Raw genomic sequence first — 131,292 nt, 5'->3', positions numbered from 1 at the left:
CGGCCCCGGCGGCGCCACCCGCCCGGCGGGCCGCTCCGCATCTCCCATGCGCCGCCCGGCCGCGCCTCCCCCGGCACACACCCCCCGCCCCGCCGTTGTTTCCTGCCGTCCCTGTCGCTTCCTGAACGGAGGGGGTCGGGCACGCAGAACCGCCCGCCCCTCCGGCTGCCGGGGCTGGGCTTCTGCCCGCGTCCGGGGAGGCTTGAGGCGGCGGCCTCAGCGCAGGCTCAGCCCCTTCGCCTCGTCTCGGCGGCGGGACGGTGCCACGCCAGCGGCCTCCTCCGAGCGACATGGGCCGCGGGCTGACCCTGCTCCTGCTGCCGCTGGCCCTGTTGGCGGCCCCGGCGCAGGCCGAAGGCGGCAGGGCGGCGGAGGAGGAGGTTAAAATCGAGGTGCTGCACCTCCCCGAGGCGTGCAGCCCGAAGAGCAAGAAAGGGGATCTGCTGAACGCCCACTACGACGGCTTCCTGGCCAGCGACGGATCCAAGTTTTACTGCAGGTGGGACTCCCGGGGCAGCCGGGGGGTGGAGGGGAGGGTAGGCCCTGAGCCGGCGGCGGACGTGGCACGGGCTGCCCGCCCTCAGGAGCAGCGGTCCTGCTGCTCTCCCGGCTTGGGGCCCACGCTAAGCACGTTCGATTTAGTCAATTTCCCCCGTTTCAGCCTTTCTTTTTCTTCCGCCGAGTGTTGAAGGATGTAGGGTTTTACCTAGGGTCAAGAGGCACCAGTGCGGAGGTAAGCTGGAAGCCAAAGCCATGCCACGGGGACCGACGGGGGAGCAAGACACCTCATATGGAGAACCCCTGTGGCAGGGCGAAAATAAACCCCCCCACACACACCATATTGTCGCCTGCCACGTTCTGTGCTGTGATCTGTGCAGAAAAACTGGGGTTTGGAGGAGGAGCTCCTGGCAGGGACGCAGAGTGACTATTTTAGACAGAAACTTGAGTACTGCATGTGGTTCTACATAGTTGGCATCGTGTGGGGCAGCCACATTACACTAGTGGTTTGCAGTCTTTATGCCCGTTCCTTGTCACTCCTTCCTTCTTCAATTTGTGCTGCCTTCCTCTTTGCCCCAGGGTTAGCAATTGGCCTTTTGCTTTTTCGCGTTGCCCTATCCATCTATCTTCAGGCAGTTTCAGCTTGGTTCAGCTGGCTTTGCACAGAAACTCTTGTGCAAAAGATTTATTTTTACAGTGCCTTGCTTTTAATGTTGTTGCATCCTACTAGTGAGGCAGGACTCAACCTGTGCAGAACTGTGGAGGAGAGTCTTTTCTTTCCTTCAGGTACCTGGCTCATTCTTACCCATCTTTGGGCAAATTACAGTGTAGCCTGGTTTATTACAGAATCTTGATTGGTTCCTTCGGCTTGTATCAGTAAGAAAAAAATCAATATAGGATAATTCTACATTTAACAGAACCATGTTACTTGCATTTTTTTGCCTGTTGAAGTGACTGATTTTGGCACACGTGGTGTTTCCCTCTGACTTCCGAGCTACATGCTGTGCAGTCACCATTCAGCTCCCACCCTTGGGACACCTCATATGACCAGAAACTGGCTCAAGCACCAAATATCTAAACTGAACAGAGCAGTGGGTGAGCACACAGTACTGTAGCCAAGATTGCCATGTTCCCCCTACACACCTGTGCGTGTTCCGTCCCATCCTACAGTGATGTGAACTGCCAAAGACACTTTTGCTTCCTAGCAGTGAATTGCTCCCAGCGCTCCTCCTCTTGCAGGCTTCCTGCAGCAGCACCTTGTTTCTGGCACGCAGTATCTATGGTCACAAAGATTGGATGTTTTTGTAAGAAGTTAGGTTTTTAACTTGTTTTTTTTCAAAAGGAGGTTGCCCCTTGCACATCTCAAGATTTGACCTTAAATTAATAATAAATGTAGCAGAAAAACAGTGTTACTACTTCTTCTTGGACTCTAAACGTTCTTGTGTTCTAATAATCTAATCTACATTTTTACTGACTGCTGAAGTTATTTTTATATTTAAAAAATATAAATACTAAACTCACTGTTATCCACTCACAATTCTTTTTAATAGTCGGACGCAAAATGAAGGTCATCCAAAATGGTTCGTTCTGGGTGTTGGACAAGTCATAAAAGGATTAGATATTGCTATGATGAATATGTGTCCTGGAGAAAAACGGAAAGTGATCATTCCTCCATCGTTAGCATATGGACAGCAAGGATACGGTAAAAAAGTAGCTCTGCTAATAAACTTTGTCTTTCCTCTGTTTTACCCAATCAAACATACAGTATTGTAAAAGACTTAAGAATTGATGTTGCTGTTATTTCTAGAGGCACTGAAGGTGATGGCTGCAGCTCTGCAGCCTAATCCTGCTCATTCCGATGCAGTTTAAGCAGTCCTCGTCATAGACCCACACCCAGGCCTTGCAGTTTGCATTTGAATTCAGTACATGGCAACTGATGATTTCTTCCATGTATTGCCATAATATGAAAAGCTGACAGAAAAAGCAAGATCTTAATGATTCATATAAGCATTTTTTCCTTAATCTGTTATATTCTCTTCATGTTTAGTTTCTGTTATTTGGCTTCTATCTGCTTAGCCTTTTAATGAGATTCTGCATCTTTTGAGCAAAATGGAATGTAATCCAGTGCACGCCACAGAATTAATATAAGTAGTAATAGTTTGTTTTAAAATTGCTTACCTTCTCAATAGTTAATGGATGGTAACGTCACATTACATAATAACTACAACAGTAAAATGCATTAGATCTGATTTGAATTTATGATGCCTAAGGGTGCAGTCTACATGAAAAAAAAAAAGTTCCAGTCAGAGTTTTATGCAGTGTTTCAGCACTCTTAATTGTAGATAACTTTAACTCATCTCTGACTTGGGTGTAGCGCTTTCTGTGAAAAAGTAGCTCCTGCTCTATAATAACTGTTTTGTAGTGATATTATATCAGGATTCCATGCACCAGTTTTGTCTTTTGTACAGTTCAGTTGTAGCCAGTGTAGCCAGTTTACTAGGACTAAAGTTTTCCCTTTGAGCACAATGTTTAATAAGCAAGTCTCATAACAACAAGGAAGAAGACTGACGCAAATAAAAGTATGTACTTAAACTCTAATACTAGTGTTAACTGTTTGTTCTAGGTAGCCCTTCAAGAAAGTATTCTTTTCCTGCAGCATACCTGTCCTCTGTCTCAGCGTATTCCTGCATGCTGGGGAAGATGCCTGCCTAATCTTGAATTAGAAAAGATGCATGTGGCTTTCTAAATCTTTATATATCTTTCCTTTGTTGGTATGTATATTTGTAAACTACTGGCACCGAATTCTAATATTGTATCTTTCTTACATAAGTAGTATATAAATTGTGATTCATATTCAGATATATTTAAAACTTCTATATTTTTAAAGCTTGTAAGATTAAGGTCTTTTGAACTCTGAAACCTGTCATTTTTACTATGGATATTTTAGATGGGTAGCATGAGTAACAGTTTTGTTTACCTTCTGTATATATAACAAAGTAGATTCTTTAATTTTTCTTCAGTTTATGAAGGAGGAGCACAAGCTTAAAAGTCTGTCAAAATTCCAAGGTTAGAATGTCATGCTCACTGGCTTTGGCTATGAATTGAAGAAACTTGCATGTTTACATTTTAATTTTACACTGCATGATTTCATGATGCTTTTTTGGCACTACTTTTAGACCTCTTTAGTTTGTTACTATCTTCAGTTCCCTCTTATTGCCAGATGCATGATACAGTGACCTGTGTTAACAGGCAGTGGTGGTTTTATATCAGATATCAGAACACAGAAATAATGAAGTCTAACTGTTCTTTTTTCTTCAGAGACTAGAAAAAATATTCTAGTAGTTTGGGGGTTTGGATTTTTTGTGTGTGAATCAGATGATATTGCTTCTTTCTAATGAGATGTATATTTTAAACACTATTTTACATCAAGTCCTTTAACCATAGGTATAATTCACAGTAAGTTGGTAAAACTTGATCTTGCCTGTTTGTTTCTTCAGACAGAAAATACATATGAGCGTTTGTCTATTACGGCAACTTTTTAATTCAGATTGCAGATATTTAATAAAGGCATATGTCTTAGAATCAGTATATGAATAAGCCCTGTCGTATGACAATACGTGAAAGAGTAAGGACTTCAGAAATGCTTGTTTTTCATGATAGCACAAAGCCTTCTTTTAAAAACTAAAGGTTCCTGAATGGCATGAGCAATACAGTTTTGTTTCAGGGAAGTATGTGTTTGCAAATCTCTCTCAAAATCATTTATCTAACATGATCTGGACAATCTTTCTGTCTAGCTGTATAATATTTAAATTCAGAGCTTAGTCTGAATATTAACACAGCCTTTTGTAATAAAAAAAAAATAAGACACTTTACATGTGAATTTATCATATTTGTAATCTGTGGCCACAGTGTCTGATTTCTTAAATGCTTTTTTTTCTCCTCTTATTCATAGCACAGGGCAAGATTCCACCCAATGCAACATTGATTTTTGAGATTGAACTTTATGCAGTAAATAAGGGACCTCGCAGCGTTGAAGCGTTTAATCAAATAGACAAGGACAGTGACAAGAAACTCTCTGAACTTGAGGTAATACGATGTAACTAATTTGGAATAAGTAATTTATAAAACTATAGGTATAATTGCATCAGTGTTATCTTTACATGAGCTGCCTCTGGTGTAGTTCATCATGTAAAGCTTCTGTATGCTGACATAAACTACACTGCGCAATGTTGAAATTTGCTTTGGTTAATACATTAGTGTGTCTCAGACTTCTTGGGAAACAATCTTTCAACTTGTCTGCACTGCAGTCACAATAACTTATGTGCGTACCCCAAGAGTCCTTGAAGATAGCTGTCGAGTACTGGTGTAAAAGCCACAATGGTTGGACTTTTTTCTTGTCTTCTAGATAAGCCAGTATTTGAAAGAAGAATTTGCAAGAGATGGCAAAAAACGTCATCCCTCAGTCCATGATGAAATCTTAGCTGATATATTTAAGAAGAATGACCATGATGGAGATGGTTTCATATCAGCAAAGGAGTACAATGTCTACCAGCATGATGAACTCTAAGTACTTAAAAAACCTTTGGCTGTTTTCTGGACACTGAATTCTAAACAAAAATACTCTGTCACAGAATTTTTTCTGGTGTTTTTTTTTATAGTGGCATCTTTTTTATGTGACTGTAAAAATCTTATTTTTAACATTCAACTAATAAAATGTATTAGGTATTTCAAAGGAAAGAAATACAATTGGAAAACAGCATGGTCTAGTATTAGTCATTCCTGCATCATGTCCTAATCTATGGTATTGCTCAGTAGTCTTTCTCATCGTGTAAAATACCGATTAAAACAATTATCTCTGTCATATCAAACACACAAAAATAGGTCCAGTACCTTTTGACATAGATAAAACATAACTTCTCAATCCTCTGTAAAATAAAAGGGGAGAACAGAATTAACTCCACAAAACCTCTGCAGGCTACTAGGCTGACTTCTTGAGAGATTGTTATTTGCAGCAAATTTAAATATAAAAGGTCTTAAAAGAAATGAACACTGGCCATGGAATGTCAAAAACAAAATCAGAAATGTTCTTAAAGCAACTTAAAGTAACCTCTTTGATGTAATATTAACATGAATAATTTCGTGTTCATGAAAAAGCAGTACTTTAAGTGGATTTTTAAACTTTGACTTAGTAAAATTACTAAGTTAGCTGGTTTATTCAGCAGCACCAAGTTCAAAATCTACACTATCGTGATTTACTTGGATGAGGTGGAAGACGATGGGAGATACTGTATATAAATATAAGTATATATATATAAGTAATATAAGCATCATTCTGGTTTCCCTCACTTTGGAAAAATGCAAAGAAGTAGCAACAGTTAACAGATAGTACTTCGGGCTCATTAACTGTTCTGCTTGTGCAGATGTCTTTGTAATATTTGTCTAACATACTTTTCTCATGTGAAAAGCAGTAGCTGTATTTTATTTCAACATCAGGTGTGCACAGGGCTATCGTGATTTACTTGGATGAGGTGGAAGACGATGGGAGATACTGTATATAAATATAAGTATATATATATAAGTAATATAAGCATCATTCTGGTTTCCCTCACTTTGGAAAAATGCAAAGAAGTAGCAACAGTTAACAGATAGTACTTCGGGCTCATTAACTGTTCTGCTTGTGCAGATGTCTTTGTAATATTTGTCTAACATACTTTTCTCATGTGAAAAGCAGTAGCTGTATTTTATTTCAACATCAGGTGTGCACAGGGAAAATGGCAGCACAAGTAAAAAAAAAAAAAGCTTCTGTACCTGGGTTAACCTTAAAATCATTCTAAAAGGTAGAAAAACATTTTTTAATTTTTTTTGTAGTTGAAGATAGCGGTGGGGAGAGCTTCAGCAGTGTACTAGCTAATGTCAGTATTGGGCGGAATTCTGTAGTGCCCTCTGGTGTTTATGTGCTCAACACATACAATTCTCTGTGGTTGAGATCCACTGGTTAAAAACCTTCACCCCCCTGAGGTCTTGTTGGAAGGACATAAGTTCTGTTGTTCACATAAGCTTCCAAAACATTTTCTGCTAAGCAGTTTTTTTCTGAACACATAAAAGAAATCAAGATCAGCTGTTACCTAAAATCCAAACGCAGAAGGTGGGCTGGCTGGTACTTTTTAGTAATCTAAACAAACTGTTGACATATGGTAATAGCTTCCTAATATGAAATACCTATCCCTAGTTTTAGTTGTTCCCTTTTGTAAATGAAACATTAGACTGAGCTAAGTTTTAGCGTGTTTTTTAATCTGATACTTCAATTAAACATTCATGAGAACACTAAATTATTAACAAATATTCTCATTTTACCATCATATGCCAGTGTAGATAAAGGCAACATATTGGGATTTAACTACAAGTTTGTGTAAACAACTTAAAGTAAGTACTAGCATATATTTTGACATTATGAAAATTCAGTTGAAAAGTACAGTTTTCATTATGATAATGAAAGTGTTCTGGAAAGAAGCAGAAGAATGTCTGGGAATGCACAAGGGCATTTTCAAGTGAAAGGTCATTGACTGTGAAGCAAATAATTTGAAAATAATAGTGTAATAAAATGTTTTGCACTTTCACTATTTTGCATTTAAACTTATTTGAGTCACAGTTACTAATTCTGAAAAAGTTGTGGCACAGTTAAGCCCATGTCTGCAACAACGGGCACTTACCTAACTCCGTTACTTCACTCTCTTATGCCAGAGGTCAAAACAGGGTACAGCGTGCAATCGTACATACTTCTGTCCATTAAAAGAGCACTCCAGGCATCCGTAGACTGTCTCCCTTTTAGAACTTCCCATTCCACAAAGGACACAGGGACCTTTAGGGATGTTGTTATTAAGTAAATTAATTCGGATATGAGACCCTTCTCTGAGATAGCTTGTAGAGAGATCAGTCATGCTTGCAGCTTTTTCATAATAATCTGTAAAAAGGTCCTCCAAGTAAGCATCAGAGTTAGCAACGATAGCCACTGCTCTTTTATCTGGAAAAGAATGCACACACACAAAAAAGCAGTGATTTGTCATTACATTATGAACTATTTACAAAATAACCTGTCGATTTACTTATGGAAATAGCAACTGATTCATGAAACCATTCTAAACATGCCACATTTTAGATTTCCTCCCATCAAAAACCCTGTATGATGAAAATTTTTAATTTCACAAATATACTGACAAAAGCCAGATTATTTGTATGTCCTATATAATTATAATATTTTTAGAAATACACCTAAAAGGCATGATGCAAGCTTTTGAAAAAATGGTGCCAAATCAAACCACAGCTGCGCCATTTCCTGTTTAACCACTTTCATTTTTGCATTTCTAGTTTTATTTTCTAAAAATTGTAAGTTCACTTTTTTCCCCCTAGTATTTACAAAAACCCCACCACTACTGAAAAGGTTTAGAAAACTTGGAGGACTCCATGTTGACCTCCTAGCAGATTGCTGAGCATTAATCCACCCCCAGAAGAAATTACTTTTGCAACTACCTACCGTTTTCCTCTCTTCAGGGATTGATAGTTTAGATTGGATGACAAACTTTTAGGCAGCTACAGCTACTGAGATGTCTCGCACGCACTGAAGATTTATTCCCTTAGTGTGAGGGGAGCAGCACTGAAGGCTTGGTCCATAAAAGCCCTTTGATCGAAATGGGGATACAATGGGGCAAGGACACCTATCCAGAGCAGCCTTCAGAAGGATGCATTTACTGCTCAGCAATTATCTTCACACTCAGATTTGCAGATTTCCAAAATATTTAGACCAAGGAGTGTTCAAAGTACAGGATCTGGTTCTGAAGAAAGTACAGCTACATACAGTGACAGTTCTGTTGGATGTTGTGTTCGTATCAGAATGAGAGAAGAGAACTATGATGGCATCTTGCCCGTGTCCCTGCCATGTGAACACAAAGCCTAAAGACCATGTTCAAATATTAAGACTGTTTGATATTTAAACTTAAAGAGTTTGCCCTAAAATACTATTTACAGATTATAAATTGTATTGCATAACACTAGCTGTAAATGGCAAGTGTATGAAACAGGCTTAATGTTAACTGAAGTTGTATAATTACTCCATACCAGTTTATCATCAGCCATCATTTTTTTATTTTAAGATCTTCAGAGATTTGACGAACAACAATACCATAGTTTAGTTGTGAGTCAGCTTCTCAAATATAAATTTTCATAACTTTACAATCATTCTAATACACAAGAAATTAAAAGAAGTACATTTTCTGTTGACATTTTCTTATTTGAGTGTTCACCCTACACACACATTAAAGAAACAAAAATACACTCTTCATGCATTAACTAAGACATTTGGATATAAGTATCAAAAGTCATACTTCGATGAAACAGGTTACTCTTTAACCTCCTTAATTTGGTCAGTGAAGATGATCCTGATTTCTCTTTTTCAAATCCTCCTTTTGCAATTGGAGTCACACAGAGTTCTGTAAAAATTAATTTTTTAGAAGAACAGTATAAAAGCAATAAATGCACAACAGAGTTTAATATGCTTTCTAATCTATAAAGCTAACAGTGATTAGATTCAGCTTTGCTAATGTTTTTAATGGCTAGTACCACTTTTTAATGCAAGTCTGCACACAGTAATAGCCCATAGAATCAGGTGACAGATCCAGTGGGAATTTCAAAATGTTGGTGGCTTTCAACATAGCCCATCAGTGTATGATTTGTTTTATACACAATTTATGGCCATGTTATGAGACTAAGACAGTCAGTATCATATAAGTGGAAGCCCTGCATCTGAAGGAGAAACATTTCTATGATCTTATGTGAAACTAAAAATGAAAAATAATAAGCAAGGCTGTGAGTTCTGTGGTCATCTCTTCCAACATTGAATCGACTACTAAAACTTTTGCTTTTAGATAAAAAGGAGTATCACCTGAGTTCCTATCCATAACTTGAAAGAAAACCTTTAAAATTATATATAAGGATAATCAATTGCAAGAAACCGAAAAAAAAAACTTGTTTTAAACTTTCTCAATTGAGAATTCACTTTAATTATGCAAATACACATATCAGCTTCATTGATTATTTCACTGATAATGACTTGAGGAAAAACGCTGTGCATGTAGCTACCATTGCAGAAAGGTAAAATAAAATGAAAACATTTCCAGAACTGAAATGAATGTTGAGCATTATGGAAGTGAATATAAAGAACTACCATAATGTATTAGCTCTTTTACTTTTAATCCAGTAATTATGCCTGGTTTGGAGTATATTTAAAGCTTTTACAGAAGGATAAATGTCTCTTATAGTTCATTAAAAATGTGCTTTACAATGCAGAGTACCTGTCATGGAAGTTTTATACTGTGTATGCCAAAGGGTATGGAGCTATTTGAAACTTTTAAAACATAGTGCTGTACAGATCTGCAGAGACAGAGGTTACTTCCCTCGCCAGGTCTTTTATCTTGCTGTCTGCAGAAAGCCACAATTTTATAGAGAGTCCAGCAATTCCTGAAACAGTTGAGTGACTCTCATAGAGGTTCCTATATTTAAGTACATGTGAATCTGGTGGTTAAAACTTTATCTGACATTTCTCTAGTCGGTGGGGAGTTTTGCTTTAGATATTATCAGGTACTGGATCAAATCCTGAATTGGCTTTCTGGTTTATTACAAACAATATTGATCACATTGATAATGTTATAGGCTACACTTCAATTAATGCAAACAATGTAAATGCATAAGTGCTATCCTTTCCCCAAAAGGAGAAAAACTTATAGGAGATATGCAAATTTTTTTATTAGTTTCCAGGATTGTGATTATTTCTTCCTAAATATTTTCAGATATACATATATGGTAATGAAGTATCCAACTGAAATTAAAGCCCCAGCAGAAAAAATGTTAGCTTAATTTAGAAGTTCTGCACACTATCTTCTTAATTAGGTTTTTTTACTTGCCTATGTTATGCAAAACTGATCAGATGGTCATATAAGCCTGTTCTTTACAGGCTAGAAATAGAAGGAAATTATTTTTTGCTCCATGAGACTGAGGAATTCTAAAAAAAATTACGAAATCATACTGAACTTTAAAAAAAGTGTTTCCATGAGACACTATTTTCTAGCACCTGCCTTGTTTATCTTTCCAATAATTGTTTCCCTTAGAAACTCAGACTACTTACATGCATAGAATTAAAGCATACAATTGTATGGGATTGGGGCTTACGTAAATCAAGAGGAAGAAAACTGTTTTAAAAACTCAGATCATTATAAATAACATCAGTAATGAAAGTAATGCACATCACTTACCGAAATTACCATCCAAATGAATATAAAGTTCAAATACACTAAAAGCAATAGTTGTATGCGCAGGAAAAACAATGGCTTTGTCCCTCCCCTTAGAGTTCTGATCTTCAATAATGTGAAACTATAATTTAGAAAAGCATCAAAAGAAAAAAAAGTTACACATTGAAAAAACAAACTAAATAATAACCGTATATATTGAGAATTATAATGCCAGAGGAAGTTTTGAAACCGAAGATCTAATTTGACAACTAAAGAATTTTATATTAACAACTTTGCATTTTAATAAAGTTTGATATAGAGATAGTAATTTAACATGTATCACTCATTGAAAATTATGTGAATGATTTATAAATACTAGAAATAGGCAAATCTCAGAAGATTTGTAGGTTCAATTATTCAAACATGCTGAAGAGAGAGAGGGGGAGAGAGGAAGAACATGAATAAGATATCAACCCTTGAAATAATAACAGCCTGAAGTTCCAAAGTGTTGTAGAAGATGAATATAATAGTGACAGGCACATTTACAGAAGATTCAAACTACGAAATAAATTCCACATCTTTGCTGAGGCTTCACCCAAAGCAGTGGCTCATTGTGTAGCCATCCTTACATGCATTTCCTATCCCTCACTCACGTAAACAATACTAACAAAAGACCAACTTTTAATTCAGTTTACATAAATGCAATAATACTGACTTAATTCAGATTTTTTCTGAGCTTACATCAGTAAAAATGCAATTAAATCCAACCATAAAATTATAAAAATGAGCTTTTTATGTTTGTTCAACTAAGTTACAGAATTTTGTCAGACATATTTACCCTCATTGTCTCTCCGCGCATTCCAGTATGGACAGTTAATGAGCACTGCCTTGTAGTTCTAATACTTTCCATGACCACGCACAAAATTTCCATCCTACTTTTTCTTGATTGATGGACTAGACAATGATCAAAGTTTATTTTTCTAAAATCAAGAGGGAGGCAGGAAGGAAATTCAGAGGTTATTAACAATTTACAAAGCAGTTAATAGAATTAGTAACTTTAAATCAGTAAGTAAATCACCATAACTTCTGTCTCATAGCAGTAAAACTACTGACTGAGGAGGTCTCTGGAGACTTAATATTGATTTTCGGTGTTTGGGAACAGAAACACTAAAAAAATCAAGAAAAGACAGTAATGTACAAATGTTAGAGAGGATATGTGGGACATCATAGAAAATTCCAAGTATCTTAATCTGATACTGTTCTTAGTAACAGCAAGGAACTGTTAGCATGCTCTAGTTAATGACAATTTTTTTTAAAGTGATAAAATTAATTTCAGTAAAAATTTATGGAAAACAAATAGTAAAAGCAACAGCTATAATGCTCTATCTTTGGGCTTCTATAAAGCTTATGATGATGCAACGTTTTGGTTAGAAGCCTTAATGGTGCCTATATAAACTGGCATACACTCAGTGGATTAAAAACTAGTTAACTGATATGCGTCAACTATAAATGAAAAAAACATTAACACTCATAAACATGGAACAATCATAAAACAAATGTTTGTAGGAAAATTTCTACAGGCGTTGGCTCTTAGTCCCATAATATTGAATATTTTTATCAGGAGACTAGGACCCATTCCCCCACCCCCAATTATTAATGATAATATTTGGAGGTTACAAATAAACCAGGAAAAGGTAGGCACAGAACAAGAGAGGTTAAGATACAGAAGTACATGCACTTCTTAGTAAATAACTACAAGGAAACAATCTATATTTGAAAATACCGTATGTCACATCATGGATGGTAAATAATTTTACCATTTCCAGTGGTAAATGGAATTCACTGGGATGCCATTGTGGCCAGCGGATAATCTTTGAAATATAAACTAGAAGTTTACGCCTAGAATTAGTCATATCATATTTCTAAGTGTTTGACATCTGTGCTAGCACTACAAGAACATAAGTTTGGTTTCAGAGTCCACAGCTCAACAAGGATGTTGGAAAAATGGAGACTGGATGTAGAGAATAGACACAGAAGGTTATGAAAAATTCAAGTAGATAAACCTACTTCACTTTTCAAAGGAAAGGCTGTGTGATAACCTCGTAAAACCTTCAAGTACCTATATTGGCAATAATACATATGGTGCTCTAGTTCATCAGAGAAAGGCATAGAAATCCTATTTCTAAAACCTGAAGCTGGGTAACATCATTCAAAGTAAATTTCAAATTTTCAGTAGTAAGGAATAACATAGATACAACCTTTCTGCATTTCTTTCTTTTTTTCCTGAAGGAATTAATTCAGAAAAATTCTACAGTCTATGTTATACAGAATATACATATATTCTGTATATATGGTCATGTGTCTAATCCCAGCAATCCAACCCGAAACTCTTGGAAAATATCAGACGGTGACTGCTATTGATTGGCTAAAAACAATCAAAACCTAACCATTGCAGAGGTTCAACCTAACCGTATGAAATAATTAGGGAACCAGTAAATATATAATATAACCTTGTAGTAAGTTCTTTAAGTAATGTTGGTACTTCAACCTCATGTTTGGTCACTATGCCAAATGAAGCTTTAAAGGCAACAGAATCTGATCCAGCAACATCAAAACCAACATCATTCATTATCTGATTTCCTCTTCTACCGTTAAGCGAAACATCTGATTTGTCTTCATAGTTGAGCAGCTGGTAAGACGAGACACCTGGGTAAAAGAAGATAAACCATTGTGTGATGAGAAGTCTGAATGCAGTTACTTTTACACAGCAAGAAAAGAATAAACGGCACTGTTCCTACTGTGCTTAACCATTTTGATGTAAAATTCAGAACTAGACCGAGCACTTACTGATCAGTGTTGCTACTAATGACTAACGGAAACGGAGAGCATAGGGGTCTGAGGGACTTCCATGCCCCTCTCTGGCAGAGTTGCGCCTGTGCTCCTGCATGTGATATGTCTTGGGCATGGAATGGTGATTAGGGCTATTTCTACACGTCTGTGCTTATCATTATTCCCCTAAAGTGGTTTTACCTGTAAGATTGCTGTATATATACGAGGTACTTGCATAAACTAGACATGTAGCATGTTCTGGGTTTAATGACAGAGGCTCTGAAACACAAAATGATTTAGTGGAGGCCACACAGAATATTAAAACTATGAACAAAATAAAGCTACTGAGTGTAAAGTAATTCTGAATTTTGTTTAGATGCAGTGTAAATAAACCTAACATTTCTTCATTTTTGCAGTATGTGAATGAGACATGAGTGTTCCAGTAATACCAACTTTCCCTTTTACCTGACATGTCACAATTAGAGAGATTTACCACACTTTCCATGTATGCCTGATGATTCCAGGGACTATGTTGGTTTATTTTGAAGGAAAAAAACAGATTAATTCTGATTTACTTTGAACTTTGCATTGATTGATTTTGCAATCAAAGGGTAGATACCAAAGCTTTTCTATAATTCTTTCCTTATAACCTTAAATACATTTCTGTCACAGTAACAGGAAAATATTAGAATGCACTGGTTGCCAAATTCAAATGAATACAGCAGGTAGAACACAGGGATTAGGCATCCAAATACACTTGAGAATCTGGGTTTACTCCTCTATTTTTTTAATCCTTTGAAGCTTTTAGGATAAACTGACATGAAGTCACCTGGTATGAATCCTGTTTATCTTTACTTTTAACCAAAAAGAAAGGTTCATATATCTTTCATAATTCTAAAAAGATTGCAAATGCTTGCATTTGTCACATAAAAAGGAAATTCAATTACAAAGTTCTTTGCTTACATTAGAGGACAATACTTGCTACACATGATATCTAACCTTTACAGAAAAGACCAGAAAGGTTTTGTGACACTTTTTAATGAGATTTTGCAACCTTTTTCTCATTACAAAGTTCTTTGCTTACATTAGAGGACAATACTTGCTACACATGATATCTAACCTTTACAGAAAAGACCAGAAAGGTTTTGTGACACTTTTTAATGAGATTTTGCAACCTTTTTCTCAGACTTTTTAATGAGATTTTTTTTTTTTTTTAAGCTGACTTGTCCTTAATGTAAGACTAGTAGGATTAGGGGGATTCCATTTTTTTTCATCGTGCTTGTGACCTGGAATCACCCCTTTGTGGGGTCAACTGGCATTTCTGTCTTCTTGTGCTCATACTGGTATGTCTCAGAAGAGTTTTTAATTAATGCAGTTCTTGTGCAATTAATGTGATCAATACTTTTGTCAAAATTGACTTTTTTTCAAAAGCAAATATAGCAATGAAATTGTTTCAAGAAAATATAGCATGTAGACAAGTATTACATGGACTTTTCAAAGGAGGGTACAGGAAAATACAGGCAGCATAGTTCAATTTTGCACTTTCTAGTTCTCATAGAATCTCCTCAAAAATATCTGATATTGCATAGCAAAGGCAATTTAAGCACGGCTAAACTCTTTAAATACACAAAAATTATAAACAATATGGGAAAAAAGTCTTATGGAAGTCCAATTACTTCAGTCAGAGAGCTGTTTTCAAATGGTCCTGCTTGTGCAGAGCCCAGTTCAACACCAGAGTGTCAGCATGAACAGCTGCAGAACTCAAGCCATTCTCACACACTTAAAAGCAAGTATACATAGAAAGGTGAACATTAAAAACAAACTTTAAGTAGCAATTAATCAACATACATCAATACATCTACCAGGAACCTGTTACTATTTATGAAAAACACACAAGACTTAACTGAATTTGTTCCATATTAGTTCAGAAAATATCAAGGCTTTTTAGTATAACTGACTTTTTTTTTTTTACTCTTTTTCCATAAAGTCCTTTTTTTCTTTTTTTTTTAACCAGTTTGACATATTTTTTCTTAAATACTTATTGCATGAGTAAACAAGACAAATTTTATTACCCCTGTGCTAAAGAACCATCATACTACCCACACAGTTTAAACTACACCTACTGTTCTGTGTTTACTAGAAAACATGCATTTCTCTGCTTTGAAGAAAGGTAGAAATCTTACCTGCAGAAATTTCTTTCTCCCCTTGAAGAATGTCTTTTAGCGTGAAAGGTGTTGAAGCAAATTTAGATTTTTTTGAAAGCAAACATTTTCTTTTCTTAATCACAAGGCTTAGAGGCTGGTATTTATCAGCTTCACTGAGACTAGGCACTGGAACTAGTCTTCCTCCATCACCAACCTGTTTAACGAAGTTTTTAGTTGCAGCAGCGAACATATTATGACATTAGTAATGATAATAATAAAAAGTTCTGTATCGAGTAACTTCCAGTAACATCCACGTGTAACATCAAGACCATGTCCAATTCTTTTTACAATGCTCTTTCAAACAAATTAACATGTTTTTTTTTTTAAAAAAAAGAAATAAATAAAAAGCTGTCAGACTGATTGAGTTATATTTTGCTTGGAAAGAGTCAACAGCATCTTAGCTACCAAGCTTCTCTGGTGTATTGCTTGAGATGTCTCTCAAAGACCTTCAGTTAACAGCTCTCTAATTCTGTATGATGAATAATGAATTACCAGTGTAAACTGATAGGGAAATGGTTGCCCTTTCCTTGGCAGTTTAATGCCACTGTATGAAAACAAAATTTACAGTCTTGGAAACAGAAGGCAGTAACTTCAATAATTCCTAATGAAAAACTAAGGGTTGCAGATGTATCACTGTTATTGGGTCCTCGATGCAGCTGAATTCTAGTGTTTTACCAACAAAGCAGCCCAGACGTGCTCCGTGACACTGCCTGAATTACACGTTTGTGAGAGCCGGTAGGTTGGTAGGTTGCTGAGACGGTGTTGCCTTTCACCAGCGCTTGCGTAACCTACCTGTGAAAGCTCAGCTGGGGAGTTAAGGGGTGTGGGGGTCTGTGGAAACACCTGGGCCAAAGCGTAAGATTAGAGATGGCTGGGGCCAGAGGGGGAAACAGCAGTGGGCTTTCATTAGATGTTACCTTCTATGGACTCAGCTGTCTGTGACCCACAGGGTAGTTTTGAGACAGGCCAGCTGCATGTATTTGGTTCAGAATTCTGAGAAAAAAATAAAAAAGTAAAATTGCAGACAGAAGGAAGATTGTTGATACAAGACGAAGGAGCATCTCAATTATTATTACAATTACTACAATTGTAAAAGGAAAATAGAGAGTCAGTAGACAGCACCATGGAAGATCTGTGAGGGAGGCAGCAGGAGCTGCCCTGTCCTCATGGAAATGATGACTTGCAAGAGTGCTGAGTGTACAGATGCTAAACCTTGTAGCCCATCTTCCAGAGACACTTACAGAAGATTGAACATCAGCCACAAGCTTGTAAAGCTATACTTTAATAGGAATATTACCCCTGCTTGCCAGATAAAAACCTTTGTTTGGTTGGCTTTTTTTCTGAAGTAGGGTTTTCATATGAAAGCATTTTAAGGACTGTTTTTATAATATAATCACTCATTTAATAATTTAACATGTTTCAATTTAGTTCTTTCCAATACTTCGATAACTATTTTTAAAATATTCAGGAACTCCTGTAAAAAGGCAGAAAGAGGAGTATAAGACCTCAGCTATCTAAGATGAAAAGAAAGGCTGCTGGATCTTTCTGCTTACTCTAGAGGGTGCTGAAAAGTCGAAGCTGGTTGTATACAGACTTTGAACTGAAATCATGTGAAATGCTGCAATACAGTCTGACTGAATTAATATTTCACTATACTAAAAAAAAACCTGTACATATTTACTGAATCAAAACATATTAACAGAACATAAAATGTTTTAAAGGAAAGGAATACCTAAGGAAATTCTTAAATTAAAATTGCCCATTCAGCCTTGATTTAAATTTATTCTGTATGTGTCTTAAAACTGACAGGATCCTGGTTTTTTACAGGTTATTAAGCTCAGCAGGCACTGTTTATTCAACATTTATTTGTATTTCTCTTGCTTATTATGTGGTCATAGATCATACTCAATATGGTCCTAACACTAATTTTGATAAAAATAGTTTCAATTTGGTATTTCTACGTGGTGCTTCTACTACTCTAACACCCTATAATCCACCCTAGATGCTTCAGCAGCTCTTTGTATCATCCTCATGCTACAGGTAAAAGAATAGGAGTGCAAGTACATTAACATTGTCACGTCCATAAAACATTCACTAATTTTGCCCAGCCAAGTGAAGACATCTAAGACATTTCCCTCGCCCCTCCAGCACTAAGGACTTTTGTAAATGGCACATGAGTGTACTTATGAACTTTCAACATATCTGCTGCCCTGGCACCCTCTCATTTTGGGCAACCAGTAAATTAAAAATATGCTGTGCATATGTTATGCTTAAGTCAACACCTGAATAAAAAAATCTTCCCTTGTCTCACCAAGCTGCGCAGATGAACATCCTTTCTCACATGAGGGTTCAAGGCTTCCTCTGGGGAGTCCCAGGGCTGTAACCTTCCCTACCCCCTAGCACTGGGCCACCTAACGATAATGAGAAGGCATCCCATCTGCCTTCTCCATGCAGGATGCTTCCTAGAAGAACAAAAGAACTTTTCTAGCCCAATCTTAGCCCACCTTTATACATTACTGGAACTAGGTCAGACTTGAAGACTCACCATGATCCAGGCACCTTTTTAAAAATCAAAGTAAAAAATATGACCCAAAAACTGCCCCCACACAGATTGCCTAGTATCCATCTGTAATGACCTTTAAGTGAGAAGGCCTCCTGAATCATATACACACTCGTTGGTCTCAGAGACAAAATTATTTCTCCAGCTTCCCCATTTTCTCGATCATAGGAACACACTTTCTTTGTGTTAGTCCTTTTCTCTCTAATTATATACCCTCTGACCCTTGTAAGTAAAAAATCAAATCAATGTTCTTACTGGCAGAAGGCTCATGTGCTGATTTGTCTGCAGAGCAGGTTCATCTATAGTTGGAAGGTGGAATTCTATGGAAGAAAAAATATTAAGTGATGTAAAGATATAAAGCTTTAGATATATGGTCTTTTTAATTGATCTTCCTGGTCCTATAAGTCCAGCTTAACTCTGCTCTCTGTTCCTACCTACCACGCTCTCTTCTGCTTCCGAGTTGTCCATCCCCAGCAGACCGCAGGTGTCTGTGAGTTTGCCGAAGGACATCACAAGCCTCAATATGTGGAGCGGTTTCTGTGTGCTGCAGTTTCTTTGCTATATCTTCACCCAGAGTGAATAGCAAGATAGTTTACTTCATATACAAGATCAGTTCTGTTTCTTCAGAATGGGTCTTAGCCACGGAGTAGTAACAGTGCAGCCAAGTATTAGCTATATATAGCTGAGAATTTTGATGCCTTATAGTGTATTTTTTCCTTACATCATATTGATATGAACCTGAAGATTACTTCATAGTAAAATCTGGAGTACAGTCCTGCTTTCTGCATAACCTTTGAGGATGCAGAATGCTTTTGTAGTTATTAGGTAACTCCATAATAATTTTTGTTGTATTATTATATAGTTATTCTACATTATCCCTGCAGGAATGTTGGATACTTGTAATTATGGGGTTGCTAAAGCATTTATAGGCTGACCTAAGATGCATGCAAGCTAGAGGCTTGTCCAAGGAACTAAATGTGGAATCATCTCACTAATTTCAATCCAGAAATCTAGCGTCATCTGCAGATGATTTTCATGTTTTTGCAACCCACATGAACTGAGCAGATTTTAATTTTTTTCTTGCCACAGTCAATCATATTGTAGAATCAGCATGATTAACCAGTCATCTGAGGGGAGAAAATAAGTCTTAAGTGTTAACTGACTGGATAAACTGAGTTGGCGTTTTACTTGAAAGAGTTAAACTCACATAATCAATACCAAATTATGATGGTAATTTAGTATCATCTTAGTGTAAAAAAAGGTTCTGTCAGTTACCAGACCATCCAAATTAAGTGCCTTTTAACTATATTAGATTTACCTATAGATCTTTACAAAAGAACAAGTGCAAGAATTTAATACCTAAAAATCAAAAAAATGAAAAAAACCTGGAAAAAAAACTTGGTAAATTCCATAACTTTCCAGCAGATGGCGTGAGTATTCACTTAGAAAGCAAGGATCTGGGTAATACAGATCCTGTCACATTTCAGGAGATAACAAAAATCACAATTTATGGGGCCAAAAATGGTCCTTATTACACATACACCTTTTTTTAAAATATCTAATCGGTTTTATCAGCACTTGAGGGTTTTTGTTGTTGTTGTTGCAAGGTGGACCTTGTCTAGAGATCCTCTTGTATAAGCAAAACTAGCCAGTTTAATCCCATGATTTACATCACTTCAGACCTCCCGAGTATGAAGAAAGCACCACTGTCGTGCAGAACGCCTGGCCTAGCAGTTTGCTGAGGGACTGAGGTCACCTGGCCCAATGCTGGCAGTGACTCCTGCTCACAAAGTTTTGTGGCATTTTGAGATCATTCTGGGAAGAAACATAAGTGAAAGCAAGATGAACGTTTTCAGCAGACATAGCTTCAGCAGAGATATTTCTGTGTTGGATTTCTCTATTATATAGTTCAAGTGCAGTGGAAATTTTAAATCAGTTCAGAAATGTTATTTAATTATGCAGTATAGGGGAACAATTACATTTGCTATGGCGATGTTTTTGTGCAGTTACTTTATTAAGCTCTCAATTTGGTAAAGCAGTGAAAAAATGTAGTCACTCCTTGTGTAAATGAAACCTAATTAGTTCCTTATGGAAACCTCTCTGGGCAGCAGGACAAATAGACCATATCAAAATCCAAGAACTCAGAAATTTAAGGAGGCAACTCATCAGTCCTAAAACAATTTAATTTCCCCACATTGAAAGTAGGTTTCACATGTTGTGGAGCCAGATCCTTTTGAATATTCCACTACTATCTGTAGTCTCAGGAGAAAATTTTAAAAAGAAGCTTCTAGAAGTATTTTAATGGACTTTTATGTTTTATTTATGTGGGACTGTTGCGTGTGAACAGTTTCTTCACTCATTATAATAGATTTGAAAAAAAATTTAAAAGACGCAGGAAACACTGCTCTCCTTTTCTATACAGATACCATTAGGGCTGTTCTAAATTATTTTCAAGGTCACTTTTAGCAGTCTATTTGGAAAACACATACACACACTCACTATATTTTCTATACAATACTCTGGGTTTACAGCTCAAGTAAACTCTGTTGGAACCTCTTTCTATTCTCTGCCACAGAGCAGGCTGTGGTTATACATATTCATAGTCTGTGCTGCAGTACACATAGAAGGTAGATGTCCTGCCGGGAGGTGCTGTATTATGGCATGACACTTGCCCAGCAATCAAAGTACTAAAAGCTGCACTGTACATCCATGAAAGGCTACAGGATGGGGAGTTCAACTGGCTTCTCTATGGCTCTTGGTTGACATCAGCCCCCTTTCACCTCTATACAAGCAACATCTGTTCACTCGGCGAAAAGGGAATGTGTTGCACAGTTGGCTCCTTTGTACCACTTCACTGCCTCCTCACTAGAGCCGTGTTAATGATGAAAAGGAAACACAAAAGAGATTAAGGAGCATAAATTCTGGTGATAGTTTTATATGCTCTCCTACAGATTTACCTTTCAGGTTTCAGACCTTTGTTCACGGATGTGCAGACTACTTAATCTGTATTTCATGTGTCCATCTTTAAATAATATGATATTAAATGATTATCACTGTGTAGAGTGTATTAAATATCCCAGATTTTGTTTCTTTGTAATTGCCTAATATTGTTGGCAGTACTATTAATGGGCAGATGGACATGTTATCTGTGAAGCATTTACTAATACAAGAAATGCAAAAGTAGTACACCAGGGTGAGATTTGCTGAAATAATTAGTATTTTTGCCTTTAAACCTTCTACCTCTGAGAAGCGGGCACATCTCTCAGCCAGAAGTGGGCATTTGTTACATAAACATTACTGCATACAATGAAGCTGTTTTCATCATCTAGCATTATTAGCCTGTGAAGACAAATCTGGAAACAAACAAGCCAGTGTTACCTAAAGTGGGTTTAATGCTGCCTTGGCTTTAGAGGATGCTGCCCAAATGGCTAAATCCTTTTTTTTCCAGTGTCTGTGAGCGTGTGTGTCTGCACTAGAGGACAGCTCTGTGGGTTTGTGCATTCACCTGTATGAGAACTGCAGCTGCTGCTGCTGTGCCACTATGTCTGAAAAAAGATTGGAAAACAAAGGATTTGTCTACCGTGGTATAATTCACATTGTCCATGCTAATCTTCCTGATGGGCACTGGTACAGTTATCTCTATGCAATACTTCCTTCAGTAGTAGACATATCTCATTCCTTGCTGCTTCTCCTTATGTTTTAATCTGAGCAGCAGGCTTGAACGGGATTTATTTTTGGCATTGCCACTAACTGCTCTGCGATACCGGACAATTAAACTCAGCCTATGAAACCTACTGTATGTGTTAATATATCACTTCCTGATCAGGATGCTGCAAGAAATTGCTACCGTTATAAAATGCTCTCAGATCTGTGGATACAGAGTATTTATAAACAGACAAAATGAAGTAGGTGTTTGTAGGGCATGCAAGAATCCTCTTTCATAATCACTTCTTTGCATCTTCAGGCTGTTCCTTTTCATGCTAAGAAAACGCTTCCTCATCTAGTTTCCTTTTTTTTTTTTTCACACATGTAGGCATAAAATAAGAAGATACTTGAGCAGTTTCCAAATACTAAACATTTTAACAGACAGGTGACGTAAAAAAAATTCCTGTCACCAGACATAAAAAGCAACCTGACTAATATTGTTGTACTGGGTTGGCGGATCAGCATTTAAGTTAAACCAGTTCCTGAACCAGCACTGAAGAAGGGATGTGCCCTTACACTATATCACCTTGATTTCTTTGATTGCTAAATACAATGCTAGGCCCTCAAAAATAGCCCACTTAAAGAGGAACTTAATCTACACCTTAAATTTTGTCAGCTAAAAAAACCCAAACCTCAATGTCCTTATCAGAACTTGTAGTCCACTTGCAGTCCAACAAGTGTAACCTTTTGGAAATGTTTAATTATACTTTTATTCTCCACTGACTTGTCAAAAACATGTGCTCAAGAAACTTGGGATAGTTGTGAAAGCTGACCTACCTATAAGTTTCATTTCTTTGCTGAAGAAAATATAGCCAGTATCAGTGAGAAAAGTAACTACATGTTTGATTTTATTTTGGAACTTTTCCATGTGACTACAAATATAATCTAATGTAATCTAATTACAGGTAAAACACGTCTTCACACCCAATTCATGTCTGTAACATGCATTCATGCACAATATATTAAGTTGCTCTGAATTCCTTTTAAATTACTAATATGCACTTGGGATATAGATATGGAATAAACAACCTAGCTTGCCTCTTAGCTACTCACCTAATAGTTACATCTTAGACATAGCTTTCAGAAATTAAAAGCAGTCTAACTACAAGACATTGCATCTGCTGACCTTAAGTAAAATTAGACTTGTCACTCAGTTGAAATAAACTAAAGAGTACCTCCTCAGATACACCCCAGTACCTCATTTATTGTTTCAGATGAGGTTCTTTTAATCTGATTTAGTAATGATTACTTACTCAAAAATAATTTTGCATATTCAGGTGTAGGAACAGTCAATATTGCATACTTGTGGTTTTTAACATTTAGACCAACTTAAATATTTAATAAGCTAATAAGGACTTGGAGAACCATGTGGCTTGATACACTGGCTGGGCAAAAGTGCTATGTATCATCACAGCAGAACAGATTTTTGTACTGGCAGTGAAACTTGGAACAGCTTTCTGTGGGCAACTCCTTTAGCTGAGTCAGGATGAAATCTTGTCAATAGCTTCCCACACCGTCTCACTTCACCACACCACAGTGCCTACATGTTTGTGGCTAAGAAGAAGTATCATCTGTCTCTTGGTTAGACTAGATTTAAATGTAAAATTTACTTCCATACTTAAGTAATAGTCTTTATGCTAAATTAGATGTCAGATTGGTAATGCTGCCTCACAGGCCTCTTGCGCTCTAATCTATTTCCAAAGGTTTGTTGTGTCGGTTTTTTTAATCAACTAAGTAACGACATGTAGCTTTTCACACTTCACTTCACTTAGGCAGAGTAATTTTGCTGAGCAACAGACATCGAAAAAGTGTTTGATTTGTTTTGCAAAGCATTCAGAGGCAACTACACAAACGTGAAACCAGAGCTAAATTTCGTTTGTAAATTGTTTAAGGGAATAAGCTCCCAGTGTACAACCTGGCTCAGAGCATCAGCTTGGATGAGATCAGATGTGTACTCTGACACAAGAAAAAGCATTGCCGTTCACGAAAAAAAAAAGTGTTTTCCCTTCCTTTGCTGTTGCTCCCACTAAGGCAGCATTCCAGACTGTTTGAACAGTTGTTCTTTTTACAATGCCAAGAAACAACATAAACCAAATTCTTGTTTTCTATTATGTTTTCATTTTAAATTGAAGGTAATTGACTCAAGGGCTGAACAACTGACAAGAACACATAATGGAAAAATCCCACATACTGTTTTTTTTCCAAGATGCCAGAAGGGGTGGGTGTCATGTATTATTTTTTTTTCCCCACACCTCTTTTTTCAATTTTATTAGAGAACATCAGGAACCATTTTCTCTACACCCTCTCACAAAACTTAGAAACATACTGCAAACCCCCTTTAATCATAAAGAGCAAGCTGAAGTGAAAAAAAAAAAAAAAAAAAAACAAAAGGCTCTTACACGCTGAAGAATATTTGGGAGATGACAATCACTCTCCTGTCAGTGAAAACAAACGCTCTTGCATCACGTCGCAATAGAATCCAAATTTATTTTTTCTAAATTATTGCCTCAGGGGGGAAAAAAAAAAAAAAAAAAAAAGCAGAAGGCTCTTACCAGCTGTAGCATGAAGATAAAACCAGGAACTGCCAAAAAGAAAATTGTCTTCTTTGAGACTGCAGTTGGTAGCTCCTGCCAGATTTAAAGGAACTGCACAGAGAATCACATGGGAAAAGTTTTATAAAAATAATCCTGCAGTGAAAAAAGGTTAGAAAGGGAAAGGAACAGGATGATGCTAGTGAGAAGCCTTTGTTTCAGTGCTATTGCTGCCACTACCACCCACCTCTCCAAAATCAATCTGTACAATATATCTACTACAATTTTATGATTAATAGTCAATTCACTTAACTAGTTACAAACAGTTCATTCAAGAACCATATTCTAAAGTGTTTCTTATGTTAATAAATCAGAACACAGATGACAGCAGTTTAAACAGTGTACATTGAGATTTATTAGAACAAGCACTAATAGCAGCAGTGTACAGAGTGATGGAGACAATGTACTGTATGCACTGAACAATAATAATTATACAATTGCACTTCTTCAGAGATCTATTAGAAAATGCTTTTCAGTAAACAGTTTCCCAAATCTAGCATTGTTTGGATTTGCCTCTGAGGAAAAAAATACAAAAAATATGCTTTTTTTTTTTTGGTAAGGCATTAGCAACATTCATTGGCAGGCTAAACAAGTCATTTGTACATGCATTATCCAATTACATTGCAACAGGTAAAAGAGCATCATGTTTCCTCAAAAATTAGAATTGTGTGTGTGGTTTTTGGACACAATATCCTGGTAAATCCAGCGCAGCCTGAAGGAAACAGATGACATCTTTTGTTACATTGTAGAGCACAACATAAACTATAGCGTAGCCAAATTCACCTTTATTTCCTACAATAAGCTGTAGGACCTCCCTCACTTGGAGTTGGTGTTATGGGTATTGTGTATACCACATACATCACTGGAATAAAGTCTTCATTAAATTAATCTCTTTTGTTTACTATTTCCTCCACTACCACCTCTCTGAAACCTGTGGCCAAAAGATGCTCGACTGTAATCAACACGAACTACTGAATGAGCTTGGTTTTTATTGCATGAGAGGTAGTCGGCGTGAGGCCTCACCTGCATTCTTGATAACTACAACAGGACGTTCATAACCAACTCATGAGTGCAAAGACACAGAATAAGCGTTCCAGCTGCCTTATGTGGGAACTTAAAACTGTTGTTTTTCTGCTCCTTCTTGGCTAGGTTCAATCTCTGAAGTAACCAGAGAATTTGATATGCTGAAAAAAAAAAAAGCAATTCTATTTATGTGCTAAAGCCTAGAAGGAGAGAGGGGAGGCACTTTCTCACATTCATGCTTTCGAGGCTGAAATTAGGAGCATGCTCTTAGTTAGCCACCCCCTTCGTCGCGAATCAGAAAAATGTCTTCTTTTTTGATTGGCATACAGCATTAGCAACCCTCACTCTGGGCTGGCACCATCCTGGGGAAAGTACCAGGAAACAGTGATAGGAACTGCAAATATTCTTACAATTAAGCTTGCCAGAGTGAGACATAATGTGATGAATTGTCATTGATTTAATCTCCTGTTCTTTCTTCCAAATGTCATACATAATTGAGCGTTGCAGTGATATGAAGTTAACTGGTTTTTAAATACTACAAGTCCCAGAATAAGGTCCCAAAATTCCAGAGAGTCAAAGGAAAGTCAAATATATTGCTTTGACTGGCAAGCAGTCAAACCAGCTGTATTTCACACATTTACCTTCCACAAGAGAGCACACATGTTCAAAATTAAGCTTAAGTGTAACTAGCTGAATACCTAGAACTGACTGTATGTGAGGCCAACAGCTGAAGGAGATTTGGGCAGCTAGATCATCCAGTCACCTGGAAGCTCACTGAGTTCAATGGAGTACCAACAGCAGCTCACCCTCATCTGCACAGGTGCTCTTTTGTTTAATCATGTAGGAATCAAGTACTACAAAGCCTGGTGTAACCAGGTACATCATTTTGATTTCTTAGGAAAGTCACTGTTGAGCCTTTTCATTTGAACTTTAGTATCTACAACTTTTAAACTGAAGCCAATGACACTGCAATGTTTATGCTAAATACGTATTGATGCCCATGCAAGATCAAAGTCCGAGCAGATGAAGCATAAAAAAAAAATAATGAGATGTGCACTGCCAATTAACATGTAACATAAAAGTTTATAGATTTGGAATAAACAAATAAAATCCTACCTATGTTATTCCTCAGCTGTTGATGCTTAGTAACTGTAAGCAATAGAACTGTTTTTACAGGCATGATTACAGCCAGTATTTGGATTCAGAATTAAGAAAATATAAAGAAGAATCATTTTGAAAGGTATCCCAAACTTGTGACTAGTCAAGCACAAATTAATGCATTTGCAGGAAAGTAATCAAGATCACTTTTAAAACGTTAACTCACTGAATGTACTATGAAGGACCAAACTTATGATTTTAATAATTGTGATACTTTAAGTAGCTTATACAATTTTCAAAACAAATATTTGCAAATCAATTTTTTACTGACTTATTTAGAACTTATGGTACTGACTTTTTTTTCCTGTATCCTTTTCTTTATCATCTCCTTCTGGAAATCCACAGTGAACTTCAGAGCATAAAATTAAGGGTGCTGCTGGTGATGATTAATATTACAGTGCTCAAAAATAATGCCTTCTGCAACATTTGGGTAGCTGGGTAAATAAATGCTTCATATTTTCTTTCTTTCTTTCCCTTAAGTAACATTTTTCTACTGCCTTCAAACAGAAAAAAAATTGCCTGGTGCATCTAGGAACATAGACCCTTTCTAGTTACAGTCTGAGTCCATTATTTCCCTCTAAAAGAGACATTGTCTACCCAATAGCACTGGCTTTATATGCTAGGCTTCTAGAAAGCAACTATTTGCATTTAAAATTAATCTTAAAAACAGCAAAGTGAGTTTCTGTATACCTTTCTAGCTAACATAATAGCATAATCACAGTGGAAAGACTCTGAGGACCTCCTTTTACAAATATGCTACACAAAGAGGTGTATAAGAAATCAACAGAATTGTTTTGGTTTTTTTTTTTTTTTTTTTTTTGAATGAGCTCAGGAATATGGGCAATAAGCAAAGAATGCTCTTTTAGCTATTTAGGTTTTGACATTTTGGCCTGCTAAAAAAATTGATGCAGGGTTGTTTCCCCATCTGAAATTAAAGGCTGTTAAAAGCAAAGAAGCTCAGTAAGGCAATGGAAAATTGACAACTAATCTAAACCTTATTCTTCTAATGGCATTCTCAGACTCTGAGCAAGGTTAGGCACGTCTTTCACTAGCAGATCCTCTTGCATGTCCATGTGAACCTCAACAGCTCTGTACCAAGGGCTAAATAAATGTGTTTTCTTGAGAATATACTGAATTACACCATTAAAAGGATTATTTTTGCTTTTTTTTTTTTTTTTTTTTGTAGAATGAGCTCAGGAATATGGGCAATAAGCAAAGAATGCTCTTTTAGCTATTTAGGTTTTGACATTTTGGCCTGCTAAAAAAATTGATGCAGGGTTGTTTCCCCATCTGAAATTAAAGGCTGTTAAAAGCAAAGAAGCTCAGTAAGGCAATGGAAAATTGACAACTAATCTAAACCTTATTCTTCTAATGGCATTCTCAGACTCTGAGCAAGGTATGTATACTAAAATGTACTATGTTTCACACATGTGCGTATGGGACATAATCTCACAAAAAAATTGTGACATTATTCCCAATTCATATTAACTTTGTGCAACAATGAGAGATAATACAGAATTCTTTGCTGTCTAAATATGGAGAAATCATAATTCACCAAACAGCTCATTATACAAAGGAAAGTAGATAAAGAACCAAAGAAGAGTCTTGGTACTGGTTACAACAAAGAAAATAAACCTATTATTCTAATACAGAACTATCATAATGATCTTTCTGGATAACACAGTAGTTCAATTTTATGATGGCTTTTTACATGCTAAATAAAATATCCACTTCAGACAATCTAGCAGATATCTAACAGATGAGGAACAAGAACTTTGCTACGCATTTTGGTGAAGGAAAAGATTTCAGACATCAGATGCTAGCAGCTTGATTTCTTACTCATTTTATAGTAAATACCATAGACACAAATCAATATACAAAGAAGAATCCTACCCGGAAAAGCCCACTGAAATTTCTTTTAGGTTCAAGAACGAAATTTTAGTGAGTAAGCACTATTGGTCCACACTGTTCCAAGCAGTGGAGATTTAGCAAGATCTGAGCGTTAGGTGAAGGCAGAAGTATGACTCTTCATCTCTGCGGAGTTCCAAACATTGTTTAATTTTTAAAACTCAGATTTCAAATGTAATTAATTCTTAGTGAGGAATGAATGTTTGAAAATAATTAGTTTAGAAATAATTATAGAGGAACAAGAACAATGCTGTTGCTAATTAGAAAGCTTAACTAAGGTAAAAGTTGCCATCTTTGCATTTATGCCTGTTTACCAAAATAAACTCATCAGCATTTATTTCTCAGCTAATAGTTAGGCCTTGTTTGAGACTCAGTTGAAAATAAAATTTATTGTGATCTGAATTTGTTACACTACATTTCAACCCCTAAAGAATATCAGTTACACTTTTTTCAAGAACTAAATAGACCTGATTTTTAACCTCAAATTGGAAAGATAATATTCAATGTTGACTTCAAGATAGGTGACAAAGCAAGTTTAATATATTTATGTATAATATTATTGCTAATCCAATCTCAAAATATTTTATAAAACATTACGCAAATACAAAGATAATTGAAGATCTTGTCTGCATTTCTTCAACACAGGTAAAGAAGCTATCCTGAATTTTCTTTTGCCTCGAAAATACTCAGGATTAAACTTACATTAATTTTGTTAATGTTACTGTAATCTTCCTTGTTCAGGAGAATTTAACAAAGGAAGAGAGAGAGCATTCAGCACAGGACTACTAGAAAAGAAATGGGAGTTTGCAATCCTGACTTGCAACACTGATTGCCTTCAAATCAGGTTGACAATTCAATTTACAGCCTGCCTTCAGTTTACCTGACAAATCAACCCCTGGGCCACAAACACAATCATAAATAGTAATACAGCTTCAGAAAAAGATGTTGCAAGTGTGGCTACACAGACTGGCACAAGCAGTGAGTACCTCAATGAAGAAGAATAGTTCTGGTTGAATAATTATCTCTGTGTACTGCTCTTGTATAGCACTTATATCATTTTGATGTTCAGGGTGTAAAAGTTACCCACTTCTGACTTTTTGAAGGAATCTCCTTACCTCTTCTCTTTTCATATCCCTAAAACTCTGGGCCAGCAACATTATATGTTAGCATGAAATATCCCTCTTTCATTAATGCAGACAATTAAAAGTAGCAGTCTATATGAAAATATATTTCAGTGTTTCATAGGAGACAACATCTGGATCATTTGTACTCCTGGAGCAATAAGTAGCTTTGCCATACTTCAACAAATTATTCATACATCAAGACAGAATGTATTGCACACTGCTGATTCTATATTACAACTTCATGGTTTTCTGATTTATAAAATATGTAAGTCTGTTTGTCCACATTACCTTCAGCCAAATGCTGGCTACAGCGATTTTTATTTAAAATAGGAATAAAAACTTCCCTTCACCTTCAGAATTAATTCTGAGCAAATGCCACCAATCTTCCCATTTTTCATGCTGTCATGGATCAGTGGAAAGAAAAATGGTATTAAGATAACCTTCCTGAAACTGATTCGACTGCTCTGCTGACACTTTAATTCATAAAAGTTAGAAAATTTTCTATTTTGTTACAGCTGCGTCGCTGACAAAGCTGCTGTAACTAGTTTCACTGTCCTACATTGGAGTCTCTCCCTCCCTTTTCTGAGGTTTGTCAAAGGTTGCAAGGAAGGAAAAAAAAAAACAATTAGAAAAAACCCCATATGACGGATTTATAATACCACAAAACTTGACAAAAGAGATGGGTATATAAAACACCTACAAGTACATTGCTATTGCTTTTTAAACCTTCAAGATACCATATAAAAATCCTATTATAAACAGGATTTTCAGTTTAGTAGAAGAAAGACATAGCTTACACAAAAGCTAATGAATGAAGTTGGTTTACATTCTCTAGTTTAAAGAGCAAATAATGTATTTGCTTTTGTAAGTTGACTCCTTACAATATATAATAATAAAAAAAAATGCTGTAAATAAGCCATTTCTCTGAGCTAACTGAGATTTGCAGCATTCTTCTGGGTGCCATTCAGTGTTCTTAGTCCAGATTCTTCTGTTAAAACCAACCAAACAAAAAATCAAAACCAAAAAAAGTGCTTTCTCTATGAAACTACTTCTGAACTATACCAGAATTATAATGTAAGTAACGAGGGATGGTAAACTAGAAAATTATTTTTTTTATACTTACATATAAAAAATGACTTTTTATACTAAATATGCATTCACAGTTTTGAGCACATTAACAGAGAAAAAAAAAACAAAAAACAAACCAAACCTGTCTACATCAAATTTTATCAATATATGCTCGAAAGAGCCAATTCAAGTTTTATACAATTCTGATGCCTGTCACTTAATGACAGACAGGAAGAAAACCCAAGATAGTATTTTCAGCCCCAACAGCTGCCAAGGTAAGTGGTTATGACACAGTAAGCTTTGTTAGCTTTCTCCAAGGTCTGTGTAGAGCACAGGGTGACCTGTGAGGCCATTCCAATGTTTCTTACACACTTCCGTCCATATTAATCTTTAATCTTTTTCCCCCAGCTATGCCAAACTCTCTAATTTAACCCCTCCTGTCATTTTCGCATATGAATGCAAATACCCTTTCCTTTCATGTGGATTTAATCTGAAAATCCTCCTTTACTTTTATTATGCAGCTCCAGCATTAGTAATGACATCTAAAATAGAGTTAATTCCTCAGATTACAACTGCAACTAAAGGCATGTTAAACAGCAAGTGTTCATCTCTGCACCAGACAATATTTAAAATCCTTTAAAGCAAGGAGACCACAGAAACCTTCCCTATACTAACAGAGCTTTGTTAGTGAAAGCAAGTTTTGCAAAACTCACAGAGAATTGGTGTCTTCAGCCCTCTGGGTTATTGTGCAAGTGCAAATGAACCTCCCCGCCCTTCCAGGGTATTTCTAAAATTTCGTATTTTTTTGACAGAACTCTATGAGCAAGACTGCATTGCATTGGCCTCCACTCTGCCTGGTTTGGGGGTGAGAAAATCCCATGTCACCTCCATGGGAAACACAGGGCACAGCCCATATGCAAGCTCCTCCCCAGGAGCCCACGAGGGTAGGACCAGCACTGGCTCCTATTATGCCTTAAGGTGTGTGTAATTTTTTTCCATAAAGGTCTGACAGTGTTCAGGAGGGAATTAAGGGCAACATCTTTCAAAACTGTGTGATTTATACATACTGGAATATTTGACATATGCCTAGCATGTGGTATTCAAGTAAAACCCACAAATGCCGTACAAGCTCGAGTCAGAAGTTCAAAACGAGGAAAAAAAAAAAGGGGGGTAACATTATTTGTAAGATGAAAAAAGTATTATAGTAGGAGTTCACTTTTAAAGCCAAATACAAAAACATTTATTTCATGCAACTTAACACCTGTCTAAAATTAGAACAGGTTCTTAGATGATTTGTTAAACACAGTGACACTGTATGAAAATCAACTCAAATTGTATCTCACAGTGAGGTAACAATTTCTAATATGCTGAAAAATCTACCGTTTTGTTAATATAGATCTAAAATAGGATTGAAGCTATTTAAATCTTTATAAGATATTCCATTGGATGAAAATGGCTACAATTACCATATCATATCTGCAGTACCAGAACAGGGAACAAATTAAGCTATACTTTTAAAATATTAATTGAAAGTACAGTTTGCTATTGTGAAACTAAAGCATAAGGGTTGTCTATTTTATACAGAAATAAGTGTTTTGAGGAAACACAGGAAAAAGCAAAGGATATGTCTTTGTAGTGAGAGTTAGAACTTCTTAAATTGTTTCAAAGGTTTTAAATGTCAAATGGTTTGCACTAATTTTCATCAGAGACCAAACATTGATATAGCATTTATATCTACTGAGTTGGTAAGTATTTTTCATGCCTTTCAGAAGGAAATACTGCCTGGATGAATGGAGTGAGGTGGCCTGAAAACTGCCCGAATCCCCAGACTTGAAGAGCATTGATCTGCTGCTTACGCCCCGCTGGCAGCCAGCGACAAAGACAGCCCTGCAGGGGTGAATTCTGTCAATCAACATCTCAGCAGAGACCCGGGCGAGCACATAGAGACTACATGTTAACAAGTATGCAGGCAACATTAAATTAGGAGGATGAGATGGCACACCAAATGGCAGAGCTTCAATCAGAAGGACGCTGCGTGGCTTGAGGACTGGGCCAGAAGACGTTTCATGAGGTTCAAGTGCAAAGGTTGGCACCTGGGGCAGAAAAGTCCTGTGTGCTGGGAAGGGAGAGCTGAGCAGCAGCCCTGCTGAAAAGCAGCAGGTACTTACAGTGGGTGCCAGGCTGCAAAGGAGGGAGCAGCGCGGTCTCATTGCAACATGGGAAACCTCATTCTGTGCTGCGGTGGCAGGGGGTGTGGAAAGCCCACTGTCGCCCGCCACTCCGTGCTGGTGACATTGCACAGGTTGCCTGAAAATTGTAATTCGGACAGAAGCCCCCTGACCTATCCTCTGTTAACCCATTCTCTTCAGAAACGGCATTAAATGATGATGTCCCCCAAGGCTACAGGAAAAAAGTTAATAAAAGATATTGCACAGAATCCAGAGAATTCTGCACTATAAGAAATCGCCTTACATCTGCTAGCACTTTGCGATTTCTGATAAAGAGCGCAAATATTTTGTAGTGCATTGTTCTGTGTTTCCTCTACTTAGTAATTAATAAATTTAACATTCAGTAGGCTTAAAAAGTGCCTTCAAGAGAAAGATTTAGCCTGAAACTGATTTTTTTAATTCTAAAAATTTCATTTTTCTTTCAAGGAGTGTCAAATAAACAATTGTAAAAAAAAAAAAAAAAAAAAAAAAGCAAATCAGTGACAGCATCTTTATTGTTCACCAAGTTTCAGTTTGCATTTCAAATAATGGCATTCACAAAGCACCAGCAGAACACTGTAAAACTAAAGACCTTATTTCTGTAATTAAATTAAAAACTGACTTTCAAAAAAAAAACTGAGGATGTGCAGTTTCTGTCCCTCAAATGTAGTTGCAGTTATACACACATGTTTTCTAATAACATGGTGAACTGCACACAAAGATTGGAGCATGAAGTGGGCAATAATGTTTAATGATGTTGTTTTTAAGGAAAGTGACATAGGATAATTAATTGCTATTTTGCACACAATGTGCCAATTTGATTTATAGTGTAATGTCATTAAAGCAAGTAGGATGAAGTTAACCAAGTATGATTAAAAAACCCAAACTTTAATATATTTTCATTTTCTGATAATAACAATTGTAGAACTAAAAAAAATAAAAATAAAAAAAAAATCAGACTACATTCAACTAGGAAAGAAAAAGATATAGCTCTTTGAAAACTTCAAAATTTTCTTTGGAAGAAATCCTGTTAATCTGCAAACAGTGTTTTTTTTATACCAAACATTCATAAGCAAGTCATTAGTATTCACAATTCTTAAGAAGTTTACTTAATATTTTTTTTAGGTTTTTCATAGTTCTTCCTTATAACAGAACCATGTGAAGAAATTGGAATTCATTAGTAGCCAGTTGCCTTGCCATAAAAACAAGGGGGGGGGGGAAGTAAATGCATATCAAATAATCAAAGTGATCTCAGTTATTTAGGGACCTGACTCTGCAAAAGGAAGAAGCAGGTGGAGAGCAGGGTATGCATGGTAATCTACTGAGAACTGTTCAAGCAGCTCTGCTGGCAGGATCACATACCTTTCTAATATTTTTTTTGTTAGGTTTCAGTACTGAAATAAATATTAAATAGAAAAAAATCAAAGGCACTATGTATGCTGTGTATGTGTAGAAAGAAATACAGTGTCTATGCATGAAATCTAACCTATCATCAGTGGCTGGATGTATAACACATGCATAAATGGAAGACTAGATCACACCATATGGAATGCAGTTTTTATCTATTAAAATTACTTTTATTCTTTTATTAAAATCTGTCCCCTCCTGCTTCTAATGTTTCAGATATTTTCAAATAGAAAGTGCCAAGCCTTCTCCCACGCACTTTAACTCAGGCTTAGCAACACATGAGAGATTTGGTTCTTAATCAAAAAATATAGAATCACTTTATGAAAAACGGTAAAATATAATTTTGCACAAAAGCTATTTTGGCAACACAAGTAGTAGTCATTAGCTACAACGCATGGGAGCCTCCGCCATACTCTCAAATATAAACTTAGATAAGAAAAGTGTATGGGGAAAAAACAGAGCCAGTAAAGTAAACAGTGTGTGTGGCAGAAAATAGTTGCATTTACAGTACTATCCAGCTTCTGGAGAGAAGCCAGAGACCTTCCAATGAAATCTTTCTGTGCTTTTAACACTGTTGCAAAGCTTCAGGGAATTATAATTGTATAAACAGTTACAGGGAAATGAGATTCACTGTGAGACTATGTCCAGCCAGTGCTAAAAGTGACAATTGCATCTCCTCATCAGTCATGTAGAATATGAACTTTCTGACTAGCAATTCATATGCATTTACCAAAATTGCCTCAAATTCAACCAGTTAGCAGTTTCTCTTCAGTCTGATTATACAGTCAGCTTCCCAAAGCTAAAGCATGTACAGTAGATCTCATTCCTCTGAAATACATTTAGATGTTTTGTTATCTTCTGATTTTAAATATTGGAGGTTCTCCAGTATTTATATCATGATAAAATTCTAGTGCTTTAAAAATCTGCCTTTCACACAAGCCTAAGCGTACATATTTTAAAATTGCTTACTGTACAACTTCATATTTTGTTTAAGGCATGAACAATGGCATATGAATGGGAACAGCTTCCAGAAAAGCGTATCTTTTTGACAAAAGTCAGTCCAAGCACATCAAACCAAAGGACTAACTTGAAGCCAGAAATGACTGTGTTGTGACCCAAGAGTTTTTAACAAAAATAGTTTGAAACAAAATGGATTTTTTTCTCTTTTTCTTCCTCTTTTTTTTTTTTTTAATTTAAATTACATTACTCATAATGTCTGTTTAAAGCACCGGTTGCAGTTTTGCATTTACCACCTCTTCCGAGTGACTTTGGATAACTCATCTGCTTCTTTTGTTCTGAATTTTCAGTGTATGAAACTTTAAAACATTTCTTTTTCTTTTCTTTTTTTTTTTTTTTTCCTTTTTTTTTTTTATCTTTTAATGGCTGCTGCAAAATTAAAAAGATCCAGAAGTGGTCAGGGGCCTGGTCTAATGCACTTTCAAAAGTCCGTTATAAAGATGAATATAAATGCAAATGATAGGTTTTTCCGTAGACCCACAAACCACGCTTAGCTATAAGAAACATATTGTGCATAGTTATTTTTTTCTTCAGAGTGATATGTGTACTAGATCTACATTCTCAGTTTACCAGAGTACAGGAATTTCTACTTTACTGAAGCCAGGATCCTTTCGCAGTTCCCAGTAGGTGTCATTGGTGACCCAGGCTTCTCTTTGATTAGCATCGATAACTTTTCTGTAGAAGGGAAAAAAAAAATCAAAGCAAAAAAAAGAGAGAGGAAAAAAAGCTCTGACCATAGATCTCCATGCTTATGCAATATGAAATAAAATTCCATACCCCTCTGATCTAAACCAATACTAAAACCGATTTCATATTTCTAAAGGACACAATAAGAGTCAGGGATTTAAAAATAAAAACCAACCTCTACCGGAGTCAAAAGTGGAAGTTTTAGAAAACAGCCAACATCGCAAATCTGTTGTCTGATCTGTGTGAGCAGGTCTTAGAGCCACATAAAGCCTCTTTGGCCATTACAGGTTCTGATTATGTTCAGGGGATCAACCAGGAGATCTAGTTTGTAGAATGCAAGCCTTTTACCATTTATATTGTTTGCCTCCTCTGTATTTTGCTCATCTTCCACTACAAAACTGCATCAATCACATTCAGCCTTTTCACTTTTGATTCCTCATCCTAAACATTAGGCTATTTGGTATGACTATCCCTTGTTTCAGAAGAATACTTAATTAAGAAAACCCCAAAAAAACCCCAAACCTCTGCCCAAAAATAAATAAATTATAAATTAAATGTATATTTATACATTTATGTATACATTTAAAATAGATAGATAGATAGGTATATGATGTTCTTGTTCAGGTCAGTATTTATTACTTTGTTTATGTAATGACTTAATAACATAGTTAAATCTTAGATCCTAATATTATACTTCTATTCCACTTCAAAGTTCAAAAAACATTGGCCAAGGGGAACAGCAGTTGCTTAATGTGAGAAAATGATCATTCAATTTAATCTATATAAAATGATCATTCAATTTAATCTATATAAAAATTGCTTCAGGCAGAGGTCAGGTATCTGTTTTTCTTAAAATTGCCATTTTCCAGGCCTTCACAATTAATAGACTGTGTTGGTGATAATTCTTGCAACACTTTGTCCAGTCACACTGTAGAAAACAGAGACTTACTACTGGAATGAATAGACTCACTTAAAAAATTTGGGTACGTATTCAATGCTGTTTTCTTCCATGTACCGCCTCCGACCTCTCTGGAGTTCCTCTATCCTTTGTTTCTCAGATGCTGCTGCTTCTATATTTCCTTCCTCCAGAAGCCTGTATGAATAACAGCAGGTCCTATAGCAATTATGCAGTGTCTAGAACAAGGAATTTTCTAGCACCAATCACCACAAAAGAAAAGACAAGCCTGTTGCCTGTACCTACTTTCAGATTTAGTCATAACCTCATAAAATAAGAATAACCTTGATGTGACTCCCCAGTTACACGTACCTGACCTATAACTTAAGATATATGCTTTCTTTAGACACTTCAGGCTATCACAAACACTGAAGTATTTTGAACTGAGAATTAGGAGGGAATTAACGTCTCTTCCATTCATAGCAGGAGGGCATGACACTTCAGAGCTTGTCCTTCCAGTTTGTTATGAGGAATCTTAGCTCGGCACAATAGCTCTACTATACCAATGAGATGCTTTCTACCTTCCCTCAACTGGCTGAAACAGAAATTTGATTGCAATACTGAATACTTTCTCTGCTACCAGAATCCTCCAAATCTTAGTTCAGACTGTAACAAAGACATAGACAAAATCCAATACTCAGTGAAACACAACCTTAAAGCCACCAAATGTTAAGTGTATAAATAAGCATTCTTGCCTTTGATCTGGTCTGAATCGTGCATCTGTTGCAGGAAGAAGATCTTTCAGTAAAGGGTCTAATTCATTGAGCTCAATAGCAAACCTTGTGAAGCCATAATAACGTTCATAATTGGTTGGCATGGAGCCTGTATGAATATGCATGAGAAAGAAAAAAAGCTTTTTAAACTATTACTCTAAATATGAAAGAGGTTCATTTATTTATTTATTAAATTACAACAGCAAAAATATATATTTTACATTTATTTATTAAATTACAACAGCAAAAATATTAATATATTTTACGTACAATTAAAAAAGCACAAAAAAGCTATAGTCCAGATGGAACAACATTCACTAAATACTAATTTCAACTGCTTATCCTGCAGAGGTTGTAATTACATGCTAATAGATTCAAAACTTTTACGATCTTCCTTCCTTTTTAAATAAAAATTACTGTTTGCAAGGTTTTCAAGCTAAACATAGTTTGCTGTTCCCCAGAAAGTGGGCTTATCAAATGTCTGTATAAAAGTTAACCTTAACTGATCTTCAGAGTTAATTCTGGAACACTCTCTCACAGACTGGTTCAGCACCTTAGTGGCAGTGAGAGCAGACATTGCAGAGAGCAGGGTGCAAAGTAGGAGTCAAAATACTGTCAATACAGAGTAGGGTTCAAAATACCAACAACAATGACAATTCCTGGATAATGTATGGTATGTATGAAAGATACATACCAACAACAATGACAATTCCTGGATAATCACTTGGTATGTATGAAAGATACTGTAGGTACAAAGGATAATTCAATTCGACCTCGGTGCCTCTAAGGAAGCAGCAAGGAAGTTGAAATCAGCTCCTGAAATCACAGGAGCTCACCATCTCTGAAGATCAATCTTTTTGGCTGATAAAACAAACTCAATAAACTGGCACCTCCTATTTGCTGTATCCAAATAAGCCACCCTGCTCTCTGTGAGAAGGCAGGCAGACCCAGACATCCAATTTTTCTTTTTAATTTTTTTTCTTATATTGACCCCAAGGCCCCAGAATATTTGACCAGAAGTTAGACTGAGATGCAGAAGACTGTGACCTCTAAGAACATTTCCTTTACATTATAAAATCATGTAAATTCATGTTCGTTTGTCTAGCTGGAAATTTAATTTATCCAGTAGTATTTTGTGTATTTAAATTGATGGCTAAAACAGTTTTATGCAGTTTAGGGTTACACTACAGTGCCTGCCAGAATTTCTTACAAGTTTCTTACCTGGCCTCCATATGCATTTGGCTGAAGGTGCAACCCCACAATAAAGGCCTTCATGCCACTTTCCAAAAAGGCGATGAACCACCTTCCCTTCTTGATCTATCACAACACCCTGGACCTCATTTACATTTGAATTCCAGTAGTTCACCTGCAAGTTTAACAAAGAATTACTAGTTCACACTGGTTTTTGCTTTACCCATTCTATCATACATACTGCATGAATCTTAATATGTGGCACTAATTGTCCAAATTTTGTACCAGAAAAGCTCACCTGGAACCAAAAATATCAGAATTTGAAATTCAGATTGTCTGCATATTAATTGATTTATTATATGAGAAACCCTGAACAATTTGATATGCGGTTTTGGTAAAAGGCATTTAAATTGTCAGCACATCTGGGAACTATATTCTTGTTCAATAACCCAAATCCCACACAATTCTGCAAAAACGACACTTTGGAATTTGCAAGATCAGAGTCAGGTAGCTGAGTATACCTGTCCACATAAGGAAATCCTTTCATGGGTGCTGCACACTACTGCTAGCAGCAGGGAAGATGTTCAGCCAGTACTTGTTATTTGTTGCCTTTTGTTTCTCTTCCCTGTTTTGCTATTCTTAGACACATTTATCTCTTACACCTTCGCCTACTGAGGCAGTTTCCCATTCTCAGAATATCCATCAAAACATGAATTTCAGATTTACAGTAACGCACCATTGCTAGCACTGCAATGGTATTGATGTATTTTGTTGCAATACAAAGATAAACCTATTTTTAGTGAAAATAATTGTCAGTAACAATAACAGTGATCTATTTTGCCTAGATATTCAAATACTATGAATCAAAGTAGCATTATTTAATCTAAAGAGATAAAATACCGACTGCCAAATTCTAGTAAAGGCAAAAGTAAAATGGCACAGAAGTCTACAGTGACTTTGCATTTTCATTGTGGTAATAAAAAAGAAATTTTTACATTTCATTTTTAACCTAGACCCAACAACAGTATAGTACACAGCTATACAGCAATTCAAGACACTGATATCAAATGGTAAATGGAATATAGTCATACTGCTTGACATGGCACTCTCATTTGATAATTCATGTATTTACAAATGTTGATAAGACAAAATGTGGAAAGTAGATTTCAGAAATACTGAAGAAACAGCTTGATGTATGCTTAAACTATGCAGTTTTATGAATATATGATATGTATTACATTACATATATTACCTTGACAAATGTGAGTTTACAAATACAAACACTGCTTTTTGTGTTTCTGATAGTTATCTCTCCGTAGTGTTCTATCCACCTCCTTCCACTAAGAATATTATGTATGCAAGTAGTGACTTTGTTCCAGACATAGTAGTCTCCATACCTAAGAACAGATTAACAAGTAGCTGGTAACATACATTAATCATGATCGCTATGGACAAAAAAGTAAAGCATAGCTCCATTATCATAAATACAAGATCATATTCCTCAAAAACTTTTGAGACAATAGCTTACTTTAATAAAGCGCTGGTTCCGGGTACATTACTAATCCTCCACAGAGGCGCTCACCTAAGCTCTAGCACAGAGAACTGAAGAATGGTGCTATGAACCACAAATCAAGACATTATGAACCACTGAAACCCCGCACAACATACTCACTATCCTCAAAGCATTAAGTGCTTTGGCCACAAATCCTTTAGGAACAGGACAGTGAACCAAAGATCAACATAAGGCTGAACTGAGGCTATAAGAAAACAATGTAATTAAATCACAAATGGAATAAAATAAATATGAAAAAGAGATAACAGGAAGGAAGTAAGAAGCAGGAGCTCACTGGCACATCATTCCTTTCCCTCTGTAACAACTACTCAAAGTCACAGCATCTCTATTGTCAAACAAGGAAATAAAATGAGGGAATTATATTGCACAAAACACATTTTCCTTCAGAGCTGAGGGGCAAGCATGAAGACAGAAGAAAAAGATGCTCCTGAGTGCACTTCAATTTCGTGAGATGGATAAAGAGGTGAAGCGGAGTGATGCTTTACTGTTAGAGGCAGAAGGAAAGGCTGGCTGCAAAGTACAGGAGCAGGAATAGTACTGGAAACCAGCAGACGTCTCAAGTGTCCTCTCCTTGCGTATTGCCAGGATTTACAACTTGCAACTAGTCTTACCTGTGGTGAAACTTCTTGCTACTCTGTCAACACCTGAAGAACATGTTTTGACTTAGGTATGTTTTGAAAAATGATGTTATATTGTTACTAGTGATTGTTCTGAGGGAACACTTAGCAGTATCGAGAGCCTTCGAAAGGATAGTGTTAGCTGCTGACAGTCCTATACTGTAGCCTTGTTCTGAACATTTGATCACTACTGTACATGTAAAACTTGGCTTCTCTCCCCTAAAACATGTCTATCCCCCTCTGTCTATCATTTCCTAGAGAGTTTGTATATTTTTCCTCCAAAAACTCAAGTGGATCTTCAGGCTTAAAAATGCCTCAGTATCCTCACCTGTACACTCAGGAGAGATCAGAGCTAGCCACTGACTCTCAATGTGATATCTGCATACACTTCCCCCAATCCATTCATCAATAGATTGCAGCAAAGATTGAAAACAAAAGGAAATAGGACAGTGGCTTACTTTGGAAGAGTCACATTCAAGGTTCCAACTGGCAGAATTTCCATTGATTTCCCCCAGAATTTGTTTTTCCACCTGATATCTGAATATAATAGTAAAAGATTTACAAAACTGAAAGGACCAGTCTTGCAGTGATCTGCATAGCACACGAGGTGGTCTATGCTAGACCATCTGGTTAAAACAGGACAGTATGAGGTTGCCATGAAAATACAAAAGAAAAAAAAATAATAAAAAATGACATCAGGTAAGAAAAACTAAAGATAAGTTTTATTTTCTTCTAGGAGTTATGCTTGTGCTACATTATTGTCAAATCTCTCATGAAAACATTCAATCCGAACTAAATGCATACACCAGTAGATATAAAGAAATAAAGAGCTGCTTGTTCAACTGTGTAAAAAGAACTGCTTGTGTTTGTAAGAAATAATAATTTTCTTGGTAAAAACCTTTTTAGCAGCAAAGTATATACAGACTGCAAGTGACAAGGGAAGTTGTAACATATCTGTTTACTCTTAAGACTAAAAATTTGGAGTGAAATAATTCAAAGCATCAATTTTTAATAAGTTACTACAAAAATAATAAGTATATAAATTTTGAGTAAGTTCCAAATGCAAAGCTCAGCTTGTATAGACAAAGTTTTTACCTGCTAATAAAAAAAGTTTATGCTTTTGAATTAAAAAGTGTACCTTGCCAAAACACAAAGTTCTTCGATTCACAGTGACAGGCCGAAATGGGAGGATGGTGGCTAACCTGGAAAACAGTTTGGATGAGTTAAAATCAATTCATTTTCATTTCTAAGACCATACAATTGTTACTGCAATATGAAAATACTAAATAGCTCACACTATTATTTAGCCTATGTTGCTATAAAAACAAATCCAACTTAAGTTTGTGCTTAAAATGCTATGTACTTAAAACACTGCCTTGTGATTACTATAAAATTATGTGCCTTCTAGAATTTAATGAAGTTAACTTATACTAAGATCCTTTCTTTACTAGTAAGAAAGCAAACCATTCTAACTAAAAAATAAAAACAATATTACTTTATAAAATAAAGAAACCAAAATCTAAATCTAAACAAGAGTGTCCATCTAGAAATAAGCTTTACCTGCTCTGAGAAAAATCGAAATCCTTTATCTTCTCTAATACATTCATAAGTTTCACCAAGCACAGGGTTAAATGGCTTGCTTCCTGCTCTAAAGTATGTAGAGGCATAGCCTGATGCTGCAAAAGCAGCAATGAGAACCTGTGAAAATACAAACAAGAATGTTAAGTGAGAATAGGCAGAGATTTTTATGTATATGCCATAGCTAAGTGGTATCACACAACTCACTCCACTCAAGACTGAAATCTGGATCAATGAAGCATGGCTGAGAGTGATGCCAGACACCCCAGCCAGAACCAGTATAAACTGCATTTCTTTTGTTGATTTAATTTGGTTTTCTTCATGGTCCTAGTCAGTCTCTTTCAACAATCCCCTAAAATAACAATCTGCACAAGATATTGTTTTCCTACCTTTAAACAGGCTTATCACTAATGATCTAAAACACAGACCCAGCTCTAGTTTATGGTCCCTGTGAATAAATATTATAGTATAAATTCTAATGACAAGATCACATACCATTTTCCTATGAGAACTATTTTATTTTAGTGTCAGTTCTCACTGAGGATGTCCTTAATGCACAGTTAAGGTTCTGCCAAGAGTGGGGTGAACCTCAATTTCCTCCATGAGGAGGGTTCCCCTCTCCTCATGGTAGCAATGATGTAACACTCACATGAGCTTTTACATGTTTTGGTTTTTTTCCCCACTGTGTAATGGGTGCTCCATGCTTTATTTATTTCATGTGGTTCATAAATGCAGCATCAACAGAATTTGTACTCTTTTCACAAGCATTTCTTCAACAGTAAAAACCTTCATTCTTCCAAAACTTTTTTCCTTAAATTTAAGATACTACAGAGAAATTTCAGAGATATCTGTAGCACAAAAGGGGATCAAATCCAGGTTTCCAAGGAAGCTTTTGGTTGCACTGCTTTTCCTTCCTGTACTCTCCTGTACTCTCCTGACTTCATCAATTCCCACCTTCCAAGCTTTTCAGCAAAGGAGGCAGAGTCCTACAGAGCCCGGCACAGACCTTCACTCAACAGTTCCCTTTTTAATAAGATTATTAGTTATTAATTTATTACCATGCGTTCATAAGGATCATCTGTTTCAGCAGCCTTGTCCAAGAGTTCACTGTATTCCAGCTCTTCACAAAGATGTTGCAAGGTATTCAGAGGTTCATTTAGCTCAACTGGCATGGATACTTTGGAAAGATCTTTGCCAATGTTATTTCGCAAAATATTCCACAGATTGATATTACTGGTGTCAGGGCTGGGAGCCGGGAGACAAGTTCTCCGTCCATTCCTGAATGCACCTCCTGTTAGCTCACCATTGAGAACTGGGAAGGGAAAAAACTATTATTATAAGAGAGCACCAGATTAAGAAAAACGTACTTATCCGTTGAACCAAATCGCCACCAGAACAAGCAAGCCCAACTTCACTGATTTCAGCTGGGCTGGTCTTATATAGACATGCATTAAACCTGGTACATGAACATAACCAATGTAATTTCCCAAAGCTTAAAACGTAGCCGTATACTTTGCCGAGAAATGTTGTCTGCAACACTGGTGTTGTCCTCAGATATATTATCACTCACATCACTGATATAAGATTCATCATCAGAAGCCTAAAACATAAATAAAATATCAATTAAGACAAATACATATAAAATATACTAAAAAATTAGAAAAAAAAAATTAAATGAAACACAAATATTCAAAGAAATCATTTCTACCTAATTAGAGCTTTTAACTAAAATCAACTGGATGTTTCAATCAGCTCATACTGCCAATGCACTAAAAGTGTCAAAACAAATGTTATGCTCTTGTGTTTCTGAATTCCTTATTATGAAGCCAAATACAGATATTATGTTTGCAAAAGGGTAACTTCAAATAAGATCAGAGATGAGTAAAAATTGACAGCATAAAACACTGGGGACGGGAGGTGAGAAGAGATTCGTGCTCTTTATACAGAACAAAACAATAAAACACAGCTTGTGTTTCAGCAAAAAAATATATGGAAATTGATTTATGTTGCAAAAGAAGAAATACATCAGTGTTAAGACTATTTTTAATAAATTTTTTTCCAAAAAGTATTTTTTCCAGAAATATTACTTTCAATATATTTTACAGTGTTTTCTCATGACATAGCATTTATTATAAGGCCTATACCATTTGGGGGTGATTATATAAAGTTTTCACTTCGTTTATACCATATAGCCACACCAATTTTCTGTGCTGATACAGACAATCCAGACTAATAAAGTAACATGTACTTTACATCTGCCAGACGACAGAACCATTCCATTCTTTAGATGAACTCCAGGTGTGGCTTTGCCAACTCATGGCATGTGAGCAATGGTGGCACACTCCTATTTCCTCTTACAGAAGAGCTGTGGTAGACCACAGCACTACTGTGGTTTCATAAAAAGGTATTTTAAAAAAATAAATGTTTAAAATTGAAGAATTTATTCAGGATAGCACAGGAAAGCTGTGGACAGCAATATGACTCAGGAGCCTGAACTGTACCTGACTGCTTCAACATTGAGCCCGTGTGAGCCAATTTTTCAGGCTTTTGTCTACTTGTCTGATTACAGAGAATAACTTTATACATATAGTAAAAGACTGGTTTTTTGAAGAATATTTTAAAATCTAAATTAGTTGACTGCATAGTCAGACATAACTGTTCCTATATCATCCTTATCTGAAACTGCCGTAGTCTAGCAAGGACATGTACTGAACATAAGCTACTGATGCAAACAACTTTCAACTCAGTTTTACACTTCAGGGAACTTCTAGACCCCATCACAAAGGAGCCTCAGGTTCATTTGTCTAAATCTTACACATTCTGATACCTTTTTATTCTAAGTAGTATTATAAAAACAAACAAACAAACAAACAAAAACCCAAAAAACCAAACACCAACAATTCACCAGTGGTAGCAATACCTAAATCTGTCCAACAGCAAAGCTGCAGCATGTTGTCATAGCCTACCTCATTTTCTGACGAGCTGGCAGATAGAAGCACTTCCTGTGCATCAAAGAACTCTGAAACAGATTCAGACATAGAGAGCCTGCTCTCATTAGAAACTTGCTGAGACAGTGGCAAACTGACATGAATTTGTTCACCTGTCTGTAAATAAATCACAGAAATATAAAAGTATTATTTCTAATACAAAAGAAATATGCATAGAAGGGGTAAATCACCTGAGTTTGCCAAATTATAAGCACAGATAGTAAAACCAGCATTTTAACAGGGCTTTGTGCATACTTAGCAGATGAGACTTTGACAGTTACAAAATACAGTGTGTTTTGAAAAGTGAAATACATCTTCATTTGCGTCCTGCTCAGCATCAACTGCTAAGTTTTATCAACATGAATAATCAGAGATCTAGTTCTGTATCCAGAGGAACGATTTTGTGGGCAATAGCTGGATTGCGTCAGACAAGTTGAAGCACAAAATTCACATGAAAAGACACCTGTTTGTAAATTACATCACTGGGAACTAGCCTTGATATAACCAAAACTCTTATATAAAGCTTTATAAGGTCAGGAAGTTACAAGTTACTTTCAAAATAAACGCACTTGCGAACCAGCTTAGTAACAGATGGTTGAATATTCAGGAGGATGGCTATAGCATATATTTACATGCTTTTATTCCATGCTTGTAGTCCAAATCTCATTCAAGTTTTGCCATTAACACTGACTCAACAGTACTAAAGGGAATGGGCTCTCCATGGTTTATTATAAAGAGAATTGGACAGTAAAGGCAAGGGTTCAAAATTGTATTATGTGTATACCAGTAGGGGGCAAGCTAATTAAAATAACGGAACATATCTTTCTCTTCCTGCTATTGATGGCAGGAACACAAGGTTTCAACATATTAAGCTACAGGCTATAGGGGGGAAAACAAATTAAGATCCTCTCCCTGTACCATTCCACCAAAGGAGCTGCTGCTATGGAGGGACACAGGCTTATGGCTTAATCCCTCATTTATACAGCATGTTGCTTCTGGGAGATAACACAGATGAAACTACTGAAACCCTTCTAAACACAGTTAACTCCAGTTTACAACTCCATACCTATTAATCTGACTACAGAAGTCCTGCAAATGGTTTTGTTGACATCTTAATCCTGTAGAATTATTTTATGTAGTTGCTTCAAAATGCACTAACAACAAAAAAATCCTAAACTAGCCAAGAGGTCAAACACCATTTCTTTTTCACTGGGGCTAATGAACTTGTAGATGGGTTCATGATGTTTGATGAATTATAATGGAAATAAAAGCTCATTTCACTGCTACCTTTACATTAAATGATTAAAATTTAGAGTTTTTGTATAAGCTAGAGGAACTTGGAAAAATACGTATACCTCTACCTGAAAAAGATGCTCACACAGGCAATACCTACACACTGCAAGATTATATATATATAAAGCAATTGAGAAGTGAATGACACATCTGGGAATCTCTTTGAAAAACCTCTTCAGTCTGACACACTTGTACTAAGATAACAATGTACATATGAAAAGAACCCAGATACAAGAAAATACAAAACAGAAGAGATCGTCATCACTCAGAACTTCACTGCAGATTGCTGTCTTGTGGCACTGCCTCACCTCAGTCCTCTGTTGCTAGTCTCCAACGTGCTGGACTCTTAGAATAATTATTTGGATGTTTTCAAAAAGCAAATAAACAGAAGTAATTTTAAACCTTTTCACCTTCCTTTCTTGTTGGAAGAAATAATTAGGAGACAAGAGTATGTTAAATGAAATGGCTTATGCATAGGAAAAAAGTACTGGAAATGACAAATGAAAAATGTTTTGGTAAAATGAAAACAGAATGGTTGTCAAAGTGACCCTATTAATTGTAACATATTACAGCTTGCAAATTCATATTTGTGCTTCTCATGAGGGAACCTGACCACTGAGGAAAGCAGAAGAACAAAGACTAGGTGTTGCAAAGATGATATTAGTACAGTGATTGGTTCATAGACTGAACCTTTTGATTTCAGCAGTGCCACTCAAGATATTAAACATTTGGCCCTTTAAGAACTTGCAGGATCAGGCCATTAAATACTAAACTGTTCAGTTCATTTGGCAAGAAACTAAGATACAGAATTGGTTAGCTACTGTGTGCTACAGTCAAATACAGTAAAACCTCACTAATTCCCACAGCCCACAATTAATATTCCAAAACTGGAGTCCTTATCTGTTTCTCTGCAGAGACCAAACTGAGCTCTTTCACGAGATCTGACATATGCAAAATAAAAGACAGAAGTTTTATTTTATCTAGGGAAAATATAAACTTACTTTTTCTGTAAATGAACACTTGCCAATCTGAAAAATTCTGTAATTTGCCAGGTGCATTTCAGCTATTAGTGAGAATTAGCAAGGTTTGATTGTACTCTAAATCCATTAAAGGCCAAAGTCTTACCTCATCAGGACTAGGGATAATATTTACACTGACAACCTGATCACAAATAACAGATTCTGAATGTATTCTGTTCAAGCGACTCCTTAGTTCAGCATTCTGGTTGAGAGCCTTAAAATAAAAATTGCACATTTCATTTAAAATTAAAAAGTAAGCATTAAACAGGAAAAAAAAATATCCTAAGAAATCACATTATTTAGTGTTTTGGTTGGTTTGCCCTCAGTGATTTTCAAGAGGGAGGAGGGGACAAATATTCTCCCCGAACATAACAATGGTATTCTACCTTAATTCTTCAGATACCTCTTTGGCAGGAAACTGGTGGGTTATGAACATTATGGAAAGGGGTAGTGGATGCAGCAAAAAAGAATGAAATTGCAGAACAAACAGGAACCACCTGCAAAATGCCCAAAGAGGCAATTCTTGGTTTACAACTATACAGCCCTTTCTGAACCAAGTTTATCAGCACTTAGAGTCTGCAGAAGGAAATTGTTTCCTTTCCAGCAAAAGCAACATAATTGCTAGTGTCATTGGGTGTTTGTCCATCCAGATCAATTTGATATATTTACACTCATGTGTACTCATTTCAAACTACTGATCCATTAGAGTGTTACAAATACCAATAGAATTCAACTGGTGTCTGGTATCTGCTGATTTTTCTCCTTTTTTAAAGCCCAATCTAGATTATAAATTTGGGTGCATATATACACAGAGTCTGTTGTCTAGAAAGACTCGTGCAAGATTCTGAAATCCAGAAATGGTATATTGTTACTTATAGAACACGAACTGACTTAACCCTAATATATACCCAGCACTGAGGATTATAGAAAAGAACAACAGACATACTGTTTTAGTAAAAAATGACTGCTATAATGGAGCGAGAATCTTCTGCCTCTCCCTAGTGCGAACTCAGGAGTAGGTTGCATGGATGTACTGAAACAAAGTAGGTCCAAAGTAAAATAGGTTAGTTTAAACTACCACTAAACAGTTTAAATTATCCCATTTTGCTTTGTTCTGAAATGGTCTGGGCATGTTCACAGTTGCCATCTACCAGGAAGGGAAGGTGATGACCAACAGCAGCCTGGCAGCAGCTTCTTAAACTGCTCAAACCTGGTCATGAGAACTGGTCAAACCCGGTCATTTAACAAAGGTCTAATTTCCATTTGTTCCCCATCAAGACTATGAACTAACATGTGACAGGGACATTTAAATTGACCCTGGAGGCCAAGAACAAGAAGCCAGCATGATCACATATTTCATACAAGTTGCTAGTAAGTCTCCACAGGTCTTGGCTAAATTTGTATCAATAACCAGAAACGGTAACCCTTATCTCTTGATCTTAACCTTTCTTTGTTACAATACACAGTAATCAATCTGCGTAACATGATATGCATCTTTGTCTATAGAAATGTGCATCAATTTTAGTCTCAGAGCAAAAACCTCCAACCCACTAACCAAGTATGAAATTATATACACATAGGATGAAATTCTGTTTGCCTTTAAAACTCTGCTCACATTTCTTGCATATGCAGTACTCCACACCAATCCATTCTTCAGGGTAAAAATTTTTATGTTTCCTTGACAATGAATTAAAAAGTTTGAGCAACCTGAGAACTTAATGTTGCTTTACCTCTTCTTCCCCACTAATGCCAACAAAAATTTTTCCTTTGGCTTCAGGGGGAGAGACACTGGACAGTAACAGGTATGTAACTGAAAATCAAATTTACCCATGATTATCCTGTAATCCATCATTTTTTTTGTAGTTAGAGACATGGATATATAAAAAAAAAAATTCTGAAAGTATGCAGTCAAAATTAAAAAATTAAGAAAACAAGAATATCTCCTTGGCTGTGCTGGAAACAGCTCCAGGAAAGATATCTAGCATTTGTATAAAAACATTTGATACTTTTTCTTTATTTTGGAAAACCATAACAGATACATGCCTACACAAACAAATGATCTCCTTCAGCTCCACATGCATTGAGGTTAGACCTATGTCATAACAGAATATGTATCATAGTTCTGGTCAAGAACTTGGCTTTTTCTTAGTTCCTTCTACCTCAGGAAATGGCCAAAATACAAAAGAAATAGTCTGTCTGACAAGCTAGACCCATGTGAAATCAAATGACAAACATACCTGAGAGAGGGACTGTCTGAGGTGTGCTATTTGAGCATTGTGGCCTGTAAGATCCTGCTCTGCAACAATCTGCTTAAGCTTCTCCTTCTCTATAGCTATGCTGTTAAAGGCAGACTTCAAAAGGGAATGCACTAAGCAAAAAGAAAAAAAGAAAACAAGTGTTTTCTCAGCTACAAAACTGCACATTGACATCTACGACAATATTTCAGCAATAAAGACAGAGAGTGAGATTTCCATCCCACAATTATGGAAATTAGAAGCAAAGAGCTGAACTTCAAGCAATCCATGCCAAATTAAGTACAAGCACAGCTTGAGGTTGTAATGTGCATGCTGTATGTTCACACATATGTCATTTGAGCATATTCTTGGGGCTGAACGTATGGAAAGGTGCATATTTGGAAAACCTGTGTCCAATGTGTTCTTTTCTTTCCAATTTTTAATTTTTCTTTTCAGAGTAACAAAAAAAAAAATCAGTTCTGCTAAGACTTAATATTGCACTATTAAAGGTCTTTAAACAGGTTTTTAACATTTTTTAAGATATCAATTTCATGTGTTTTCCTATGTTTGTCATATAACATATAGCAAACTCATAACAAACCCTTTTAAAATAGTATTTTCAGTCTGCAGGACCATTCATTTGTTGGCAATAAAATGACATTTCTAAAGTACATGCTAGTAATAAGCTCCTCTTCTGTTGTTTCATGCACATGGAAAACATTGTCAAAAATGAATTGCACAACATTATATGTAGCAGTGACATTCTGATTCATCTTTGGGGAGTAATAAAGCATTTCATTGAGAAACAAAATGTTTGCAAATTCAGACATGTATTTACAAGATGCAGAAAGTAGTTCAGAACACTCCTAAAAAATCTCTCTTATCAGACATTTTACCTATCTCTATATTCGTGACATCTATGGAAAATGTAAGAAGGATAATACATATTATCTTTATGTAAGTCACCTGACCAGCTAAAATTTCTCATACAATATCATCTAATACAGATGAATTCCTTGGCCATAACTAAGTGAAGGCAATAAAGAAATACAACAGAGAAGTGCAATAAATACAACAGAGTAGCACAGTAAAGGAAAGGCTTGATATTTCCAGTTACCTTTTTGTGCCATCAGGCAGAATTCTTCTTGAAGTTTCATGTACTCAGTGGAGCACTCCAGAGGGTCCGTTACATGGCTTGGGGGAGTCTGAAACTCGATGTCTGCACAAAGGTTGGGATTGGATGAATGCAGTCGAACGGGTGACATCGTAGCACTGAAAGGGACCTACAGCAACAAACAGTGACGAAATATTGTATAAGCTGCAACCAGCCTTTTGATTCTGTTGAAGAAAACACAAATTTCTTCTGAAAACAAAAGACTTAGTTCAAAATGTGAAGAATGCAGGAGAGTGAACATGTAATCTTTACTTTCCTAAATCTCAGCACAACTGATGCAGAATTCTCTTGAATTTTTTCACTGAAACAGACAAAAAAAAAGCCTTAAATACATAGCTAACAGCTAATGATGGAGCATTTCAATTTTAACCTTTACAAAAATGGACCATTTTCTAATGCTTAAAAGATGACTGGCAGATTGAACCATGACACATGGTGCTTTATATTTGGGCATTTAAGACTACATGTAATAGAACTCTGACGTTAAAATACCAACGTTTGAAGTATGCAAGTTCCTCCACAGATCTAGAAATAGGATATTATATAATTGAGTATATCATTGCAGTTTTTCAAAACTAGTCGTAAATCTTGAGTTGAAACCCACTGTAACTATGAAGAGGGAAAAAGCATATAGTCTTTCTATCATCTAACTAAAAAAATAAACAACAACCAAAAAAAAATGAAACCAAACCACAACCTGATTTTCATTTAAAGTACATGAACCATAAATAAATGCAAAGAGATACAGCTTAGTAAGATGGAGCAAAGAATTTCATGTATTATCACTTCCACTTCTTTTTCTCCTTCTATACCTTTCAGGTAAAGTAATAAAAATATACATGCAAATTTTTATGTTATACACACATGTATCAGGTACTGAACAGTTAGTATATGCTACATATGCAGTGTATGACTACCGCTGTTATATGTGATGTGTGTGTGTGTTTATGTTGTATTTTGTTTTTATTTTACCATTTACACACATTTGTACAAAAATCAGGCCAAGAACCCAATTTTCAAATTTAAATGCAAAGAAAAGGCATGCAGAACTACATTTTGCTACTTAAATACTAAGCATTGTTAAACACATTGAACACAGTAAAACTAATTTATTTCATTATATTGATCAAATGCATAAATCAAGAATTTCCACACTGCAGCCCAATGTAATTATTCAAATATGAAAAATGGTGCCAAAATATAAAACATGTCTTCTGAGGCATGATAAAGAGCAGCAGATAACATAAAAAGTCATATTACTAAGAATTTTTGTCAACAGATCAGTTCTATACTACCATCAGTATTTGAAATTGGTACCTTATTTGATTTTATCAAATCCTTCCTGTAAAAGTTGTTATCAATATATATTTCAGATTTCAGATTCCCCAATGAAACCCTGAAAATCCTGTTGGATCTATTCATCACATCTCATTCCACTCATGGGCACATTCTGCAAATACCATTTTCCATCTTGTTTTTCCTCAATTTCCAGATACATATAGCCCCCCAAATAATAGCTCTAATGGACCTATCCAGTATAAATTTTGTTCTCTTCTATCATTTTGATTTCCAGCTATATCAACACAATAGGTACTTTTTATGGACCTCATTTTAGCCTCATATCATGATGACTTCGTTAACAGGAGATATAAATTCCTTCTGTTCGTACTGGATATCTACGCCACTATCTTTTTCACAAGTACCAGAGTGCCCCTCTCCACAGCCCAACAAAACTAGGTTAATTGACTAATGTGACTGTATGTAGCATGTTCCCAGAACTTTCTGACTGGAAGCACTGCAAAATCCAATTGCCCCAGGTGGCTCCAGGAGGGCAGAGTAGGTGGCTACATGATAGCTGTGTGTGCAGGGAGCACGTACCCAAATCTCAAGCCCATCCAGAAGGCAGGAAAACAAGCTGATCCCAGTTATAATGCAAGAGCTTAAGGAAGAGTCCCTACAGTCCCTAGTGCCCATGGTGATGGAGCAGGCTGCCCCAGCCCCACACAGACTGGCAGAGCTGCAGGTAGGCTGTCCACACACAGAGGGTGTCTTCAGTCACTTTGTGATGAACCTAGCTGAAGACACCTGCTTTAGATCCACCATTTCTGCTTCGTACCTCAGCTGACCAGGCTGAAAAGCAATGTTTCTGCAGTGAGGTTTATTGGAAAAATAACATTTTAAAGTATGTCCTAGAAACAGCATTGAATGTCACACAGCTTGCAAGAAATATACATTCACATGACAGAGACAAGAAGCTGCTTTGCAGACTGCTTTAAATACAAGAACCAAAAATTCTAGGCTGTTGACTGACATAAACTCTCCTCCTATGCATGTTTTTAGCAAAGTTTCCAAGCTACTTTCCACAACGGATGAAAAAATCCACATTGAAAAAATTCTTTCATTCTCTTGAATAGGCAACAGTCCAAGAAACATTGACAACATACTTCTCTTCCCCTTTTTTCCTTTCACTGCTGTGGTTTCTCTCTAATCCACAGTGACTTGATTCTGATTTTATTACCCATTCTTTTTTCAGTTGTTTTTTTTTTCTTTTTGTTGCTGTTTTTTTAAAAATATTTAGCTTCTTGATGCATCACTCTGGTTCCTCCATACACACACTCTTCTAGACGTGACCTCAGATGTACCTTGTCCTGACTTTTTGATTTATGCCAGGGGCGTAATACCAACTCATTCATCACCTTCTTCAGAATTGCATGTTCATGTAGGACAGACTGTTCCTGGTAGAGTGGGTTTAAGGAAAACCTTTTTCTGCCATGCATTTAACTGCTGTAATTCTGCACCCTCAGCCTATACACACAGCTTCACTGTCTGGGAGACACAAGCACTTTGCTACATCAGCCAGGAAGAATGGGTCATTGCCACAACCACTGCAACAGCTGCAGAGTCATTTTGGTGCCTCTAGTTTTCCTTCCTCCTGCACTTTTTCCTGCTCTTTCAAGACCTCCCTCAACAGGTCCTCACTTCAGCTGCAGGTAACAACTCAGCAATTCCCTGGACTCCTACTGCCTTGCAATCTAAATCCAGCTGTATTTGCTCCAATTAAGCACTCCTTGGCACAGCTCTTGCCAATGCTGTTTAACAGCTGCTGAGCCTCCTGGTTAGAGCATCCTACTGACACTGCTCAGCCATGGAAGCTGAGAAGGGGGTGGATTTCTCCACTAGGCAGGTGGACCAATGAGGTCAGAACATCAATCAATTATTGAGCACAGCATTCAGCATTAACTGATTATGGGGGATTAAATCTAGATGAGTTAATTTGGGAACTGGAGAAACATTGATTTCTCTCATGCTTTTTATGAAGGCCTAATAGTAACTGAGTTTTGTGGTTCAGGTAGCAAGAGCTCAAAGCTTAAGCAGAAGGGATCTCTGATCTGGGGAATTTTAGCAATGGGTTGGAGCAGCAGACCCTGGAATACTTTAGCCCAGTGAAGACATTCACTGCTTGGGATATGTAAGGTTTATGCATTTAAAGCTCACTTCAGTCTTTGGCTGCGGAGTCTTCTATATCTAGCTGTTGTACTAATCAGTTGATGGATTAGTACTAATGTCTATACTGTGCATTCCTAATAAGTGCTATCCTTGTAAAGCAGCAGCCGAAGACACCCTAATTTGATTTCACAAACAGCACTACCCCCTCCCAATTCCCAGTTCCTGTGTTGATTTCATAGCTGCAGATTTTGCATCAAAGACTTAGCAAATTAGCAAAGCTAAACACAGATGCTAGAGGTAGTAATATGACTTTTTGGAATTATGGGATGTAAACAGAAAGTGTCTCAAATGAAAAGGCTAACCTTACACTACTTTAAAAAAAATCAGGAAATTTTATAATTCCATGGCTGTTTGTAACAAATCTCCTTGGTTCTGCTGTCTTGCTGTAGACTGTCACAAGAATCTTTTAACAGAATTTGATAATTTCTTTCCATTTTGTATAGCATTACAGCAGAGTATGTCAAAGACATGTTCAAATAGTGCAGGGCCTGAGTCTAACCATCACTTGCACTTGCATAGAGGAGGGACATGTACCACGTAAACAAGCTCAGACCCACATTTATGGAATACATTTGTGAAAGGTCTGACCACTTCTAAGAAACCCAAGCTGAAAGTGGGTAGCATGGAGACCTCCAGAAAGTGCAAGAAACATTTTCATAAGCTTATTACACATTCAAGTTATACAGCTTCCCATCTTTAGAGCTATCCCTTGATTTTTAAATCCACTCACTGTTGTAGCCACTGCAGCTGCTAGTCTCTGCCGGCGTCGTGTTGTGCTGAACTGGCCCTTCGGTGCCGGCCCTTCCTGACAGTGAATGCAAGAAGAGAAGGAAGTAGAAAAAGAGAAGGGAAGGGGTGATGGGACACAGGAAGATGAAAGGTGATCAGAGAAGGGAGAGGGAGAGTCTTTAAGTGGAGTTCAATTTTGTTAACTGTTATGGCCTACACATTCTGAGGACATATCACATGTTTTCAGTTGTGTATGCCAGAGACATAAAAAAAGCTAGATACTTCACTAAAATTGCCTCCGGATGAGTTGGACTGCAGTGCACTCGCTAAGACTACCAAAAAAAAATGTTCTATTAGCATTGCCATTCAGAGTCATGAGGCAATTATGGAATAAGAAAACAAAAAGGATGCTATGGCGTGGCAGAAAATACAAAACCCATACTCCTTCTGGGGGGTCACTTGACCATCTAGAAGATGAATTCTGAAAGACATCACTTTGCATTAGTGGAAGTGCATGAACTGTGGTCATTGAAGATGCATGCATCTCAATGGTAAAACTTCGGTGTGTATGTTATAGTGAGCTTGCTTATGTAAAAATTCCTATGCACAGCTCTAGCATTTCCATGTCCACCCTTGAGCCTATTTGTTCATTTTCTCCAAACACCACTTTTCTGAGTTCCAACTACTTCTCCCATACATTCCTGAAGACTTGGCTTCCAAAGGAATACAAAAACTAAGATAAAGCAGCACAAATGAAAACTAAGTATTTCAGAAGCTACTTCCTTTTCTGCATACCTAGCTTATGGCCTCATCCTGCCTAATTTCACTTTTATTTTACTTTTAAAAAAATTCATCATGGTACATTAAGGTCAAGCAAGTAATTGTCTAATGCAGAGGAGATTCACACGTATCACAAAGGCCTTCTATTTAATGTCTAATCAAAATGTCATTACTTTGAAGCCATTTTAAGATCTTAAAAACACTAGAAAAGCCACCTTTCTGCTTTTAGAAAACAATTTTCAATCCCTTTACATTTTTCTTCACCTCTATCTTCACCTATATCCACTTCATTATTTTTAAATCTATATACATTCTTACTTTTCCTGAAAGCAGCCTGGGCACCACACAAATATCAAGGATTGGATACAGGACACTATGAAGAAGAACAGGATATTGTAGTTCAATAGCCAAAGTGTCTTGCTCCTGTAACATTCCCACTGGTAGATTTGCTGCACCTGAGAATGGCCAGGCCCTCTGGCTGATACTAGTGGCAGCGCTACTGGCAATGGAAGGGTTATCTAATGATCACAGTAAGAGAAGACTTGCTTGGTAATATTTTATAAAATTCTCACATTAATAAACACAAACATAACAGCTAAAATATAAACTACGAACTTTGTTAAAGCAGAGAACGCATTATCTGTATAAGGTAAAGCTCTTTGTGCTCTACAAAAGTGTTTCTATCCTGTGAACAAGAGTTTGGAAGAATATTCTTGTTTAACCAATAGAGACAGATATAAATACACAGATATGTATATATAGTGAGATGTACAAATATATATATATGCAAGATTATAAATGCAGGTATACATTGTTAAAATAGGAACAATGGGCTCTGCAGAACCACACTCTCCCCTGAACACAATAGAAACTGAGGTCATAATCTGAGTTAGGGTATAAAGAAATATTTAGTTAAGGGAAAAGGTAATAAGCCAGTCTTCAGGGTCTGGTTTCATTTCTGAGCGAAAGCCTCAGTAGAGCAAGATGACTTTTCAGGTTGCTCCATACAGTTCTCTATTAAACTACTCCCTGCTCCACCCACTCCCACCACACAAAAAAAAAATAAAAAGGAAAAAAAAAATCAATCTTAGAACTTCACAACTTTGAGCTTTTGAGAGAAATCAAATCAACATTAGTTCATTTCATTGCTTTTCAGTAATTTTTTTTCTTTTGAAATTATTTATGTTGTCATGAGAATGACATTTTGGGGTTTTTACCCAAAGGAAAAAAAAACATCATTTGTAAAATTAATGAATACAGGTCAACTAACCTGTTGTTGCAGGCCATTTTCATAAGACTTTAAATAGGCTTTTTAAAAAAAAAATAAACCTCCTTCACAAAAGCACTCTTTCTTCAGAGAGGCAGTCCATGTATTACCCTTGAGTAAAGGCCTGTAAATTAAGCTGTTAATTCTAAACAATTTAGGAGTACTAAAATCCCAAACCTGCAAAGGTATATACACATGCTACAATCAATTTTACTTCAGGGAGTAACCCCACTCTAGTCACTGGGATTAGCTATGAGAGTGAAATTAACTGCATACAGAACTGGAATACCTAATTGGTAAATATATATTTTTAAGAAACAAAGCAAGAAGCTTTTCTTACAAGAAAAAGTATGTTTTAAACACATTATACATCTAGCATTCATATTGAAGAATGTGTTAGCAGGAATACAACAAAAGCTATCTTATTAAAAAAAAAAACTGGTAACAAGTACAATATGAAATCTGGATGGGAGAATTCTCTCCTTGTATCTTACACAGTGGATGTTGAGCTAGCAAAAATTACACCCTTGTTCCCCATTACTCATGAACAAGACATCTATATAGCAAGCTCCCTAATTTTTATGCTCCCCAGAAGGATGGCTCTCAATATTATACTAACAGAGGGTCTTTTGATGGTAGTTAATGACCGTGCATTCTAAAATAAATAGGTTCAAGTGCTTAAAATGTAGCTAATCATGTAACTAGCTTAAAGTTAGTATGTTAGTATTAGCATTATCCCCTAAAACTAATGAAATCTATGGAGGCATGAGGAAAGGTTGAGGGACTTTGAGGGTGGCAGAGCACTGGAACAGGCTGCCCAGAGAGGTGCAGGAGTCTCCGTCTCCGGAAACATTCAAAACCTTCCTGGACACCATCCTGTGCAACCTGCTCTAGGTGAACCTGCTCTGGCAAATGGGTTAGACTAGATGACCTCCAGAGGTCCCTTCCAACCCCTATCATTCTGTGATTCTGTAAAAAGAACAACAAAAGTTTTATTAGTACCGAATATCAACCACTTAATAGCAAATCGTGTGGGCACCACAAAGAAATAATTTAGGCAAAATCACAAATTAGACAAAGTGATTCTCAGTAGCGGATGCCCTGATAAACAGTTTATAAAGAGTTGGAACAGTCTTGAAAAAAATTATCTATATGGAAGGCCAGTGAAGATATAAGGAATTGCTAAAAGAAGAACAAAATGGGACTGTCAACGTAAAAAGCATCTAGGTATGGGAGGAAATCTGCATTTCAGTGGAGTGGAAAGATGAGCAAATTAGGAATAACATGAGTCAGAGTAAGGCTACCTTCCACAGGTCACAGCTTTAGACCATTCATGGAACAGGACAGCCCTTGGAAAAATAAACAATGTGGTAAGCTCATCATAATGGAGCAGCCAAAAAGGAGTCTTCATCTTCCACATAATTTAGAATAATTTTATTGTTTCTGTTTCCCTGCAAATTAATTTATAAACCATCATCATTAAGTCATCAACAACTTAATGCTTTGCTCTAACAAAATAAGCCTTACATTTCCAGCATTAAGCTCGCCATGAGTTAATGCTGACCCAGGTTAGGCAGATTTCATTATCAACCCAGAAGTGACAGACTCATGTTGAGTAGTACTATGCACACAGACTCTCTCAGGGAAACCTGAAAACTGGCCATATTTGAGAATTTCAGGAGCTGAGGCTCCTGCCAAGCCACAAGAGCAGTTTGAGAGTCAGGTGCCAAAATGATGGAAGCTCAGACCAGTGTCACTTTGGTAAAGTGCAGGCAGTGCAGGAACAGCTCGTAATTCCTCATGACTCACTCTAGATCGTCATACACTGATTGCTTTCATAATCTTTGTCATCATTTTTGTGGAGAGTAATTGCTGTGAGACCACTGTGGCATGAAAGAAGAACATGCAGTGTTTGCTTTGTCTCTTCGTAGGCACCAAGTACTTGCATCCATTTTCCTGATATTTTTATTTGCCTGTGTTATTTAGCAGCAGGGAAATACAGTGATCCTTCAAATGCAGGTAATAGGACATGACATCAATCACCAAAATTCCTTTGTTAATAAACCTTTTTAAACCTAACAGATGCTTCATTGTTCAACCTGCTGTGATTTATCTAGTATAATAGGTAGAAAGAAAAATCATCTACAACAGCTGCAACAAGAAAGCTGATGCAACTAAGGTTTCTTCTTTCCTTAAGATTATTAATCTTAAATGACTCACAGAAAACTCCTTATTGTGCCTCTAGGGGAGATATTGAAGGCTTTCAAAGTTTGCATGAATTTCAAGGAATTTAAATGGATCAGAAGTTTCTGACATTTATTCTGTAGCAGACAGCACAGTGGTGATTGTTAGCTCCTGAAATCAGTTGAATATAGTCTTCATTATCAGTTCCCCAATTATGAAAAAGATTAGATTTCAGATTAGGCCCCTAAACACACAACTGCTTCTGACAAAACACATTAAGACACCCTGGCTCTAGCAGTAACACAAGCGTATTATGCTTATTTCTGTGCTTTTACTTTTCAGCTCTAAGGCAGGATGGGGTCAATTCTTTCTTCACTTTGCATATTCTTTGGCTTATTCAGTTCGCTCTCATACTAAGGTTTTTCCATAAAAGAAGGCTTGTGAAAATACTTCTCATTCATAACATTCCTGGTATTTGTCTCGACAAAGACAACTGATGTGTTTAGTATTTCAGTCATGTCTTCTGCTTTTAACTTGATGTCACCTGTTCCACTGCCCTTCTTGGCAAGTTTGAGATAGAACATCAATATCCCTGTGTGCTACGTGCACACTGCTTCTTTTGCACCTTAATTGACTAGTATTCAGATCCCCCTCCTTTCCCTAGATGGCAATGTTTTCATATGAATGAAAGTAAAAATCAATACTTTTCTTACTGTCTTCTCTAGGTTTTAAACAACAAACCGAGATTTAATTTGTTTCACTGGGAGCATAAGAGACAGTACATTGACTTCCTACTTTCAGCTAATACATCATTTCATGCTTGAAAGTTAATCTAAAAGTACAGTGGAAAGTAAAGCATAGTGCATTCAGTACCTGAAGTTGAATTTTTGCATCTTTGCTGACACTTTTTGTTCTCCATCGTCTCGTGACCCGCTTGTCTTTCTTTGAAATATCTACACAGTTAGCCTACATTACACAAATAGTTAAAAGCGACAAAATACTATTAAATTGACACAAGCAACACAGACAGTACAGCAAGTTAGTAAAGAATTGTAGCATTAGACATATAAAAGTTAGGAAGTAAGGAGAAGAATGCCAGGGCCAGGGCCTGCAACTACAGCAATGACCAGCTGTAGCTCCCCATACGCGCTATTAAGCACATGGTGTATTTAGCAAAACTGCTGGTATACTTTCTTTATAAGTGCACAATACTTAGGCCGAGTTCTTGAAATCTTCATGGATTTCTATTCTGGTACTATTCAGGGAAACGTAAGAGTTCACCTCACCATCAATGGTAAGTCTCGATACCTTGTTGGGACTAGACTTTCCAATGCAGCAACACCACTGGGAGATCTGTGTACTCAAGGGGACTGAGTGAAAGGCGAAGGAAGGACTTAGGATCTGCTATTGCTTTCTTGTGGTCAAGAGGTAAATGCACCCTGAACTGGGAAACTGTCCAACCCTTGGGACCTCTGCATTATGCCCTCATTTTTAGAGCACGCAACTTCATCTTTGAGGGGTTTTGGGTCTCCACTCCTTAAAAACTTAAAATGATCTCTCACTCAGACTCAGCACAACAAAAACTCCTTAAATACAATTTCAAGGTATGCATGTATTTCTATTGTAACAGTTCTCATTTGATTTGTCCTATTTAACTCAAAAAATTAATACGTCTTAATTATTTTTTTACATGTCAAACATTATTACACATGATTAAGATAAACATGTAAGATAAACCTTTCATCCAAGAGTTACGATGATTTCAGAAAATCATTAACAGACAACATCTCTATATTTCCCCTAACACAACAAACAAATCTTTCAGTGTGATGATTTACGTTCTAGCATATTTACCTGCATGTCTGTGAAATTTGGTGCCGACTGAGTTCTCTGTAGAATTTCTAAATTTTGAAGAAGTTTACTGAGTTCCACAAGGTTTGACTGACAATGAGCAAGATCTAACAGACATAAAACAAAAATATATTAAAACAAAAATATATTCAGTTCTTCAGTTCGCACTTTTTTTTTGCTATGATTTCCATCATTAGCACTTTATTGCATTAAAAAAGTTAAATGTCTAAATCTCTAGTAGTAAGGCATCTAAGTAAAAGATTTATTTTTAGAGATGTCATGCACTTTTTATTTCTATGGGGGTCAGCAACAAGTCTGTACCTCAAAAGTTGATCATATTTTAACAATGATACCCATTAAGATAATACAGATTATTAAAATAGTTTTTTAAAGCAACATCCCAAACAATGCAGAGAGGGAAGCTGCCACTACAAGCACCTAATTACCTTAACCACTTTACTGACTGTTTCTTATTTTATATCAACAAGATTTTTTTCTGAAAGAACAAGACATGAAAAGGTAAAGACTAACCTTCTGCACATCTGTCCATCTCTTCAGAGTCCTGCAACCAGGCAGCTACTTTACTCTGACCAGTAGTGCAGGTGGCCGGAAGGCTGTTACTGCAAGGTATAGGAGACTGCCAGGGGAAATTATTTTGTTGCACCTAAGACATAATAAAATGCTTAAATGTACTGTTGCTATGTTACTTAATCAGTGTAATCACCATACTACTTCAGAATAAGAAAAAAACCCATGCATTGTGATTTCAGTGACATATGTGATTTGACTATATAGTTCCCCAAGAAGCATATTTTTCTGTACAGCATGCTGGAGAACCAAACCAAGAACCCGACAAGCAAACTGTGTTTGATAAACAGCAGTTAGAGAAGCTGTTGCTTAAGAGGAAGAACGTTATCAAACGGTAAAGAGACATCTTTAATCCCTGATGACAAAGGCAAGTGCAAATGCTTCTGATGACAGCGAATTCTTTGGAAGATCTCTACAGTGACCCATTCATGAAGTTTGCAGTAAGGCTAAATTAGACAGTCCTTCAGCTGCACACACTAACAGCTTTTTGCTGGCCATTGGTTGCCACAGTGGAAACTCCTCTCCATCGGCATTACAAGTAGACCCCACTGAAACCGCCCATGAGCAAGCCCAGCAGGTACAAGTTTTCAACAAAAGGACACCATGTACCTTTCCATCCGATGCATTGGCAGCTGGTGAAGACTCTGTAGTAGAGGCTGAAGGGAATATGTGAAAGCTGGCATCTCTCGGAGATCTCACAATCTCATTTTGACGGTACAACCGGTGGTGTCGTAGTTTTGAAACCCATGCATCAAATGAATCCTGGGACTTCACCTGGAAACAAATTCACTATGAAAAAAGCATTCAAAATGCTACTTTTCTGCACGTCTTTTGCACTTTTACAGTGGATGAAAAGAGAATAATTATTTGCACCACTTTTTACCTTCAGATGATAGATGTGTTCTTCTGTGTCAAGATCTATTCTACGAGCCTTCTTTTTGATAGACATAACTGATAAACCAACATCAATGCTCCCATGGACTTTGCCTTTCTGTATCTAATATCAAAAAACAGGGTAAAAAATTGGTAGTATCATGCACTTCACTACATTTAACAGAAAAATATGTGGTGCTGAAATGATTTCACATTTTATAAGCATTATAATATAAAGCTATATTAAAAAATAAAACCTCTAGTCAGACTAACCACTTACTTTTTATAGATAGAGAAAAGCATCTCACAGAAAGTGCTTGGCACAGAGCCAACTGCAAAGTTAAAATGTATTGGTTCACACCAGTACACAGCTACAGGTAAGTGAGAAACACAGATAATTAGATAGTGCTCAGCTCCTGCTGCTACTGCTTGATAGTTATTGGCATCAGATCTAACTAATTTAATACTACCCTTTATATCTCTTGAGTACATAGTGTCCTAACCACATATCTCAGAATAATCAGCTCTGACTGACATAAAAATTGAAAAAGAAAAGTACATGGTCAGGCTAATCTCTCAAGCACCTTCATTAAATAAACTGCTTTAAGTAATGTAGTTCTTATTTTCATATAAGTAAGAAAAGGTTCTTCAGAACACAACTCAACCCAAACCTTACATGTTTTTCATATACAAATCTCTCTTTGAATCCATCAACAGCTTTAATGTGCGTGCTGTCATAAATATCCTTAGAGTGAGTAGGAGATTTAATCAACCTGGCAGGCTGAATTCCAATAAAAATGTTAAAGTTGTCTTCAACTTTACTTACATCAATTGGTGACTTTGAATATTTCAACATTCCATTATCCAGAACAAAAAACCTCTGAAAGGAAAAAAAAAAATTCTTAATGAGTAGATGCAATTTAAACTGTGTACAATAATTCATCTGCAAAAGAATAGAATTACTCTGTAGCAATTACGGAATGTTTGTGGGTTGGAAAGAGAGAATAAATACAGTATTGAATATACTCTTGCTTGGTTTTGACAACAATTATCTTCTAAGCAAGAAAAGACAGATTCTCTTTTTTCAACATTATGTTGTAGGTTTAAGTTAACAAACCTCAACAATGAAGGACATTTTTTTCAGCTTTCCAGCCAGTTCAATAAACTCTATAAGAAAGACACCATAGACCATAGGCTGAAAGAGTCATGTCCATTTCTTCATCTTCTTCCTGTTTTTCTTGCCACAGAAGCTGGTCACATCTCAAATTAACAACCTACCTTCCCTAACCAGAAACTGAAAAGTTTTTCCTAGTGCAAGATCTATATGCCAAAAGGAAGACCCACGTATGGATATTTTGTGGCCTCCTTGATCTCCAGCTAGGTAAAAATGCAGGTTGTGTGACACTGCTCTACCATCCAAAACTTTGCACATCTTGGCAGACCTTCTACACAGTGAGGTAAAGATGAGATTGTAACTTGTACTGATTATACCTTTTCTAGCTGTAATCTAGCTAATACAGGTATTAGTACAAGTGTAAATATTACAACAGTCCCAGCAACATACCCAGGTCATGGGAGGGCTTATGTTTTGGGTCTTTGTCATTGATACAGTGTGAGCCACTATATCTTCCTTGACAAAGTTACCAGGGCTAGGCTAACCTATGCCTATCTGTGCCATTGCTACACCTTTATTTTGCTGAGTGGCTCTTATAGCAGAGAGCAGATCCCCTATTCACAATGTGTTTCTCCTGCAATTAAAATTGCCCAAGCTGTCCTAGTTGCACACAAGCTGCACTGTGGTTAAGTTAGCATAGATTGGGCACACACCATAAAGATTCAAGCCTAGACTTGAAATGAGATTCACTAACCTGTGTTTACCACCACTAACTTTCAAAACATGCAAATTAATAGAAAGTAATTCATATTTTTAGAGTCTAACCTAATGCACTAGTCTACATTAAGAATCTAGAACACAGCAAAGTATTATCCTAGACTCTCTAAGCTGTCTGACATGGAAGTGAGTGACGTTTTCATTATATGAACCTGTTAAATCTCTGCCTATGAGCAGGGTCAGTAGTTAGATGACAGAAAGTATCTCCTGAAGATGTTTCTAGAAATTATGTCAGTTGCACAACAGATGGTACCAATATCTCACGCAGGGCAAGAAAACAGTGCTTTCCTGAAGATGTAACTTCTTGAATAAGATGTCAAAACAGTAGGAGGGGGTTTTGTTCTGTTGTTTGGGTTTTTTTGACTAGACATGGTCTTTAATGCACTTCACAAGAACACGATATTCATTTCATATTGCTCTGCCTCTCTAAGTTCCACACACAAAAGAAAATGACCTTTCCTCTTATTTCATTCCAAAGCATACTGCACTTCAGAAAATTATAAGCTATTCTAAATTATAATTCAAAAAATTATAAACTACATTTTACCTGGTATGCTACTAAAGCATATTCAGAACTGTCAGATAACATGTAATGTTCAATAAACAGAGGATGCTATGGCTTTGTTAGCTGAACAGCAGCTACTTGCTACAATTACTGTCTCTGGAATTCCTCACTGGGCTCTCAGCAAAGCATTGCTAGGGAAACTGCAGGATATCAATGCAACAGTTGGGGAAGAAAAAAAAAACAAACACAAAAACCCAAAACCAATCCAGAGTTTCATAACATAAGTTCAGCATAGATCCTTAGGTGAAATGTAAAGCAGAGTAGAAGGGGATGCTGAACCGTGAAGCTCTTAATCACATTAAAAATTATTTACGCAGGTAACTGCTCTAAAGTCGGCATGAGAAACAGATTATCAGTATTGACCTCCTTCATAGAACTGTGAAAGTTGGACTCCTCTTGCTCTCCTAAAGTTCCTTATCAAAACAGGGACTTGTCCATGAAACAATGTAATGTATTTTAAAGGAGTATAATCAGTGGCTTATTCCATATATTCTTATACATCTGATTAATTGTTTTGGGTTTTTGGGGGGTGGACGTGGTTTGTTGGGGGTTGATTTGTTTGGGGTTTTTTTATTTTTGGTGTGCTTGTTTCTGTGGGGTTTTTTAAAATAAGCTCTCTTTTTCTGTTCCTTCAGTGTTTCAGGTATGTCAGTTTGAAATCCTTTAATCCACCCAGGCTAAATTCAAGCAGTGCATATGTATTTGGTTGCTGAAACTACAAACTCTAATTAAGTAAAACAAAACCAAAAAACATAAGGTAGGTAGGCAGGCACAAAAAAAAAGCTGGCAGGTGTTAGTATAAGTTAGTATAACATTCAGAAAGAACAGAGAAATTAGCAAAAAGTATAATTTATTCTGGTATGGACTGCATTTGGACTCAGACCTGAGTAAATCCCACAGTGTTTAGCAAAAAGCCAAAGTTAATGCTTTCCCAGAAAAAAAGAAAAGCCATGCATAACAAATGGCTTCACTATCCTTTGCAGTAAAAATGCATTCTGTCCTAGAAAATTATCCTGCTTCAAGTACCCACAGCTACAAAAAGATGGGTGAGCATCACACATCTTGTTGCTAAAAAAGAGGGAAAAGTGTGATTATTATGGTATAAAATACAGACAAAAGAGTTTATGCACACCAGGTTTAAACACTAACGAGATGTAGAATTATGCATAGAGAAATCCCTCCAAACTAATGAAACAGAAACAGGAGATTTGGGGTTGAGTTTTGGGGTGTTTTGCTTTTTTTAAATTGAGACATCTAGTGGCAAAAGTGCGTAGTCCCACTGCATGCCCACACAGAAGATTGAATCAAGACAAATAAAATTCAGGGACAAAGCTGAGCAAAAATTGCCAAGTCAGCAATCCTGAAGGGGAATGATCTCCCTTACAAACACCTTGGGTGCATGCAAAAGCCCCTCAGCTCTTCTCTGTTATCATGAAGTCCTATGTATCTTAATGTAAACTCAATGCAACCTTACAGTACATGGCTACATTTTGTTATAATATATTGGTAAGAATGAAAGGGATATTGATTAAAACTCTTAAACCACAAGGCATCTGTTGCATTATTTACAACTTCTGCTTGGATTTTGAATATAACATTAGACAGCAGGCACCGCAACTTGGAAGCCATGAGCTGTGTGTGCAAACTAATTCTTTACACAATTTGAAGAAAAAGTCATACACTAAAATCCTGGGCATTTATTTGACATCCTAATTTCCTCCAGACAAAAAAATCCAACTCATAAAAAGAAGTAATAATCTTTTGAGTGTTTTATGAGACATTTACCTTGTGCCAACCTTTTAAAGGCCATTTTCTCTTTTTCAGCATGAAACCTTCATGTTTGTCTGGCTTCTGGACATTGGTCTGGCCTATTTTCAGACCCTCTATGATTTCCCAACTGTCAGGTTCCTGGTGAAAAAATATGAAGACACATTGATTAATTAACTGTGCACACACATGATGAAAAATTGCCATTATATCCAGTACAGATTTTTCATTTCAAGACAAAGAGTAAAGGAGGGCTAGGTGTTTAAATCAGCTTATTTGGGTACCAAACTACGTGGTCACAGTATTATGTTCTGTATCTCATTTAAAACTACTGACTATGAATATTTTTAGAAGACTAACCCTTACCAGGTAACTAAAATGAAGTTGAAGATTATTAAGAAGTCTGACACTGTAACTGAACAAAAATCTGAGGGTGAGTCTAGCCATGCTGTTCAGAACAAGGACTGCATCCCAATGAAATAAATACATCCAAATACATGAAAACAGGACCAAACTGTGGCTGAGCTGAGTACAAGAAAGCTCAGACCTGCTGTTGGAGGTAACGGTGTAACCTGGAAGTGCAGGTGGCTCTAACCACCTGTTAAATATATCCAGAAGGCACCCCACTGCTGCACTCTAAGAACTAAAAGGACTGAAGAGATTTTAAAAGCAGGCTATGGGCAGAATCTGCATGGTAAAAATGTACCTTTTCTAAGAGTATTATTCCTCTAAAAAAAAGACAAGATCGTGGGACAGAATGAGGATGAAACTAGACTTAAATAAATGGGCGTATATTAACAGTGCCCTTTGTGGTAGTCCCTGATCATAAAAGATTGCAAATTTTCTGATCTTTAAAGTACAAGCTATATTGCTTCTGGATCATCTAATTTTTCCTTAAATCAGAAAAACAAGCAGAAGAGGTTGGTTTGGATTTGAATGTAGCCAGCTCTTGTCTTCAAAGAAATTTTATGATGGGTTCACAGGCTAATTGTGCATTTAGACGTCTGCAAAAGGAAATTAATTTTGGTTTAATTTTTTCTGCATTCAGTTTCACTGTATTAAGAGAAATTTATATGGAGGCTAAACAATTTTCTCTCTAGAGCAAAAAATAAACTGTATCAATTCAGATACAAGCAGCGGTATGCCTCTTAGGGAGCCAATTAAAGTATATTTCTTGTACATAATACTTCTTATGCATGACGACTTGTACAACTCAAGCCAGACTTATAATATACCAGAGTGAATAGTAACAAACATTTTTAAAGAAAAAAACAATATGCCTTTCTATCCTCTTGCTACTACTGTAATTAAAAAAAAATCTGAACCAATTTAAAAATCTCCTATTATCTACTCATTAAGACTCTGTTTTACTAATTGTATCCTACAAAGTTGTACGCTTGAGTTTTCTCAGATGATCTGTCACAAGTCCTAGGAATGTTATAAAAAGTTATCAAGAGAGGAAAGAAGTCATGCAGCATCAAACATTTAAAGGGAAAAAAATGTCTCCTCCATTTCCCACAAAACTGTTCAAAACCAAGCACTGTCAGTCTTCTGTAACACCTCCAGATAAGTTACACAGACCTGATAATGTTAACATTACTAATTATAAAAATACGATTTCAGAAGTAACAGCATATTTCAAATCTACAATTTTCAATAAAGTTGTGTTATTTTGAGAAGGGTAAAATGCCCAAATAATTTACTGCAGTAAATTTTAATAGAATTGTTTACTAAGTTTAGTTTTCCCTGGGTAACTATAAACTGGAACTATCCCAATGCCTGTAAATGACATGCTCAAAACCACCTTTTTTACTTCCCTGTGTTTTGCTTGGATAATCTGTTTCTATTACTGTAAAGGGAAGCATACACACATTATTTTTTTCGCTACAAAGAAGCACTTGGCACTTGAGGGGTGCAAATTAAACTATGAGTCCCCTGGGGCAAGCAGAGAATCTCTCTCCACAGCTCTGCCAACTGATTTTTCACCATATTGATTTCTCCTTTAAAAGATCAGCTGCAGGCCTAAGTCTTTTATCTACTAGATAACATCAGTATTGATTATTTCTCAACTAGAAATCACACAATCTCACATAGCTATTCATTTAAACAAAAGGCTTGATACAGAAGGACAAAAGGAGCAATTTTTCAGTGCAATGTGGATACTTGTCTTCTGCTGCACCAGTGCAACAAGCTGTTCTTAAAACCATCCTAACAATCCTAACTGTGCCTCATGCCACAGGTTTGGAGTGATGAGATATGCCCAATGCAATGGACATTATGCAAGAGCAGCCAGAAACAGGGGAAAAACAGAGTGGAAGTGATACACTTGAAAGGTCCTCATTGATGCTGGTTCTCAGGTACAGCATAACTACTTTCTGACTTCTGTGAGAACCTCTGTATTACGTGAGAAACAGCTCTACGTGAAGCAGCAGTACCAGGGGAACACAAGCACACTTTACAGTCCCAGGATCTGCATATGCCCCAGGTATTGGGAGTAAGGGAGCCACTACCAACCATTTTCTGAACCTAGTCTTTTTGACTGCAAAGTATTTCTTTTTCCAAATAAAAAAGAATGAACCATTTAATTTTTCCTGGGTGAATATGGTGTTTCCTTTTGAATTTGTTTTAGTAGGTCTGTTTCAGAATTTACTGACATTTAATTTCAGATTTTTCTTTTCCACCAAATATTCCATCACAGCATTCTCACCTTTTCAGTAACAATCTTACTTTTTCGTATGATGTACCTTAAAATGAAGCCTTCTTTATGTGGAATTAGGCTTATTTGGAATCAGTTATTCCAAAATTGAGGAATTCAGCCAGAAGAAGTAGACTGCAAAGCACCACATGCAAGGCTGCACCTTTCAGGAACTGGTGGTGTTACCCCTGCAGTTCTATCCATTTCTCTGCCTCAGGAAAGAAGATCTCAGCAAGAGATTTTAAATTTCAAACTCTAAGAAACTACCCACAAGGAATGTCATTAGAACATATTTTTTAATTAGTGTCATTATTGATTAGCAACACTGCTGGACTTGGATATGATTTGCTCTACTTTAATAAGAGGATTGGACTGTATCATTTCCCAAAGTCCCTTCCAGCCCCATCCTCTCAGATTGTAAAACTTGTTCCTGGGATCCATCCATGGGCAAAAAGATCCAAACCACCACCACCATCCAAATCCTTAATTTTGTTAATATAATACCTACTAAAGATCACTGGCCCCTCTGACACCTCAGCTGGGGAATAGGAAGCTCATTGGGCAGGCTTACAGTATACTCAGTGGTAGAATCATACAAAACAATATCCCAAAGCTGTAAGTCAAACTGCTTCGTTAGAACAGAGGGCGACTAACTCATGAAGCAGATTACAGCCCATGCTTTTGCTTACCTTGGATAGAGAGATAGGGTCACTTTCAAGGAACTGCTTGCTTAAAGAAGGGTCTGTACTTCCTGAAGAAGCTTTCCGCTCCAGAATATTAACACTCTAAAAAAATTAAAAAAATTTAAAAGAGGTAACTAAAGAGTTAAAGATAACAACTTATCATTCAATGTTACTTTTAAAAATACACATTAAGTAATGAATGACCTATCATTACACGCCTTATATAAACTATCAAGATTATGGCTCAAAACGCACCAAGTACTGCCCATGCATGACATAACTGCACAAATAGTTTGTTTTCTGAGGCAACACACCTCTCTTTCCCTCCTCTCTTTCTTTTTTTTTTTTTAGTTGATAAACTAACTGGTCTGTTCAGCCTAGAAATGACTGGGAACTAAAAAAAGACAGGAAAGACAAGTAACACAGTTCTTACCTGCAGAGATGCAAAGTGCTCCTAGCCAGACCTACTGTGTTTTCTGCCCAAATACAGGACACTGAGTGTACATATCATGCAGTCAGCACTGTCCTACACTCAGTTCTGAAGCAAATCATCGCACATAAGATACTACTACCTCTAAGACACTCATTATCACACCTTAGCATTTTGTTATTGGCTTCTCAACTGAGGTAAATAACTCATTACATGAGTGCTTTTAATAGATTATAGGCGTTCACAAGATCAGTTACTGGGCTTCAGCTGACAGGCTTGCTCGTGAACATTTATGGAACACAATGATCTTAAAACATTACAACTGTTTTTACGTATGACAATACTATAAAATTTTATATTCTTAAAGCATGGTACAAAAATATAATGTCACACTCATCCTGAAAAAAATGCTGTTCTTAAAAGACATCTAAAAGTGTCTTCCTATTCTCCAGAAATTTTTCACTCATATTTTTTAGAAGAAAAAGCATTTTTGCTACAGGAGAAAATAACCATGTTCTGCCTGCTTCGATTTGCATTTCATTCTCTGGTGAAATTTTTCTACATCTCACATTATTATTTCCTAAGATTTCTACCACAACACGTCAGTTGTATCTCTGTGGCATGAAATATAACTATTTTGTTTCTAGGATTTGTGGCACAGTGGGTGCTGAGAAAAATTACAAATTTTGTTCACAATTAAGCTTCTTTACATTCACTGAAGAATAGATTACACCAGTACAGAAACAATCAATCAGGGACCATAAAACACATTCAAACAGCAGAGTAAATGTTGTTTATACAGATAACTAAGTACATAAGGACCACAACCAAACTAAATGAAAATAAACAAAGCTATTGATATAAACACGTATATAACACAGACCACATCTTGCTGCAGAGCAGCACACTGACCTCCATTGTTCTCTTTCAATTTGGAATTGTGAATGAGAATAGGAAAATATGGGGATTGTCTCTGTTGTCAGTAGAGATTAATAAGCATCCCTGCCACTATACAACAATAATCAGCATTTATTTCAGTTACTTTTAATTTCATTTCACAGTGAAAAATGTAGAAAAATAGCAGTATTATGTTACCCGCCACATTCCTCAGGGCCAACCAGCAAAAGCTTTGTCATCTATACTTTGAAATCTTCTGCTTTATCAAAGAAAGACCAATCTTATCGTCCAATGTCTATTACTAATCAGACGAGAAAAACACTTGCATTTATGTGGGACAATTTCCTACATTACATGTCAAATAATGTAGGATGCCTGTTTGAGCTGAGCACCACAAAGCTACTAAGGGTAAACTATGATAAAGTTTTCTCATTTAATAGATGAAATGCAACTTATGTACACAGTATCACATTTAAACAATATACAAGAAAACCTAAATCTGTTCCTCCAAAGAAGATTAAAATGATGCTAGACTAGCATAATCAGGACGATTCCCAACTTTCGTGCCAGTTTTGTTTGGCAGGCAGGAATCCCTCCATCTTGAGATGGAGCAATGCCCAACACAGATGTTCTGAAGGTCTCATATGTAGCAGCCAGTGCAGTTTGTTGTTACATAACTGCAATTTCATTTTGCACAATATTTAGAGTGGAGTAACCCAACAGCCCTCGGCTTACCAGATTTCCAGTGACATTTTCAGTTGCATGATTTTAAGGCAAGGGGGTTTTCTGACTTTTTTTTTTTTTTAAATCAGCCCTCAGTCATTACAGTTCCACTTCAGTTGAGAAACACATTATTAGCTAACAGCACTTCAATGAACACTGACTTATTCAACTCTTTATTTGGAAATAAGAAAATGAACACTTTTAAAATAAAATTGCCTTCTTTACATTCCTTACTTCAAGAAGTGCTGTCTTGATGTCTAAATATCTGCTTCCAATGCTTTTCTGTCATGACCACCATTACACTGACATAAAATAACTTTGTCAAATCTATGACTTGTCTATAGCATAATATTAAGAGACATAACTTGGTCAAAATGTTTTCCATTAATTTTGCAGAAAAATAACATTCTAGCATTACAGCTAGAAATTACACAATTATTTGACATTATTAAAAGCTGCTGTTTTCATAATGTAAGAGTTTAGTTATTTAGCATCACAGAAATAAAAATTATTTTGATCTTAATGTTATTATCAAGGCGTTTTTTTGCTTTAACAAGAAAAATAGAATTGGTAAAGGAAGCAGTTAAAAAAAGTTGATGAGAAGAAAAAGAAGAAAGAGGCAGAACAATACAGCTTCTGGGTTTTGTTTATAATCAAACAGAAAAACGAATAATCCATAAATCACGGTGTATCAATCAACCTGCTACTCTCACTCCTCTCATCCCAAGAATATAGGCAGACAAAATCAATCTCTGCATTGCTCCATACCAGACTTCCTTCATGCTTCAGGTTTACCTGTGCTCCATAGCTGGCTTGTCCTGGAAAAAAGAGCCAGGACCATCAAATTCTGTGTGCTTTCGGAAATTAATTCAACAAGATTACAAGTTTAACCAAAATTGCTCTGTAATGTCAATGTTAAATCTTAGTCCTAACTACAATCCTTCCTTCAGGTTTAAGATTATTCTCAACATACATTATATATGCGAGCACGCATTTGCTCCAAAATGCCCCTAACATACATACATGTAGGGAACACAAATGCTGATTCTGACCTGCAGTTTTTTTATATTGCTTCCCAAAGACATATGAGGGAGAAGGAAGCTGATGGAAAGAATATGATGTTGTTTCGTATTCTCATCATCTCTGGAGGGCAAGAATGGAAAGCGTTATTTTACAATATGTTTCTATGTATTTTGCCAACTTCATTTCTCAGTTAAGAGTTCAGTGACCCGTTCACCTCGTCCACCAGAACAAATACTACCACATGGAGCAGCTGGTCTCCAACAGGCCAGAGGCTGAAGACCCAAAAGTTTCTTAACTGAATCTTACTTCCCCGTTAAGAAAAGACATTCCATGGTTTTCAAAGGGAAGGCAAGGAAATAAAAGAGATATTGGCTAAGTAGAGATAGGAAATCCAGTGAAGGACAAGTCCGGTACTCATGCCTCCTCTTTCTGCTTCACTGCTTAATCACTTAACAGAATGAATTATATTTAACACAATGAGTTCTCTGTAATTTATAATTTATTCATTTCCAACAAAAAGACAACCTGGTGAGGAATTTATCATTCACATTGTACATAGACTGCCTTTAGTCCAATAATGTGCACAACACATGGGTAACAATAAAAAAGATTTGGTGGGTCATTGTGTTTGCTTGCAGCATTCAGCATTCTTCAACACCCACAACCATGGGGCCTAGGTGTACACTGTTCTACAACAGTAATTCAAAATAGACCTTTTCTCTCTGAGTTTTTTATGTTGTTTGGGTTTTATTTATTTTAGTTTGTGGGGTTTTTTCCATCTTTTATTATTTGCTATTCACTGGCATTCTTTCTGCAACCTAGCTACTCCTGCACAGACTTGCGTTCTTATTTAAATTCTGTTTAGTATGAAGTGCAATACTTAATCAGATTCTCTTAATCATGTATTCTATGGTTATCTGAAATACAGCAGGAGTATTAAGGTAGACACGGATGTGACTGCAGACATACAGCTTTTTACTACCTCTTAAAGAAAGCTGTGATATATGCTGAGTTAATCTGCGATGTTACTTGCAAAGGAAATAACCTTGAAACTTGCTTTTATCTTAGGCTGTTTCTCAGTTAGCTCTGGCTTTTCCTTTGTTGATGAGAGTCTTAAATATCATTATGAGAGAAAGGTGAGAGCAAAGCAAAACAGCCCTGCCTCCATCAATGTATTCTCCTTTCTTTCTACTGGCACTTTTTTTTTTTTTAATTTATATGTAGCAGTCATGGTCATATTCTCATTCTCAGTCTCTCCTATTGATACTGCTCCATAGCTGTTTTCCACAATCTCAGCTACCAACCAACAGACAAAGGAACTTAACAATACTTTGTGAATAGCACACGTAGTTAATCTTTTTTTCTTCCTGTAGCACATGCTCGTTTTGTACAGAAATGTGCTTAAGAGCAACATTTTCTCTTTGTAACCTTTTTACTGAAAGACAAGTATATCTCAGCAGCAGCTCTGTAACATATTAATAACATCCAGGTATGTACTCTACTTCTTTGCTGGGATATGCAAAATAAACACTTCTTGTGTTACAGAAATGTCAAGGATTTGTTAGCTCAGAAGCTCTCTGTCAGCCCTTTCTGGAACTCCAGCTTTGTATCGTACGTAGCACATCACGTCAGTGCTTTTAGGCTCTGGAAGCAAAGAAGCCTTTGCTTCTCAAGGTACTTTTTGACAAACTCTGAAGAGAAATAAGCTCGTTTCCCTAAAAAAGCTTCTTGAAGGAAAGTATTAGGACAACTGGATAAAGCAGAAAAAAATCTATCACTGTAACAGCAATCTTCTCTTTGCCAAAGCGGTGGTTTGGAATGACTACCATGTCACAGCCTGAGCCTTTAATGAGAATCTTCTCCTTTCACACTTTGGATTTTGACAAGCTTATCTCAAAACAGAGCAAACAGATAAATTGGCAATATCTGTCAGAGAGAATTCAAATGTTTGCTAATGACACAAAGCTTTTTTATGACTATTGAATAATCACAATTAAAAGGATTGATATTTCACTAAATAATCTCAAGATTCATTTTATTACTGCTGATATAGTTTTTAAAAAAGGAAGGAAAATAAAATTACATACACTAAAGAAAACCATGCCTTGATATGCTAATTTGTTAATTAAGGATGAAAGCTTTTTAGACATGTTGAATGGCCTTCTTCAGAAAATATATGCAGTTTTCACTTTAATAAATTGTTGCAAGGGAGTCTAAGTTAACACAAAAAAAAAGGTTGACACTCACCTAAAAAAGTGCATACGTTCAAAAAAAGCAAGCCCCTTCTTCCTGGGGCTCTCTTTCACATCTTTGTGTAAGCTAACCACTTAGACTTTCTCAATATAGTTTAAATTTTAATATAAGTAGTAAAAAAATACAGGAGCTAGGAAAAAAAAGGGGTTGAAAAATTTTTAACCAGGTTTTTTTTGGCTTTTTTTTTTAATGAAGTTTTACTCTATTGGGGGAAAAAAAAAATTGGATGTAACAACTTTATTTTCAATTCCAGGATAAAGTATTTAATAAAAACAGAAAGAAAGAGATGTCAGAACAGCAAATGCCTTTACTAAGGAACACATTTATTCTGCTTAATACAATTATGTGTCTTGAATGTGGATAATCCAAATCATGAGTGACTGTCTTGAAAACAGAAGCCTTTATATCATACTTGCCATCACCCTCCCTCTTCTTTTCACTTTTACGTCTTTCCTCTCCAGTGAGGAAATGAAATGAAATCATGCTTCTCTTTTTTTTCCCCACGCTTGTTTCCCAGATATCCTAAATGGCACTTCAGAAGAGTTGCACTTCTTCCCTCTGAATTTGCGTGTGTGTACACACACATTCCTCACTAATCCCAGACAGCTCATTTGGGATTAAGTTGCAGTTAGAAAATGAGTGCATATTAGGGTAGTATCAATCAATGTTTGAGGACACTTGAATTGTATGAATATTCATTTTTTTTTAAAATGTACAAGCTGACCTTTTAGTTTATATTCAAGGAAAATGAGACATGTTCGTGCAGGTATGGATATGCATGCATGGTAGAGGGGAAAAAATGAGACTGGAGAAATGCAAGAGTAACCATGTTCTGAAAACACCTCTTTAAATTACCTGCCATAATTTTTATGGGTAATCAAGCTTTTATGTGAGCAATTTCCCAGGTTTTGTAATAGAAGTAGCTACATACACTATTTCTAATCAAACTGACACACTTTAAAAAAGGAAATCTTTCTTCATAGAACATATCTGAACATCAACATTCTCCATGCAGTCTGTTCAGCACTCCTAGAGGTACAATAACTCAAATAGTAATGTTTATGAGGCTCAAAGAAAGTGTACACGTGGCCCCATGGGACAGTTTGTCATGCACACTATCACTGTCAAGAACTGAACAAAGTCTGCTGCACAGCCTCTCTTTTCCTCACAGGTTTTTCAGACATTGTGCTGGCTTGCCTTCTACACCAATCTCTGTCTCTCCTTGACTGCTCCAGCCCATTTTACTTCAACAGCTTTTAGGACAAGTCTTTCTTAGAAGGAGGTAGTATCTCTCTATTAATCTCCAGGATCGTAGTCTGGGAGATCTTGTCTCCAAACCACTGTAGATATTACCAAGGGCAGGGGTACTCGTGATTCAAATATCTATTGATTGGAGAGGGCCCATCCAGTGCACATGCACACAGATGTACTATTTCTGGTGGCCATTTGTCTATCACGTAAATTCTAGGCAGAAATACAGGCACAAGATGAGGGACATCTGCCGTGTGCCTGCAGGCTGGCTTCATAACATACAGACAGCGAGACTGATGCATCCAGCCTGAACTGGCCTCCTGGACATGTGTTGCTGCCAACCTGTGCTGGCAGCCCTGTCCCTAAGGATTCCCAGTGACAGAGCAGGAATGCCTCATACTTTCAATACACCAATCAACGTTGGTGCTCGGGGCAGGTCCTGCCTCATTCCTGGGGTCAATCAGCAGCAGTTCTCCCCAAGTCTCACTTATAGGGGTTCCTACTCTGTCCCTGGACAAATCTGTGCTCTAGAGAGATTCACTGTGAAAGTCTTTACCATCTTCTGAAGGTGTCATTGTGCCATGTGTAGATGTTTACTCATCAAGTAGTTCAGTGTTACCTAACAGGGCTGAGACTTAATATTTCATTTAGGACAAATGCTGTGGCATTGAACTTAATGTAACATTCACATGGGTGTTCTACAGCTTCATAAGTTACATTGCTTCAGATATTTTTTCAGATACTGAAGTAAGACCTCCTGAACCTGAGGAACATTTTCAAACTCTATTAAAGGCACAGAAAAAAAAAATAATGTTGTAGAGTAGCAGCAGCTAACCAATTTAAAGAATAATTGCATGTTTTTGTTAACAATTTTTCCACTTCATTCTTTGGCTCCCTCAGAACGTTTGCTTGCTCCAGTGAGTTGTTGCTTTTAAACTACTTATTTAACACTTCCTGCTCTAATACTGCTTCAACTGTATTATATGAAGAGAGTTAATTAGGAAAGAGAGCAAAAGAGAATTACATCAATGTAATAACAGTACTTGGCATTTAGTAGCATCTTCAGTTTGAAACTCTCAAAGAGATTAATAACTATTATTAAAATAATTCTCACAAACTACAGAGAAGTAAAAATGCTCTTAAAAGCCTATGCTTTGCTACAGAGCAGAGATAGGAATAAGGCTCCATGTCATCAGGTCTGGACCATATTTACTAGACAACTGTCCATCTTACCTTCCTTTCTTTTAACGACACAGAGAGAAGGGAACAAGTGAAATTTGCAAGTAACAACCAAGAACTTTTTCCCAGCTATCGCATCAGGCCCACAGCAGTGAGCAAGCCTGTAGGTTGCTACTGAATTTAAGAATAAATAAGGGATATAAATGCACTCCAACTTCTCTTCTACATGGAATATATTACATTATATTTTATTGCAATCTTGTATGAGCAACACTGTGTAAAACACACGGGACTGACAGGCAGGCAGAGCAAAAATGCTAGTCGATTATAATGTCATAGTTTATGAGACAGAAATCTATAATGAAGCCACAAATGCATCCTTGATATTGTGCCACTGATCATAACTGGTGATAAACAAAGAAAAAGTTGAGTTTGAGGTACTCCAATATATTAAGATCAAAAAACTAAACTTCAAGAGCATAAACACTCCCTCCTATCCCTTTACAGATTCTCACATGTCTAATTGTTCTCAGCCTCCCAGAAAAAGCACCAAAACCACTAAATGAAATAGGACAGCAAAAAGAGAGAGACCCTTCCAAAGGACTTTAATTTCCAGCAGGCAAGATGGATCTGTGTATGTGATGGACCTTACCCTGCCAACCTAGCCTACCAAGGGAAAAGCACTAGTGGCTGAAGCCCCATAGCTGCTGCCACCACAGCTGCTCCCACCATGACCCTTCCCATTGCCACTGCTCTGCTTCTTCCCACTGAGCTGCCAGGAAAGGTGTAGCAGCAGGAGCCAAAGCAACAGCAACAGCAGGTCTCATTTTAAGCCCCAGCATTTTGCATTAAGTAGCTTCAGTCTCAAATACTAGACCACTTTTTTATGGGACAGATAAAAAAGGAATCAGCAATTGCTTTAGAATAACCACACAAAAATATCTTAGAATAATCACAGAATCGCAGAACACCTTCGACACATCAACCAGACCTCCCAGATACTTGTCACAAAAAAAAAAAAAAAAAAAAAAATCACCTCTCCCCTTGCTTTCCTTCTCTCTGCAACACCCTTGCTTTTTCAGCTAGTTGTTCTCTCTACAAACCAGTCCTTGCTTCTCAGTGTCATGTCCGACAACCTCACAAAGCATTTGGCCACCCCGTTCTCTCTTCCCTACCCATTTCTTTTACCTGTTTATTTCCTGACAAAAAATATCACTCTCTAAATCAAGTACCTACGCTGCACAGCTGAGCGCTTCACTCCTGACACTTCTTACCTCTCCTTCCCGTATCACCTGCTTGCTGTGGCATGTGGATTGCCCACATGAATTCAGCTTCACAGAACCTGATGGTCCTTGCACTACATCTACGAAAAATGTACAGTTCATTAGCTCCTGGGGAAAACTTGATGGCAGTTTTCTTAGCCAAGAGACTTCCCTTCATTGTTCTTCTTAATGTTAGCTGAAAGGATGAAACTCTAGAATTTACATAGAACCCATGATATTTTCCTATTATGGACATCTCCTCTCATTATGCTTAATCATTAGTTGATGACACAGACAAGAGACAAGTCACCTCTCTCCTTTTCTGTGCCCAGTCTCTCTGTCTCATGTAATCAGCACTTTATGCTAGGGACTGCCTTTTATTACGTGCTTAATACAGCACATAGCACTGTGAGGCCCAGATTTCTGCTGCATCGCTATATCCAAATAGCCATTCTTAGTCCTTTCTTTCAGGTACCATACATTTCACCCCCAGACTCTCCTACTGCAGTTAACTTCTTTATAGTCTTCTAGTTACTCTATAAATTAAGGTTTAGTTAAGGTTGCCGCAGACAAATGACTCAATCCTTCCATCATGATTAAAGCTTTTATATCTAAAAAATGGTGATAGTCACCTTAGGAAATACTGCTTTCTGGAGAGTACTTTTTACAATTAAAATATAGTGGTTATAAAAAGTTAACTAGGCATTTTCCAGCACAAACCTCTAGGCAAGACCAGAGCCTTGACTTTGGAATAGCTCTCTGCTCCTAAATTTCAAGGCCAGATAAACATCTTCAGCCCAAACTTGGCCTTTTCTGCATCCTTTGAGTACAACCCTTCTCCTATTTGTCAGTATTGCTCTTACAGAAAGAAAAAAAAAACCAAACAAACAAGCAAAAAAAAAAAACCAACCAAAAAACAACAGAGCAGACATAAAATTTGAAAAGCAGATGATTGCTGCTCTGGAAAATCTTTTTTCTTTTTTCCTTCAAAGCCCCTATCTTTCACTCTTTACATAAGGATGAAAGACAATAGTCATTTGAAACATGAAAGCTCTCCTAGTAGTAAGATGACCACTCAAAGCTAAATGCAATAGGACTAAAAAGCTTTTCTCTTTTTGTGCTTGATGTGTGGAAAAAGAACCAAGGATTTATTGAAACAGTAATCTGGCAAAGAGAAACAGAGACGGAACGAGGTAACACCTGATCATCCCTCCCCTCTAAAAGACCAAAAAGAAAATTGAGACACTAGAAGATAAATCCTTGCATTTAAAATAGTAAATATTGCTAAATCCACTTCACATCATGTATTAGTTACCCCTTAGATGGTGGTCCGAACCGTCAAAACCTATCCTCTGTTCAGAGTTTCATTATTATTACTCTCCTTCTGTGTCACTCCCTCTGTTTAATAGCCTGGGGCCAGGCCACAACTTGCCGAACTGCACGTTGTTAACTATACAGTGTATTTACTTCTTTCTGCCTTCTCAGCACAATATTACTACCCATGCATTGCACAGGATACATAACGCATTACAGTCTGCAGGATGACTTGCATACTCAGTCAATAAATAAAATATGGAATATTTACAAAGAACTTACACCCATCCAACTGAATAAACAACATACAGTTTTATCATATTCAGCTGTACTTTCAAAAAAACCAGTTTTCCTCATTTTTGTTGTGCAACAGAATATGACTAAGGTTTTCAAAGTTTCATGGGGAATGAAAAGCAAGAATTTCCCTCCCCAGCGTGGTCCACAAAAAAGGTTGTCAGACATGCAGGTTTTACTCTTACTTTTGCATGAGGACTTAGTTTTCTTGGGGAGATCCCCTGACAGTGGACATGACAGGGCTTCTATGCTCAACAGTAGGAAAAACTGCTGCTGCTCCATTCTAAAGTATCCCTTACCAAGGACATCACAAGCACCCTTCCACCTTGCTAAGCTCTGGGGCTAAACAAAACAGGTTGTTCCTGGGCTGCCTTCTATCAAATAGTCCAAATTAATCATGACTTTGATGAAAATGAATGATGCTGAAGTTCCTACAACAATGAGAACCTGAACCCAGTTTTTTGGTTATTGCTGCCTTCAGTAGTCTGTCCCTTTATCAATTACTTAGTCATGGAGTCTGCAAATTGGCAATGTCACAGCTTTTGCTGACTGCTAATTCTCTTATGTGATCTATATTGCACAAATAAGAAAGCTACATTAAAATGCCAGCATTATATACAGCACGACATTTTCCACTCTCGCTGAAATGATTTATCATAGTCATGTTCACACTCATTCAGCCTTCTGTGCCATAATTTATTTGGAAACTGTTCCATAATTGCTGGCATGACTTTGACAAGAGTTATATGACGAGAAGATTTCAGTCATTAACCATCGAGAAACATCAAGTGTTATCCTCACATATGACAATGAAAGCTGCATTGACACTTCATCCAGTCACATCACTTTCCATAGCCATACATATTACCCTTCAGGAAGGGTGCTTTTCTCCCAGCTGCTATGAAGAGTCCAAGGAGACAGTAAGACAGAATTTTCAAGCCTTTTCAAAGTAAAACCCAACAGCCCCCAAACTAAAATTCCCTATCCCCTAGCTATCATTACATTTGGGGGAAAGCCTATGAAAACCAAAGAATATACAAATAATGCCACAAGCAAGGAAAGAAATTAGGAATACAATTGTTATTGTATCGACAGTAGGATGAAGCTGGTTGATTTACTGGGTCTACAAGCACCAAGGAAATATATGTATGTTTATTTCCCTGGATAAAGTATCATTGCAGCTCAGTTTCACTGCAGAAGGAATTACCCATCCATTCATTTTCCTGGATATTTTTCTGCCTTTAACACTGAAAGCACTAAGGCAAAAAAATGAATGGCTAGCAGTAGCTTTTCCAATCCACATTTACATGCCTAAATATGCCTGTTAAGCATCATCAGACATTATTGGATCCAAGAGAACTCTGGATTCATCACACCATCGACCCCTTCAGCATTATTTTAAAATCATGCTTCACATTTCAGTGACCAAATATGGACTTGGGTTAAGCACCCATTTCATTATGGTGACAGGTATACCTTGCTCTATACTGTTACTATGGTAACAGATATGGTAGCCATTAAATTTATAGTAAAATGTATTCTCAAAAGGTAATTTTTTTTCATTCTCACTTGCACGATCATACCAAACTACCTAATTACAGAAAGAACTCAGAGGATATGCTCTTAGCTGAGCTCAGCAGGTCCTACAAGTCTTGTATTCACCTTCATTTGGTTTAAATGCGGGAAATAAAATATACTGATGCTTTAAACAAAAGATGTCAAAAGTCATGCTCCAGATGGAACTAATGAAAAACTAAGAGGAGATCATATGTTAACGAGGACTTAACTGAGTCCAGCTATCCCAAATCCTGTATAACATGCAAGGGAAAATATTTATCACCTTTGAGAACATCATTTTTGGCTTCACTGAAAAGCAATGGAACTCGTTTAAAAAATTCCAGACACATTTCCTGCCTGTTATTGAACACACATCAGGATTCTTCTCTTGGTTTAACATTTTAAACATACCTTATGGTGAGACTATTTGCATTCAAAGCTGTAAATGTTATAGTTTTCATCAAAACTGTCAGTTTTAAAATTTTTTATAAGTCAGGTAAGGGAAAAAACCTACTTCAGCAGCAACTTTCCTTGTCAAGTTGAAAAGAAGCCAGTATTGCATTAACGAAAATATTTTCACAATAATTAAAATTATACAGTTGTTATATTCTTACATTTCTTAAATTTCTTTTCTAAACATGATGATGTTAAACTAACTCAGAAGCTGATTTAGCATTCAAGGTTTCCATGAATAAAAGTTTTAAAGTATGTTTCTGTTCTAATCAAATTTTCAGTATCAACCTTTGCATTTGTAAATATAAATGTAAGAACCTCTCTGAAACCTAGTGGGTAGCTCTGATACTTTCTGAAGTGCTCCCACTGATGCTAGGGCCAGACTGTACACTCAGCTCTCAAAAAAACCACAGGACTCCCAAAGTTGTTTTGAAGTGAAACAATACAGCCCTCATCTCAAAAAGATCCTGGAGATAAGACGTATTATATCCACATAGGCAAGCGTCTCTTGGAAATGGAAGTCTAACATAACTTGACTAGTACTATATGACAAGAGACAAAAGTGTAAATTCCTAGTAAACCAAAATATATTGAAGTGTTAGGTGCTTCCATAAAGAATGAACAGTATGATATTTAAATAGAATTGAAATATCACATTGTAAAAAGATAAGACATCTCTGTTGTTAAGAAAAAAAAAAAAAATTCACAGAGGACATGAAATAATCTGAAGAAACTGTAGGTTCATGCTGCCAAAAAGCCACTTCCCAAAAGACTTCAGAGCATGTTTCCTACTTGTCTATGTGGTTATATCCTTCCCACTCCAGCGCTACACATGGTGTCCCACTTTAGAAAGTGTGGAAGAACTAATTTTAAAAAATCAACAGTTCTTGGCTATAGTGATATCATCCAGTGCTATAAGCAAGTGATTTTAGAGCTAGAGAGAAGTAACAGCCACATTATAAAAATAAATGAATCATTTCACCAGATGTTACAAACACCAAGATCTTTTCCTTACCTGCCTCCTGTCCCTTTGAGACGATGATGAAGAGGAGGCACTTCTATGTGATGGAGTAGATGTTTTGTGAGCTGGAGATACACTCTTCTCCTCTGAACTCATCTTTGCAGCAAATTCTTAGTAATGATCTTGTGCTCTTATCACTCATGTACAAAAAGGCAAGGGATAGTCTTCTGCATCCTTCTGTTTCACAGTTTATGGACAGCCAAAAAGGAATTCAATCTCAGCTGAACTGCACCTTAATAAAGAAAAGTGTGAGAGGAAAAGTGAATGAATACACCCTCACTCCAAAGTAGCTCTGCAGCAAAGAAATCTGTTTACAGTCACTATTTAATCCAACAGATCTCCCAGTTCTTTACTTCCCTTCCTAACAATTACCCAGTACAAATACAAATACATTTTTCTGCATTGTCCCAGAAGATGAAAGTGGTATTACATTATTTCAAAAGCCCCTAAGGAAAGGAAGGCTTAAGGAATTTTACAGCAATTCTCAGGCAGTTTACAAATCCCTGACAAGGGGTCATTATCACATCTTGCAGAATATCACATTATCAAGTAGCTCCTTAGGAGTTCCCATAACACACAAATACTACTGACCACCCCTTTATTATCAGTACTTCTTAAAAATCCTGCAGTTAGATTAAGAACTCTGAAAGTTGCTCTTAAAAGCAGGTCCCTCTTTCAAAGATGGTGGCCTCTCTGAAAGGGTGGACAACCCAGTTTCACAAATCAGCACCTTTCAGATGGGGCAGAGCTCACCACACACTGACGTCTTACTCTCAAAGACAACTGAAACAACAAGTTTTGACCAGAGAATGTTTTCAGCCACACAACTGTGGCCAGGGGTTATTTATCTTTTCATCTGGACAAAAGCTTCAGCATATTTGTTGAATCCCAGGTACAAAAGAAATGTATTGATGACGATAGAAGCTATGCACTGACCACAAACACCACCACCCCCCATGCCACTCAGGGCAGGGGGAGACTAGAGGTGTCAGGAACAAAGGACTAAAATTGAATCTGGGAAAAAGGGAGAGGTGTTTTAATGTCTTTCATTTCTTACTACCCAAATCTATTTTAATTGGAACTAAATTAATTTTCCCTAAGCCGAGTTTTGATTGCAACAGTAATTGATAAGCAGTCTCCCTCCCTTTATCTTGACCCACGAGCTTTGTCATCCTATTTTCTCCCTCCATGCCACTGAGCCAGGGCAGACTGAGCAGCTGGGTAGGCTGGTGGCCAGGGTTAACCCACTACAGCTACGGGGGCCATTCTCTTTGTTGTTTACTCATCCACTGCTATGTGTATTACCTCTTTGTTAGTATCAGATGCTTTTTCTCACTTACTTCTCTCCACCCAAATTTTTAATTTCCACCCAAGAACAGAAAAATAGACACTTAGAGCAGCACAGAGGACATTTGTGCCAATAAACTCAGGAATGGAGTTACAAGTCTCAATGCCAATAGATACTATGTCTGATCTTCCATTAACCTTAGATAAAATTGTTCCCTGAATGATGTCATCTGCTTGAAGCTAGCATCTGTCTTCTCTGCTACTCTCTCTCTAATTCTGAAATAGTGTCCTTCCGCATACACTGTGATGACAGCACAATGGTCAGCACAGCACAGCTAGCTTTAGATGAGTGTGGGGAAAGGTGCTGTCCTGCACCATGTGAAATAACATCAGGACAAAAGTGCATTAACCAGCACTCATACATGACTGCAGGCTCAAGAAATTATGACACATTGAAGACAGAGCTCTAGCTTCTCCAATCTCAACAGATACTCATGCAAGTATATCATCCTGAACCCAGATACTCACACAGAGTGAGCTAAATAATTAATTGCATTGTGCCTTGCAGCCACCAGCTTCCAAATACTGCACCCTAATAAACACCTTCCTACTGGAGCTGAGATCTGTGATGATTCACAAGTGACAGACACCTTTTCTACTTGCTGTACTATGGAAAGAAGAATGACTTCACTTTTTTAGTTATCAGCACTTTTGCAAGTATGAATCTCATCCATATCTAATGGATGAGCTTCCACCTCCATCAAGGAGTCTCCCATAGAATTACAGATCCCAAATGATATCCACAGAGCCCACATAGCATTCCAGAGGGGTGACTGGGAAGACTTGGCTGTTCCACCAGTCAAAGATGCCCTTATAGCCTGGACATCTTAACAAATTCTCTATTCTTTTTAGGATGACAAGTTCCTCCTAGAAGAAGCCTAAGAAGATGCATTGTGTCGTTGCTGCTAGAGCCAGCTCCAGCAAAACAGAGGTTGCAGGAAGAAAGACAGGCTGCACAGCACATTTGTTTCAGAACTTCAGAGAGAAAACATCATAAAGTTGCACCCAAAGAGAGGTGTTTTTCCTTCTACCCTAGCATACCAGGGATAGCTGATCTAGTTTAACAGCATTTTCATATCCTAGAGATGCATTAGGCAAATTTTAGCCAGAGATGTACCAACAGTGATATCTCAAAGTCTATGCAATTTTCAAATAAATCAAAAATCAAATTACAAAAACTAGAATACAAAAATTATAATTCTAGTTCATAAAGCTAAGCAGAACAGTTGGGTTATTTAACAGCTAAAAGGACAAATTTTCAGTTACTTTCAGCTATGAGGTCACTGGAAATTTTTTAGGAGAGCAGCCTTCGGGCAAATGAAAATCAAATTCTTTTTAAAACATCTGATCTTCACTCAGTTGACTCATGTGGAAAAATTTATATTTAGTATTGGCACAGGAGGACAGTGATCTGGCACTTCAAGAGTGCTTTTAAGGGTCTCGGGAAGTGTAGGTGCTGTTGTAAGAAGCAAACACAATGCTAGCAAACCGTACACAAGAAAGCAGTTCTGTAAATAGTTGCCAGGTTTGACATTCTGTGAAGTATGAGCTTTTAATTTTGAAAGGTATTTTTAAAAAAAATTTAAAATGGCTTACACCTGAGCCAGACTCCACAGTGCTTCTGTGCCATTGCCCAAGCATTAAGAGCTGAACCTATCTAACAACTTGCTGAAACCATGCTGGTTTATTGATAGCTGTCTCCCAAAAAAGATATGTAAAACTAAACCATCCCACTTCACACTACAAGTAGCAGCTATTTAACAGCAACAACAACTTCAGTACAAAAATTGATATTATTTATACATAGAATTTTCCAACAGAGGAACAGCTCAGGGCTAAAAGTCAAAAGAAAAGCTAGCATTGAGCCTTTTGTTACTGTATTTGCACATTGAATGTGGATTTTGTCTCTCTATATTGCTAAGAGCTTATCTTCCAATTTTGGCTTCAAATTTGGGTAATACATCTTTTTTAGAGCATGTTAGAAGGAATAAATGTAGCAAAATTGATGTAAAGAGATGCCAGTCTCTCTATAACTAAGACTGAAGCAAACAATTATAAATCTAATTTTTTGGCCAACAAAATCAATTTACCAAAATGAAACCAATGCTTTTGAGACATTTTTCATGGGCTTTTTCTATCAGTCAGTCACTGGCAATTTTGATATTGACTTCAGTGGGAACACAAGCTCTATACCACAGTAGAATATTTCTAGAAAATAAGAGAAAATTTTAAAACACGTTCCAAAACTATCATGTTGGTGTTTGGGTGGGTGAGGGGGTGTCCCCCTAGTAATTGGGCCTTTGTTCTGATACTGTTTTCTGACAAAGACCAAAACATCTGACTCATTGTACAAGGCCCATTTTATCAGACCTTTATTGCACAGCAAATATATCTTCAACATGAAAGTAGTTTTAATGATTTCAGTTGGACAACTCAAAAATAATGGCATTTGGGGTTGGACTAGAAGATCTCCAGAGGTCCCTTCCAACCCCATATCATTCTGTGATTCTGTAATAGTGTTGGTAATTGCTGCTTATCCAAATATCAAAAAAAAGAAACCTCGGGATTCCCCATTCTTTCTCTACTTCAATCACAGATTTGAACATATTTTACTACACAACTAGTTTTTCCACATTTATTCTTAATTCATTAGTATTGTGGGTTAGTTTGTTTCCCCCCACGCGCCCTCCCCAGCCCCGGTGTCTTAAATCAAGTATTAAATAGGTCTTAAAATCATTCTTCATTTCCTTTCCATCCACAAAGTGTTACTGTCTCTTTATGTCTCTTTCTGTATAAATAAATAAATGAATGTAAATTACATGCTTTATTTCTCATCTCAAAACCACTGGTTTTTACACTATATATTATGTTAACCAAGAAATCATGCCTTCTATCATCTGAAACAAAATTATTTCAGATGCAACAAAATAAATGACCGAACCAGCACCAGGATATAGTGCGATTATATTTTATATCAACGTTACACTAAATAGTTTGGAGGACAAGGAAACACTGAGAGTTATTACTGATTTATCTTCACCTTCTATCCCAAGTTACATTAATATGTTTGATTAATCTCTTAAAAGTATTTCCTTGGAATTCTGTGGACTGGACTATTCAGTAGTATAAACAAGACAGCTGAAGATGATGCTGTCTTTCCATATAAAAATTCATTACTTTCGGTTCTATTCACTGAATAAAATACATTGAATCTAGAGTTATACAGCTTTTCACTATTTGAAATTTCATTTTAAAATGGAGCATTTTTATGTTACTGGCTAAAATTTAAAAAAAATTAATTAAAAAGAAGGGGAAGGAATGAAATGGAGAAAGGCTATTTTTATTGGGAAAAAAAAATGTTAGTTTTTAAAAAGTCTGAGTGAGATACATACTCAAGGAGATAAACAAGACAATACACCAGGGAGCAAACTGGCCAAAGACTTGGGAAACAAGCTGTATAAACTGTGCAAAATAAATGAGCGACACAGAGGAGACAAGGAGCCTGTGGAAATGAATATTAGCAATATCAGAGGGTATTGCTGTTATCTCACTTTACAAGCTGCCACCATGCGGCAAGTCCATTGACACTGGGTAGGAAATCTCTGTCCTCTCCCAAAATCTGAAGACGTTCCACCAAGCGTGGGCAACTGCACCAAGTGCAGCGTGGTTTGTGAAAAAGTTATTAGTAGAAGCGGCAAAAACATACAAATACATGACTTGCATGAATCTGGAGTTATAAATAAACCTGCATGTCATACCCACCGAGAGCTTTCATTTATCTATTGTAACTCCAAATGAAGTCTGGATTCAAATAACATTTATGACAGACTTCTGTTATGTTGTTTCTCACTGTTTTTTCCGCAAGAATGCCCAGAATGCTTTATAGATTGTTTAATATCTTGTGTAGTATTGGAGTAATTTGAGAAGACAATTTAGGGTGCAGAACTGAGCCTCTAGACATAAATGAACCAAGAATAGGCGACTGTCACTGGCATTATTTCAGGCAAAGTTTCTTCACACTGCTCTGTCAATATGTTTTCATTGGGAGGGAAGAGATTTTCTGTGGCATTCTGCAGCTGTATAACACGGTGATTCAAGCACTCAGTGGAGGCCAACCTTTGTTCTCACATTATGAGGAGTATGTAAGTGCCTGTTCCCTCCTTTACTGCTGACCTTCTGTGCAGGAAAATCAGAATCTCGCTTTTCTACAGTACATCAGTGCTGCAAACATAAGAATATAATGGAAATAAATCATCTCAGTGTGTCGGCAATGCTGTGGTGATTTAATAGACCACTTATGGGAAATAAGCAATTTCTCTCTTTTTTTTTTTTTAATAAACAAGTCAACCAATCCCTGTACAGCCACTATTTGAGAATCAGACACATCATTTTAGCAAAACATCAACTTTTTAGGAAATGGCCTTAATCAATGCATTTTAAGATTTTTTGTTATTTGTAGGTCCTGTCAGAAATAAAGGGCCAACTCCACATTCAGGAAAATTATTGATTACCTTTGGCATGTTGACAATCAGGAAAAACATTGAGCAATCGTTCATTTTTAATTCAAAAAACAGCAATTCCTATCAGGAAAATCAATTTCCCACATTTTTCTAGTGCAGTTTTAATAGCAAAATTGCTCCAGTAACAACTCTCAAGGCTAACGTCTAGAGCAGTCATCAATCCTAGATAGATACCAAAACAACACTGTTGATTCTAAGGGCACCACTGATAATTTTCAGGTCCAATATTTATGAGTAGGAATAAATGAGGTGCTACAGGAACACTGGAAAACCTTACTAGCACTAAATGGTTTTTAAGGCAGAAGATATTAGAATTCATATGACTGTGTTACCATTTCCCTTTTCAAGTATTTTAAAAGCTGCATATTCAAAGTTTCATAACAAATGTACGTGTCTAATTGCAGGCATTCATAACAACACTGGCATACACAAATTCTCAATCTGATACTATATACAGGAGTACATAAAGCGCTTAAATACTGCCCTAAATCACTCTTTATCCCATATTCAGGAGGATCCAGAACCTCGAAGTAAAGACATTTTTCTACCTGAAAGGAAATTTTATTGAAGTGGTGGCTGGCCTCTTTTCCCAAGTAACAAACAGTAGGATGAGAGGAAACTGCCTCAAGTTGCACCAGGGGAGGTTTAGACTGGATATTAGGAAAACTTTCTTCACTGAAAGGGTTATCAAGTACTGGAACAGGCTGCCCAGGGAAGTGGAGGAGTCACCATCCCTGGAGGTATTTAAAAGATGAGTAGATGTGGCACTTAGGGACATGTTTTAGTGGTGGACTCGACAGTGTTAGGTTTATGGTTGGACTCGATGATCTTAAAGGTCTTTTCCAAGTTAAATGATTCTATGATTATGGAAACTGCAAATTATGCATGTGCAGAAGTGATGATGACCTGCCTGAGATCACGGTGTCAACCAGCAGCCTCTCTGCTGTGGGGTGACTGGGGCACATGCTCAGCCTCTTTCCTGTAGCCACTCCACTGCTGGGCTTCACCAAAACTCTGAGATCTCATGTTCGCTTACACGGCTTACTAGACAGTTAGAAGTGGGCATTTATCTCCTTCACCTCATTGACTACTTCAGCTAATTCAGCTAAATATATAACCTCATGTACATTGTAGCAATGCAACCACTAAACTCAATTGATAAAAAAAATCCCAACGTCTTGCTATTTTATCTTATTTCATATGATGATAGACAAAAGCAGTATTTACCCATTTTACACACACAATTTTCTGTAAACTCTTTCAAAATTAGATAATTAATTGGCTAAGACATAATGTTTATGTCAATAAGAGCAAAGTTTAAACCCATATCACTACTTGTAAGCAAGCATCATTATTCTTCATTAGGCTACCACTTCTCCTTGACTGATAGGGAAAAATGTAGCAGAAGTAATGGAAGAAAGAATACATACTTCATAGCAGTCGTGTTTTACAGCCCCACATTTGAAAACCTCCCACAACAAGCATTTGTTGGAAGAATTATGAAGAAATTAAAATTAATTAACATAGTGTTTCCTAAAATGACAACATTTATTAAATGCAGTGGTTTTTAATGTCCTTAAGCTTTGCTTTGCTGGTTCTTTTGGTTGGGCTTGGTTTTGGTTTTTGTTGGTGGTGGGGAGGGGGGGTGGAAAGAAGGGAGGAAAGGGCAGCAGTGGAATCTTGTATGTATTTTGGTTTTAAGAAAGCCAAATTCTATACACATAGTCTCTACACCTTAAACAGGAAAGTGCAGATCAGCAAATTCCACAGAAGAGTGTAGATCAGCAAACATCACTGAGACACTCCTATTTTCATGTCATCCTTAAAAGAAAGCAGTGTTTTCCAACATTTTACACCTGGCATGATTTCTTTAACACTGAGATATCGTGGATTTCCTGAGTGGCTAGTTCAAGTATGTCTCAATAACATAAGAAGTAAAAATAATATTAAAAAAAATTACTTGGGGGGGCATATTTGTCTATAAAACACACAATTATGACAGACATCATCCAATAGATGGATGAGGTCAAAAAACAGATAATCAGATTCAGACAAGAAGAGGTCAGTACAACATCTGCGTTTCCTATTTTCTGCTTGCCTAAACAATTATCAGTTTTCTGCCCTTCCAGAAGCCCTGAAGCATACATGGTAATTAGTGGAGTTCCAGTAAGTCCAAACCTCCAGTTTAGATGATAATTTCAAAATAAGCCCTCAATTTATTTGCATTCTCTAAGGATTACTTCAATAGCTGAAGGGACCCTAGGATTTTCATTAGGATGTCTTTGTTGCTCTGTGCTCCTCAGGCTATCATAGTAATAGAATACTATTGATTTGCATGACATGGAGATTTTTTTACATATTACAGAAGCAGCATATCGACCTGTGTTGTATGCATTTGTAACAGATTACTGTGAGTAGAGGGTTACACATGTATACATATTTAAAAATGCATGAATATAAATATGCAATATATACCAGTTAGACATTGAACAGGAAAAAGTAACTGGTAGACATTATCTCCTTTCTAGACGAACATGAGTCTAGAGCAGCTTTATAAAAAAAAAAACAACCACCAACCAAACAAAACTCCAACACATACTATTCCACCCCATTTTCTATTTTACTATTCCTCCACCCCATTTTAAAACTAAAAATATTACTGTAGGATTTTTGTTTCCATCAAAATTTTTTTCAAAGAATCAAATTTTTCAATTCTTGAAAAAAAAAAAAAAAAAGCCTTAAAGAGATTAAAAATTTTAATCAAAACTCAGGATATGCTTTAAAGAATTAAAGAGTTTCATGTGTCCTGATCTTTTTCATGGAAAAGTCCCTCACAATTTTCAACAATTTCTTTGAAAAAAAAAAAACTGCCACTTTTTTCCTTATTTTAGTAATGAATTTTTTCTTTATCACTGGGCAACTCGGACAAAGGAAAAATAGATTAGAAATCTAAAGACTCTTAAATTGCTTTATAATTATAGTCTCAGCCGAGCAGTGATGTAAAGCAAACAAGCTAATTTCCCTTATAAAAGGGCTACAAAATTTTTTCAGAAAAATGGTAATAATCTTCCAAAGCGCAGGAGCCTAAAAGATGCTTGTGGCCCTTGAAATCCATGTCTGGCTGTATTTTACTGCCCTTCTTTTATTAACCTATCTTTTGTTTGTCTGTCTGTTTTATTTCTACTACTTCACAAACATTATATTTTTGCTATATGTTCCAAACCTACCAAGTAAAAATTTGATTCAGGGCAAATTAAGAATTGCCTATGTTAAAATTTTGAATTTTGAACAGCATATCAACAAATGCTTGTAGGGAGGATGCCACAAAAATTCATTCCTGTCTCATTATAAAAGCAGTGTATTTATGAGAGCAAAAGCAAGACTGCAGCTGATGGAGTTTACCCAGCTCATGGAGAAGGGAGACACAAAACTGGCACGTTAGCCAGAGCTTCCACTGACCCTGTTTTTCGGGGTGTTAAATGGAAGGTCACATCCAAGAACAGAAAACGGGATGCAATTTTATTCTTGGAAGTAATTAGCTTGACAAACACTAAGTGTCATGGTGGATCACAGCTGCACAGGATAAAATAGTTAATGGTTTATATATAATCTGGGAAATATGAAGGAATAGGAAGGCTGTATTACCTCTGTGACTGCTACTAAATCACTATGTCCAGTTCTGCTGCCAGCATTTCAAAGACATTCACAAATGGGTTCAATAGAGAACCATAAGCATGACAACAAGATTGAAAAACATCACTACTAATAAATGATTTATAGAGGTCAATCTATTCAGTTTGTCAATGAGAAGATTGAAGGCTCACTGGATGACAATCGTATAGCCCACTAGATGGGGGGAAAGGAATTTATTATTAGAATACTTCTCAAAGGTATAATAAAATCTAACAGGACAAAAAGAAGAAATAAATATATGCAGGTTAGCAATAAGGCACAGATTTATAATGGTGAAGATAATTAAACACTGATAGAATACACCGAGGATTACAATGGATGTTTTTAGGGGTATGAGAAGATAGAAGATTTTCAGATTAAGACTGGAAATTTTAATATTTTTATTTAAAAAAATATTCCTAAAATCAGCCATCACTGCTGATTTGGAAGCAAGAATTCATCCAGGGCAGTCTAATGGTGCATTCCATGGTAAGAGCTCTAGATTGCTCTGGATCGTAATTGTCTAGATCATAATGCAGCCTCTCCCTCTCCTTTCGCATAATTGAAACCAACTAACCAACAAAAAGACCAAATCAACCTTGAAAAAGAGGGATAAACTAAAAGGAATAAAACTCCTCTTTTCTTAATCCTGATCTTTGGTGCACCCATTAAACTCTCCACTTGAGGTTCTCTCATTTTATCCTTATATGTCACTAAGCATTTATTAAGACTCATCTTTTGTATAAAACAATGTTAAGTGCTCTCCAAGTCTAGAGAAATATATATTCTAATCACTGCTAATATTTGTTTTTCTTACTGCTTTACAGAAGTCTTGAATATTTCTTGAATATTGACATATATGTTTAAAACATAAGTTTCCATGGAAGAGTAGGAACACATCATGAAGTCATTTTTTATCTCATTACTACCTGAATTTTTTTGCACCTCCTTGTGTGATGGTTTCATTAGAAAGACAGAAAAGAGAAATAGATTATTATTGTTCACGTCAAGGAAGTACCAAAATGCCTCAAGCACTTTACAAAAGCATTAGGAGTCACAGGTATGGCTAAAAAGACTATGAGATGGAATAATCATTTTTCAAGCTCCTCCAAAGTCTAAGATACATTGACTGGAATTAAAATGAGCACAAGAATGGGTGAGTTGCTCAGAAGTAGTTTCCTGATAGTACAGATCAGTGACAAAAAAAACCCAGTACAACTAAAAAAACACCTTTTCTCTCAACTCACAGCTGGTTATCTTGACTCTCTTGCATGAGTGAAATACATACTATTTCCTCTGATCACACTAAACACTAAGTCCTGCACACATCAGTAGCTAGATATGTTTAGTTCTTCCTACTTTTGAAATAGTAATTAATCAACACTCAGCTGCACTGACAAAAGAACCGTATAAAAACACTAGAAACTGTTTCTCATTTGTCATAGAAGGAACTCTCCACTTCCAATACTGCTAATAATTTCAGCTGAAATTACACTAAACTAAATTCCCTCTGCCTGTGCACAAAGCATGATCCAACAGAAAACAAATGCCCTCAGGCACCTTTCACATAAAAAATAAATAAATAAATAAATAAATAAAATCTGAGCAGCCCTAGAATATTCTCATCATTGAAAGCTGCATGTTCTCCATCAGCCATTGATTTCCAAACATGTTATAGACAGAAAATTACTCCTAATATGTACTGATTTTTATACATAAACAGATTATAAAACAGAAGACAGTACTGTGATCATCTAACATAAAAATGACCAAGGAAATTTTCCAGCTTAACTCCTGTTTGAAATAAACTGTATAATTTAGCAAATCATGCAACACTGATGCAGAAGCGTCTAGTGGTGGAAAGTGACCACAAATTCTAATAAGATCTTGTAAACATTAATCTCCCTCCATTTTTAAGAATGTGTGTGCTATTCTTCCATCAAGTGTATCTAACCTCAATCCTTAGCCAAGGAGCCTTGTTAAACCTTTGCCTACTACACAGAAGAGCTCTCTTCAAGTGGAAAATTTGCTAGGGCACAAATACATTGTATTTAGTATTGATACAAGACTTTAGGCATCTAATATCAGTTTTAAGCTTTTTAAAAGAATTTTAATAAGTTTGATAAGGTTTAGAGAAAAATTGGCATAATTAAAGAATTGACACAGATTTTATAGCCAGATGTGCAGAAAGGTCTGTATTTAGTTAATTAAGAGGAGGGCCAAAATGTTTCTTGAGTGCAATAGTAACTAGTAACTTTCCTCGTTCTGACTGCAACACACTTACTTGTTCTTATACTTGTTTCAGGATGCTGCTTAACCACATTGTACACAGTAGCAGAAATAATGTTCTTTGACAGTGTACTGGTTAGATATATGCCTGAGCAATTATTCCAATCATAGACGAATTCCACAATAGACAATCACATACATGCTCATAATAACCAACACGACACGCTTCCATCAGATTTACTAAAACTGGTGCAAGCTATGTTCCCAAAGATCCCCACCTTGCAAGGCTGTGGGAAGCTCCACAGATTATATCAAAACTCTGAGGGATGAAGGAAGGATCAAACTATAGGAACATGAAAAAAAAAACCAACAAACCAACCAAACAACAAAAGTCTTTGGACACAATTAACAATTGTATATCCATAACTTAGAAACACAGTAAAAATGCCAGCTGGTGAGCAATACTCTTTACTATTTCTTTGTGTGCTGAGAAACAACCCCCATTCCCTCCTAACAAACATTGCTGTTCTCTTTGAACATGATACACAGAAATTCTACTTACACTTCCCCATGATTAGGGACAGGACACATACATTTAGTACATTTTTGGTGTCTTATAGAGAGCACCAAGGTGAGTAATGCCTAGCTGAGAATCCTGTTTCATCTCTCTTTAAAAATGACTTGCCTTTTAACACTTCAGTGAGTGATGATCATTATTGCATGACCTGCTGCATTAGCACCACTTGCAAGACATTAAATTAGTTTTCCTCTACTTGACACACGATAAACCACAATGTGGCAGTGAAGAATAAGACTGAGAGATTCAGATGGAGCTATGCAATCCAGAAATAGGGTGCATCGAGCTTAGCCAATCAACTGAAAAATGGCTTAATTTTCCACAGGCCAGAGAGGAGGGCTATTCTGTGCTAGTGATCAACATTCACACCCACCATCCTTGCGAGGTGCTTGCAAGCCCTTTGATGCTTAATAACATCTCCATATCCCCCAAGTGGCACATGAATAACCTGTGATAACCAGCATGGAAGACTTGTAGGGATAACAGAGCAGCGGAAACACAAATCCTTAAAATGCCACTATATATTACAAACAACTTAACTTTTTACTACAAATTCATTTTTCCCAACTGTTCATGATCTTGCACTCATCTCCCTCAAAGCTCAACCTCACTGCCCCCACCCCAGTATTTTTCATTTTTCCTCTCCCTCATCCTGCAGCCACGAAGTACACACTAACTCCCTACAGACCCAGTCACTCCTTTATATTTCATAACCATGCCAGGTTCTTTTTCTTCTTTCTTTGTTCATGTTTTTCCCGCAAATTGCACACAACCATGATCCTTTGAATTTATCCTTCTTTTTCTAATCCAAGCTCTATACATGCCCCATTTCTTTATGTTACACAGCACAGCCTTGAAGGCTGGCTCACAGCAACAAATTCTTTAGAAACAATTTAAAATATCCTGTATTTGCAAAAAAAAACTGGTCTACATGGGAGAGGCCACAGCTGCAGATTCCAGCTATTAGAAAAATTAAACAAAGAACCTACAATTAGAGTTAAAAGACCTGGTTGTCTGCGTCCTGCCACTTTGCAATACACAGGTTTACACCCCAGCCTTTCTCTCTCTAGGGCTGAGATATGAGAGAGTTTTCCTTCAGGTTGATCTGAACAAAAATCAAGTGGTATAACAACAAGCAAAAGATGTCTTATTTCAACACTGCTAAACCCGTGGTACAATATCATTTTATCACAAGCTATTTGTAATTTTTTTTGCAAAACAATCTGTAATGAAGGGGCTTAAAGTGATGCCAGCAACAACATCAGCACTTAGTGCTTTTCAGCTGTAATTCTCAAAAACATTTTAAGAAGGAGTTTAATTTTAGCATAGAGTCAAGTCAGTCACAGCAGACGCGGAGTTTGCAAGTTGCAATCAATTCTCACAAAGTTCTTATTAATGATCTGAAATAACAGTTCTATTCAAGCTCTAAATGGTAAGTGGCTGCCAATTATGCACAACACTGTTTGTCATTGTGTTTTAGCAGAATATTTACCAGGAACTAACACATTTTCTTTTGTGCCCAAATGCAAAATTCCCAAACTGATATCAAGGGAAAATGTCAAACTGCCTAATTTCAATCTGACTCTAAAGAGACCCAGAATAATTCCTCAGTTTCATCAGTAAGAAACAATGTGTCAGTTTTTGACAAACTAAATCATGTTTTAAGGTTGCAACTAATTTGCTAATGTTGTCAGCAAATAACTGTTACCTAGTATTACCAATAAATATGGGTAACCTGCTATATTTATCAACATTTAGTACATGTTGTTAATTAAAATCACCACAAAAATACACTCTCTCTTATTTAGTTACAATCTTTTGAAATTTTTATTTAGTGGTCTATTAGTTCAATAAAAGACATAAAATAATTTCTTTTAAAAAATATTTTAATTTAAAAAACTCAGTGGATCATACAGGAAATCAAATTTCTTAATTTCAATTTAATTTTTTTAAGTTTCCCAATCACGCTATATTTACAATTTACTTAATCTTTTTTCTTTCTAGCTACATTGATAAGAATAAAAAAAACCCCCAAGTTTTAAAAGCCCTCTATTTAAGATGAATTTAAAACTTTTTTAAAATAGGTAACGTATAAAATGATGCATTGCTCTTCTGTCTGTAAATGCCACAGTTTCACATTTGATATTTGTAGTACACATCATTAGAGAGGTGCCATTTGGAGAGCTTCTCAGAGTAACAGTGAGGCAGACTAAAAACAAAACCTGCAGCAAGCTTTGACACACATCACAGAACTTTGAAGGTGAAAAATTGTGATTTCTTTTAAGGTAAGATGAGAGAGAAGGCAAAAGGATATTAGCAGCAGGGGAACAGTTTCCTCCTTTTCCTGAGCAAGCACAAGTGCCTCAAGTTGGCCAGCTGCTTAGCAAATACGAGCAGCCAAATGCAAGGTTCAGTTCTGAAAGCAACACTCAAGCATTTTGCTGTTTGATATAAGTTAACATCAAAGTGAATAGCAAATGCTGCAACTGAAAAGAACAGCCAAAAGGCAAAGCTAGCATCTGGCCCGTGCTGGCCAGAAGCAGTGACTCAGCTACAGCGACAGTGCATAGTAAGAGATGGGAGGAAAATCTAGTGGTCAGTAGAATTGCTACTCGAGTACAGAAAACTGATGAAGTTAAATACAGCAAGAAAAGGGTTCTTCTGCAGTCTTGACTATTTCCGTGCTGGTTGGCTGGACAGGATGAATCATCAGTCACAAGCACTAAGTGATGACTTTTCATGAATAGTCACCTTGCTTAACGCATAAAGAAACATAAGATTACTTTCTCTAATACATCCAGTTAAAAGTAACATCAATTAAGCATGAATTTAGATTGTTCTGTCTGAACTCAAACAGCTGAAAACACCATGTCGTCTAAAATTACATCTTGTCCTTTAATGCTTATAAACATGAATGAAATAACAGAAAGCCCTGATTGTGTTTCCTATTTGAGAACACAGTTACATTGTATCAAATGCATGAAGAAGTCTAAAAAAGCCACGCAATATACCAGTGAACTACATGGTATTTTTACTAACTCAGAAAACATAATCTTTCGTGCACATGAGGTAACACTAGATTGACCAAGATGAACTAAACTGCAGCGCAGGGCTAAAGTTGTTGCCATTTCAGCTCATGAAAAGATCAAGAGTGCATGGACAAGCTTGAAAAAGAAAACAAAAAAAAAGTTGGAATTGTTCCTGCAACAATTCAAAAAGGCTTCTTTTTTTGGACTGTTGTGATAGAAGTACAATCATATCTTTATCAAAAAAACAGGAATAGCAGTGGAAAGTTAGTTATATATTATGAATTTAGATTATGAATTCTAGAAATTGTCACTGTTGGAACCAGGATTATGACTAATTTTTCATAATTAAGTTTTTATACACACACGCTCTATAGGAAAGAAAAAAAGCAGTAAAAATACTTTAGAAATCTTGGAATATTTCATTAAAGTAAAAAGTTGATATATTTGTTTATTTACTGCTCTTCAGTTGTTTGATTGATTAATTATTAACTTACAGTCTCCTCATTTGTATGGTAACTATTCAGAAGACCAATCAAGAAAATGAGCAGTTCAGTGAAAGCATTTCCTCAAACAAATGCACTTTACTGAATAGAATGAAAGAAGGACTCTTTCACCCACACATCCTGGCTGATACCACCAGTCCCAGCTAAAAGTGTTGGTATTGTTTCACCTCTGTACGTAAATTCCCATATGCCATTTTGCTATATATATGGCCCATAAAATTTTCTCTACCCATCTTTTCACTACTAAATCATTTTACCATACTTGAAATAGAAATCAGAGTAGCAACACGATTCTTACGTACTTTTAACTCAATGAAATCTAACCAAAATACAGACTTTTCCATCTAGGTACGAGAAGGACAAACAACCAAACAGGAGCTGCTTCACATCCCTTCCATTTCACCCAGAAAATGTCCAAATCCCAGAGGGACTGAAGGATGAGGTACCAGTATCAGATGGTAGCAGGGATGGTCACACCCTCCCTTGTTTAGGTCATCCCTGCCTCTGATGGCAATGCTGCACCTGTGTTTTCTGCACGGCATCAGACAAGTTAGAATGAGGGTTCATATGAAGTATTCCCCTGTCTGAATAGGTTCTAAGGGGTACTTAGAACTTTTATTAGTTGCAGTTTGTCAACACTAAGAAGTCAGATTAGCAACACAACTTTTCTATATGAGTAGCCTTCATGACAAATTGGCCTGCAAACGTGCCATGTAAATGAAAGGAAGTTCACTTCCAAAACGTAATTCAGAAGTGCCTATTTTAAAAATTTAACTTAATGTGTAATTTACAAAAACTGATTTTCAAATCCAAAGCAAACTGTAAGATACCTCACCTTTCTTTCAAAAACAGACAAGCAAAACTGTCTTACCTAAATTTAGTAAGCAGCAAATAATCATAAATTAGACCTCTGCATTAAGAGCAGTGAGTGAGTGCAAACCAATCTGTATCTGCAGATGCAACGAAGTCAGTATGACTTTGCAGTATTTTACCCTTCCATAGTAATTCCTGAGATTCAGGGATATCTATTCAAGAGGAGAAATCTTGTTTCTTCTATGATGGGATTTTAATGAAAAGATATACTGAGAAGTATTTCAGAGGTATAAAATTTTTAAGTACTAGAAAAAGCACCAAAGAAAATAATTCTATTACCATGCACCTACTGTCACAAATCATCTGAACGAAATGCTTGCTCTGCTGTACACACGCGATAGTGTGTGCAACAGTACCCAAAGACATGCTGTAAAAGTGCCAAGCACTCTCAGCACAGTTCCAAGCAGCTTGCTGTATTTGTCCTAAACAAAAATAGAATATGGCCATTAACAGTTTTCTCAAGTTTGCAGCAATCCATCAGAAGCTTTTAAAATCCGAAAGTGTTAACGGCACTAGACAAGGCAGCGGCTTTACACTCCAGTCCACAAATTCCTAGCAACAATGTGAAGCATTTTCAATTTGTGTCAATAGACACAGAAACGAAAAAAAAAGAAAAAAAAATTCTATGACCCTACAGCAATTGCCAAAAATATTTCATTAAAAGAATGCCCTCTTTCATTAAAAGGATCCAGTGCTGATACACGTCTGGTTTCAAAATGACCAGTTACATCATTGGTATTTGTGCTTCCATTGCCTGGATAAAATCCTGCTACCTAGTTTCTCTGCATCACACATACCTATGATTTAACAGTCCCCCATCTTCAAAAAATGTCTCATAACCAACAAAACCAAACAATTTGTTATATTCTCCCTCCAGTTTCCTCTGCTTGCTTTTCCTCTGGTCCTTCTGCCTAAACCCTCGCAAGAAGTTTCACCGCTGGCAGTGCAAGAGCATTACAATCCACATCCATCCCTTGTTTTCTGGAGTACGGTCTGGTCTATGGTTGTTTCATTCACCCTCCACTGAAAGGATACACACAGGACAACTAAACCAATGTATATATATATATACACATTGTGTTACAGGAGTTGTTACTTACATTGCAAGGTTTATATTAATATATACCACAGGACTCAACCAAAACCAATGGCTCTTAAGATATGACCAATTAAAGGCTAAGAATCTTTGCAACTGGTATGTTCCAAAACCAAAACTGATTGATGACTCCAAACATCTGAGCTATTATTCATTCTTGACGGGTGAGGCTATTGTGGGAACCTTCTACCTTGAAACTGGCACCTCAAATTTTCATAAGCGCAGTCCCAACGTGTTTTACTTTGGGGGGTAGGGAAAAGACTTGTGGAATATAAACTGTAGAGAGATCCATTAAATCTATCATGGGTTTTTTTGCATAATTGTGTCACATTTCAGATGGTTATTTCCCTGACATACTATATACCACAGATTAGAGATGATGGTGCTAATTGACCGTTCCTAAATACGTGCTGCCTGCTGCAACACAAGGATGTAAAAACAGAGTGTACATCAGAGCTATCTCCACAAGCCAACACTGAAGTAAGAAGATTTTTGTCAGTGTCTGGGAAATCATAGCTGGATACTAAGCTTTGTCATGGCCTAAAAAGGTATTTCTATAACTTTTTTTGCCTGCTTTTTAAATGTCGTTCTTTACACTAACAAACTATTAACAGATTGTGTTTGTCAACATGATTTCTAAAAAAAATGGGTTTTCTCACACTCCACAATAAAAGGATGCTATGTTTGAAATGCTGTTTTTGGAACAAGGTGTTAAGCTGAGTTCTGACCCCAGCCTCCAGAGAATGGCTCAGCAGGAGATAGTTCCCCAAACCATTTTACAGAGAGGACAAGCCTGCTTTCCCAGACCATGTTTTCACACAGAGGTTTAAATAAAAATCCTATTTCATTATTTATAATGATTATTTCTAACTCATTGTTATGAATCCAAAAAGGAAGTTAAAGAAAACTAAAGAGCTTTTGTATTAATTAACAAAGTAATTATATCTTGTGGTTATTTGCTTAAACAAGCTATTTCAGCCTACAGTGGTTACCCTTGGGAACCTGTGGTAGCCAAGTACCGATACCACAATATTTGCCATACACTGTATTAATCCACATGCCAAAAAAATCAAAGCCAGAGGATGTCACAGAGACCACAGCAATATTCATTTTACCTGCTAATAGTGTCAGCTTCTTTAATCACATCTGTTAGAGAGAACCTAAAGTACAAAGAAATAGCCCAGCAAGAAGTTAGAGAGCTGCAGCAACTATACAAGATCATGTATATGGTAATGAACTGCTGTACGGAAAGGAATCCAAGGGAAGTTTTCAGTGGTCGTAAACATTTTGGGTCAGAGAGTTTTCCAACACACACAGAAATTTGAATCCAGCACCACCGAGTATAGTAAACACCCGAGGAAAGGTAATCTATGATCAAAGACAGCAACACACATAGGATCAACATTGTGTTGAGGCCTCCTTTACAGTCTCAGCATAGCAAAACAAAATTATGAATTACTGATGTGACAGATCATGTTCTTGAGATGCTACTTCTAACACAGCTGGCTCCTTTCCACACTGAGGGGGGAGCAACTAGAACATAAAACAGCAGCAAGTAGAAATAAAAGCCCCTAGAATTAATAGGGTTCTGCTCCTTCAAATAGAATTTTTTTTTTTTTTTGGTACTTCTAAAATGAGGTAATGATGCCTTCAGCTTGACAGAAAACAAAAATCCAAATAATAAAAGGATTACCCAGCAATTGTAACATAAGATTAAGACTGCGATATTAAAAAATGCAGGATGATTCAGCACAGAAAACAGTAAGAGAAGGATGCATTATAAGCTGCCTTTAAATTGTCTTGAAATTTGATTCAGCCAAATACAACAATTAACCCAGCCCATCCTCTAAATGGTGAAGTCGCATAAGAAAGCACAAGCAAGAGAAATACCAAGTAAAATGATCCAAGTTAACATTTTTCTGTGTATATCTAGCAAATATTCAGCTATTGTCCTTGACTTTAAAATATACAGCAAAAACAAATAGCTAGTATACAATGTAGAATTCTAATATTGTTTGATTTTATTAAAATGTTTGCAGGTTTTCTCAAACCCTTTATAAAGCTACATGTTTGTCCATCACAAATACATATCCTTCTTATCTTCATCTCTCCTCCCCTGCCTCCTGTTGCTCTTATTGCTCTGAGGGCTTCACCAAGCTAGAGCTGGCACTTCAGCAGGTCCCTTTTCCAAGAGAAAAAGCACTGATTTGTGAATGGCATGTGACTACTGGCAAGACCAAGTCAACAGTGAACGTAGAATATAACTCCAGCACACAAAGGACTCAACAGTGGCACTGATCCTGGGCGTTTTATGTAAGGCCTCACTCAGAAGAGGATAAAGGACAAGGAACAAGTCCTGCAACTTCTTTGTCAAAAAGACCACAAGGACTTCACTTTTCTATGGTCTGTGCATCCAAGCAAAAGAGTTATCACTTACATTTCTGTTGCTTTCCTCTTCCTCTACCACCAACTTTACATATTTGTGTAGCAACCATCATCTCAGTCTCCTGAGTGAAGCAAACTGAAAGCTAACAGTTCAAAGAATTTAGCACAAAAGAGAAACCTGTCGCGTATTGCACTTCCTTAAGTCAGCTACTGTTGGTTTGTCCCACTTTGAGGTAAAACAGAACCAACTTTCTGCTCAGTAATTTTACATCTTAGCTAGGCCTCTTCTAACTCTGAAATAAACAACATACTGCGGAGAAAACTGCTCGTTCTCAGAGTGATAAGACCAGTGTTTGTGCTACATGTCAAGGACTGGTACGCAGAGAGGCTCTTGCTTATACTTATTGCTATAATAACCAAAGTAACCCAATTTCATTATTTGTCCCATTGGAGGGTCGGAAACAGAAAAAGCGTAGAGGGATCCCACCTGTGGGGAGGAGGAGACAGGACAGGTGACCCAAACCTGACCAACAGGGGTATTCAATCTCATCTGTCCTGTGCTCAGTATAAAAGCTGAGGGATCAAAGCGTCAGTCTCTTTCTTCAATGGCTGACATCCGAAAAGGACTTTGTCTGTCCATCTGCCTTTGATCCCAATGCATGTGTTCCTCACTCCAGAGCTGGAATCCAGTTCCCATCCATTGCTAAGTTCAGTCTGGGACTTCCCCGGTGCCAGCTGGTGACATCATCTTAGGAGCTTGATACAGTTTTGTATATATTGTATCTAATCAATTATTTCCTTTTTGATTTTAATATTGGTACTTCATTAAAGTAATTTAGTTATATACTTATAAATCTCCTTATCTATTCCTCTCCTCTCTTTTTTGGGGGGAAGGGGAGTGAGGGGGAAGGGCCATCTGTCGTTCTGATTGGCCAATTCAGCCTAAAGCATGACATGGTTATACAACAAGAACCATTTCAAGAACATTTAATTAAATCATTCATTCTATTACCAGATTGACAGTAGCTTCCATTAAATGGAGATAGATTTTTCAAGCAAGGTTTTCTCCATTACTGCATCCACTAGACAAATAAAAGCATACAAAATGGAGATGCTAGAGAATTTCATATCCAGATTTCCAACATTCCATATTTTAATTCTGTCCTGGCTATCACTCATTTCAAAGCTTGGTTTCCTTATAGATTGATTTTTTTCCTTTGCCTGAGTCGAAAATGACTCATCACCTAAGTTATGATGAAATGTTCCAGTGATGGTACATTCCATCAAATGAAATAGAGCCAAAGTCTCGATGTACCCTTTCCTTAAAGAATCTTCCAACTATAAATACACTATCTGTTCCAGATAGGCATAAATTGAAGTTACCACTCTTTCCTTTAAAACCTCCAATCATGACCTCATGACATAAAATAAAGGAAGGGATGATAACGAACTTGCCTACACTGAATGTTCTAGTCCCACCCCTCCAACTAAAATACTCTTACTTTTTCCTACACAAAGTTGGGATTTTTATTTAGAAATCAAAATAAAAATATCACCTCAATTAATGTCATGTAAAAGTCTGCCACATAAAGAAGCTCCAATACAGGGTCAGTTACCTGGATATCTCTCTTTACAATTTCGAAGCTGAAAAGAGCGCAAGACAAGAAGGACTGCAATAAAAGTTCTAATTTCTTATGTTGTCCTGAATCCAATACATCCTGAATAAACAGTATTCATAGATTTTACACCAAATCTACTATACTTTACTATGAAGATGTTTGCCTATAACTGGAATTTTCCAGGTAGTCCACACCTATCAGTCAGTTCAACTCTCTTTTTGATCTACCTGCTGTGTATGTTGTACAGCACCATCTCCATAATCCTCTACAGGAGATTTAGCCATCACATAGACCTGCTTGAACAAGCTGACAACACAAGTGGCATGCCTGTCACTGACCTCAGGGAGACAAGACTCCCCTTTTTCCAAGTGCTTGGGAACTGTAAAGAGCAACTGCCACTTCCAGTCAAAACGGGTTTAGTGAAATCGGGGAGCTCAAAGCAGCACGTTAGAAAAAAAGAACAGAAGAAGGTAGTCATCAGGCTGGTATTCATCATCTTCATACGGTTCACTGCAATTGAATAATTAACTCAGTAGCTCCCCTTAAAAAAAACACAACACAACACAACCACACCCTAAGATACTGACTACTGCGCCAAGAGAAACAAAAATTGCATGCAATTACAGTTCTCTCTATTGACACAATTGCTAAACATGGGAGGTGATTAAAACGTAAAATCAAAGTGACATTCTACAGCTAACAAACAGGATAGAAACAAATAATAGCTATATCATGCAGTATTTTCCCTACAGACCTGTATCTGTTTAATCGTATTTTAATAGTGGAAGAATGTTAAGCTAGCTCTCTTTTGACCTGCTGTTTCACTGTAAGAGGGGTAGTGGTTTGCACTTACCTAGCACTTGGAGAAAATGGCATAATACCATGCCAGGAGAAAAAAAAAAAAAAAAAAAAAAAAAAAAAAAAAAAACAAACAGGATAGAAACAAATAATAGCTATATCATGCAGTATTTTCCCTACAGACCTGTATCTGTTTAATCGTATTTTAATAGTGGAAGAATGTTAAGCTAGCTCTCTTTTGACCTGCTGTTTCACTGTAAGAGGGGTAGTGGTTTGCACTTACCTAGCACTTGGAGAAAATGGCATAATACCATGCCAAAAAAAAAAAAAAAAAAAAAAAAAAGAAAGAAAAAAAAGCTCTTTTCATATTTTTTTTTCATATGTTTGGAAAGAAAGGAGAAATAAGAGGCAGAACAATTAAAGGAGTCTTAGTAATTTCCTGTTCGGCTGAGCTGGCACACCCATGTCAAATACCAGAGCTGTAATCCAAAACTCAGCAACAGGCAGAGCCCACCGGGTCACATTTTCAAAGCAGCAACCAAATCTTACTGTTCTCTAATACTAGCTGGTGGTCTACCATATCCAAAAAGGCAATGGTCTTACTGATGCAATCAATAAAAACTTTCCCATCATGAAAGCCACTGAATACTGCCATTCTCCCTCGCCTGAAAGCCCCTGGAGAGAAGCCAGAGCTAAGGAATGCCGAGTTTGCATTATCCTCCCCCCCGAAGCCAGTTAAGACAGAAGAGCGTGTATGACTCACTGCCCACACTCCACACTGCGGATACTGGGAATACTCTGCAGTGTCCTAAACTCTACAGTCACACAAAAAAATTAGGATGTTTAGTCACAGTGACACTAACTACTGTAATTGGAAATATCTTACTTGTCCTGAAATAAGAATGTTTTAGATTTTGACCATTTGCCCATCTTGTGGGCTGAATGGCCACAAGAGCCAATTATTACAGAAATACTTTTGCTCTAATATACCATAGCAAAATACCTAAGACTTTAATTCTGTAATATGAAAAACTGCAACCTAATTGAAATGATTTAATAAATGCTTTAAAACAAAAGTGTTGACAAAACTTAGAAAAAGGGAAAAATCCCATCACATACATATTGGGACACATTGTATTTCTGAACTACAACCAAAGTCTGTGGTTTGCATGGAGCTACAGGAATGAGGCTGCTCTCCAGGAATAAACTAGCACCATCAGAAATGCCAGCATTTCCCTAAAACCTGCAAGTATCACTTCTCCATTACCATATAAATACCATTTCTATGTATGACAACTGTCATCACAGAATTTTAGGATAATATAATAATAAGTAACGTATTTTTTGTGAGCTGAGAGGAATCCTGGATGCTTTGCATTCTTCAGAGAAAGACAACTCTAGTGTATCTTGGTGTACCTTGGAAAACCAGGGGGAAAAAAAAGTCTATACATTAGTATAGGCAGTTCAAAGATATTAAACATGTACATCTTTGTCACAAAAAGAGGTTCATTGAAATCAACACTGTGATTTAACAGGTCTCATTCCTTACTCCAAGAGATACATGGAAAATAGACAAATTCTTTTCTCTCCATGATCTACCACACAAGAAAACCAGATTGCTTCCTAAGGAATGTATCACATCATACAATGCAAACCCACCATGGAGAAAATAGTGCCATTGAGTACTTGTTCATTGGAAGAAACTGACACACTTATGAAGATTGACGGTGCTGCAAAGCTGCTGCAAAGCTGCAGATGCCACTTGCATTGCTTTCTTGAACCAGAAGAGCCACTATTAGAGCCAGGACAAACAGAGCACACAATGACCAAATACATCATCTTTACACCTTCCACGCTATGAACCAAGTTGTTGAAGCCACATGAGAGATGAGGGTGCAGCAGTTCCACACTAAGGCAAAATACAAATCACCTGAAGAGCACCCTCAAGCTTGCCACACAAAAATTATAAAAGAAGAAAAAAGTCAAAACTATGATCCCGTTGTTATATTGTTACTTCTTCAGGAAAGCATTTTAGTTGTAATTATTCATGTACCAGAATGGAAAATGAAGTATTTTAAATCTCACAAGAAATGGTTTTCTGTTAGTATAGATAGTCAGATTACTGTTATTTAACAGCCCATACCATGCTCGTATCTGCTGATCAACTTTGTCGCATTATTCAATTATTTGTCATTCAGAATTCAGAAAGAAACAAAGTATTTGCATTTTCAATTAAAAAAATTAAATCCTGCAGCGCCAAGTTTGCCTGGAGTACACCAATTGAAATGCAAAAATTTTAATACTGCACAGATATCTTATTAGAGTATCAATAAACTAATACTCAAAATTAAATTCTCTCAAAAGGCAGATCAGCTGCAGTAGCGTGAGAATCCACTGTTGACTCATTAAAACAATTATTTTGACTAGAGCTTGTATTGTACATAATCCTCTTTGTTTTCTTCACATTTGAATATAAGCTTGTTTATGAATTGCCATTATCCTGGAAAATACAATAAGCTGAAATTATGACAAAATCCATTCTTTAATCCAGTGTATCATAAATTAATGCTACAACAGCATGGTGTATCTTGGAAAACTGTCTGCTGTTTAAGCAAAGAAACCCAACCCTAGACCAACAAAGATGATGCATATAAGATTCACCACTAACCATAGCACATTGAACTTCTTCATCACCATTCTGGCCATCACAGTTAGTAAGTGTTATCAGTGGAAATTCTCATATCACCTGGCTTCCCTTTCTTGTCTCTCTCTGCCCACCAGCTCACCAAACCCATCCTCTCAGTGGGCTTTGCAACCTTTCCTTTCTCCAGCCTCAAAAATGTGAATAAAAACATTCCTACTCTTATTAGACAATGTATATTTAAAAAACCAACTCACAAAACCCATCAAATTTAGTAAGAGTTCATATAGTAAAATAATTTCCAACCTTTTTTTGCCTTAGATTTGACCCAGTCAATTGTAATTACAGCTTTTCAAAAGCGTTGTTGTTTCCTTCCTTGTTGCACACACTTAACATGCAGCACATGTTTACCCTAGTCACCAGTGCTCATACTTAGTGCAATTTGCAGTCTTGGATTTCAGCCTGCTCTAAATTCAGAGATTTGGAGACAGAAACAAAGCACTGTTTTCAAGTTGAAGCTAACATGTTTATACTAGAAATAAAGTACACATTTCCAAGCAGGACAATTGGAACAACTTGATTTGTGTTCAGTTTGTCAGGTTTTGTAGAAATGGGAAGACAACAGACATTGCGGGAAGGTGTGTTGATCAACACTGGGTTCACTGTTTCTTTTTTCTTAATTGAGGGAGATCACATTCTACCATTGGTCCCAGCAGGCTGTGCACACCAGAATGTGCCCTATTCCTCCACTGTGACATTTCCAGAGAGATCCTGAACCATCAAAGATTTACAGAAGACACAGGTCTGGTACCAAGCAGGAAGCACCAGTGATCCTAATGGCAATGAGAAGCTTCTCAAGAGCCTGCATGCTTCCAGAGTTAATCTGATTATCAGACCCAAGATGAAGAGCAAGCTTTTCCTCTAGGTCAAACTGCCAGGGCTTACGGGGAGACACCAAGAAAGAAAGGAGCGTGATTTGACATGTGAGTATGAACACTTTGCTGGGGACATATCAATACCTCCAAGTCATTGGGGTACCTCAAGACAACAGAAATAGTTTTGCTCTCCTGGTAATGCAATTCATGTTTTTATATCTGGGTTGTTGATGCTGGGCATGTTTCTGACTTCTGGCCACAGCAGGTACTTTTACAGACCACCTTATTGCCCATGTGTGCGATGATCTAGGCAGAATTCAGTATTTCAGGTGGTTTCTTCTGCTTCTGTACTTTTATATTTCTAAATTGAGCTGGTATAAGCAAAGACCAGGATTATTGCTTAAAAAAATATGGTAGAGATCAACTGGATTGTTGCAGGAATTCTAAGTGGGTGTCTTGTGTTATGTAGCAGGCCAAGAAAGACAACCATTACCTCTTCCTATACTCTTAAAAACTCCCTAATGCATACACATGTGCAGACCTGTTCTGAAAGTTGCCTGTAAAAAAGTGGTATGTTGATCAATTTAAAATATAAAAACTCATTATGTGGTTATTAAAAAAAATTGAAAGTATCAGTCCCAGAAGTCTATCTTAACCTGTACTACACACAAAAATTTTATAACTGGAATTCAGCTAGTACCTTTTGGTTGTGACGATGCTATTCCAACTTATTTTATTCTGTATCTGTACTACATCTGCTACAGTAACAAAATTTTAAGAAATAGTAGGACTATATCAGTGAAGTCAAGACAGATGACTCATTACCAATGACCATATATCTCTGAAGAGTTGAGTAAGACTTGGGGGGCGGGGGGGCAAGGAGGGATGTGACTGTAAACTGACTTTAACATCACAGTGACTCACCAATCCACTTGACTTGCATAAGTATTTATGAGAAGGCACACCAACATATAAACACAAGCAAATAATTAAACAAAACAGCCCAGAGAGCCCCTTCCCAATCCCATTAATAGCAATAATACAGAAAATGTTTCAGGAATTCTATTCCAATCTACCTAATACTAATACATAGATATCTCCTGGGAAATATGGGATCAGAAAAAAGAAATGAAGAAGACTGCACAAGCTGCAGATAAAGGACATAAATGGAATGGAAAAAAAAAAAGTTCTACAACAATAAAATAGTCATTTTATTTTTTTTAAAGGCAATTATGATGATTAGAAGTAGTTTAACTATTATCATGAATGTATTGTTTAAAATACAGAAATTGTAGATACCTCAGTCAGAATTTACTTAACAACCTATGAAAGATACAGCTTTGCAAAGTACAAAGTAACCAATTTTTGTATTGAAGAGTAAATAAACAATTTTATTTCTTTTTTTTTTTTTTTTTATATTTTAGTCAATAGACAAAAACTATAAATCTCTATATACATATGCCACAAAAGACACTTCGACTCCAAGGCAAGAAAAAAACTCTTCAGTAAAATTTATTCTATTCCCTAAATGTCAGGGAAATTAAGCTACGTCTCTCCTCATTATTTACAGCATTCATTCAATGACTGGAAGAATTTTATCTGCAACTACATTGCAAAAATGTATTATATCATCTAAAATAAATAAAGAAAAAGCCCTAGTTATATAAACAGAGATGCTTTATCCTGAGGACAGCGTACCCAAAAATATCATCTTTTCATTTCAGTTAGCCCTACCTTAGACATAAGAGTCAATTATTTTTATTGTTTTTTAAAAAAGGGGATCCAAAATTTACCTCCCTAAATCTGTATTTAGACTTGAAATTTAAATAAAATAAAAAAAAAATCCCAATAGCAGACTCAAAGCTCTTACAAGAAATCTGCTCAAATTCCCGTAGCAGGATGACTATTTCACATGCCTCGGTACTGCAATTGTTTCAAGTTTATAAACATTTTAGCAAAAAGGAAACTCAACTCAAGTGCAAACTCTCTAAAAGAAAAAGACACATCCTTTGAAGTGAAATGCTCTGAAGACTGAATCTAGAGGGACAGGACGGACAGAACAACCTGAATCAGTACTTTTATGTAGCAGGTTCATTATGTTCTGCTACTTTGGTAACTGACGTTTGTGTAAGAGGCAGACTAGACAATCAGAACTTCACCTTGCTATCAAAATGTCACGCGATAACACGAGGAAATGTTGGTCAGATTATAATATAAACAGGACATGAGAAGAAGCAGACCCTGTGAAAGTATCAAATAAATTCTTGTCACCTATTAAGCAGTCCAGGAAGGGAAATGAGTTTTGCTGTAGCCAGCATTAGAGCTCTGTAACCTATAAGCCACTGCACCCTAATTTCTAAACCCAATTCTGCAGGCATGAATCCTCTGTGGTAATGGTGACTGTTGGCAGGGGCAGCTACATTAGAACTAGCTGACAGAGCAGAGTAATGCAATGACCAGCGAAAATTAGATTTTCATACACTAGGACACACATCAACATAACAGATTTTTTTGATCCCATCAAACCATCCTGCTGGAGTAAAAAAAAAAAAAAAAGCCTTAAAGCTGACATCATCCATAATTAAATTACATAGCAGAACAGCAGTTAAAGGAGAACACAAACACCTCTGGACTAACAAGGAATGTCTTTCTGTAAGAATTGAAGAAACTAGCACCTAAGTGGCAAAATAAACAGGCTCTTAATGAGACCCAAGGTAACAAACACACCTCTCTGGAAAAACACTGAAAGGAGATATTTGTTATTTCCCATTTATGTTGCTGTTGTTGTTGTTACTGCTCTCTTCTCACGGCTTAGCTTTTATTTTGAATTCTTTACTGGCTAAAGAAAACAGTCAAGATCTAAACCTCTGAATTGCTCTGATTTTATTATAAAGCTGATACGCTTCAAACAGATGGAATAAATAGTTCTTACAGTATATGAGCTATCCCAGAATTCACAGACTGTATGTGTACAAAACAAGGAAAATTAGGTGAGTTAACAGCAGGAAAGTAGCTGCAGCATCCCGCTATGGAAGCGGCGATGTGAGTGTGAGCCCTTTGTCTGGATGGGTGCCAAGGCCTCCCCGCAGTTATCCTAGCTGAAAATAGGTAGCTCTTCATTCAAGCCGAGAAGGAAAAAGGCAGACAGATGTGATACTACCAATATTGCTCCCTTGTGTGCTGTTGGCTGCAAAATACAAGTGTGCCTTAACAACACAGGACCGATAAGCCACCTGCACCCAGAAGGCAGGTTTTGTATTAGGGAAACAAACCCTAGTATCAAAGCATCAGTAAGTCTGTTCATTTCTTTTTCATTTTAAAAACAAAACAACAACAAACAAACAAACAACTAAAATACAGATTTTTCAGCAAAGACAAAAAACTACCTCTCATGAAGAAATACAGTTTTAACATGTGTTACTAGATCATTAAAGCAAGACATTTCCCATGTTTACCCCTTTACACTGCTCCTTCAGCTCTTCCCATGTTTTCTCCCTCTTTCCTTTTCTAAATAGCTTTATTCTTTTTAAACGCTTCTTCCACGTTGCCACTGTTTTCTGTTTGATTTTTCCCATCACTTTGTTCCTGCATCCAAAATGCAGAGCATCCCCACCTCCCTTTCCCACAGGATTCCTTTCCTTGTTCGTGTTGCTTTTTAATGTTTTGGGGTTTTTTTCCCTACTCCTCTGTTTACTCTGTGCCTTTGCTTATTTTCCATCACTTCAGCAGAACAGAGTCCAAGCAAAGACAAAAAGCAAATGGGGAGCAACAACATTCCTTCGCTACTCCACTGTTTTGCCCGTGGAAGCACGCCACTTCTGTCAGAGCGGTCCAACTGGCATCACAGCAATCCCTGTGGTATTTGTCAAGGATGTTATGTTGCTCGGGCAACCATTCCTAATTGTCTTTTGGGATGCTGAGCAAACAAGATGGGTTTTTTTCTGGTCTGTATGAAGGTCACATTAGGACGGTGGCGGCGAACACAGGTCACTGCTCTAGCAAGGGATGCACTGAAAAATAATAGCTGAGGCAGCCCTGTATGCAATAACATGTCAATCATATATAAACCCCAATCTATTCTGCAACTACAGTCATGTAAGATAATGTGTACAACAGTTGTCCTACAGGACTACAACAAGATTATGCCAGAGACATTAACGTTATTCTAGACTCATGTTGAAAGCAAATCTGGGTGTTTCTCCTGGCTTGAAAAATTAAATATATCTTTTAAAGCTATTTATATATAACAGCATCCTACAAGAAATAGATTGTCAACAACAGTTTGGCAGGACACTATTAACATCTTTTAGAGATTGGGAAGAAAAAAATTTCAGAAATTAAATCTCTGCTGAAGCAAATAAAGGCAGCAGCTCTAAGAGCAGGAGCTATTGCCTCAAAGCTCCTCCAGAAGGTTTGTCTCAGTATATGAATATTTTGCATCTTAAAAGAAACACACCATATGCTGGGATGGCTTTTCTTAACTAGTAAAGTGTGCTTTATATTTTTCGAACAGCCAAGTTTTTCCTTGGGCATGTTTATTGACATGTTTCATAAACCTCAGATCCTTAACTGAAATAAGAATGCCTGTATCAATAGTGGATTTTTTTTTTAGTTCAGAGACCAAAAGGAGGAAGAAAGGAGAAATTTCAAGTAACCTGGGGGAAAAAGTCCATTTCAACATCAAGACACACTAAAACGATCACTTCATTGCAAACGTATTCAAATGAAATGCCAGCTTTTCAAATTTTTCTCCATTTTTCCTTTTAGGGAAAATATTTGCTGAATTTAATCCAAATTCACTAAAAAAGGTACAAAACTGCAACTTTTCTCAGAGTATAATGAACCAATAAACTGCACTTCCTAACCTAACAGAATAAAAAATCCTCTTCCGTGGATCCAAGTACTGCCTCTCTGTTTTCTGCCTGGTTCAGATCCACTGAACCTCTCCAGTTTTCATTGTCCCTGAAGAGCCATGTGACAGATGCCGTATAGAAACTTACAGTGGATCCTTTAAGACCCTACCCAAATTTTCCTTTTAATTGTGTTTATTCTGTTGTCACTGTAGTCTCTGCCCTGTGACAAAGGTTTCTCCAGTCTGTGCTAACCAGCCCACGTTACTGGATGCAATGTCTGTCTTCCCTGAGCATCTTCAAAACTACACACACTGTAGCACACTATAATGAGCACATCTACATACCAAATTTAAGGTCTAGGAAGTGATTGGGCCAACTAGGGAAGGTAAGATGTATCTCAAGCTATCTGAGATGCTTCCCAGTGTGACAGGGCTCAGGGAAGCACCACTGAGAGCAGCGTGTTGTGCTCCCTGCTGGGAGTTACTGCGGCAGGCGGGACACAGGGCTCAGCAGACCCAAATTGCCACAGCCATCCTCTGCTCATTTTTCAGGCAGATGAAAAGAAAAAAGGGAACAAAAAATATTTTCAAAGCAGTTCTTTTCTAAGGAATCTGTCTTAACTATAGCCCTTTTTTATTTCCCCCACAGATCAGCCCATTTCCCAAAGCTTGAGAATAGCTCCTGCTACTCAGAGTGAGAGATATAACTTTGCAGTTTCTGGTGGAATTATTTAGCCACAAATGGCCAGTGAGCTCCATTATGCTGTTTGTTTAGCTAGATTTGCAAGCACTTGTAACTATCTTTGGCCAAAAAACATTCTTGGCCTCTATTACTTCCAAAATGGGTGGTTCTTTCTTACAAGTGTTACACATTTTCAGACATTTTTCCCTGTCCGAAGAAAGCACTCCATTTCTCTAATATAAGAAAGCAGATTTTACCACTGAGAACACTTGAACAATAAGACCATCTGAGAAGCCCAGGTCACAGATAACTGACTATCAAGATGTTCCGCATCCTGAAACACTACCACTAGGACTTAATACACAACAAGGTCAGTGATACCCTGCCATTATCACTCAGGGGCTTTCAACTCTCACAAAACATACTCAGAGGCATTTTCAATTTCATAATGATGCTTTAACATACATAATATAAATAGATATGAAAAGATATTTTCTTTCTATGCCTGGAAGAAGAGACAACAGCAGTGATGTTTCTCTATTGTAAATTATTGTGCATTCTGAAATGTTAGTCAAACAAGCAACAGCGGCAGACTGTATTCAGGAGACAAATAACAGGAAAATTAAAGTCAGACGTGTCCTTACAACTACTACTATTGACAGTGTTAATTTTCTGATAAACTAACATGCTGAGTTAAAATGTCCCTTGCACTATTTGATGTCATGAAGACCAAAAACCAAAACAACTTAATGTGGGGTTTTGTATTGCATTCTGTTTTCAATTTTGAGCTAATTTTTGGAAGACTCTTTTGCTTGTACAGCTATTTATGTGAAGGCCCTGGAGCTTACTGCATACATAGCCCTTCATCTATTCCAGTGGGACTCCAGAAGGACACTGTTTAAGCACTTCAAATCACAGGGCAGAGATATCAGAGATTCACAGACTCTTACTGCACTTGCATATCCACACTGATCTTCAATAAAACAAATAATTTTTAAGAACTTGGTACTATACTTAGAAGTAGGAGGATCAGAGGATACCCAAAACAAACAAACAAACAAATACACAGCATAAACTATAAAATAATTTTAAAAGCCATATTTTTTTCTTATCAAAGACTAGAAGCTGAAATCTCATACAGTACACTGGCACCAAAGTCAACAGCGTCCTCTGGACATTCTGTACTCATGGTCTCTTTTACTTAAATGAAAGGGTGACCTAAATTATTGCTGGGTTAAAGATAATCAAAAGACCTCCAGCAGTAAGCAGTTGAGCATAAATCTGGTTGTTTCAATTACTGTTGTCATGACTTCTCAGAAGGAGCACAATACTCACCTGCAATTCTATTAGGACTGATTCTCAACTTGAAGAGGAGGCATTTATTACCGTTAGGTAATAATACACTCATGCTCAAGACAGGACACTAAACATTTTCTTTCATGTTGATGTCTGACTTCCTTCTTGTATCATGAGGCTCCCCAGTTGCCAGGATCCTATCCACACCTCCCTCCCTGCTGTTAGCAACCCTGTAAGATTTTATCTTTATCTTCTTGGCCAGAGCCAAGAACATGCGTTGGCTATCACAGGCTCTGATAAACCAGCCTTCATTACGTGTTCCTTCTCTCACTGCTCACTGACTTTGACAAATCAGGGAGCACTGTCCCCACTCTGAGACCTTCTTATTCTCACGTGAGAGGCCGATAAATCTGGATTTTCCAGGGCAAGAATCAATAAAATATGGACAGGATTCTAATGATAAATTTGTGTGAAAAAAACTAGTGACCAAAATACAAAGGGAATCACGTATGTTTATGAAACAGAATAGCTATGTACCACGTATGAAGCATAAAAGGAGATAGAGGCATTCACTTCATGTTTTGCTGGCCATGAAGACCTACACACTTTGTGTCAGAAATTGCAAATCAAGCCATCAAGTTTTTCTGAACTTCTAATGCCATACAACCCATGGTTTGAAGCTCATCATCTCCTTTAAGCTTCTCTTACTGCTGTCCACTGATTTCATAGCTACTGAAAAATCTCCTAACATTGTCTGATAGCAACCTCTAGGTATGAGAACAGCCCTGAAAAGCATATTGCATGCAAAAGTAATGCCGAAAGTATAAATGATAAAATGCTACTATATTAAAAACTATTAAAAATACAGCAAAAATAGAAATACAGGAAAAATTTCTCCCTCTGCTCCTTGTTATCATTCACAAACTATAGACTCAAGTTATATGCAGGGCAACTCAGTATTTGTAAATTCACTAGAATAAAACTGTTGAACTGCATTGCCTCTGAGCCATCTATCATCTAGACAGTGAAAATATATTGTGAGACATTTATTTATACATAAACATTATCTCAAAAAAATGTTATATATTACCAGTCATAATACTATCATTTTCACAAACAAATATACCTCCCGAAAGTTACAGCAAAGGACTGAATTACAGAGAAGCATCCAAGTCCTACTCAAAAGTGAGACCTGGTCAGTGGTTTTCAACTGAAACTTTTCATTAATGTGTATATTGCCACCGAATGAACAAAGATACTCAACTTACCCACTTTTTTTTTTTTTTAAAGGCATTTTAGAACAATTAAAAATACATCATCATAAAATATTTTGTTAACCTTGAGGCTTATTTTATCTCAATATCAACTTTCAAGCTCTGTTACAAATTTTATTTCTTCCTTTGAAGGAGACATCACTCCAACTGTAAGAACAACAGTAATTTTCTTAAGTAACTCATTTTATTTTCACAACATTCCTTAGTCCTTGACAAGAGCTGGTAAGTCAGCATGTAGCCAAGTATGTGTCAGCAACCTCAGCCAAGATGCCCATAGCCATTTACACAGAAGAGAAACTCCCCTGCTGCATGCAATATCTGTTCCAAAGTTAATCAACATCAGAAAATAGCAGTATAATAATTCTTGAAAGACTACCAAGCGAATGCACTAAGGAACTAAAAAGGACTGGTAAGGTTAATTGTATTAATGCTACATAGTGACACCTAACAAATAAGTGTTTTGGGATAGCTTCTTAACTGCAAAAACGCTGAAAGGCAGATTAACTAGGAGAAAGAGGGAAAAAAAGCACTTTAGATATTCGGTTGGCAATTGCAGTGTTCTGGAAAGAAAATCTCATATTCAGTCTTATTTTCTCCGATTTTTAACAGGAGAATTTGCAGCAGGAAAATTGCATCTATTCTACCAAACAGGGCTTCATCCGTGCATTTTCATTAAAAAAAAAAAAAAAAAAACCAACAAAAACCAACCACAAAATAATACAAACAGCGCTACACCACTCCAGTCAGACCCTCAGCAAGACAACAGGCAACTGTGACAAACGTCTGTGAGTTTGAAATATACCACCCATTCCTTTCAAGTATTTACATTTTACTCTTTGAAACTATTCATAAACCATCATATTTTCTCTTAAATCTAGTAATAGCAGTGAAAATGCTTAATTTTGACTTTCTACCATTTACTTTCTCCTTCATTCATTTCTCTTTATCACTGACTTTGCCTCTTATAGCTAGATAGTTTAATAACAAAGGCAGGAAAACATGGATTTGTGTGCAGAAAGAACTGGAACATGGTACTAAATGTACTGAGGCATGTGAAATGTTAATTACAATGAAAAATAATGAAATATGCTGCTCAGCTCTCTGCAAGATTGTTAACCAAAGTATCATCTGTAACCACACATGAGCATGGGCAGAGCCACTGCCCAAAGAGGCTGATGCCTGGCTGTCCAGCCCTCGCTTCTGCTGCGGCCGAACGAGGGATGTAGGTTTATAAAATCATTCAGAACTCTCCATTGCGGTCAGGCATAACCCAAAGGGGAAGACATTCTGTCTCTGCTTAAAGTTTCTGAGTTCTGAACAACAGAGCCCATTTGTTAAATGGTGTTTTCCTCATGCCCTTTTTCCGAGATACATATTCCCCATTTTTATTTATGTCGGTCTTTCACAGATCATCAAGTGGAACTGCATGGGAGGTTGCTGTTATGTTCAGGCAAACTTTGCAGCAACAGTAAAAGCAAACATCATGGGAGGAACTTTAGCAAAATTCTAATATCATTATTTGCAAGATCCATCTCCTCCTAGAATGAGCACCATTGACCTGAAGTACGGCTCTGCTTCTCATCTGGCAGAGTAAATGTTGTTGCCTCCTGCTCATAGGCACACACCCCCTCATTAGCAGAACAGAAATAATGAGCAAAACCTAAACTTTGACATTTGCTATCTTTGACTTCTGACCCGTTGTGATGCCTTTGATCACACCACTCTTTTGCTACTCTTAATCAATCCATGGAAATAGAAATCCAAAGTGCATATTAGCTTCAGATAATAAAAAAAAAATAATTCTCTAATTCAAATTTACAGTGTTTTCAAAGACATGTAGAGGGATAGCTAGAAGATCATTAAAGCAACAAACAAAATGGAAAAGTTTAATGCATTTGGCTTGCTGCAAACATATTAATAGGAAACCTTTGTTCAGGTATCTATAAATTATAACATTTCAGTTCATAAAAATTAAACTGAAGAACAAACGGTCCACAGTACCAATACTTAAACTGACAAATTTCAGCAACTACAAAGATAAGAGAAGCAATCACGTTACTGAGTGAACAGAAAACTAACCCATGATAGGGATCATTTTCAGTTTCTTACGAAGTTTAATTTCCTCAAAACATTCACCCTCTTAATTTGAGGTACTTGAGCAAAGGCTTTAAAAATGCACCACAGTTCCCTCATTATTTGAATATTTAACTTGTAAACACAAGCAAGGGTTGGCAATGAAAATAAAATGACAAGCACTAAGTACACATTATACAAAACATAAAGATAAATAAAGATTAGCTGTCTGGGAAGCGCACAATAGTCAGAGAAGCCGAGAAGCCTCATGCTTCCTGATATATCCTTTAATGGAAAAAATTGACATTAGCAGAAAAAGTATTGATTTTCTGTGCTGCAATCTGTGGGAGCCTGAAGAACTGAAAGTCATTTTTGCAGCATACCAGATTGTTTAAAAAGCAAAACTTTGGAGAGGTCTGACTGAATTGCTTTCTGGATCTCACAATACACAAACACATTTATTTCTGTTCAGACTTCTCCCTCTAAACGAGAAACTCACGTTTGGAAGTTGTACCATTAAGTTTAAATCTGCTTCAGCGTGGTTGAAACCACCTCGACAGAATCAACAACATAAAGTGCAAAAATATTTCATTTGCTGCCGTTAGTAAGTGGCACCTTACACTGTTACTAGGCATAAGCCCATTAGGAAGATAACTGTTTTCCTATGGTAAGGTTAACACCGGCAGCATCCAGGTATTTTGTTCTCCAAGGTTTTTTTCCTTTCATACTCCTCAGGCCCTGACAGCTCCCAGTGAGGATCTCCTGAGGAGTCAAAGGAGAAGCACAGTGCTTCAGGAGAAGCACAGAAGGCTGCATCTGCCAGGATGCTCGAGGAGCATCTGGAAGGGAGAGGCATGGAGCAACAGCAGCCTGGACAAGGAGATATCCCTGCGTCCCCAGGGGGGATCAGTGAGCCTGGGCACAGGACCGAAATTCAGAGAGGGGTGTGTGAACAGGTCAGGGAGCGACCTGTGGAGGAGAGGCAGAATGATAAAGAGGGCAAGAGCTGAGAAAGCACATTTTGGTGCTGGAAACCTAGAGAAATAATGAACACACCCCTGGTGCATTTGTCTTTAAAAAAAAATAGTTTCTAAATATAGTTTGTACTCATTACATTTCTTTATAAGAAACTAAACTTCATCTATAAACAGATTTCTCTAACACTGGTGGTTTTTTCAGTGTTATATCACACAGCTATGACACATTTTTCATGGCAAACTACCCAAGAACCAGCCAAGAAAGCAGAACTACACGTTCCTCAAGATATCTGCGGCCTAAAGAGCACTTTGTTTCCATCAGCTTTCAACCTGGGAATGTTGCCAGAGATGTTAAAGTAGGAAATTAAGAAGGCTGCCATGCCCTCCACAAGCATGTTCTGCATTTCTCAGCATTAAGCACAGTGTCCACAACCAGATGAAGCAGGAGGATGGGAGAAGGAAAAAAGGTACAGAGCTTACTATTGGACACATGCAGTGGCATCAAGAAATAAAACTTCTTTGTTATGAGGTACTGACCCTTTTCTAGAGTGATATTAACCTAATTTACATTAATCTCAGCTTAAATTGTTCTGGTTTACTGTACTTAAAATCCCATCAACTGATGTAAGCTACAATATTTCTGTTGCCCTCAAGGGAACATCACCACATTTATCAAGTCCTTATTGTTAGTCTCTACCTACTTTTTACATAGCATTATCCTTTACTGCATCTTTAAAATTATTTTTACTGACTTACTACAAATAACACAAGTGAAAAAGAATGAAGAAAATGTAGAAAATGCTGAAGTCAATATATTTAAACTTTACAAAATAATGCTATGTAACTTAAAATAATTCAAATAGTAAATAGTGTATAGAATAATGAAGAGATAAAGCACAGGTTTATGACTGACATTATTTGACAGCATTATGCAAAATGATTGAGTTAATGTGCTCACAAAGTTAAGATCAAAGCATAAAAATTTGCAAATACTGAATAAAACACTCAAAATTCTAAAGAACACTGAGGGGGAAATCTAACAATGAATATATCAGAAAGGAAATATACCAGAAATAGCATAAGGTGGCAGGGACTAATAGTACCACAGTGTGTTTGCACCACAAGCTGGCAGCCAAGGGCCAGTACAGCTCTGGGCTGGACAGTCTGCAGGTATCAGAGCTGAAGGCAACACTCCTTGCCCCACCTCACCGTGCACAGCCCTGGTACAGTGCATTAACAGTTTAAATAACATTTCAACTATTAGGAAGCACACACATCATAGAGGACAAGTACATATTTGGATTTATAAAGGTGCTACAGTTCGGAGAAAAATGAGGCAATCAAGAAGGCGCAAAACGTCAGGAGAACTATGAATGGTGATCTGTTATACGGCCTCTGGAGAACTGGTCTGGGCATTTCAATGGGAAACCTAAAACCAAAGAGTGTTAAGAAAAATATCGCAGCTTTAGGGATGGCCAAGTGATTACAATATGGCTATTTTACCACCTCCTCTATCTGAACTTACTCTTTATAGATTCATGTTACATTGATTTGGCCAAAATACTGTGAAACACAAAAGAAAAATATGAATTGGAATTTGTAAATTTTAAAGGCAAAAATTCTGCCACTCTCGCTCCTCTTCCTAGTGTAGCTCACGAAATTTTACTTAAATTTTTAGCACGTATTCTCTTCTTTAGGCAGATGGACACACAGCAGCTATTAAGGAAAGAATAAGAGCTACGAACCCGGGCTGCTAATTCATTATTACATTTAAGAGCAACCCCAACTACTTTTCAGATCCAACAGCAACCTTTGCAATGCCAGAGATGGAAATTAAAAAGCATATCACAGATTACTTTTGAAACTGCTTCTATTCCTTAAACTGACAGATTCTGCATAACCCCATGGAGCTATTGACGAGTCCTGTAGGGGTCTGCGGGTTAGTGAGTTTGGCTAATTCTAATCCTCATACTCTGACTGGTTTGAGGCCGACCCCATTAATCCTCAACTCACATTTCAGCAGAAAACACAACCATTATTGTATTAATTAGAGACAGAAGCCACTCTAATTATTAATTGTAATCTCTGTCACACAACAGTATTTATGGTGACTGGAAGGGGACAGAGTGTGCAGCAAATAAAGAAAACACCTTGTAAGTTTGTAAGGTGTTTTGTTTTTTTTTTTAAGATTATTTTGCATTGCACAGCACTCTGAGTCATATACTGCAAACCAACCATGGGTTTTATACATAGGCTACCCTACCAGGCATAGGAGGGACTGAGAGAAGCCTGCACAGTGGACCACCACATATTTTACATTTAGCTTCCCATAGCATATTGCACACCCACACAAATACAGGTCACAGTTAAGGAGAGTTCTAAACTTTTTTTTTTTCCAGTCCAATGGATTATTTTTGCCCGTGATTATGTCAAATAATAACATTAAACTAGGTAACAACTATGATCTGGCCATTGTTACCAGAAGCTACATGCACAATAAAGCACAGTTGTCAGGTGCAATTGACACCTGACATTAGCTGACATGAACAAGGGAAAAAGAAGATGGATTTTACACATCAACAACCATTAGAATGAAAGACACAGAATTTCTATGTCTACTGAGGTAACCTTCCAGTACCAGGGGCACACCAATACTTTACATCCAGACTCATCCTCTGAATACCCTATAGCTCCATTTCATATCAATCCCATCCTTCTGTTTTCTGCTAACATCTTCTGAAGAAAGTTTGTTTTCCAGAAACAGTGTAAAAACAAGAAACCCAGACTTTAAACATGAAAGAGACATAATTGCTTCCCAGAGGGATGCATATGTCATGCTCATATTCGGGTCAGAGGGACCCCAAGATGACTCAACATCTACAGCCAATTTCAGATCTCAACAAGCTTTATTTTGAACTTTTTCCATTTAACCAAGTATCATTTCCACCATCAGCCACCACCTTCTCACCCAGCTGACTCACTCCACTCTGAAAGAAACATTTGTCACTAAACTAACCATTCCAGCTTCCCATTTACAAGCTGAAAGTCCCTTTATCTGGGACATCTGTTGCCATTTTTTTAGGTCTCCATCAATGACTTTGCCTTTCCAGTTCCCCCAGAAGATTCAACCTTACCAGGTGGGGACACGGCTAACCAGCACCCTAAACATAAAGGCATAAAATAAGTTGCCCCCCACTACTTTCCTAAAAGTTTTCATACTCTAGAAAATAATTTAATTGAAGAAATTTTTATCTTGGGCCAAAACCTCAAAAATCATAGTTTGAGAAGACGAGCCACAGTCTATATGGATTTCTCTCTCTCTTCTCAAATCACACTGCCATTTCTTTCCAAACAATACTGAATTTTCTGAGTAGATTAAGTGCAAAAAAAAAAAAAAAATTCATACAGTAGAAGTGTACAAGAGTCCATTTTTAGTCCTGCTGCTGAAGCAGGTTGACCATACACGCAAGAGAGACGGTGAAGGCCGAGGTGAAACAGGAAGAGGAATCATCAGCTTGGAATTGTTCCTGTAAGATGTTCACAGAAACTTCTCTTGATCCAAATTCTGTTTAACATCACCTAATCCATGTTGGGTTTGTCACAGGGGAACAGGGTGGGGTAGCTGTAAGAACAGAAGACACCATCCTGTGTCACATAATCTAGCCATGTTTTCTTAAGCAGGATAGGTGCACCATTTCTGTTCCAGCTTGTCTAGTCTATGACACACACAAATCAAAGCCCAGGTGACACTGCCACCAGAGACCCTGGGAAACAAATGCTCATCTCGACTGCCTAGTATCCAAGTCCTGGCCAGCTTTTCCACTCCAGTTCAGTCTTCCAAGTGTCAGAGGTATGTGCATGTCCCATGTCATGCTCCCTCATCTCCTACACCTGGGGCTACTGCTTTAATTATTTATTGATTTTAAACTGTCAGCATGAGCCATCAAAGGCCTCACCAATTCCACAGTCCATATCTAAGGTCAATTAGCAGCTGCCACTAAGGTTTCTGTAGCTTTTTGGTCTCCCAAATGTCTTACAGGGAAGTGTGAAGTTAGCAACAGTTACAGAACAAAGTTCTTCCTTTTTTTTTTTTTTTCATTTTCCATGGTTAATCAGGTCAGCTAGGGGTGGACAGATGTAGACAAGGTCTCCTCTGTCTCAGCAGGTAGCCTTCAACCCATGGCACAAGTTTCATAAGGCCTTCTCTTTGGGCAACCTGAGCTTACTCCATTTCTCAACAGAAAGCTTTCCAGTTCATCATCTGAAAAAGGACATCACAGTCCAAGATAAGGTATCTTGAAATTGATCTATAGATCATTCTTACACAAATGTTACTTACTTGGGGTTTAGTTGTTTTGTAACAAAGCAATCCTAGATATATGCCCTACTGTACTGATGTAAAGGATCTAATATATTATTTTAATACCTTTGAATCCTTCACAAATGTAATTCACTGACTCAGAGACAATCTATGCTATAGAAAAGTTTTGTCCCAACAGAAGGGCGTTTGCATTAGAGGGGGAAGCTACATTCAATACCATATGCAGTCAGATTAATCCAGTCTTTTAAGTAAATAATCCATAAATTCCATAGCATCTCTGCTTGGATAACATGCTAAACATGCAAATCAACAGATACCAAGCATAGCTTTTGTGATTATTTTTTTTAATTTTACAATTTTCGCATGAAATGAAAAGTACGGGGACACAGGGGGGTTATATAGTTTATAGGCTATAAGCATTTCAATCTCTCAGTTTTCACTGTAAAACGGGGAAAATAAAACTCTTATTTTAGCAGAGTTACGAATGCGAACTGTCAGATTGCACTGTGAGAGATCACAGACCAAGACTGGACTTCGTATGTGTTAAATTCTGGGTAAATTCAACTTATTCACCTGATTTTCAGCATCCCAAAATAAGGAAGAAAAGATTCATTGGAGTTGGGGGTAGGGGGATGGAGCTTAAATCCCAAAAGTGTGAAATATTTGATTGAGAAACATAGGACCTTTAAGAGGTGCCCAGGGACCTCTGTATTTCTCTGCTAGAAATACAGATACCAAGCCGGAGCAAGAAGACGGCAAGAAAATCAAGTTTCTCGGAAGGAAATTGATTTTTTGGTAGAAAACTTCATCTTTGAATCTAATGCAATACGACACCTGCTACTTGAAGTTCTTGCAACTCTGCATTAAGCTCACAATCAACTAGAGATTTCTTTTCTTTACACCTCAAGTTAATGTATCCATTATTTCCTTTAAGAGAAGTGGTCTCAACTAGTATCAAAATATATTCACTTTTAATGAGCTCAAAAAAACCCAGTAAGGAAATTATTTAACTTGGTTTCAAAATGCAGCTGTTCTTCCTGCTACAGTGAGGCATTTCTAAGGATCATTATAAAGCTTTCCTAATCTTTAGGACATTACAACTGCCATACAGCCCAGATCCATCCTCTTACTCTTCTTCAACCTCCAACTTCCTCCCCCTCCATCACAGCTTCTCTTTTTTAAAATTATAGGTAACAAAGTAGTGAGATGATACAAACTTTTTTGCTTTCTGAGTTGGTGATGGAGGGACTCACATTGAAACCGTTAAACAACCAATCTGTAGGTTTCTCAGAAAGACAAGCCTGGAAATTCAGCAGCTCCCTCCCTGCTGAATCCCCACCACACATAACTGTATATAACCCTCAGCACATACTGACACATTTTACATGCAGCCAGCTCCTACTAAACTACCTGGAAATTCTATAGGATTAATACACATATTCCAGAAAAAATAATTCAGTGTTTCTATGGACCATCTATTTTCTACTGTAAATAGAAAACAGCAGTGTCCAGGGTTGGCCTTTAACACCAAAACAGTTAGAATTATAGAATAATTTAGCTTGGAAAGAACCTCTGGATGTCACCTGGTCCAATCCCCCTTAAATAAAAAAAAAAGCACACACCAAAAAAACTCATTTCAACCCCATTTTTTCCTCTTTTGACAGTTGCCTCTAGTATTTTGGTGTTATTCACTTTTTTCCTTCTTTAATGTCTTAGCGAGTCAATTCAGCGCAGAAGTTCCCCTAAAAGACACGAGTTTGACTGTCTATACATGATAACTCCCATGCTCTTCTCCTATCTTCCATGTTCACATTTAGCTGTCCTCCCTTTGACCCACTTATCAGCTGTCAGTGCCAAAAAGTTCTTCCATCATTTTTCAGCTCTTCTGAAAGGAGTAATCCCAGAAGAGCGATATGCCAGAAATGCAATTCACTGGGATGTAGACAGCAGTAGCAGCATTTAAAGAAAGCTTTTGACTGCCCTCATGCCTGTATTTTGACTTACGGGAAATAGCTGAAAGCTGTAGGCTTGTATTTACAGCTCAGAAAACCTAGATAATGGAGACAGCGAAACTAATTACAAGCATACATAAATAGCACCATTCATAGCATGAACATTACTATAATTTCATGTTCCTTAACATTTCACAATATTAAAACCAAATTCAGTTCACAATACCTGGCACCTCATAATGCAACTTCCTCCCTGTCGGACTTCTTACAGCTGCAGTTTCCCTGCCTGTCACCAAAAGCATGTTTTGAATCTGCCAAAAATCCAACATTCCTTTACAAGGCCTGAGCATGTTTATTTTCATTTGTATATAGTACCTGTTGTTGCTTGCTTCAAATCTAGAACCGTGATACTGCAAATTCAACTAAAAAAAAAAGTAAGCATTTACTTTAGTATTCCACTGGGAAGGATTTTTTTTTTTTTAAAATCTCATTAAACTCATCTTAAGAAAGAAACACAAGCCTGAAGGAGATTCTTGGAGAAATTCCTTTTAGAAGTACAGTCACCCAGAGTAACATTTCCCATGAAAATTATCTACAGAAACTGCTGTCTTTTCCCATGCCAGCAAAGTCAAAAGCTTCAAAACCAGCAAGCATTTCTCAACCAGGAAATAAACCTGAAAAATGAAGCCTCCCAGTTTTTAATCATCAATATACCAGAAATCTCTGGAAAGTGTTTGAATGGTTCAGTGTTTTAAAAATATATTAGAAAGGGGTAAAGGACAATTATTATTCTATCCTATATGTGAGGCATAAGGGTTAATTAAACCATTAGGACAGGCTCAATGTATACATACACAAACATTAAAAATATAGACACATACACACATCCCTTTAGCAGTGAAGCACTGGCAGTTCCCTTCCCGTCCCCCACTGCAATACCAGTATCAGTGACAGTGGCTTCTACAGCACAGCACAGAAGGGCTGACCTGGAGGACTAACGTTCCTTAAGAAATACAACTCTCCTGAGACAAAGCTGTGTGGTACTCAAAGCGTAAGTTCTCAGGAATCTAGAGAAGTATATGCAAAAAAAAAAAAAAAAAACTCCCCAGAGAAAACCCATGCTGCTCTCTCATGTATTTGGCAAAACAAGAGCAAAAACATTCACTTCTCCCACACTCAGAAACCCAGTGGCAGACAGTACCTCAGAAGAAATGTGAAGCACCAAGAGGTAGACACACAGATGCACTGAAGGAAAATGAAGCAGTACTAGGAACACCCCTTGCCTTCATCTCCAGCATGGACTGAAGGAAGAGATGCCAAAGGAGAGCATCCCCCCTCCTCCAGCAGCACTTACAAGAGGTGGGGAACTCCTCTACTGAGGGAGTCACAAGGCTTTATCTTTCCATAGCCATGGGGACTTTGCAGTAAGGTCTGAATGGCTGCCCAGTTAGCATCCCTGAGCAAAGTTATGGTTCTGATAGTTGTATATAAAACATACCTAAATACATAAATACACAGAGAGAGTACAGCCCTTCAACACCAGCACTTGAAAAAATCCTCCTTGTTCCTACAAGTTGGTGAACCGATGTTTTGTTATTCCTGAGTGAAACTGACGCGAAATAAACAGTAGAAAAGCAGCAATAGAAACTTGGAGCATCACAGAGATTTATGGATAAACTGCCAGAATGGGCTAAGAACAAAAAAGGCCAGCAATTATAAAAACTGGTAACAATACCCCTAACAACACAGCCCACAAGCACTATGGAGGACCCAATGGTGTAACAGCAAACTAACAGGAAGTGGAAGAAGGGAGCTTGAGGAATTACACTACAACAAAAGGTACCTCTTCATCCCTCAGTAAATGTTTACAGGGTCTTTAGTCACAAATACTGCAATTATTTTTTTTTCCCAGACATATATCCTGCCATTTACTTGCACAGAAAAAATACTTTAAATATAAAACTCATTAGGATATTCTAAATGATAAATGTTGCACATATGTCTGTTAATTTCTCTAAAATTGAAAGAAAAGATAAAGTAGTCCTCCTGTGTAGTTTTTAAACAAAATTTAAAGAAAACTCTATTTATTATACATACATGAAAAATAAATATTTTATTAAACATATAAGAAATTGTGATCCATACCGACCACAGCTACTTAACCTCTAAAGGTCAAGGTCATGTCATTTACACCAAGATGAAAAAAAATCTAATTATAGTATCTACAGCTATATAGACGGAAGATGGTTATTAGAAAAGAACTATTATAAACCAAACACAATTATATTGTACAGAAACCATTAGATATTTGATGAGATTTTAATCTTTGAGCTGGTATCATTCTGCAAGTTAATCATCTGGAGAACAGAAAATTTGTTAGGAATGCAATTAAATGTACTAGTTCCATTAAAATTCAGCTGATATAGTTAATTGTAGTCCTAAAATAGCTATTTCCTCACACCTTCACTAAGCATTTTTTTTTCATCTACTGAATAAGAGTCTATTTAAGGCACACTTTTCACTTAAACTCTCTAATAAGATTTGTGAATACTTTTGTTCTGTTACGTTACCCCACACAAGTTGCACTGCAGTTTGCTGTTCGACCTTGGATTCCTAATTCGCTCCGAGAAGTACAGCAAGGTCCTTTGTTTCAGTTACTATTAGTCTATAGTATCTGCATTGCTGAAGCTTTTGGGAAGAGTATCAACAATGTAGCCTTGCAGCACGCTGAAGCACTTACAAAATACAATGAAAAGACGGACCGATGGCAAAACCAACGTCAGGCGGGTCATTATCAGCATCAGCACTTGTGTGAAGCAGGTGATTCCCAAACAACTGTTTTAATGAATCCATACATATTCAAAGCACTCACAAGGGGGTTGCAGCATTGCTAGCAATTTGAGAATACAGGCCATTCCTGCCTTTTTTTTTTTTCTCCGTGCGAGACAGAGAATGACAACAAAAAGGTACCCTAAGAGTGTATCAACTTGGGAATACCCGATCTGCAATTCATTCTCATACACCGGGCAGTTTACTGGGGTGTTTTAAATTGCTCTACATGGCGGGG

The 131,292-nt window shown here is 36.9% G+C and overlaps 3 protein-coding genes across 4 annotated transcripts; 1 reads left to right on the top strand and 2 right to left on the bottom strand.

Moving 5' to 3' along the window:
- The first annotated feature begins 119 nt into the window (after positions 1–119).
- FKBP7 (FK506 binding protein 7) lies at positions 120–7,115 on the top strand. Of its 2 annotated transcripts, XR_001413389.1 has the most exons (5): positions 267–499; positions 2,049–2,200; positions 4,451–4,584; positions 4,904–5,991; positions 6,255–7,115. XR_001413389.1 is itself a non-coding variant. In XM_014954450.1 (4 exons), the coding sequence occupies exons 1-4, from the start codon at positions 291–293 to the stop codon at positions 5,063–5,065; spliced, it is 657 nt and encodes a 218-aa protein (XP_014809936.1). In that variant the 5' UTR covers positions 120–290; the 3' UTR covers positions 5,066–5,128. The 2 variants fall into 2 exon arrangements, 1 of the variants encoding a protein (XP_014809936.1); XM_014954450.1 differs by lacking the exon at positions 6,255–7,115 and having other exon boundaries at positions 120–499; positions 4,904–5,128.
- On the bottom strand, positions 6,769–16,359 carry DFNB59 (deafness, autosomal recessive 59). Its single transcript, XM_014954449.1, has 6 exons — positions 15,788–16,359; positions 13,286–13,481; positions 11,614–11,755; positions 10,800–10,917; positions 8,877–8,981; positions 6,769–7,519 (listed from the first exon to the last, which is right to left on the bottom strand). The coding sequence occupies exons 1-6, from the start codon at positions 15,996–15,998 to the stop codon at positions 7,218–7,220; spliced, it is 1,074 nt and encodes a 357-aa protein (XP_014809935.1). The 5' UTR covers positions 15,999–16,359; the 3' UTR covers positions 6,769–7,217.
- A 19,311-nt stretch (positions 16,360–35,670) lies between these two features.
- Positions 35,671–107,387, bottom strand: OSBPL6 (oxysterol binding protein like 6). The gene is made up of 25 exons (XM_014954195.1): positions 107,338–107,387; positions 84,629–84,866; positions 70,984–71,079; positions 67,618–67,740; positions 64,203–64,256; positions 63,387–63,500; positions 63,113–63,277; positions 62,447–62,579; positions 61,919–62,022; positions 60,938–61,030; positions 55,835–55,909; positions 51,541–51,706; positions 50,427–50,557; positions 48,296–48,403; positions 45,857–45,994; positions 44,403–44,490; positions 43,949–44,202; positions 42,873–43,010; positions 42,451–42,514; positions 41,771–41,849; positions 40,375–40,519; positions 39,153–39,297; positions 37,914–38,040; positions 37,234–37,356; positions 35,671–36,251 (listed from the first exon to the last, which is right to left on the bottom strand). Exons 2-25 carry the CDS (start codon positions 84,728–84,730, stop codon positions 36,143–36,145), a joined length of 2,874 nt encoding a protein of 957 aa, XP_014809681.1. The 5' UTR covers positions 84,731–84,866; positions 107,338–107,387; the 3' UTR covers positions 35,671–36,142.
- Between the last annotated feature and the right edge of the window lie 23,905 nt (positions 107,388–131,292).

Source organism: Calidris pugnax, unplaced genomic scaffold (assembly GCF_001431845.1).
Source record: "Calidris pugnax isolate Ruff unplaced genomic scaffold, ASM143184v1 scaffold103, whole genome shotgun sequence".
NCBI lineage: Eukaryota > Metazoa > Chordata > Aves > Charadriiformes > Scolopacidae > Calidris > Calidris pugnax.
This window is presented reverse-complemented; position numbering and strand designations above follow the sequence as displayed.

Coding starts and splice junctions, on each gene's coding strand:
- FKBP7 (XM_014954450.1), top strand. CDS start 291: ATGGGCCGCGGGCTGACCCTGCTCCTGCTGCCGCTGGCCCTGTTGGCG. Junction 2,201..4,450: donor ATATGGACAGCAAGGATACG/GTAAAAAAGTAG, acceptor TCTTATTCATAG/CACAGGGCAAGATTCCACCC. Junction 4,585..4,903: donor AGAAACTCTCTGAACTTGAG/GTAATACGATGT, acceptor CTTGTCTTCTAG/ATAAGCCAGTATTTGAAAGA.
- DFNB59 (XM_014954449.1), bottom strand. CDS start 15,998: ATGTTCGCTGCTGCAACTAAAAACTTCGTTAAACAGGTTGGTGATGGA. Junction 11,756..13,285: donor CTTAAAGAACTTACTACAAG/GTTATATTATAT, acceptor TCTTGATTTTAG/AAAAATAAACTTTGATCATT. Junction 10,918..11,613: donor TGCGCGGAGAGACAATGAGG/GTAAATATGTCT, acceptor TCTAAATTATAG/TTTCACATTATTGAAGATCA.
- OSBPL6 (XM_014954195.1), bottom strand. CDS start 84,730: ATGAGTTCAGAGGAGAAGAGTGTATCTCCAGCTCACAAAACATCTACT. Junction 48,404..50,426: donor TCAGACAGTCCCTCTCTCAG/GTATGTTTGTCA, acceptor TTTTATTTTAAG/GCTCTCAACCAGAATGCTGA. Junction 38,041..39,152: donor CAAATGCATATGGAGGCCAG/GTAAGAAACTTG, acceptor ATATTCATACAG/GCTCCATGCCAACCAATTAT.